This window comes from Acromyrmex echinatior, chromosome 6 (assembly GCF_024713525.1).
Source record: "Acromyrmex echinatior isolate Ae372 chromosome 6, ASM2471352v2, whole genome shotgun sequence".
Lineage (NCBI taxonomy): Eukaryota > Metazoa > Arthropoda > Insecta > Hymenoptera > Formicidae > Acromyrmex > Acromyrmex echinatior.
In genome coordinates this window covers 9,916,975-10,061,153 of record NC_141857.1, presented here as the reverse complement: position 1 = coordinate 10,061,153, position 144,179 = coordinate 9,916,975, and the positions used below count along the sequence as shown (strand labels likewise).

Here is a 144,179-nt window from a genome sequence, read left to right as displayed (position 1 = left end):
TGTCTCTTCAGATCGCAACGTTCGCTGATCATGTATATATTATATTACTAGCGCTCCTTGCGTAAAAAATATCAGGAGGACACGAAAGGAATGTGTGAAATGCGGTCGACGACAATGACAACAACGTATCTTAATCTGAAAAATGGCAGTTCGGAACTTTGCGTCGCGATATTTTCGCTTGTAGGGCACGTGTAGAAAAAATAAAAGCATAATACGATCGTATAATACGATCGGAATGTAAGCGATTAGTGTACTCAAAGACTCGATCAGAATAGATGTTTGAGATCTGATAACCTCAATCTGACGCAACTCGCTGGTTTGCGTAAAGGAGGCACATCCGCGCCATGCTTAGCACCTAGCATGTGTCTCCTGATTATAATAAATTATTATTCCAAATATTTCGAAATTGCTCAGTTGAAAACATTGACACAGAGGTAGTCATAACGAAATACAAGGAAATCTTCGCGAGATACGGCATTCCGGAAACGATAAGCGACTGTGGTACCCAATTCGCATCCAAATTTCGCCGCTTTGCGAATGAATACGATTTTGAGCACATAATCAGTTTATCTAAATATTCTGAAAGTAACGGGGCGGCAGAAGCCGCGGTAAAAAAAAGCAAAAAATAGCAAAGAATATTCTCAAAAAATATAAGGAAGATATAATTTAGAAATTTTTAGGATTATTAGCGTATAGGATACGCCATTAGAGAACGGTTATTCGCCCGCGGAACTGTTATTTTCAAGGAAAATCCGCTCTCATTTGCCAATACTATCCAGTAAGTTGGGATCGTTTAAAAAACATAATAAAGTTTCGAAAGAAGAAACCGAAAGAAAAAATAAGCAAAAGCAAAATTATAATAAAAGATATCGATCAGAAGTTCTATCTACGTTAGGAACAAAGATAGCGTTTGGGTGACGGATTTACGCGTATACGCAAAAGTTGTAAAGCGAGACAAAAATCCGAACGCTTATATTGTTGAAATAGAAAGAGATAGTATAGTGTGTAGAAACCGTTGGCACTTGATATCAGCATTATATATACGGGTAGTAGAGATAGATTATAGCTACGATCCGATGTTAATAGATGATAACAATGTTCCCGCGCAGTTAGATAATGATAAGCAGGCATTAAACGAACGAGATGCGAGTGATGCGAGCGATGTTGAACAGAACACGAATGGTAACTTCCGTTAGAAAAGAAAGGGGCAATAGATCATAGGAGGTTAACGAATCCCGGAGATCAGTTCGAATCAAGGCATCAAACAACGTCTTCTGTGATTTTTTACCTTTTAAATTCAAATTCCTTTTAAATTGTATGATATTCGCGTACATTATTCGTATACATTTTTTTCTTTCTTTTTTTGAAAGCGATACTCATGTAATACTCTTTTCTTATCTGTACTGTACTCAGAAAAAAGAGATTTTAATAAAAAACGAAGGATGTTGTGTAAGCGTGTAGTGAGGAGCACGCTCAGACCATAGAACATATATTACTGGAAGGAGCACAGTTGAAGTCGGGAAGACAAAAATGGAGATAGAAAACCGAGAAGATTGATAAGGATGGAGATAGAATGCGCCTAGACAGTAATGCACATGCTCCATACCGATGTGCACGGAGATCTGCGGGGTGAAGAAAAGCAGTGAAAAAAGGTAACATTTCACCTCCCCACCTCGTACATATCGATCTGGAACATGCGCATTGCTGACTAGGCGCATTCTATCTCCATCAGTAAAAGCTATAGGGATTCTAACTCACAAATACAGCAACCAGCAGATGGCTCTAGTATCGCGCAGGTGGGGAGGCGAAGTCACAAATACTGGGTTCACCTCCTCGTGGGTTGCCTTGTCGTGGTGAGAAGGCTCCCCCTTGAGTCGCTTCGCTCGGGGGAGTCTAAGAACAACACCTCCTGTACGGACTCCTTCGTAACGGGAGAAGTCTGTACGCCGGGTCCGGCACCCCAAGGGGGTCTCCTCTCCTCGAGGGAGAGACTCCTGGGGGTCTCGTCTCCTTTTAGAACAAGTCCCCAATGTGCCCAATGTGATAGGGGTTGGCAGCCCTGACTTCAATCGCCCGGTGACACGGCACCGTTAGGGGGAATTTATATTCCCTGCCCGTGCGGGTGTGGGCATCGACCCCCATTGCGCCCGTGGGGCTCTCCCCTCCCTTCCTGGGGGGTAGGGTGGTTCCCTCGGGTTCTCGGGCGTGAAACGTGTCGAGCGGGTGCTCCCGCAAGGCGGGTCGGCCCGTATGCTGGGTGCTCCTAGTTGCGGGCTGGCTCATGCCATTGGGGGGGAGGGGAGCTCCCCGAGAGCTTTGGCTCACTGCACCGGGGCTCCTCCCACCTCGGGAAGTGCGGACTTTGTCCGTAGGGGAGGACGGGACCTCTTGGTCCGTCGTGGGGCCCCCCGTCTCTCTCCCGGAGTAGAGAGACCGTGCAGCCGCTCGGATGTATTCCGAGGCCGGGGCCGGGGGGGCATTGAGAAGTAGCCCGGTATCTCCACGACGGCGTCCCTTCCGAAGCGGGACATCGGGCGGCGAATATCATTGCTGATCGTCACGGCGGCTAGGATCCGGAAAGGGCGCCGCTTCCGTGACCTGAACCGTCCGTGAGGTCGCTCCGGGTGGCGCCACCCGCAGCAGTGCCCTCGTGATCGGAGGCGAGGGAAACTCCCCCCGAAACTCGTGAGTGGACTTGCACCACATCCACTCACGGGAAGTAAGGGGCTGAAGGCCAGTGTCCCCGATGATACATTCCGGGGATCCGAGCCATATGCCAGCTCCCCGGGGAAACTCGGGGCCCCCTCTCCTGGACAGGTTCCGGGAGAGGGGTGAGGGTACACTCTGGCTGGCGGAGCCGCTGCGGGCCGTGAGCATAATACAAAATGTCACTAATCTCATCAAAAAACAATGCGGACGAAGAACGCTTATCGAAGAGCGTCGAGGCGGATGGTCGCCCAATTACGGGCGAAACAGAGGGTGGCGGAAATCCTCGGAAGGTGCGTCCCGGCCCTGTTTGCAGCAAAGTCGGGGCACCGTCGAGGCTGCCGCCTCGGAGAGTGCCCTCTCGAGGATCGCATCGATGGCCTCGTTGGGGTCCCTCAGGGGCGAAAGCTGGAAGGGCCGAAAGAGAACGGCCGACTTTGTGATTTCCTCCTCAAATTCCGAGGCTGGCCCTGAACCCCGATCACGTGGGAAAGTTTACGGCCGAGACCAGGGCAAAGAGGGCCGAAAAGGCAAAGGCCTGCCAACTACGGAGGAACCACCGGACCATTATTGACCCGGAGGTGGAACCCGCCTCTATGTCTGCGAAGAGGGTCAGGGAGAAGGCCGTCGAGCTCGCCCTTGAATACGACGAGCAACCCCTGTGCGGTGTTGCCGCAGTGGCAACGCGCGAGTTGGGCGCCATTGCTAAGGCGGTGGAGAAATCCCGCAATATCAAGGAAGACATAGTGAGGGACCTATGGACGGTCTTCACCAAGCTGTCCGCGGCCCTCAGCTCGGTCGTGACGAGGGCGAGTGATGGCGCGGACGGGAGGGATGACGAGGACCGGAGGATCGAGTGGATCCTCGAGCGGCTCCTGCCTCGCCTCCAGCGGGAGATGGGAGTGGCCCCGACGACGGTGCGGTCCCAAAATGGACCCCCTAGAAGAGAAGAGCGACCACTCGCCAAACGGGGGCCAGCCTCCCGTTCAATTGACGAAGGAGGGAGCCATCGCAAAGGTCGCCCCCAAGGCGAAGGGAAGCACGTCCAACGTGTCCCCTCCCGCTGCGAGCAGGGACTTGTCGCTCCCTGCGACTAAGATCCCCCAACCAGCCAGAGATGAAATGCGCGCGGCGGAAAATGGCAACGAGGCGACCTGGGCACAGATCGTCTCAAAGGCGGCCAAGGCGAGAAAAATCGAGATGGTGCCGCCCCGGCCGCCTAAAAATGCAAAACCCGGGACCTCCGCTCCCATCAAGACCGGGAGCAGAGCGAAAAGGGGCGGAGGAACGAAGAAGGGGAGCACCGCCGGAGGCTCCAAAGCCTCCGACAAGAGGCCTTCCCTTCCGAAGCTCAGGCCGCCCAATTCGGCGACAATCACCCTGACGTGCGCCGATCCAACTAAGTACCAGGAGGTAGTGGGCAAGGTGAGATTCTCGATCTCATTGAAAGACGTGGGGATCGAGGATCTGCGTCTTAGGAGGGCCATTACTGGGGCCCTCATCTGGGAGGTGAGGGGCCCGGAGAGCCGGGCCAAAGCCGATGTTCTGGCTGAGAGGCTGTTGGCTGTCTTCGCAGATCGGGACGATGTGAGGATGTCCCGTCCGTCGAAGACGGCCGAGATTCGGGTCTCCGGCCTCGATGACTCGGCCACCCTCACGGAGGTGGCCAAAGAGTTCGCGGGGGCCTGTGGCGTCTCCCACAGGAATTCAAAGTGGGGGACATCAGTAGGGCCCCTAACGGGTTGGGATCGTGCTGGGCGAGATGCCCTGTAAAGGCGGCCAAAAAAGGCGGCTGTTGGCCGTCTCCCGTGTCAGGGTAGGATGGTCGAGCTGCAGGGTGACTCTGCTGTCGGCCTACAGATGCCTGGAAGCCGGGCACGTGCAGCAGAGATGCACCAACACCGTAGACCGCTCCGGGAGTTATTACCGGTGTGGGAGCATCGGCCATGCAGCGCGAGAGTGCCGCAAAGGTCGATTACCCCGCGTGCCGTGGGCTCGGCCGCCCCTCGGGGCACCGCATCGGCGCCGCCGCAAAGACGAAAAGGAAGAGGGTGGGTCAAAAGCCCAGCGGCCCTCCACCGTCGCTGGACAGATCCCCGCGGCGGCGACGATGGCGGCAGTGCCGTCGGCCGCGGCCGACGTCGAGATGGCCATCATGCCGGGGACAACCACGGCGGCCGATGAGACCGACAAGATGGACGTCGGAGAAGGCGAGGAGCGAGGAACCAAATAATGTCTTACATCCTCGCCCAGACCAATCTCAACCACTCGGCCGGGTCACAAAAAATGCTCATGCAGTGCTTCGCCGAGTGGGGGGGAGGGCTGGCCATCGCCGCTGACTCCTATCGAATCCTATGGAAAGTCACCCCAACTGGGCGGAGGATGGACTCTCTGGGTCGAGTGGCGGTGGTGACCCTGCACGCGCGTGACATCCCGCCGATGATTCCCATATCGGCGGGGGAAGGGTTCACATTAGTAGAGTGGGGGCCTATCGACGTCGCGGGGTGCTATTTCTCTCTTCGCCTAGGCAGGAGGGAATTCGAGGACGCCCTGGAGTCTCTGGGGGAGCATATGCGCCGGCGCTCCCCCAGGCCGATACTGGTGGGTGGGGACTTCAACGCCCACGTGTTGAAGTAGGGTTCCCCATCCACCGACTCCAGAGGTGACACCCTGCTGTGGGCGGCGAGGCACTGCCTCGTTTTATTCAACAGAGGCCGTGCCAGCACTTTCGTGGGATCCCGGGGGGAGTCCATCGTCGACCTGGGCGACCTCCACGGCGGCCATCAGGATCAGGGGATGGCACGTGGACACCGGGAAGTTGTCGGATCACTGGCAACCTGATCCGAATGGAGCTAGTGTCACGTAGACGCCGCCGACAAAAGGTGGAACGTTGATGGGCCCTGCGAAAGCTGGACTCCGGCGCTCTCGAGGTGAGTCTCCTCTCCTCCACCTGGCCGGAACGAAACCCGGCCAACACGGTGGAGGAGGAGGCCGAGTGGCTCGGGGACGCCATGTCGCGCGCGTGATGCGTCGATGCCTCGCTACCGTCGCTGGCGAGAAGGACAGCCTACTAGTGGTCCGAGGAGCTGCTCGGGCTGCGTCGGGCCACCGTGGCTGCCAGGAGGAAGTATACACACCGCAGGCGGCGGAGCACTGACGAGGAGAAGGAAGTGACCCCCCCCCCCCGCCGGGGTGCTCCGAGACGCAAGGAGCGCCTTTAGGGCGGCCATAAGGAAGGCGAAGGCCGACGCCTGGCGGGAGCTCCTCTCCTCCCTGGACAGGGACTCGTGGGGAAGGCCCTATAAGATCGTGACGAAAAAGCTTTGTCTGTGGGTCCCCCCGATAGCGGAAACCCTAGACGCTCAGTTCCTGGAGAACGTGGTGGCCGTCCTCTTTCCCACCAGGGAAAACACATCCCGGAGAGGGCTGGATGGACGGAGGAGCTGAGCGTCACCGGGGAGGAGATGGGGAAGGCCTTCGTCCGCTTGAGGGGAAGGCCGCGGGCGCCCGGACTTAACGGCATTCACAGTAGGGTCTGGCTCGCCGCGGCCCCCATCATGGGTGAACTTTACACGAGCTGTCTCAAAAAGGTAAGCTTTCCCAGGTCATGGAAGAGGGCTCGGCTTGTCCTTCTACGCAAGGAGGGCAGACCGGCGGAGAGTCTCTCCGCGTACAGGCCTATGGACGATGCGGAAAAATTGTTGGAGTGCATCATCACCGCCCGCATTGTTCGGCACTTGTCCCGGGATAGTCCTAAGCTGTCCCGCGGTAAATATGGCTTCCAAGAGGGGTTATCCACGGTAGATACCATTAGGCAAGTCCGTGCCCTCTCGGAGCAGATGACCGCGGGCGGGGAGGTGGCGTTGGCGGTGTCTCTCGACATCGCCAACGCCTTCAACAGTGTGCCATGAGGCCAGGTAGTGGGGGCAATGAGAGAATACCACCTCCTGCCCCCCTACCTGGCCATCGTAGAGGACTACTTCCGAAACAGGCAGCTGAAGTTCCACAACAAACAGGGTGCTTCAGCAGCGGAGGGACACGTCATGCAGCGTTCCGTGCTGGGCCCCCTACTCTGGAATGTCGCATACGACTCAGTTCTCCGGGCAGCCCTACCCCCCAGTTATCACGTCTATGCAGATGACACGCTGGTGGTAGCCGGGGGCGCGACCTGGGAAAGAGCCGTGTGTGCGGCGAACGTCGCAGTGGCGTGCGTAGTCGGCTCTATAAGGGAGTTGGGCCTAAGGGTGGCCCCCGCTAAACGGAAGCCATTTTCTTCCATAATGGAAAGAGCGGTGTCCCCCTCGGGCACAAATTGTGGTGGATAAAGTCCGCGTCCCGGTGGGACCTACCATCAAGTATTTGGGCCTCACCTTGGATGGTCGCTGGGGCTTTATCGAGCATTTCGACAGGCTAGCCACGCGATTGGAAAGATGCTCTGCTCGGCCTTATCCAACCTTCGCGGTCCGAATGTGTTGGTCAGGCGGGCGTATATGCACGCTGTCCTGTCTGGGGCCTTTTACGGGGCCCCGGTATGGAGTGAGAGGGCCCTGGCCAGCCGCCGTATAAAAGATAGATTGCACAGGGTGCAACGGCGGCTGGCCCTTAGGATCTGTAGGGCCTATAGGACGGTGTCATATGCGGCCGCCATGGTCCTCGCGGGGATTCCTCCTGACGAGTATGTGGCCGACGCCCTGACAGAGACCTACGCCAGGATGAAGGCCATTCGGCTTCGGGGGGGGATCATAACCCCGGGAACCATTGATCGACAGAGAAGGAACGCCCGTCGGCGGATCTTTAGAGAGTGGCGATACCACTCTCGAGAATAGCCCGTCGACAACGGGCGTCCAGACGGTGGAGGCCATCCTCCCCTGCCTAAAGAAATGGGTAGACAGGGGATGGGGCGGACTATCATTCCACATGACGCAGGTGCTTACCGGACACGGATGTTTCGGGGTGTAACTGCGTCGCATGGGAAGGGAGCTGACCGCGTGCTGCCGCCACTGCGACGGGGACCGGGACATCGCGCAACATACGCTCGAGGTTTGCCCGGCCTGGGCAAGCGAACGCGGTGTCCTGGTCCGTGAAATAGGGGGCGACCTCTCCCTGCCGGCGATCGTTAGAGCGATAGTCGGTGGGGAGAGCGCTTGGAAGGCATTCTCCTCCTTCTGCGAACAGGTTATGTCACAGAAGGAGAAGCCCGAAAAAGAGAGGGAGCGAGCCCCGGGCGGCAATGGCCCTCCTCTGCCGCCGCCGGGCGGTGGCGGCGATGATGGAGCTGACGAAGGGAGAGGAGTTGGGCGGCGGAGTGGCCGCGGGGGATCACGCGGGCGCCGACTTCAGCCGGGTCGCTCGTGCCCCGGGTCCCCATTCGCACATACGCGCCGCCGGGACCGCCCCACGGGGCGAGAACGACGGCGACCCCCCCCTCCCGATGCCGGAGGAGGCAGACGAAGATGATGACGAGGATGTGCGTGAGGCGGGGTCAAGGGCCCCTCCTTCCCCATCATCACTGACATGATCCCAGGGTCGCACCGCCGCAGAATACCAGTTGACTCCCCTGCGCGTGGGGTTGTAGTACTGCCCCCCCCTAGTCGCGACGACTGCACGGCCGGGGTGGGACCTCTGCACCGCTACGCGCGGGATATGCGCCGCGAGAACGTGTCTCGTAGCGCGACACACCGATGATATGAGGGACGCCAAACTCTCGATTGGCGCCCCTTGGGGGGCTGGGGATCCCGGTGGGGGCCGGGTTCCCCAACTCCCGCCCCCCAACAACAACCGGGGGAACGGGCGCGGGGGCGTCCCCCCCCAGAGCCCGATTCGGGCAGTCCGTGCTATTCCTCCGACGAAACCCCGGGCGGGATCGACTCGGTAACAACCGACTGGCCAGAGGGGCTCTCAGAAGTATGCTGCACGCGTTCCCTTCTGCTATGTCCCGTTCAGGACACCCGGAGGGGTTTTAGTGCAAGCCTCACATAACCCCGGGCTTTCCCCCGAGGCCCGGAGTATGCGTTAGGCATTTCCCCTCCGATAAAAAAAAAAAAGATGCTGGGTTCGAGGGAGGGGGAAGCACGTCATCGGGATCCATGTTGGAGGGGAAGAAGGGATTTGTTCCTTACCTTTTTACCTGTTGCGTTCTCTATTGTCCTCTCTCTCCTACCCATTGCAATTCTCTCTCTTCCACTCGTTGCAGTCTTATTATTTGCGCTCTCTTTTCCTCCCGTTGCGCTCTCTTTTATTTTTTTGCACATGATTTTATTAAATAGATATGGTATTTACGATATTTTTTTAATAATATAACTCAGCGATAATTTTAATTTAGTAATTGATAATATGTTTAGTAATGGCCAAGCGTTCCTAATTATCGAGTCATTATTAAAACTGTTATTGAGTAACTATCCGAACACTTATTAAATTATATACATACTATTGAACTATCATTATTGATAGAGTCTTACCTATAGAGATAGAGGAAAGAAACTAAATGCATTTTTAAAAATCTCATACTTTATTTTAAACTTGATATATTTTTTTTGACGTTGCGACCACTAGTTGTATATTTTAAATACATTTTGTAATCCACAATTTTTAACATGTTTTCCACATCGTACAGTATTAGTAACATCTCTCTATGTAAAGAAGCTATATCTTCGTAATCAGCATCCACAATCTCAATTGTCGAGTCGTCAGAATCGAGTATACTAGCCCAGCCATTCACATTTTTCACGTCCTTTAACATATATAAGAGCCTTATTGTCATTCTCTTCTTCATCAATTACAGCCATTGTAATCAGGCATTTCACCATGCTGTACGAGATCATCCCGTCTTGAGATTCATTAGCGGTGTTCTCGACAATCTGTTTTAGAGGTTCGACGATAGGCTTAAAATTGCACCATTGCAATCCATGGTGTGCAACCGCACTCACGAGCGTGGCGCAACTTCGTCGCACATTCACAGCTAAGGTTCTCGCAGGCGATCGGATGCCGGGTGGCGTTAAACGAAACGTGATAAAAATGCGTCTTCCCGCGACTGCTCTTAAGGGCGGCACATAATTACAAATCAATAGTTGAGCGCCAGGCACGAGGGAGCTCTTTCCAGAAATTACGCGATATTTTCTTTATGCCATTTTTTAATGAGCTGCGAATATCGACGGGCTCTCAACCGGTAGCTCAGCCTCGGAAATGGCAGAGGGGGCGGTTCGTGGTCGAGGATAGCAGATCGTTTGGAGGAGCGAATAGGAGCGAGAATAAAGTACACACGAATTTAACAGTAACAAAAGTAACAAATATATTAAATGAGTCCTCGACTCACATGTACATCCGGCGATACGATTGAGGCGATAAGCTTTACTGAGTGCGACAACCGACTTACATAGGCCCCGAGAGTTTACGCTAGGCGTATCCACTTCATTAAATTCCCGCGGCACGAGCTCATGCCACACGGAAATATTCTCGCGAATTGTACCAATCATACTTCATCGCCTCGCAAATGCTAAGGAATTCGGCAGCTTGTAGCGTGGACACAGCGTGACCTCGTGCACGTTCGCGGAACCTCGCACCGCTCAGCTGAGATGCAGAGAAGGCTCAAATACGTGCAAACTCGACACTACAGTACCGATACGACAGAATACGCACTCTTCAATCAATTGTTATTATAAATTGACTTTACTGGCTATGACACAGAGGACCGAATAACATGTAAATCTTACGTTACAAACGCTCGAGACGATACGATACGCGATAATACTACGGCACGGAGCTTCGACGTAACATATGATCCGCGATAAAAAGAAAAACCGACAACAAATGACGAGGCTGTGGTCTTGGCGGACGCCCTAGAGTTATCCCGACGACAAGGGTCGTTCCGGGAGGCGACACGCGTACTCTAATCCCGCGAAAGTCCGGTACACGATAATGCCATGTGCACTCACTCTTATATATCCGATATAAATTCGATAGCTACGCCTCCCGGACGCGGAACCCGGCGACTTTACAGAGGTGACGTTCGTCTCACCGCAGCTTCCTCGCAGGTGCTCTAGTTGAAGGCTCGTAATCCGCTAACGTCCTGCGTCCTCTCGCGTGCTCTCTCCGAACGGACCACAGCTCAAGTGCCGGGCGCTAATTCTCCCGGGCGCACGCAGGACTCGTTATCCTCGCGAGGGGGCTTTATCGCGCCTGATTGGCGCGTGGCCTCGCGGCTTTCCGCTAATCACGGAAACCGCGTCATGTCCATCGCATGTCCTGGCGCGCGAAATTCGAGAGATCACGATAGTCTTTCTCAGGCCGTCTCGTGGCTTCGAGGCGCCTATCCGAGGCTTGTAGCGTAGAGTGGCCTTCCCCGTCATGTCGTGCCGACTCTCGATCCGCTTTGCGCCTGAAAGAGGGTGCGATAAAAAATGCTTTGCGATAATCAAAAAGGCGTACAATGCGGGAAGGATATCACCTGCGTGCGACCCGGGGCCAGGTGTCGTGCTCCCCCGGCGGGTCTGTCTTCAGTGATCGTCTCTGGACTCTCAATCCTGGTCGTTCTTCCTCCTCTTCTCCCTGGTGAGATTGCGTTACTCCGCCAAGGTCGCGGGAATCGCCGGCCTCTGTATCCCTCGGGATACACCGAAACGGGAAAATAAAAACGGCAGCGCGGAACGCGTAAGGTACACGAACGACGACACGGGAAAAGCGCAGGTGCGTGCGCCCCCAAAATGTGAGAGAACCCAGGACGCTATACTGCACTATTCGGTCAGGCCATGCGGCCCTTGTGACGGACGGAAAACGTCACGTCACAGGTGATAAGCACTCAGTCAGGAAGCGCAATACTTTTCTTTGTCAAGAAATTCCATGGCATGGGACACGTAAAAATATAATGAGAGAGAATAGCTCCTTTTCTCAACACCGCCACTTCCTTCACGACTAATTTCTTTCCAATGATAAATCCTTGCAGATCTACAAACGTTGGTATAGTCATGGTGAATGACTTTTTGAGATTGTGTTTGACCACAAAGGATTTTGAATTTTATCTCATATATTAAAAAGAGGGGAAGAGTATTTTTTTGGCGATAATAATCTTGCATACTACATTTGACGTTGAACTATATTCGATCACGCGGTCGTGTATTCGCGGGTATATTCTCTTTGAATTCAAATTCTAATCGTATATCCACAGTGCCACTCTTGACGAACTCGTTTTGTCGCGAGCAGTCAATGATTACTAGAGTAAAATCTTTCAAAAAGAAGTGTAATTGAAATGATGGTTCATTTCTTTCACGAGGAATTTGAAAGGAGGAATTTGAAAATTCAGAGTTTATAATAGATAAAGTTTTACATTGGTTAATTTACAAGTGTCGAAATAAGTCCTGTTATGATTTTTTTTTATCAATCTGTAGACCAAAGATAACATATCGTGGTTTTTCCAGTTGAATCGCAGTCTTGATGGCCCAGAAATGCTTCGTGGTATAGAGGGTATTCATCGATAATAGGGGGTACATACCTTCATACAAATCCCACAAACAAATTTGTATGAAACCACCGAACGAGGCGCTTCCAAATTCCGTTCTTGTCTTCGATGACGTGACATGCGACAAGCAAGATCAGAGAATACTTTGCGATGGGTCGACACGCGAATGTTGACTGCTTTTATCTGTCAGACATACGCAAAGATACCGAAGCATCTTGTACGCGATAATGCAAATCTGTTGATCCAAACAGGACGATACCAATCTGAAACATGTATACAATGGTCATGTAAATACTGACATGTCACGAGAATTTCTGCGAACTGTGTCGTTGCTGTTGGCAAGAAAGGATTCGTAGTCATAGATAAAAACAGTGCGCTTACGAATGATACGGATGATACAGAAAAGGATGTAATGAGTATCTTAACGTAATTAGTCATTGTCAATACACAACATTTTCTTTGGAGTGCAATATGGATAACTATAAAGAGCTCAAGGCTCGCGAGAGGATAGCGAAACAAGCATGAATTGATTCGTAAAAAATATCACGCTTTAAAAATCGACAGAAAGATATAGCATTGGAGAAACACTTTAAGCCTATCGTCGAACCTCTAAAACAGATTGTCGAGAACACCGCTAATAATGAATCTCAACAAATTAAGAAAGAAGTCAACGTAAAGGATAAAAATATCAAGAAAAGAAAACCTGAAGATAATGAAGATGTTCATAATGATGAAGATGATAATGATGGTGATCATCTCTGGATGGATAATTCCATGGCTTCAATTAACATTGTCGTCTAAAAAGCAATATATAAAAGAATCGAACATCGAATTCCAATTATGCGTCGCCTGAACCACACGAATTCAAAATCGAATGTTCGTACGTTTTCTCAGTCGAAGACGTTTATGACATCCAATGAACCGCTTGAAACGTTAATTAAACAATCATAGCAAATGCGGCAAGTTCGCTTCGTGAGAAATTGCATAATCAATTGGGGGTACTTGACAGAAATATATAAACATGCTTCTCGGTAGTGACAGAGAAAAGGCAATCGATCACGTTTATGACTCAGAAAACGGCACTATGCTCGGTGACAAATATTTCGATGTAGACACTAATGACTTTGCGATCGTAGATGGAGTAAAGTACAAAAGTACACTTGGTTTGTACAAATTAATTTTCAAAAGAATTCCCGATACTATTAAACACAGAAAATGATAAATTAGCATATGAAAATATACTGTAGGCAACGAATGTTCGCAGGCTCAGTCATAAATCGGATAATCCAATAGTGTGCAGCAAAGGATATAAATATAAAAATATTGTATAATAGCACCCTTGGTATCAGGTAAAATACAAGTTGGAATGGGCATGCCACGCGCCAAGAATCTAAACAACAAGTTAGATAAAAAAAGTCGGAAAAGTTGTAATATCACGAACCTAAACGACAATAAAATCGATTATGTTCATTGGGACGATTCTAACGAGCTAGTGGATTGTCTCCGATTGCTTGAGGCCTCGCGTCAGACAGGTCACAACGCCCACGATAACGAAATATTGTCTATTATCGAGGAACTTTGTGAAGCTGGCTTTATTAAATTGAAACGGGATACACAGTCATTTTAGTTGATATTAAAATGCCGATAAACAATGTTTGCGTTTAAGAACTTCGTGTTATTTTATGCATTACAGTAATAATCATAACATAACATACGAATTTATCACAGAAATATATTCTATCTGTTCGTTGCTATAATTTGCGATCTCGCGAGATAAATCCTTGATCCATGCAAAATGGCCTGTATTATCGGATCCTGTACGTACAAGAGATTGACGTGTTTACCCTTTTTCAGTCAGTGAGCCATAATGGAAGAATTTCTTTTTGCTCCTCGATGCAATATATATTGATTGAGATGTTATTTGATGTTGAAAATCTTATTTTAATTAGGAACATAAGTTGGTAAATTAATACGTTGTATAATGAGGTACGAAGTGTCCGATTGTGTTATTCGAGCTGGAGATGAAAAATTTTTATATATATCTTAAAAAGCTAGGGGAACCTGTACGTTTTTACAATATGTGAAATTATTTTGTATTTAATATATATTTAATTTCAAACACTGTGTAATCGCGTCGTCTCATTTTTCCTCTCTAATCTACCTATGTATCCCTATCTATTTTATATATTATACAATTTTATCAGATAAAAAAAGAAACTCGCGCTAACGCAAACTTAATAGAAAAAAATAGCAAATAAGAAGACGGAAACGGATGTGGACTCGTACGATATATATATAATTACTCGCACTAAACGAGCGTTAGTAATGAAAAAAACGTGTGAGCTTATGTTTCTTCATTCGTAATTTGGTCGAAATTGATAAAAAAGTATGGCGGACCGTGCGAACATTGACGCCGTAGTCAATTATATTAGAAACGTGAACGCGGAACAATTCGAAAACATTATAGACGAAATGTTCGAGGAAATTGATTTTAACGTAGATGAAAATTCCAACGATTCCGGTTACGTTAGTGATTTTAGCGAACACGCTTTTTAAAGATGCGGTGAAAAAATTTAAACGTTGGTGCGAGCGAGAGCAACTTGATGGGAGCGAGAACTACAGTCCGTATCTTTAAGGAGGTAAGATTTTATTATTATATTATATTTACAGCGAGTGAGAAACGCGTTGGTACGAGCGAGAGCGACAGGGGAAGAAACATATGTAAAAAACTGCGTGACGGATTTCGCTATCCTTTTTTTTATTACTTTTTTTGTTTATTAAACTAATAACGCAACGAAAACGTTGGTACGAGCGAGAGCGACAAACGAAACGTAACGTTGGTGCGAGCGAGAGCGACGGCAAAAATGGAGGACCGTATCTTTAAAGGAGATAAGACTACATTATTATATTATATTTACAGCGAGTGAGAAACCCGTTGGTGCGAGCGAGAGCGACGGCACGCACGCGGGAAGAAAAATGCGCGAATCTCCTCAGTCGCTCGCCCGCTCTCAAGCTCGCCGGATCGTCGTCGTCGCGACGCGTCACGCTGTGACGTCACCAGCTCACACACCATGCGCCCGTGGGGACGGGGGCCGGGGAGGAAAACCGCGAGAGGTGGTGGGAGGCCATAGCAGCTCGCTCATTGGCTGCCCCCCGCACCACAATACCCCTCTCGCCCAATTTTCCCCCCGGTCCCTCACCCCGCGGCTTGCACCATGGCTTAGAATATACGTAGATATGCTACTGAAGAGTTCATAGTTTCTCGTGCTCACACTTTTATTCGCACGTTTATCACACGATACAAATTCACCATTAAACACTGTGTTTCATCTTAATATTATCATATTTCTGAATAACACTTTGCACACATTCCAGTACTATCTCTCTCGCATCTTCGAGGAATTGGCGAGGTGTTCAAAGTTTATTACGGTCAATATACGGCTTTCGAACGCTGTATCAATCTCGCGCCATCGAAGTCCCGCGCTATACCCGGCACAAAATGTTCGCGCACAGTACCTTTCAAATTTTTTAGTCTCACGATACGAGCGATCAACGATTGTTTAACACCAATCGATAATCGCGAACGTTTAGCGCGACTATGTTCCTCCAGCGATTCGATGAAATTATCGCAACGCTATTCCCACGCAAGGAACTCTTCTCGCGTATTCAACTGAATGCGCTGTAAAATCACGCTTCGTTTGATCCATATTAAAATGTATTTATTTTCACAGTCACTAAAATATAATTTTTACATAGTTATTAAAAAATATAATTTTTGCACAATTGCGTTAAATGTCTTTCTCATTGTACAAATAGATTACATGATAATATTTGATACAGCGGATCTCGGCATTCCTTACAATACATATCGACAATATGTACGAACATATATTATCTAATAATATGTTGACGAACAGCGTGAAGACGTAAAAATAAATCATGCATTTTTATGATGCACGATTAGCAAAACTTGTCACAATCTGAAGAATAGTTCGAAGTATATAAACAATAAAAGTATACGACGCACATCTTATTTATTCTATTCAAAGTATTGATATCAGCTTGCGATATCGAACGACTTGTTACTTCAGCATGACTAACAATGTCACTGTCACTATCTCTTTCATAACATGCAATATCATGTCTGCAATATCGTAATCTGATTCTGATTCTGATTGTAATTCTTCTTTATCAATAATCATTATAAATTCATCTTCTAAATCAATTTCTAATTCTTCTTGAGCTTCATGTTCTGCTTCTATTTCTACTACATCTTCATATTCCATGAACAAAACTTGAAGAAAAATTTCTGGAAAAATTGAAAATTCGCGTATGTATTCCTTCAAACTTTCCAATTTTACTACTGACAGCGTATACAGATCTTTGCATTTTTATATGCTACTGAGGGTAGGAGTTGTATTTTTGTGAACATTCTTTTTTCCATTATCGAATTTTTTACTTTTGTATTCCTCTAGGTAATTCATAGTATGGTCTAATGACTTCTATATCGATAACTAATATGGCGAGTATTTCTACAGTTTTGGCAGTTGGCCGTCGCTGTCGGCCTCTACTGATCGCGTGCTCTAGTACGACGGCTCAGGAGTCGATACGAAGAAGAAAGAGGCTGCGCAGATTGTGTGATACGTACAAAGTGTATTTACAATTATTTATAACGCCTTGTCACAGGCGTGGGGTACATATGTGGCCCTGAAAAGAGCCGTTTGGTTTGCATCAACGAGAGATGCGTTCGCGGTAACTGGCGGTTGGTGTGCTACGCGTCCACTTCAGCGGTGATACTAGTTGGTTTCGTCCACCAGTAGCAATGCGAGGGAGACGCGTTTCCGCAGTGCTGGCAGTGTTCCTGGCGGCATATGCGGAGACTACTCCCTTGGGCCTATCGGCGGTGGCGTCTTCCAGTTCGCCTCGTTGATTTGTGTCTCCGCTGTCGCCTTCTGTGATCTGATGTTGTCAGCAGACGAGCTGCAGGCGGCATTGGTGGTAGCGGCGACATCTCTGATGGTACCTCAATCAGCGTCGGTGAGATCTTATGCTGATGTCAGCTGTCTCAATACTGATGGGCTCCAAGAGTCCACAGCAGGCATCTCAATGAGATGTCCAGAGGATGGAGCGTCCCTGGCGCTAGTAGGCAAGATTCCGTGGTGTCCGCTCGTACTGGTGGCCGCTGATTGAGCTAGATGGCGTTGACCTTGGTGAATTCACTTGGTGCTGTTGGTCCCTGCATTTCCACACAGCATTGCCACGAGTCGGTGTCGAAAGACCGAATGGCTCTTATGTGGCGCGCACATAATGTTGATCGCGCGATCTTCCCTCGTTCGCAGACGAACGTGATCGGATGTATCGTCGCGCTTACCGAACATCAACTCCACGGACACGAGTGACGGAAGGAGAGATCCTTTCCGTGCATACTTGTAATCCTTGGCGAAAGGCAAAATTCGACCGTGTGTCCGAAAGGTCACACCGGTCTACGAACTTATTCCTGGACGTCTCAGCATCGCATCGTCGATCTAGCGTCAGGGTCGAGGCGGTTACGATCCGCCGCCTATCTTGGGAGAATGAGAAAATGATCTTTGCGATCAGACGTGTGAAATACCACGTCGATGCTCTTCGGAGCACTTGAACGCCACACGGCTCTATCGAGCTCGTGAAGGAACTTTTTAGACACAGCACAGCCACGAGTCGGTGCCGTAAAGGCCGAATGGCTCTTATATGACTAACATAGAATTGATTGATTGATTGAACAATGATTTTGACATTGCATCCTGGAGCTGCTGATCGTCTTAGTACCTTGATCCCTCTGCTTGAGGTTCTTCGGTGCTCGGGGTCGGTACCTCTAAGGAAGACTTATCGTCACAGCATAGTCACGAGTCGGCGCCATAAAGGCCAAATGACTCTTATGGCAACCACAACAATTGTGGCGGAGTCGCGCGTTTAAACCTTGCCGTCGCTGCCTCCCCTTTTCACGGAAAGGAAGGCGATGGCTGTAGGTGAGAGATCCCTCTGGGACTGACACGGTTCGAGCTAGGGCTCTGGCGGAATCAGAGTGTCTAACGAGCAGATGAATTTCATATATCTACATTTACATATTATACCTTTTTCAGCCTTTTTCAGCTTACATCAAACACCGATGGATGCTTAATGGTAAGCGTTTCCAAATAATGGCGCTCGTTCAAAGGCCAAGGTGTAGGAAGTCGTGCTTAGGGTCTTCATGGAACGTAAACCGAACAGTCTCGAACGACACCTGTCGCCCCCCTGGAGTAATCAGACTTAGTGGCGTATGAGTGGGTGCGCCATTCGACTTCTTCCTTCTATCAAAGCAAAAGCAATAATCATATGGAAGTCAAAAATAATAATAATAATAATAACAATAACAATAAAGTAAGGCAAAGTCTTAACACCAAGGCTGGGAAAATAGTCAAGATTAGCAAGGGTCGAAGTGTCAAGATAGTCCTGGAGAGGTGTGACGCTCGAAAAGGGTCAATAAAGACAGTTAGTAAACTTCGCGCTGTCAAAATAGCCCTGGAACGAATATGATAATCTGGAAGCAATACCAACAAAAAAGGTAAATGGCGAAAACAGACAAAAGGTACCATCGTGAAGTCAGCATAGTCCTACAAAGATTGCGATACGCAAGAATATGAACCGCAAAGACATGGCATTCAGGCGACATCATCTAGCTTCAAGTCAGTAAGAGTTAGGGTACTGCAGCTAAACATGGGGCGGTCAGCTGCAGTAACAGGTGAAGTGCGTCAGCTCGTCGCCGAAAAGCACTTGACATCCTGTTATTACAGGAATCCTATGTCAAGAACCAAGGCGAGAGCCACCTTTTTTGGGTTAAGAACAAGGATAAAAGTTGCTGCGCTTGGAACGCCCATGGGCGATGATAGCGATCAGCAATCTCCGACTGCAGATGATATTTATCTCGCAGCTTAGCACAACTCACTGTGTGTGTGCGGAAATGCAGGCTCCTGACCTATCAATATACGTCATGTTACTTTCAGTACAGCGACGAAATCGAGGGCCACCTCAGGCACCTCGAGAAGGTGTTTCATTCCTTGAGGGACGAGAGACTTATAGTGGCAGTAGATGCCAACGCGCGATCGTCGCTCTGGGGCTCCCTCGAGACTGACGAAAGAGGAAGGAAGTTTGAGATCCTCATCCGCGCGTTTGGCCTTGAGGTAATAAACGAAACCCATCAAGGGCCCACCTTCGAAACGAGGAGGAGATCGTCTTTCATAGATATGATCCTGATGTCCCCTCAAGTAAGCCAACTCATCGGCACATGGAAGATGAGGCGAGAATGGACAACTAGTGATCACAGTCCTGTAGAGATCGGTCTGAGGACACCAAGGACAAATGACCGCAAAACAGTAATGACTGCGAACAGTAGGTTCGACATACGACAGACCGACTGGGAGCGATTCAGTGAGAGCCTGAAAGATCTATTCGGATCAAGGCTTAGGATCCTCGGCCCGAAATCTGCAGAGGAAGTAGAAAGAATGGCCGGAGAGTTACAGGAGATTATCTTGGAAGCATGCGAGAAATCGCATGCCGAGGAAAAGAGTTTTCAGAAAGTCAAATCTGTGGTGAACGGAAGAATTGACAAAGATGAAAAAAGAGATGAGCTGGAAAAGGAAAATGATCAAGCATTAAGAGGATTAAGAAATCAAAAGACTGAATCCGAAGTTAAAGCAATCAGTATCTTAAAACAAGAATATCAAAAGTCCCAACACCAATACAACAAGGCAATAAGAAGGACGAAGTATGAAAGCTGGCAAAAGTTTGTCACAAAATGCGGCAATGAAAAGCCATGGAGCTTTGTATATAAACAACAAACGGACAAGCTGAAAATAGAAAAGGTCATAAGCATAATCAGAAGAAGTGAGCACCTAACAAAGACCGTAGAAGAGACGGCACAATGGTTGTTGGATACACATATATCAAATGATCTATGCGAAGATACGCAAGAACAAGGCGAAATAAGAAATCTAGCAAAAATAGCGCCAGATACAACGAATGCCCCATTCTTCACAGGGAAGGAAATGGCCATAGCAATCAAAACATTCAAGAACGACAAAGCTCCAGGCATGGACTTGATAGACATCAAAGTACTAATAATATCGATAAGAGAAATCCCTGAACAATTCCTAAGGTTATTTAATGGATGCCTTCAGTGGGGCGTCTTTCCTACAATCTGGAAGGAGGACTCATTACGAGTCCTGAAGGAAGAGGGCAAGGACGTGAAGGACTCAAAATCCTATAGACCTATATGTTTCCTCCCTGTAATAGGGAAACTCTTCGAGAAGCTTCTCAAAATGCGCCTAACGGACACGGCATTGGCGCCGGGTCTCTAATCGGCTCGGTTTTATGCCGGGCAAGTCGACGGAAAATGCGGTCGTGGTTCGGCAAGCGGTCTCTGCCTCCGAAGGGAGATATGCTGTGGCGTTGCTCTTTGACATTTTCTGGTGCCTTTGACAACGTCTGGTGACTCTTAGTGTTGCAAGGACTAAAGTCAAGAGAGTGTCCTAAAAATGTCTTCAAAGTTCTTCGAAGTTATTTCGACAAAAGACGAGTGAGCATCTCAATAGGCGATATAAAAGTATCGAAGTGGGCAACAAGAGGATGCTCGCAAGATTCGGTGCTTGAACCGATCTGCTGGAACTTAATGTTCGATGAATTGCTAAGGATGCTAGAGATACAGGATCGCTTCATAGCATATGCAGACGATCTTATTATATTGATAAGCGGTAACTCTCGAAGGGAGAAGCTAAAAGCCAGGAATTAGTAGACCAGATTGTTGGATGATGCAAATCGGCCAAACTCCAAATATCCGAGCGGAAGACTGAAGCAATCTTGCTCAGAAGCGAGGAATTAAGGACGGCCCAAGTCGATAGGAAGGAGTACGCCAGGATAGAAAGCCAAAGAATAGGACAAGAAAAGTAAACTTTAAAAGTAGACCACCCGCTGTTAGGATAGGTGAGTCAAAAATCAGATTCAAAGACTCAGTTAGATACGTTGGTGTTCATTTCAATAGGGGTATGCGAGTCGAATTACATTGCAAGTATCTAAAGAGTAAAGTAGGATCACTCTTCAACAAGCTAAGCAAGCTGGCAAGATTCCAATAGGGTCTCAAATATAAAACGCTTTCCACAATTTACCGGGGAGTGTTCATCCCAGTAGTCGCATATGCGGCTGCAGAATGGGCCGATCTGTGTACTGTGAAAGACAAGAAAGTTCTTAGGGCTGTGCAGCGCGAAGTACTTATAGCACATACAAGTGTACACCGCACAGCATCATAGGAATCATTCTGCATGGTAGCAACTCCCATTGATCTACTCCTAGATGAGCGTAGGGTCCTATATGAGGTAAGAAAGAACAAGGACGGAGGTAAATGGAATCGTAATCGGAAAGGATACGGAAGACATCAAGAAAGTAATAACGCGAGAGATAACAAAGATGTGGCAAACTAGATGGGAAGCCTCGACAAAGGATCGAGTGACGTTCACTTTCTTCAACAGCATACAAGAAAGGCTTCAGTTCGAATGGATTCAGCCCAACTATTGGTCCACACAGACTCTAACTGGGCATGGTAACTTCTATGCGAAATTTTCCCAATTAGGGCTTACTGAAAATAGCTCGTGCAAATGCGGAGCTAAAGAGGACATAGTTTGGCACTTCATCCTAGAGTGCCCAGAATATGAGGCGCAAAGAATTGTCTTACGAGATGTAGTTGCTCATAACGAATGGAAACTGCCTGAATTTGAGGCGATACGACTCCTCGTATCAAACGCCGAAGCATTTTAAACACTCGTCGACTTCTTTAAAGAAGAAACTCTATGAATAAAGCAATTTCAAAGAGAGGACTAGATTCAGGAACTGCTCATCAAGACAGGGCCGATGCCCTTGAAGCGATGCATGAAGCTCAGTCAAAGAAGACCTGCCTCTCATTACAGGAACACTTCTGACAAAGCGATTCTGTACCTCATCACGGTAAACACACGCACTATAAAGCAGTTTAGGGAAATATTCTTATTACAGGGTCAGAGCGTGCGTCTGGGGACGAGACGCAAATGAGTGGGCCTCCCCGTGATTCCCCGTGGGCGCCTCGAGACCCCAGGAGAGACGCGTCGCGGCGAAACTGCTGATTCCTGCAGAACATCCCTGCAGGCGTTGCTGGGTTTTTCCATCGCCATTCTCGGGGCGGCTTCGCTAGATGGCAAATGGTAGTTGTCGCATATACCTTGTGAGTAAGGTGGCATGTTCGCTCCGACTTCGAAGCCAACTAACAATAACTGTTGGTCCCTGCAGCGCCTCTTCTGCTGCTGCTCTCAGAGTCACCGTGGCTGCCGGGCTGCTGCCGCTGTCGCTGCCGCTGCCCCTTTCGTGCTGGTGGCCGCTTCTCTGCTCGCCTTGTTGGTCGGTATCTTGGCTGGCCTGGTCAGTTGCCGGAGCTTGGCATAGTTACTGCTCATGTAAGTCTCCTCTCGGACCGTGAGCCATGCGATGTCACTTCTCGATTCCGCGGGCCTTATATGACCCGACAGGTTATTCTCGCGCACGAGTCCGCGGTTGTCGCGCCAGTCCTCTAGGGGCTGCGATACTCGTGGTTCGTGTCTTGCGAGCGCTTGCGAGAAAGTTGCTCTTAGCGCGCTCGTTGTGTGTACCCCACTTAGGCCCACTTAGGCGTTGTGTTGACGCTTATAGCCACCACAGGGCCCTCTTAGTAGTGGTGAAGCCACTTGTGTGAGTGAATCTCACCGGAGGTTTCGTTTGTCTCCCATTTCTTGTCATGGCCGGAGCTGGTGTTGGGGCTTTCCCGTCTTCGTCTGCGGTATCCTCTAGCTATGTATGCTGGTTTGAGGCGGTCTACTGAAACGCGGACTGACTTGCCTTTGATTTTTAACTTGTATGTTTTCTCGTCTTTCTGGAAGACTTCGTATGGCCCGTCGTACAGTGTCTGCAGCGTCCCTATCGGCGCGTCATGGAACACTTTGGGAGTGTTCTTGAAACGAACGTCGGTTTTTGTCCGTGTCTCCGGATCCTCGGGTGTAGTCGTTCTTAGCGTCCAGGTATTCGTGTCCCTCTTGTTTCTTGGTTAGTATATCTATCAGGAACTGATAGTCTTATCGGCTCTTCTAGCTCTGCTAATATTACCTGTAGGTCCTCTCTCGTTGCGACTCGAAATTAATATCACTGGGAGAACCTCTGTTCACTTCTCGGTCTGATGGCTTCTTATGGCGTTTTTCAGTTGCCGGTGAAAGCGCTCTACTATTCCGTTTGACTGGAGATGGTACGCTGTTGTCCTTCAGTGTGTAGATCCGATTAGCTGCGTCAGCTGTTTGAAGAGGTCTGCTTCGAATTGTCGGCCTTGATTCGTAGTTATCCTTCGCGGTACTCCGAATCTTGTTACCCAATCTCGGAAAAGCTGTTTCGCTATTGTCTCTGCCGTTATATCTGCTACTGGTATTGCTTCTGGCCAGCGTGTGAAGCGATCGATTATCGTTAGGCAGTACTAAAAGTTTTCTGCGGTTGGTAACGGTCCGTCAAGATCCACGTGCTCGAATCATTTTGTTGGCCCTACTATGTTGGCGTATTGTGTCTTGTTATTTTTGCTTTTTGGCACTGTATGCATGCTCGTATCCATTGCAGTCCTTGTCTATGTTTGGCCATACAAATCTGCTTGTCACCAGTTTTGCTGTTGCTTTGACTTCCGGGTGAGATAGCCTATGTAGTGATTGGTATGCTTGCCATCGGAATGCTCGCGTGAGATAAGGTCTTGCTATAGATGTGCTGGTGTCGTAATATATGGCTGCCTCTGAGCCTGGGATGGGTACTTTTTCTAACAAAAGCTCTTGCGTGCTTTCTAGTATGATTTTTAATTCGGCGTCCTCTTTTTGTGCTTGCTCGAAGTTTATCCCTTTCTGGATACTTTCTATTCAGGATAAAGTCTGCTACGACATTGTCGCTGCCTGCTATGTGCCGTATGTCTGTTGTGAATTGGCTGATAAATTCTAGGTGTTTGTCGCGGTGAGCTGCGCAGGATCTTGGCTAAATGCGAAGACCAGTGGTTTATGATCTGTCAAGATCTGCTGCTGAATTGGCGTCCTTCCAGCATATGCCTGACATATATGTCTGCGACATATATCGCTAGGAGTTCTCTGTCGTCTGGCTTGTACTTTGTCTGCGCGCCGTTTAATTTTTTGTTCAGGAATGCTAGTGGTTGCCAGTCTTGTTTGGTCTGCTGCTGTATTACTGCTCCGATGGCCGTATTTGACGCATCTGTTACTAGCCGTAACTCTGCCGTTGTGTCCGGTGTGCCAGTAACATGACTTACGCTAGGCTCTTCTGGACTTTAATGAAGGCATCCTCGCGCCTCGAGTGTCCATTCAACGGAGTTTTTTTCTTTTTTCTTCTCGCCTTTTAGTGCATCATTCAAGGTAGTCTGGGTTTGCGCTGCTCCTGATATGAATCTTTTGTAAAAGTTTATCATGCCCAGGAATTGCCGTAATTGTTTGATCGTAGTTAGCCTTGGGAAGTTTTTTTATCGCTTCCACTTTTTGCTGAGGTGATCTTCGGCTGAAACTACGTATCCTAAAAATTTTAATTGTTCTTCCCCTAGGACACACTTGGCTGGTTTGATACGTATTCCGTGTTTGTCCAGTCGTATAAACACTTCGTGTAGGTGTCGTCTATGTTCTTCTGGCGTGTTTGATGCTATCAAGATTTCGTCTACATATATACGCGTCTATATACGCATAGCAGTAAGGTTTTGTAATACTCCGTTGATGAATCTCTAGAATGTTTGTGCAGCATTCCGAAGTCCGAATGGCATGTATTTGAACTCGAACGTGCTAAATGGCGCCGTAATCACTGTTTTTGATATGTCCGGCGGATGTATCGGAATTTGGTTGAAACGCTCGAATTAGATTTAGCGTAAAGAAGATCTTTCCGTGTAGCGAAGTCTTCCAGATACAGGCTGGCGTTCGCCTGTACGGCATTGGATATCGATTTGGTACTGTCCTCGCATTAAGTTTTCTATAGTCGTCGCATGGTCGTCACTCTTTGTTTCTCTTGGTTACCATGTGCAATGAAGATGACCATAGGCTTTTCGATACTTGGATGATTCCATTTCGTAGCATTAGCTCGAATTCTATTTTGGCCGCTTTCAACTTGTCTGGTGCCAATCTTCGGAGTCTGCCTCCGATGGACCTGGTGTAGTATACTGTCTCGTGTTTAGCCTCATGCTTATTCCTGAATATCCTGCTAGAATGACGTGATACTCTGACAAAGTGGCTAATGTCTTTATCGACGGTGTCATCATGATGCTTGCCGTTCCTTTCGCCTCCAAGTCTGTTTTACCGCCTATCAATCTCTTCCTTCGCATGTCTGGTAAGAGATTGTAGTGCGCTAGGAAGTCTGCTCCTAGTATTGACTGTGTGGTGTCGGCTACTACGAACCTCCACGAGAATGCTCGTCGAAGTCTAAGTTCTTGTTGCAGTGTCCCGTAGGTGGGTATCAGCGTACCGGCGGCATATAGCTGGTAGGGAGTTGGCCTCCTGCCGTTTCTTGCGCCTGATGCTGGTATTATGCTGACGTCCGATCCTGTGTCTACCAGGAATTTTTAGCCTATTACTTTATCTGTACATATAAGCAGCATAATCGTGGGCTATCATCAACGGCTGCCATCATTGAGCGCCCTTGCCGTTTTTCGCTTTGTCCTCATTTTTGGCTGCGAACTTGCATGATTGTTCACATTTGAGGGCTTTCGCTCCGAATCGTCTGTGATAGTAGCACATGGAATGTTGCCTCCTGCCTCTGCATCTGCTTCAGGATCTGCTTCTCGCTTTGTGCCGTTCCAGCCTCTGGCCATCTTCTCTACTTGGGCCATTAAGGCTGCTACATGCTTTCGCGATTCTTCGACTGGATTCTCCTTCCTGGTTTGTTAACGTGGTCCTGTCGAAGCCAGTACTGTAGTTTTATTTCCGATCTCGTGGATTCTATCGGCCTGCTCTGCAACACTGTTGAGGTTGTCTTCGCCCCGGATGACTAATACTGTCTGTATCTGGGGTAGACATCCCAGATGCGTAAGAGTCTCTTTGATACTGTCGTGCCTGCTAAGGTAGCTAAATATCGTAGAAACTGTGATGGTTCTTTGTCTCCCATCTCTTTCGTTTTTTAGAAATTGACGTATTCGGTGTTCCTACGAGTCTGTCAATCGCTGTATGAACGCCTTCTTCAAGGTTTCGTACTTACTTCTTGTCGATAGAAGGATTGATGATGATGATGTCCTTGACTTCTCGTGCTTGTCTCGGCTCTATCTTCGAGAGAACGTAGATATATTTTTCATGGTTGCTCGCCACCTTGTATAATTCGAATTAGCTTTCTATCTGCGCGAACCATAGCTCGGATTCTTCTGGCCAGAACGGGGAAATCCATATTACAACCTTATTCGCATGCGGGTCTTCCTCGATTATTATCGATGTATCTCCTTCCATCTTGGCCATTGCATCAGTCATGTAATTGTCAGGGTCGTCAGTTTATGGCGGGTATTTTTACCGTTTTGGCAGTCGGCCGTTGCTGACAACCTCTACTGTTCGCGTGTTCTAGTATGACGGCTCAGGAGTCGGTACGAAAAAGAAAGAGGTTGCACAGATTGTGTGATATGTACAAGATATACAGGGTGTCTCAGAGCACCCGTAGCACCCTTTGAAAAGGTAGGGATGTGTTTGTACAAAAAAATGGTTCAGACAAAATTTGCAGGATTTCGGGAGATCTATCTGATGGTGACCTTGAATTTGACCTTGAGGTCGACCTTGGGCATAACTCAAGGTCAAAGTACCGTTTTACAAATGTAAACCCTTATTCATGACATCACAAATGAAAATAGCGGAAAATTTTACGTCCGAATACGTTATCAAGCCTAGGTTAAAATTACCCTTAGAGGTCATGTGGAGGTCAAGTTACTTTTAGAGCACCCGTACCAACCTTCTAAAAGATATGAATGTGTTTGTACAAAAAATAGTTCAAACAATACTAGGTATTTACATAGCTATGATGCATCCATCTGCTGGTGAATTTGAATTCTACCTTTAGATTCATTTGTAGTCGTGTACATCGATTTTTAAAGATTCCTAATTATCAAGATCTTGAACAGTCGATGCCGCCTGTATCAGCGTTACCCAAGATGTACCACGTGGAGGTCACAAGGTCGGACTTACACCTCGTCGGGGTGCTTTTTTAAGGTGGTTCCCCTTGCCGTCACCTTTGTTCGTACGCATGTGTTCAGTCTAGATTTTCGAAGTGTCCTCCACGTGCATGTATGCAGGCTGTTATTCTTCGTTGAAAATCATCCGTCACCCGACGAATTTCGACAGGATCTAGAGACTGAATGGCTTCTCGAATTCTGTTCTTCATGTCTTCTGAAGTCGTAGGTCGTTCGCGGTATACGAGGTCTTTTATTCTTCCCCACAAATAAAAATCCAAAATTATAAGATCCGGTGATCGTGGTGGCCAGTTATGTGAACCATATTTACCTATCCATTGGCCGCGAAATATGCGGTTCAGTTGTTGACAAGCAATGACAGATGTGTGGGCTGGACATCCATCCTGTTGAAACCACATATTTAGACGTAGTTGAAGTGGAATATCTTCAAGTAAACGTGGGAGTTCGTTTTCGAATAAATCGACATACAGAAAACGATTTAGATTTTCTTCAAAGAAAAATGGTCCGACGATATGCGTATCAACAATTCCGCACCAAACATTGACTTTCCAGATACGTTGATGATCGATTTCTCGATACCAATGTGGATTCTCTTGCGCCCAATAACGGAGATTATGTGTGTTCACTTCGCCATCACTTTTGAAGGTGCACTCATCAGAAAACAAGATACTTCTATGGAAAGTAGGTAATTGTTGAGTAATCCAATTACAGAATATCAGTCTTTGTCTATGATCGTCCAATGTCATGGCCTGGTGAAGTGACATTCGATATGGATGAAATGAATTTTCTCGCAAAATTCTACTGATAGTGCTTCTACTTATTCCACTATCTCTTTCTCGTCTTCTTAAAGAATCGGTAGGATTTACAAGAGCAGAAGCAATTATATCAGGTGCCCGTACTGCACGAAGCGGACGATGAATTTGCATTCCTTTATTATAATCCGGTTGGACGATACCTTTTTGAATTATCCGCCGTTGCAAACGACTGAAAACATTGCGCGAATGCGGTGTACAATCGGGATATTCATTTCGCCACATTCTTTCAGCTTCGCGAAAACTTCCAGCCCTACCCAAAACCGACAACATTAACGCAGCTTCTTCGCTTGAGTAAGACATATCTACCTATAAATGAATAATAATCCCCGAATATTGAAGTACCTAAGTACCTACCTACCTAGGTATAAAACGCACCTAAAAAAAAACCGACAGTTTATAAAACTCTTAAGCGAGCAAAGGGAGAAAAGCAAAACAAACAAGTAAGTTTAGTTCAGTTCAGTTTAGTTGAGTTCAGTTCAGTTCAGTTTAGTTTAGTTTAGTGTAGTTTAATTCAGTTTAGTCGATTTACTCGAAAACGAACTCCCACGTTTACTTGAAGATATTCCACTTCAACTACGTCTAAATATGTGGTTTCAACAGGATGGATGTCCAGCCCACACGTCTGTCATTGCTCGTCAACAACTGAACCGCATGTTTCGCGGCCAATGGATAGGTAAATATGGTTCACATAACTGGCCACCACGATCACCGGATCTTACAATTTTGGATTTTTATTTGTGGGGAAGAATAAAAGACCTCGTATACCGCGAACGACCTACGACTTCAGAAGACATGAAGAACAGAATTCGAGAAGCCATTCAGTCTCTAGATCCTGTCGAAATTCGTCGGGTGACGGATGATTTTCAACGAAGAATAACAGCCTGCATACATGCATGTGGAGGACACTTCGAAAATCTAGACTGAACACATGCGTACGAACAAAGGTGACGGCAAGGGGAACCACCTTAAAAAAGCACCCCGACGAGGTGTAAGTCCGACCTTGTGACCTCCACGTGGTACATCTTGGGTAACGCTGATACAGGCGGCATCGACTGTTCAAGATCTTGATAATTAGGAATCTTTAAAAATCGATGTACACGACTACAAATGAATCTAAAGGTAGAATTCAAATTCACCAGCAGATGGATGCATCATAGCTATGTAAATACCTAGTATTGTTTGAACTATTTTTTGTACAAACACATTCATATCTTTTAGAAGGTTGGTACGGGTGCTCTAAAAGTAACTTGACCTCCACATGACCTCTAAGGGTAATTTTGACCTAGGCTTGATAACGTATTCGGACGTAAAATTTTCCGCTATTTTCATTTGTGATGTCATGAATAAGGGTTTACGTTTGTAAAACGGTACTTTGACCTTGAGTTATGCCCAAGGTCGACCTCAAGGTCAAATTCAAGGTCACCATCAGATAGATCTCCCGAAATCCTGCAAATTTTGTCTGAACCATTTTTTTGTACAAACACATCCCTACCTTTTAAAAGGGTGGTACGTGTGCTCTGAGACACCCGGTATTTACAATTATTTACAACGCCTTGTCGCAAGCGGCGTGGCATACATGTGTGGCCCTGAAAAGGACCGTTTGGTTTGCATCAATGAGAGACGCGTTCGTGGTAGCTGGCAGTTGGTGTGCTACACGTCCATTTCAGCAGCGGTAATTAACTGTTATTCTCGTCCATCAGTGGCAGTGCGAAGGAGACACATTTCGCAGCGCCAGCGGATGTTCCTGGCAACGTATGCGGGGACTGCTCCCTTGGACCTATCGGCGATGGCATCCTTCAGTCCGCCTCACTAATTTGTGTCTCCGCTGTCGCCTTCTGTGGTGTTGTCGGCAGGCGGCGTTGGTAGTAGTGGCGATACTTCCGGTGATACCTCAATCAGCGTCGGTGAGACTTCGCGCTGATGTGGGCTGTCCCACACGCTGATGTGGGCTCCCAAGGGGTGTGTCCACAGTAGATATCTTGGTGAGATGTCCAGGGGATGGAGCATCCACGTCCCGTGGTGCTAGTAGGCGAGGTCCCGTGATGTCCACTCGTGCTGTTGGTCGCTGATCGAACTGGGTGGCGTTGACCTTGGCGGTTCCATTGCTGTTGATTCTTGCGACGTCTCCTCTGCTGCCGCTGCCTCTTTCCAGTCGCTCCTCTGCTCGTCTTGCTGGTCGGCACCTTGAGTGGCCTGGTCAGCTGCCGGAGCTTGGCGTGGTTACTGCTCATGTAGATCTTCTCTCGGATGGACTGTGAGGTGTCGCTTCTCGGTTCCGCAGGCCTTATATGGCCCGCCGGGTTATTCTTGCACACGAGTCCGCGGTTGTCGCGTCAGCCCTCCAGAGGCTGCGTCGTGGTACTTGTGATTCGCGTCTCGCGAGTACTCTTGCTCTTAGCGCGCTCGTTGTGTGTACGCCGGTTAAGCGTTGTGTTAGCGCTTGTAACCGCTACAATTAAGTTATGTAAATTCCATATTTTTGACAAAAGACTAGATGGGATATTGATGGTACATTATTTTCATGAACAGACATACTTTATTATTGTTGGCGTGAATCTTTTAGATAAAGAAAAAGGTTCGATATCATTAAAGTGCATTTTTATATTGTGCATTAAGCTTAATAACAGTTACATTAAAAATTAACTTGCATATTTTTTAAGATAAGTAAAATTCTAGATTGGATACATTGCTTAAAACTCATTTTTGAAAAAAGATAATGGGAACAGACAGACTTTATTGCCGTTGGCGCCGATTCCTTTACATAAAAAGGTTTGGTATGGTCAAAGTGCATTGTTAGTACATGTATCATTGCATTTATTTTAACGTAGATTTTGACGACAATTACATTGAAAAAATTAATTTGCATATTTCCAAAGTTAAATAAAATTCTATTAGGAGTACAAATTAGTTCGGTTCATTTTTTTGTGTTCAAAAATGAATTTATTTCAAAACAAAATGAATGAACAGATTAATTAAAGTATTGTCCATCGCTGGCTACTACTTTTCCCCATCTCTCAGGCAATTTTCGAATTCCATCTCGAAAAAATGACTCGTCTTTGGAGGCGATTTAATTTTGGAGCCAATTTTCGATTTCTGCGAAAGAAGTGAACCGATGACTTGCCAAATCGTGCTGCATCCTTCGAAACAACCAGTAAGCAATGTCCGGAGAATATGGCGGGTGCGGTAAAACATCCCATTTGAGCGTTTCCAAATATTTTTTTACGACTTTAGCGACATGAGGCCGAGCGTTGTCATGAAGAAAAATAACTTTATTATGTCTTTGCTCGTATTCCGGCCGTTTTTCTCGCAATGTACGGCTCAAACGAATCAATTGTAGCCGATATTGATCGTAATGGAATCGCCAGGTTTCAGCAGCTCATAGTAAACAACACCCTTTTGGTCCCACCAGATACAAAGCATGATCTTCGAACCATGAATGTTTGCTTTGGTGTTGAAGTTGAGGTCGATGGCAACGATTGACCGGGCTTAGTATTTTTTCTTCTTCAGGTTGTCGTAGAATATCACTTCTCATCTCCAGTCACAATCCGATGCAAAAAACCTTTTCTTTGTTGTCTTTGAATCAGCTATTCGCAAGTGAAAAATCGCCTTTCAACGCTTTTCTCTCGGTTTCAGTTCATAAGGCACCCAATTCCTTGTTTTTCAATTATTCCCATGGCTCTCAATCGTGCAGAAACGGCTTGTTGAGTTACTCTCAATGATTCTGCAAGCTCCTCTTGCGTTTGACTCTGATCTTCTTCGAGTAATGCCTCTAATTATTTGTCTTCGAATTTTTTTGGCTGTCCAGAGCGAGGCTTGTCTTCAACGCTGAAATCTCCATCCTTGAAACATCGAAACCATTCCCTACATGATTTATTAGTTGGAGTAGTATCATCATAAACTTCGACAAGCATTTGATGGGCTTCAGCTACACTTTTCTTCCAATTAAAGTAAAAAATTAGAACCTCCTGCAAATGCTGCTTGGTTAACACAAAATTCAACATTTCAAACACAGTAAAAATCAAGGTTTTTGTATGAAATTCAAAGCGATATAAACTGAATATTATTAGCAGATGTCTAACCTCTCTGAAAATGTCAAAATCAGTTGTCACTATGAACCATTCACAACAGCCGGAGCCAGCTTTTGGAAAATTAATCGAACTAATTTGTACTCCCAATAGATTGAATACACTGTCTGAAAAAAGAGGAAACATGTAAAGAGAACTCTAATGCATCAGTCTCTTAGCTTCCACTGCAGTCACCGCACTTTAATCGAGAATTGTTAGTTTCCGCTATTCTGTGCAAAATGAGTACAAATAAACAATGTTGTTCGTCGATGGTGCATTTACTTCGTGGTGGAGAACTTGGATTTCGAAACGTGCTTATTCGCAACGATATATGGTGTGCCAAACATGGGAGATGACAGATATGTGAAGATATTAATGCGAATAATTCAAATTATAATGATTGTGTAAATTCAAATCTTCACACGTGTCATTGTACAAATAGTGTAAGCGAAAATTAAAATATTTCATAACTCATTTATGTCAAAATTACATTATGAATAAATTTGATGCGGTAAATATTTTGCGCAAGATTTATGATAAAAATTCTAATATCGAATGTGAATTGATAGAATATGCTTCAGATTATATTGTATGCCATACATTACATAAAAAATGAGAATATTAAATAAATAAATATTAAAATTATATTACTCTTTGTTTAAAATTATTCGATCCTTTGTCTCTCAATCATTTCTTCTTCATATCTCTACACTAAATTACTTGATAAGAAAGCATGTTTGGCCATTTGTATTACTAAACATATTATCAGTTGCTAAATTAAAATTATTACCAAGTCATATCATTAAAAAAAATTGTAAATACTATAGCTATTAATAAAATCGTGTGCAAAAGAAGAAAAGAAAAGAGAGCGCAACGAGAGGAAGAGAGAGTGCAAATAATAAATATGGGACTGCAACGGGTGAAAGAGAGAAGAAACAAATCTCCTTTTCCTCTCTAACACGAACCCCGATGACGCGCTTTCCTCTCCCTCAAACCCAGCATCTGTAACTTCGCCCTCCCCATCCGCGCGATACTAGAGCCATCTGCTAGTTGCTGTCCATGAGTTAGAATCCCTATAGCTATTCTGCTTCCATCCTTGTCAATCTTCTCGGCTTCAGCCGAATGTACAGGGATTATAGACTCCTATAAATAAATGAAAGAATAAAGGGCTACGAGCCTAAAAGTCAAACAACAAATAACAATCTAAATTAAACAGTTAAAAATAAAATAAAAACAATGTCATGGAATTAAAAAAAAACATGAAATATAATTTAAAAATCAGTAAGTGAATAAGAACAAACGTTTCGATCCATATTGGATCATTTTCAATGTGAAGACAAAATAAAAATGGGTATAACATGGATAAAATATATATAAATTAAATAAATTTCGCATAAGGACATAATATCAACTATAAAACTCGCTCCAAATTGAGAGAATATCAAATAAACGATTGTAGTTGACACCAATGGGTTCCTCCGAATTGTGTGTGTGCAAAAGGACAAACATATTTCTGTTAGCAAGTACAAATTATAATAATAAATTAACAAACGGAATAAATAAAAATAATAAGAAAAGTACAATCGAGTCGCAAATAATAAAGAAAAGGCAAAAACAAGATCGCAATTAATAAAATAAAATTAATAGAAAGAAGCGGAAGTTATTTTTGATATTATGATACATGTACAAAAGAAATATTAATGTCGATAGAGAAAGAGTAAGAAACCGTCATTCGTTGTACACAGTGCGACAAATATGTTCCCGGACAGGGCCTGAAAATCATAATTGAAACAACAATATGCATATTTTTTGGTTTTATTATTCAAAATATTCTCCTCTGGCTTCAATACACTTGTTACAGCGATTCAATAGTGATTCAAATGCATGTTCTAGCTCAGTTTGCGGAATTGCCTCTAGTGCCTGTGTAGAAGCTGATTGGATGGTCGGAATGTCATCAAAAAAGCGTCCTTTCAATTTCAATTTCAATTTTGGGAATAATGAGAAGTCGCAGAGGGCCAAATCAGGTGAATACGGTGAATGGTTTAACACAGAGACACGATTTCGAACCAAACATTGACGGACAATCAATGAAGTGTGACTCGGTGCATTATCATGCAACAAAGATCAATTTTCTGGATCACGATATTCGGGGCGAATACGATGAATTCTGCCCATCAATCGCTTTAAAACTTCGAGATAATATGCACCAGTAATTGTTTGGCCAGTTGGAATAAACTCTTTGTGGATATACCTTTGCTATCAAAGAATGTGATGAGTATTGTCTTGATTTTTGATGGAACTTTTCGTACTTTTTTTACTTGTGGTGAATTTTTTGACTTCCATTCCGCACTTGACGCTTAGTTTCATTTATTGGATCATATTGAAAGCACCATGTTTCATCACCCGTAACAATTGATTTTAGAAAGTTTGGATTATTTTTTGCGGCTGCAACGATGTCTCTGGAATTGATTCTCGCTGATTTTTGATCGTTTCTTAATGTGTGTGGAACAAACTTCGCACAAACCTTCGTTTTATCCAAATCTTCATGTAATATGGTTCGAATCGTTTCTCTACTGATATTTAAAGCCTCCTCAATCATTTTTAGTGCATTGCGATCGTTTGCAACAAAATCACGTACTTTTTCGATCATTTCGGGTGTTCGAACCAAAATTGGCCGTCCTGATTTTTTGTCATCTTCTCTCTGCCTTCCAAAAAACGCTTATGCCACTCAAAAACAGCTGTACGACCTAGACATTGACTGCCGTAAACTTGTTGCATCGATCGGAATGTTTCTGATGCACTTTTATCAAGTTTTGCGTTAAATTTAATCACTGCTCTTTGTTCCATATTAAAATTTCTACCTCGACCAAAATCTTGTTTAACATGAACTGTCATATCTTCGTTATATGTCAACCAAAATGAATGAAACTTTGACAGATGATAGCAAAATGTTCAACCTTTAAAATTCATGTTTGAACGCACAGATGTCGCCACTGGTTGCTGAGATGTGGTTCGTATCCGGGAACATATTTGTCGCACTGTGTATATGTATAATGAGACTAGTACAATAAAATAAGAATAAATACCTTAGTATGTGTGTCAAACTGGTATATTATCAATTAGACAATGCGACAGGAATCAAAATTGATCATCTCTCTAAGAAGCTAAGAAATAAAGTGAAATATGACATGTAAAGACAGGAAGGTTGAAATGGAAAACTAAAAAGGAAGGGGAACGTAAAAAGGAGAAAATAAAGTAGAGGAGAAAGAAAGTAGAGAGAGAAAAAAATAGATAAAGGAAGGAAAGGAGATTAATTAAAAAGGAGAAAGAGATTGGATAATTTGTGAGTAGGTTTCATGTAAAGATTCAGTATCATTTTGTTTATTAAGACCCTGTTTCTGTTTTTTAATTTGAATCATTTCAGACACCAATCTCTTATTATAAGAAGATTCGCAGTCTAGAATTCTCACATCGTTCCAATTAAAATTATGATTACAATTAATTCGATGATCAGTTATGACAGTAGGAGAACGCATTTTTTCTAATGTCAGAGATATGTTCGCGTAGTCTCGTACCCAATTTTCTTTTTGTCTGACCAACATAACTCATCGCCTCACAATCATCGCAGGAGATCTTATAAACAACGTTCTGATTGGATAGAAAATCAAGCTTATCTTTCGCTCTTTTTATAAAGCTTTTTAATGTATTGGGAATAGAAAAGGCTAATTTGCAATGAAACATACTAGAAATAGGAAGGAAACTTTCAGAAATGGATTTTTAAGGAATCGTAAAATATTTGTCTTTCTCCCGTGAATAATGTGTAATATTGTTATTATGTATATGAAACTTTAATCTACTTTCAATTGTAGAGAAAATAAAGGAAAGAGGATAACAGTTGTTTAAAAAAGTATAAATGGCTTATATCAAATTTTTTTGTTGGACCATGGATATGATAATAGGATAATTTTATCAATGAAACTGATGATAGTGCCTTTTTTATGGCAAAGAGAATGATTTGAATGGAAATTAAGGAACCTTCCAGAAAAAGTCTTTTTATGATAAATGTCAAATATAATTCTCTGGTTATCAATAATAAGCATTGTATCAAGAAAACTCAATCTGCCATTTATATCAACTTCTAACGTAAACTGTAATCTCTTATGTAAAGAGTTAAAAATATTTAACGTGTCATTGATAATATCAGATGGAAGCGCAAGAAGAATATCATCTACATATCTAAAATAGAACAAAGGTTGCACTGACAATTTTTTAAGTGCTGTTTCTTCTAGATCTTGCATTACAATGTCGGCGATTATCGGAGATAACGGTGAACCCATCGGAGTGCCGAACACCTCTAAGAGTTCATTAGCACCAACACATATGCAATGGAGAAAATAAATTTCTCGGAACGAGCTGCGTTACTCAAAAAGATTTTGGACATAAAATTAAAGGAAGCTAATGCTAGATTTCCAAACCAGGAACGTGCGCGATTACGAGCAGTTAAAACGGGAAATGAACTATTAGGTGTATAACTTTGCTTCCGTCATTTTTTCCCAAAATGCGAGGCTTTATTTAAAAAAACTGGTTATACATTTATGATTTAAAGTATTGTTCATTGCTGGCCACTACTTTCTCCCATTTTTCGAGCAGTGTACGACTTCCATGTCGAAAAAACTGGCCATCTTTTGGGGTGATCCACGAATCGATCCAATTTTTTACTTCTTCACCGTAAGTGCTGGTCAGCCAGGCTGTATGCCATTGATCGAAACAAATGATAGTCAGAGGGAGCAACGTCTGGAGAATACGGCGGGATAGGACTTCCCATTACAACGTTTCCAAGTATGTCTTGATGTTCCATTCAAATCATTCTCTTTGCCATAAAAAAGGCACTATCATCAGTTTCATTGATAAAATTATCCTATTATCATATCCATGGTCCAACAAAAAAATTTGATATAAGCCATTTATACTTTTTTAAACAACTGTTATCCTCTTTCCTTTATTTTCTCTACAATTGAAAGTAGATTAAAGTTTCATATACATAATAACAATATTACACATTATTCACGGGAGAAAGACAAATATTTTACGATTCCTTAAAAATCCATTTGACTTTCGCAACATGAGGCATTGTCGAGCATTGTCATGCTGCAAAATCACTTTATCGTGTCTCTCGTTGTTTGAGGCCGTTTGTCTTTCAATGCTCGGCTCAAACGCATCAATTGACTCCCAAGGGGAACTCCCCTTGGGATTATCATAATGAATCCATTTTTTGTCCCCAGTCATAATGCGATGCAGAAATCTCTTCCGTCTTTGCCTTTCAAGCAGCTGTTCATAAGCAAACAAATGCCGTTCAACATCTCTCGGCTTCAACTCGTACGGCACCCAATTTCCTTGCTTCTGAATCATTTCCATGACTTTGAGGCGTTTTGAAATGGCTTGTTGAATCACTCCCAATGATCGTGCCAATTCTTTTTGATTTTGACATGAGTCTTGATCAAGTAATGCCTCCAATTCTGCATCTTCGAAAACCTTCTCTCTTCCACCGCTATGCCGGTCTTCGATGTCAAAACCACCGTTCTTAAAGCGTTGAAACCATTCACGACACGTTCTTTCACTAATAGTGGCCTCACCATAAGTATTTGAGAGCATTCGATGAGCTTCAGCAGCAGATTTCTTCGTATTAAAGCAGAACATTAAAACCTCCCGCAAATGATGAGAAATGGCTCGTAAATTGACATTTTCAATCGAGAATAACTTTATGATGCAGACACAAATGTTTCTATGGGGTTATGTTGGCAGATGCCAAAGATTATTGTATGACGTCTATGATCTATTTATTTCGACCACCACTTACCGCTAAAGCTATCTATAGGAAAACGGTGGAAGCAAAGTTGTACACCTAATAATACTATATCAAAAGACACAAAACATATGCAAATACTGCACAGTTCGTCAAGTTTGTTAGATGGACATTGGGTATGCAGTTTTTCTGATGGAAAAAGTACATTTATATATGATTCGTTGAATAGGAAAACATTGCATAATCAACATAAGCAATTCTTGGAAAAATTATTTCCAAGAAAATTATGGAAGAATTAGTCAATAATATTCAGACTGAAAAAAATAATAAATGTTATAAACATCAAGAAAATCTAGAGAGAAATCGTGCTAAAAAACGTCATCAATACGCAGAAGATTTAGAAAATAATTGAGCTAAAAAATATTCTTGATATGTACAGAATTTAAAAAATAATCGTGCTATAAAACATCGTCAATATGAAGACAAATTAGAAAATAATCGTGTTAAGAAACGAATACGTTATTTAACAAATTTTTAACACGAACGAGATAGAATGAAAGAAATGAGTTGTAGTCATAAGATTATACAATAAATGATATTATGAAAAAAAAGTCAATATCTAGTCTTGTAAAACAAAATCGTGATGCTGCCAAAAATATTATTAAAAAATATAAAAAGTTTTGGTCACAAAATTATATAAAATATTATAATTCTGTGGCAATTGAAAATATTTTTAACAAATATTTTAACAAATTAGATATTACGAGGGCAAGTCAATAAGTTCTTAGAAAATCTGTCAGAGGGCACTTGCAGTGTCATGTCACATTTTGACAAGTAGCAGCTGATGAATTTTGAGCAGAATTCATCGCGTGGTTTCATTTCTGCAGACGATTAAAGCAAACAATCTTTGTATGTTTTGCAAAATGGAAAAAAACGAGTTTCGTGCAGTGATCAAACATCTACATATGAAAGGTTTCACACCGAAAGAAATCAAAGCCGAGTTGAATAATGTTCATAGAACATCTACACCAGCGTTTGCGACTATATACAATTGGGTGAATGAATTTAAACGTGATCGTACATCCACATGTGATGCACGTCGTTCGGGACATCCAATTGAGGCTCCTACGCCAGAAATCATCGATAAAGTCCACGATATTGTTTTGACTGATCGACGAGTAAAAGTGCGCGAGCTTGTTGAGGCCACAGGCATATCACATGGCACAAAGATTTCAATTTTGCACGAACAATTGGGTATGAAAAAGCTATCGGCAAGATTGGTGTCGTGTTTGCTCACTGTGGACCATAAGCACGATTTCAAAACAATGTTTGGAGATGTTTCAACGTAATCCAGATGAATTTCTGCGTCGATTCATTACTGTGAACGAAACATGGATTTATTACTTCACACTCGAGACGAAGGAACAGTCAAAATAATGGATTTTACCGAGTGAACTAGCTCCAAAGAAGACGAAGACCGTGAAGTTACAGAAAGGTGATGGCCACAGTTTTTTGGGATGCACGCGGTATAATTCATATTGATTACCTGCCATCGAAGCAAACGATCAATGGCGATTACTACGCAGCCTTATTGGACTGTTTCAACAACATTTTAAAGAAAAAACGTCCCCATTTGGCGAAGAAGAAAGTGCTCTTCCATCAAGGCAATGCATGGGTTCACACGTGCTCGGTACCGATGGCCAAATTCAACGAATTCTGCTACGAATTGCTTTCCCATTCAGCATATTCATCAGATTTAGCCCCCTGCGACTTTCCTGTTTCCAAATCTGAAGAAATGGTTCGGAAAAAGATTCACCACCAGAGAGCAGCTCATCGCCGAAACAGAGGCTTATTTTGAAAGGTTGGACAATCATATTATTCGGCTTGAAAAAGTTGGAGAATCGTTGGATCAAGTGTATCGAGCTGAAAGGAGACTATGTTGAGAAATAAAAATAAATCGATAAAAAAAATGTGTTTTACTATATTTTTCTAAAAACTTATTGACTTGCCCTCGTACCTTTGATAGAAGCACAAACAAAAAAATCATTGTGCGACGATAGTTTATGTAAAATTGATGCATTTTTGATTGATTGTTATGAAAAAATCCTTCAAGCGATAAGTACATGTATCTTTAAGAAAATACCAGAATTGTTACAAAAAATTCATAAATGTACAATAAAAACAAATTCAAATATGAAGTTGGATCATACGCATATTTGCATTGATACAACTCTTTACAAAGCAATGTCTCTTTCCATTTACTTATTATTATCTTATTTTTCAAAAGTTAGATATATTAAACGTTTAATTTCAACTGACGAATTTTTATAGAAAGATGTTAGATTTAGAGAAAGCTTTAACGTCTGCCGATTTAGAAATATTAAACAAAATTATAATAGCAGAAGAAAAAACAAATCGTATGTATAGACATGAGCAAACTCGTACTAGTTTGAGTGAGGAGGAAATTTTTTCTAAATTTAAGGAAGCATTTAAGGTTTATATTAAACGTTCTATGGACATACCTCGATATGCTTTCACATGATGTGTATCATGTGAAAGACTTTGTTATAAGAAAAGAATATCTGTGATTATTGTCAACGAAAATTTCGTGGAGATTTGCCTGCGTATAGTGTTTTAAATAACCTTTTATACATAATGTACCCGATGAAATAGCATCTTTTAAACAATACAAAAAAATGTTTATATAAAGAGCTAAAGCATTTCAAACTATTGTTAAGATGGAAACTGTATTAATAAAAAATTACTCCAAAGGCAAATGGTACAAAAAGTAAAAAGTAGAACATTTCATTTACCACTTGCTTTACAAGAAACATTAAACAAATTGTGTAAAAATACCGATCCAATAAATAAAAATCATGAAATTATTTTAATTAGAGGTTGTCCGACAAATTCCAAAATTATTTGGGAAGACATGATAGATAAAAAAAATACATAATGCTTTAATATGATTAAAATGTAACAATCCTTTTTATAAACATATTACATTGCCGAATACTATTGATGAATTACGTTTAGAGGAATTAAATAATCCGGAATTTGTAATACAAGACATAGAAAACGATGAAGAATCTGTTTTGCATGACAATCACGAATTGCGTCCCAAAAAAACAGAAAATAACAAAATAGTCTTAAACAATAAGTGCCAGGCTATATTAACTCAGATTGATGAGAGTGATAATAGTTATTATGCTCAATATATTATTTATTCTCTGTATGAAAAAAAGTCATACTGTAGCAATCAGAAAGAGGAGCGGTACTAAGTGAACGAAATACTCTTGTGAATCTTTTACACTCACGACAATAAATTTTATTATCTTACACAAAACAGCTTTAAATTCTTACAGCACAAAATGATTGAACGCAGCGAAATTCTTTGGAACGGAAAAGCACACTGCAGTGAAATTTTCTACTGCTAACGACAATAATACTGAACTGATGTACTGCTCCCGATCGCGGTCGTTCTGTGTCTTATATACTGATGTGATTTCAGATTCTCGAAAGTTCGTTAAACCGGACATGACATAAAAAAGAACGATTGAGTATCTTCTCGATTATTATTATAAAAACAAGAGAACAATCTGGAATCACCTTGATCAGAGAACAACAATTTTTACCGCTGTCATTAGTGTTCGTATCGACTTGCGATATGTGCGCCTTTCATTGACTGCTCTTCGCCGAGGCGCCTCGCTTGATGGGGAGCCAATGAGGAGCGCTATACGCTGAACGCACCCCTCAGTGGTCAAGTGGCGTTTTACGCAGTGTTGCGTGACGTTGGCGTGCGCGAAATGCCGTACTAGTATAATTTTACTATCCTTTTACTTAAAAGGATAGATTACGTGTCGCTCTAAACACATACCGTTTTATACCAAATGTTAAAAATTCAAGCATTGCCTTTGGATAATCGTGAAAAAGATTTAGGTCTCTTGTGTTTTCCAGATTTGTATCTTTTTGGTACTAATGGACAATATAAAACTAGGCCGGTTAAATTTCATGACCATGAATTTATTAAATATCGTTTGAAATCTAAACATCCACAATACAGATTAAATCAATAATACTTATTTTTATTACATAATGGGAATATTCATCAATTAAGTCATTTATTCATGGTAATTACCATAAATTGAATGTAACTAAATTGCGAGATTATATATTATATGACTAAAGAATTTAGAAGAATTGCATAAAGAGTTAGAAACAGATTTGAATACAATTTTTTTCACTCTAAGAAATACGGAACAATATTGGCGTAGATCAAAAAATAATTTAGAGTGTATAATATAACATTACGACTTGCAACATTTTTTATAACATTAAGTCCTAGTAAATGTGGAATGACTTAGATGAATATATTTGTCAAGTAAATGGACGGTTTAATGATTCCTCTAACGATTCCTCTTTATCTACTAGTGTTCTTATTGCTAGAGATCCTGTATCAACATCGAGATTTCTCGATAATAAGTTTCAGGCGATGCTTGATTTTATTTGTTCCAAAAATCATCCGGGAGAAATAATACATTACTTTTGGCAACGAGAATATCAAGGCGTACAATATCTTCATCTATTAGTTTGGATTAAAAATGCGTCAATTCTTGGTAAATCTCCTGCGGAAGAAGTTTCTAAATTTATTTTATAATACAACATATAACGTGTGAATTACCGAATGAAAAATCTTCATCAACATTATGTAGGCGAGTCAACAACATATACATAATGGCTTCATTCTAAAAAAAAGGGCGTAAAATTTATCGTGTATATCGTTTTGATTTTCCTCATTCTATTGACATGTTGATTTTGAGAGATGTTGTAAGTTCGATAACAGGTAGAAAACAATTGAAACATAAAAGCAAACTTTATGACCTTCCGCGAATAGATGATGAACAAAATATAATAAATGATTATAATCACATCATTCTTATTGCTTGGGAAGGAAATATGGATATACAATTTATTGGTGACAAGTGTACTTACATATTATATTACTAAGTATTTGAATAAAGCAGCAAATGTGAATTATCTGATTCTGTCCTTAATAGTATAAATAATAAGAACAAATTATTGGTGAGCTATCTTTGGAATATTGCTTTGCGATTCACTAATAATAGAGAATATGGAGCTCTTGAAGTAGCTGAAACGTTGTTAGGCATTCCTCTACATGGATAGAAACATAACTATTAAATGGCTAGATGTTAATCAGATATGATATAGAAAAGTCAAAAGCTGTAAAGAAATTGAAACTCTTAATGGAGATTCTTTCATATTTTGTCCATCTGTAATAAATCGTCATTATCCAAATAGATCGGAAAAACTTAAAACAATGTCTTTATATGAATTTGTACAGTGATGTAACAAAATCAAACCAAGTAAAAAAATTATATATTGTAAAATAAATAATGGTTATTATTAAAAACGGCGACGACGTGAATGTTTTATCAATCATTATAGATATGATCTATACGCAACCGGAAAAGTACTTTTTTTCATTAGTTTTTATGTTTAAACTATGGCGAAAAATACAAGATTTTAAAAATGGATATGATATTTATGCGGAATCATTTCACAATGACAAATTACATTTTGAAGAAACATTGGAATATCATGAAAAATTAAAGGAATTGAAAAATGTTAAATAAATAAAAAGATAATAAAAAGATAGTCTTGGGTTTTATTTTTTAATTTGGTAGAATTTAATTAATTATTTTGATAAAGATACAAATGATACGTGTTATTATTAGAATTAACTAAACATAATAAGCATAGTACTACTTGTATTTTACTTTCTGAAAGTTACTATTATTTTTTTAGGAAAGGTTGAAATAAGAGGACTTTCAATAAAAATACAAAAAGATGTATCGTATCGCTGAATAAAGCTAGTACCACTTGGATCGTACTTATTAATTTGGTACACTATTTTTTTTCAATACGTATCATCTAGGTTTTATCATATTTAGGTTTAAATAGTTTTATTGAATGAGCACACGCTCTTAGCGCTTTTTTGACCTTTTTTTTAAGTTTGTATATAATGTCTCCCCCATCATTTTATAATTGTAATATAAAAATCAATGTGTATAAAAACAACAGTCATCTATACTTTTTAAATAGAATTAATGCTGTAACTACTTGATCTTTTTTAATAGCTTGACTGGTATTTATACATATTATCTTTTATTTTTACGTAATAATCAATGTTGCATTGATTTTAAGCTTAAACTCTGTCTATCTTTTTTTCGGCTTTAAAACGAGGCAGATAGAGTTTTAAGTCTCGTTTAATGTCAAAGTAACGTTGGTGTAACCGAGCCTAAAACGATTATTACTTGAATCAGAATAAGATCTTCAATGAAATTATTTTTAAAGAAAAGTTCAAATTACTAACTACTTTTCTTTGCGACGTTGGAATAAGAAGACTTTCGAAATAGGAATACAAATAGTCTCAATCTAGAGTGGTTGTAAATATATGTTGCTTATTATATATTTTTGGTAACAATTTTCTGTAAAAATAATATGGAAATATATTTAGCACTTCTAGGCCATTGTTTTTTCATAATATGCGCATCATCAATCCAAGATATTCCTTCTCTACACATACTTATATAATGACCCTCGTCGATACACGAACCGTAATGAAATATAGCACTCATAACTTTATATGTCTGTCCAGTTATTATTAGTTTTGTTGTCGGGACACTACATAAACTAAATTTGTATGATATCTTTACTAATTTACCATCTTCTGAAGAAAATGATATTAAGTGGATAATAAGTATTTCTTTCGTCGAATCTAATTCACTTTTATATAATATATCATTTCTTCTACAATATTCGCATAATTTATCAAATGTCTGACACCAATGTGATAAAAAGTAGATTTTATTAAATCATCAAGATTATAACTTTTCTTCTTCAAATTGTTAATAGAAATTGTTATTAGAAAGAAAAATGTTAGTATTAGTAATAAGTTTCGTATAACCACACAAATTGCAACGACAAGTAAAAGTAGCTTGATGTTTTACCATATTTTTTATATAATCATATTTTGTACAAAGAGAGTTGTACTGTAAGAATATATCTGAAAACGGGTGCTGTCTGGGAATAGTTTATACCCATATGTATCACCTTTCTTTTCGTTTATATCATCAAAGGGGTAATTTTATCGAATTTTCATGATAGAGGTGAGAGCTAACAAACTTCATCATTCTTTATTTAGGATATTTTAAATCTACAATCTTCTTTTTCGGGATTGTTTGTATCCGTTTGTATCATCTTTCTTTCGTTTGTACCCTCAAGGAGGAGATTGCATCGAACTTTCATGTTAGGAGTGACAGCTACTACTTCGACATTGTTTGTAATATTTTAAATCTGTAAACAAGTGCTATCTCGGTATCGTTTGTATCTGTTTGTACGATCTTTCTCTTTATTTGTACCATCAAGGGCGTAATTGTACCGAATTTTCAAAATATGGGAAAGAGCTAATTCCGTCATTCTTTATTATATTTTAAATCTGTAAACGGATGATGTCTGGGGATAATTTGTACATGTTTGTATCACTTTTCTTTTCGTTTGTACCCTCAATGGGATGATTGTACCAAATTTTCAATACATGATTGAAAGTTAACTTCGTCATTCCTTATAATATTTTAAATCTGTAAACGGGTGTTTCGGGATCGTTTGTATTCCTTTGTACCGCTTATCTTTTCAGTTGTATCCTCAAGTTTTGATTACTCCGAATTTTCAAGTTAGCGATAACAGCTAAAACTTCGCCATTATTTATTATAAATTAAATCTGTAAACGAGTGCTGTCTGGGAATAGTTTATATCCGTTTGTAACAATTTTATTTTCGTTTGTATCATCAAAGTTGTAATTGCATTGAATTTTCAAGACAGGTGTAAGTGAGCTAAAAAACATCACCATTCTTTATGATATTTTAAATGTACAATAGATGCTGTTTCGGGATCGTTTGTATCCGTTTGTACTATCTTTTTTTTCGTATGTAGCATCAAGGGAGTAATTGTACCGAATTTTTAAATAGAGATGAGAAAATTTTTTATGATTATTTTAAATCTGTAAACGAGTACGTTTCGAGATCGCTTGCACCCGTTTGTATCACAATTCTTTTCGTTTGTACCCTCAAGGAGGTGAATGTACTGAATTTTTAAATAGTGATGAGAGCTAAAATTTCATCATTTTTTATGATATTTAAATCTTTAAACGGATACTGTTTCGGGATCGTTTGCACCCGTTTGTACCACATTTTTTTTCATTTGTGCTCTCAAGTGAGTGACTGCATCGAATTTTCAAGTACGACAGCTAACTTCGCCATTTTTTATTATATTTCAAATCTGTAAAGGAATGCTGTCTCAGGATTGTTTGTACTCGTTTGTACTACCTTTCTTTTCTTTTTTTTCTTCAAAGGAAGAAGGAATTGTACCAAATTTTTAAAATAGGAGTAAGATCTAACTTCACTTTTTTTTGTGGTATTTTAAATCTGTAAAAGGATGTTGTCTCGGGGTCGTTTGTACTCATTTGTACTATCTTTCTTTTTGTACCCTCAAGGGAGTAATTGAATTTTCAAAATATGGGTAACAGTTAACATCTATATTCTTTCACGATATTGTAAATCTATAATCAAATTGTTTCAGAATTGTTTGTATCCGTATGTGTTACCATTCTTTTCGTATATACCCTCAAGGTACGATTGTACCGAATTTTCAATAGGAATGAGAATTAACTTTGCCTTTCTTCATGATATATCAAATCTGTAACCGTGAAGTATCGAAATTGTTTGTACCCATTTGTATCATCTTTCTTTTCGTTTGTTTCACACAACAGGATTGTAATGTATATTCAATATTGGGGTGAAAGTTAACTACGCCATTCTTTGTGATATTTTAAATCTGTAAACGAGTTCTGTTTCGGGATCATTTGTACCAGTTTGTACCACTTTTTTTTCGTTTGTACTTTCAACGGAGAGATTGTAATGAATTTTCAAAATATTGGTCAGAGCTAACTTTGCCATTCTTTATAATATTTTAAATCTTTGTGAATGTGTGCTGTTTCAAGATCGTTTGTAACTATCTGTATCACCTATTTTTTTATTTGTATCTTCAGAGTGATTATTATGAATTTTCAAGATATGGGTGAGAACACGCTTCTTCATTTTTCATGATATTTTATGTTTGTAAACCGAAGATGTTTTGGGATTTTTTGTACCCGGCTGTACCACCGTTATTTGCGTTTGTACCCTCAAGGAGATGATTGTAATAAATTTAAAAATATGAGAGAGAGAGAGCTAACTTCGCTATTCTTTATGATATTATAAAGCTGTGAACGAGTGATATTTTAGAATCATTTGTATCCCTTTGTATCATCTTTTTTTTCATTTGTTCCTTCAAAGTGCGCCGAATTTTCAAATTAGTGGTAACAGCTAAAATTTCATCATACTTTATTACATTTTAAATTTTATTACATTTTCAACTGATGTCTCATTTGTATCCGGTTATATCACCTTTCTTTTTGTTTACATCATCAAGGGAGTGATTGCATTGAATTTATAAGATAGGGGTCACAGCTAAAATATTTCACCATTCTTTTTGATATTTTAAATCTATAATGATTGTTACGGGATCATTTGTATTGGTTTGTACTATATTTTTTTTTGTTCGTACCTTCAAGGGGTGATTGTAACAAATTTTCAAAGTAGGGGTAATAGCTAATATAGCCATTCTTTCTGATATTTTAAATCGATAAATGAATGCTGTTTCGAGATTGTTTGAACACATTTGTACCATCTTTCTATTCGTTTGCACCCTGGAGGGGGTGATTGTACCAAATTTTCAAAATATGGGTGAGAGCTAGCATCGCCATTTTTTATGATATTTCAAGTCTGTGAACGGGTGCTGTTTCGGAATCGCTTGTATACCTTTATACCACTTTTCTTTTCTCGTGTATTCTCACGCGGTACCGAATTTTCTAGTTAGGGATGACAGCTAAAACTTCAATAGTTTTTTGATATTTTAAATCTGTAATCGGGTGCTGTATCGATATCGTTTGTACCCTTTTGAACTATCTTTCTTTTTGTTTTTACTTTCAAGGGGATGATTGTACTGAATTTTCAAAATATGGGAACTAACTTCTCCATTCTTTATGGTATTCCGAATCTGTGGACGGATGCTGTTTCAAGATCGTATTCCCTTTGTATTCGTTTGTACCACCTTTCGTACCTTCAAAGGGATGATTGCGCAATTATAAAGTGAGAGGTGAGAGCGAAACGGGTACTGTTTGTATCCCTTTGTATCACTTTTCTTTTTGCTTGTACTATCAAGGGGATGATTGCGCCGAATTTTAAATTTAGGTGTAACAGCTAACTTTTCCATTTTCTATTATATTTAAAATCTGTAAATGGGTACTCGGCATCGTTTATATCCGTTTGTATCACCTTTCTTTTAGTTTGTACTATTAAGTATTTGATTGCATCAAATTTTCAAGATAGGGGTGAGAGCTAATTTCTCGTCATGCCTTATAATATTTTAATTCTTCAGGAAACAAATGTCATTTTTTAAGATATTTTAAATCTGTAAATGGATCTTGTTCGGGATCGTTTGTACTCGTTTGTACTTTCTTTTCGTTTATACTCTCAAGGGAGTGATTATACCAATTCTTAAAATATGAGTGAGAGCTAACTTCACCATTTTATATGTTTTTTAAATCTGTGAACGATTGCCGTTTTGGAATCGTTTGTATCCCTTTGTATTCTTATATATATCTATTTCGTTTGTACTCTCAAGGGGGCGATTGCGCCGAATTTTCTAGTTAGTGTCGACATCTAAAACTTCGCCATTCTTTATTATATTTTAAATCTATAAACGGGTGCTGTTTCGGGATCGTTAATGTCTTTTCGTACCACCTTTATTTTCTTTTGTATCTTCAATGGGCTGATTGAACCGAATTTTCATTTTAGGGATGACAGTTAAAGCTTTATTATTCTTTGTATTTTAAATCTTTTAACGGGTGTCTTGAGATTGTTTGGATCCGTTTGTACCACTTTTCTTTTCATTTGTATTATCAACGCTGTGATTGCATCGAATTTTCAAGATAGGTGTAAGAGCTAACGAATTTTGTCATTCTTTATAATATTTTAAGTCTTTAAACGGATGTTCTTTCGTAATCGTTTTTATCCCTTTGGACAACGTTTCTTTCGTTTGTATTCTCAAAGATATGATTGTAATAAATCCTCAAAATATGAGTGAGAGTTCATTTCGCCATTAAGAGTATAAACAGAATCAATGGTGACACAAACGGGTACAACGATCCTCTCATCCCTATCTTGAAAATTTAATGCAATCAAATATTTGATAGTACAAAAGAAAGATGGTACAAACGGATATAAATGATGACTCATTTACAGATTTTAAATATAATAGAAAATGGAAAAGTTTTAGCTGTTACACTTAAATTGAAAATTCGGCTCAATCACCCCCTTGATGGTACAAGCAAAAAGAAAAGTGGTACAAAGGGACACAAACAGCACCCGTTTACAGGTTTAAAATATCACAAAAAATGGTAAAGTTATATCTCACTTCTATTTCAAAAATTTGATACAATCATCCTTAAAGGAACAAATGAAAAGTTGAGTGGTACAAACGGGTACAAACGATACAATAACAGCACTTCTTTACAGATTTAAAATATCAAAATTAACTTTCATCCCTCTTTTGAAAATTCGGTAAAATCACCTCCAAGATGTACAAACAAAAAGAACGGTGGTACAAATTATTGGTAAATTAAACGGTTACAAATTATCTCGAGATAGCACTCGTACAGATTTAAATTATCATAAAGAATGGTAAAGTTAACTCTCATCCTTATTTTGAAAATTCGGTACAATCTCCCGATCTCGAAACAGCATTCATTGTAGATTTAAAATATCATAAAGTATGATGATGTTTTTTAGCTCTCACACTTGTCTTGGAAATTTGATGCAATTACAATTTTGATGATACAAACGAAAATAAAATTGATACAAACGGGTATAAACTATTCCCAGACAGCACCCATTTACAGATTTAATTTATAATAAATAATGGCGAAGTTTTAGCTGTTATCACTAACTTGAAAATTCGGCGTAATCAAAACTTGAGGATACAAATGAAAAGATAAGCGGTACAAAGGAATATAAACGATCCCGAAACAGCACCAGTTTACAGATTTAAAATATCATAAGAAATGATAAAGTTAGCTCTCAACCATGTATTGAAAATTTGGTACGACGTCGTGCAGCAAAGAAGAAAAAAAATTGAAGTTTCCATAATAATTACTATGGAGAGTAGAGTCTACATCGCCATTGATGACAGTGAAATCGGCCGGCGGACCGAATTGGAGGAGGAAGTGCTCAGCTGCGCGGCTGGCTTGCGAGTCACTATCTAACAGGTCTTTTCTAAATAATTACCACAAATTTATTCCTTCAGATCAATTCATTTCAATTCATTTCAATCCCGTTGGAACTCAGATAAATTAACTTCAATTTTCAATCAAATTTGAATTTATTTTCGAATGTTGGTATAAAATTAGCTTTAAAAGTACATATCTATATTTCCCTACAATTTGTTATTATAAACTTATATATCAAAATTATTATTACAAAACTTTAATAATTCATGACATTTCGGGAAAATCTTGTTTTTTGAGTTGTGTAGTAAATGAGCGATATTCTTTACACATTGTTCAACTAAATTTCGACACAAAAGTGTAGTGTACGCTATTTAATTACCGATGTCTGTATACTGCAATATGCTTTTAACTATTCTGTCCAAAATTCTCTCATAATAGGTTCTGAAGCGCTCTTTTTGAGACATGCATAATTCGGGAGTGCTTCTTCAAAAGGCTAAATATCCGACAATCTCCATGTTCAGGATTATCATCAAAGATCACAGTAATAATAATATTGTAATCATCGCTTCTACTACCTACAAAATGTTACTGCCATCCACAGATACATTGTTTGCCGTATGCAGCATGCACTACGGTGATATCCGACTGCGCCACTCCAGTTTCCGCTGTAAAAGAGAATACGCGCGCGCCGCCACGATCGTTCATTCACAACCACTTGCTCGACGGAGTAACATCGCTTCTCTACAAATCTGTCATTCGCAACTGTACAAATAGAAGCGTCAACTAGCCTCATTTTTTCCTTTTACTCTCGCAGCAAAGCGAAGTGCGCCATTGAAGATCGTGACAGGATGAGAACCAACACGATTTCCGGTCTTTTCTCGCTTTACTTATCGATCATCCTACTCGTGATCTTAGTTTCCATCAGTGATAAGGCATATGCTAAACGTAAGTGATATTTCTTATATTCATTAGTTTATACATTTAATTCTACAATAGTTTCCATAAACAACTAGGATTGTTCAAAAACATAATGACAGTTTATTAGTAATTTTGAAGTATTTCGTAAGAAATTATATAAAATCGTTATAAAATTAAATTATTTTAATTTGAATTTATAAATTATATAAAGCAATAAATATATCTTTACAGCGATTATATCATTATCGAATAGTACTTGTTATTTGTCGGATACTTATAGTTTAACATTTTAATAGGTAAAGAAATAATTTATTTTTTCTCGATATTCCAATATTTTTGAAGAATATTAATAAAATATAATTTTTGATAAATTTCTATACTTTTCAAATTTATAATTACAAACCAATAATTAAAAGTTTCTAGAAATTAAATTTTTTCTCTTTGAAAACGTTTACAAACTTTAGCATAAAAAATAAATAGCACAATTTTATTTTTTAATTTAAATTTAAATTTAAATTTAAATAATTTTATCAAAACATAAAAATTATTACATGTATTAAAAATAAAAGTGATATATAGTATTAAAATTATTACATACATTAAGAGTAAAAATAAGATATTAAACTTTTAAAATTAGTTGGAAACGCAACAGGATTTTTAAAATACATACGGTTTTCTTGAGCTGATCAACTTGCCAACTGAAAGTTTTAAAAACTTTGAAATGTGTATAAAATTTTTTTTCTTATTAATGTTTTTGTAACTTAATCTGTAAAACTAGTTTCCTTTTACTTATATTATATGAGTAATTGATCTTAGTTGCTTATGGAACGCATTTTTAATAGAGATAAAGAACGATAATTTACAAAATAGTTTCATAAATTATTTTGATCATCAATCACGATATATATATATTATTTCCAATGTAATTGTCTTATTTACATTTTAATTATTTCATATTTGTTTTCATCAATTTTTGTTTTAATTATTTTTTAATTACTTTATATTTATTTTTTGTATTTCTTTTAAATATTGTTAATTAATATGTGTTTTTTAATTATGCCAAATCAAAATCAGATATCCACGAAATTTGTTCATTAAACTATATTTGATTCTGTTTGGAAAACGAGAATAAACAAATTTCTACGTATATTTGAATAGTACCTTGCACGAGTTGCTAAAGAATTTTTTTATTTATATGTTACAAATACAATAATCTACATAAGCTTAATTCAATTTATGTTATCTTTTACTAAGACATAAGAAAGAAATTTAATTTGAAAATTTTTTTAATAGAAATTTATAAGTATAAATTTTTTTAATAGAATGAATTTTTTAAATTGTGTGACCTGATAACTGAATAAACCTTTCTTGTAACACAAAGAGAAATCACATGTATAAATTAATAAAATATATGTAAAAAAGTCAATTAGAGCCAACACTAGCTTTTCGGATGCATAGAAATTTCTTTATTCTCATGTGAACATCAATAACGAAATACAATATATAGACGTTTCAACCTTTCGTTTCGGGTCCTTTTCAATATAAATAATAATATATATATATATATATAATAATATTATTAATACACATGTATAAATATACGTATTAATAAATATAAAATTTTTAATTGAATTTATTACACTTTCCACTAATATTTCTATTATCATATTAATGCATTAATAGTCACTTAGAGCTCGGTCGTATTTAAAATAACTTTATTTAAAATGTGTATTTTAAGTTAAAAAAAAATTAATAAGTTATTTAATAAATTTTACATTTATTGTTTTATATAATTTTTTTTGTTTTTTTTTTATATTTCCTTCTGATATTTCTTATTTAATATTTTGAACAAGTTTTTGTGATCTATTATATATTTGTTTTAAATATGTTGTATCAGTTTTTTTACCGACACCTGAGAGTTTATATATTAAATAAGTTTTTGAAACTTATTTTTTATTCCTTAGTTTTGATAAGTCATATTAATTATTTTATCGAACCCTGCTATTCAAGTATTGAAGAATTTCATATATACATATATGTTAATATATATTATAATATATAGTTATTTTGTTATTCAGTACTATAATAGCTATAACTATATCGTATACATGAAAATTGAAATGTAGAACATTTAAAGAGACAAAATTATTAAGAACTATTTATATTGTATTAGAATGTTTATTTAAAACATGTTTATATATAGCTAACATCAAGGCTAATGAGAGTCAAACGTAGGTGATCAGTAAAATTTAAAAATAATAAAATTACGAATCTTTTACTGATAAATTGTCTTATTTTAAACATTTCAACTCACTTTAGAGTTTTTTTCAGCAATATATTAGGTGTTGGAATTAATTCGTAGCGTTTTTTAATGAAAGAATGTTATTTATTTCACATGAGCATTAAAAAATACATTAATGAAAGTACTTCCCATCACTTGTAAAACGCTACGAATTAATTCCAACACCTAATAGATATACATATAACAAAAAGCTCATATATCCAAAAAGATTGTGTCACTCACAAATTGCTAGAGATAAAGTGATGTAAAATCTAGCGATACAAGAAAACTAATTAATATGGAAGAATGTAAAACAGTAAAGAGTGGAATGACTCACCTCAGTAGATAGAGAGCGTGTCAATCAGATCTCATACCTGATCACCTGTGTTTGGTTCTCATTAGCTTTGATTTATGTTAGTTATATGTATATTTTACAGATGAAAGTCTTATATAATGATTATTGTTTTTCTTAATTAAAACAATATTTCTTATTTTACTTATAAGTTATTGTTTTTAATAAATTGTTGAAATCAACTTTTTATTTAAAATAAGAAATACCATATTTGCTTGTTTGTTTCTCAAGTATGCGTTTAATTATTACTAATATTGTATAATTTATTTGCTTAAGAACTTGCATATTATTCCAATATTGATTTTTATAATAGACAAAAAACTGTGAGTCAGTTGAGAAGAGAATATAGCATTAGAAAAAATACATAGCTCATTCATATTAGCTTACTAAAATTTGAAATTTACCATATATTGAACATAAGATATGTACATTGAAGATGATTCAATATATATTCCAGTGAGTCGAAATTGTAATTTTTGATGTAATTTTGAAGAATATATGTAATGTTATTTATAATATTATATTATGTTAAATTTAAACGACAATCCTACTTGGCTCGTAGTCCTCTTTCAATAACTTCGTTTTTCAATAAATAAGTTTTCTAAATCTATTTTTTATTTTATATTTTAAATAAGTTCTTAGAATCTGTTTTATATTTTTAATTTGAATAAGTTATCAATTTTTTACCGAACTTTGCGAGTTCATATTTTAAATAAGATTCTGTATTTTATATATTTTGTTATAAATAAATTGTTATTCTATTGAGCCCTGAAAAGTCAATGGATTCTTTATATTTTTATATGAAAAATATATTTACAGCAATAATTGCGTAATTTCCTAGCCAATCTATAAATTATAAAGCATAAACTGTAACTGAATTTTCTACAATGTCATAAAAGTACTACGTCATCAAATGTATAAATAGTCCATCAATAGTCGAACAGCAAATACGAGCAAATAGGTCAAAAATGTCAAAAAAATATGTTTGTCATGCATGTTTACGAATGGCTCTATTTGCTAACTTTGTTCTTTTGCAAAAAACTATAATTGAAACAACGCTTTGATCGTGATATTTTACATATCGCGATCAAATTGTTTTGCCAGTTTGACATTCGACTGGTCATGTCCACTTCTCGTACATTTGAAACATCAAAATGGGTTTACGCTTTACGCAGAGAACTTACGAGTATTGAAAATATAATTTTATGGGAACGTATGTTACGTTAGTTCTTTTTTGTATCATAAGCACATTATATACGCTAGACCACGTAAAACGCCAAGCATTTCAACTTATCGCGTACGCGAATTTTTAGATTAATTTATGATTTTTAATTGAAGAGAAGAAACATTGAAAATAATTCATTGATTGATTGAAATATCCAATGTTATAAATAAATTATTTCTGTTGTGTGTGTGTCTAATTTGATCTTGACATATTCGTCTATAAAAAAATCTGTTTATTGCTGATATAATTGCCGATATTAATTGTTATTTAACATTAATAATTCTCGCTCGTGATACTTGTTCAAATGTAATTATATTTAATATTTTTTAAAAAACTCAATTAAAGAAAACAGTATATAAATTTGATTTAAATTTTGGATTAGAGAAAAAGATCTGCGGAATTTTGTTAGCTCAAAATTATATACAAAATATAATTGTTGTGAAATTTTCGACTATCCGACATGAAAACTTAAAGTTTCTTCTAAAAGTTTGTTTTTAAAAAATGTTCCTACGACTTTTTATTACACGCGGATTAAATAAAAAAGCATTCTGATTTTGATTGCTTATAACTCTGTTAAAAATCATCGTACTGTAATTAATAAAACAGATTCTTAAAGCTGAGACGTTGCTCTATTAAGTGATATAATTGCCAATTTAAAAAAAAAAAGAATATATGCACATCTGAGCTAAATATGTGATATTAATGTCCTTTTTTTCAATTGCGCAATGGTTATAAAGTGTAGATCGGTATAGTAGTATCATATTTTTAATTTAAATTTCTATATATTTTACATTAAAAAAATTAGCATGATATTTTATTCGATAAAGCAACGTTTCAGCTTTAAGAGTGTTTTTTTTAATTGTAATACGATTTTTAATGGAATTATGAGCAATCAAGTCAGAATGCTTCTTCTTAACTCACAAATAACTCAAGAACAAAAAATCGTAAAAACATTTTTAAAAAACGATTTTGTAAGGAAAACTTCAAACTTTTACGATATAGACAATTGAAATTTTTCGCAAATTTTTTTGGAGACGTGATAGACCCACAAAGTAAGAAGAAAAATTTTCATTTTTTTCAGTTCGTATATAAGAATTTTTCTGTATATAAGAATTACGAAACTCACATAAATTTAAAAAATATAATAGTTTGATAGTAGAGATATCAAGCTTTAAAACCGTTTTTTTGTAAATTTAAATTTTGATCATTGTTAACGAAGATATTGTATATATTATTGTTGGACTAACAAAATATCGCAGAACTTTTCCTCCAACCCAATAAATAAAAGACATAAAAAGCAAACATTTTAATTTAAAGATATCGTAAAATTTTTTGTAATACTATTTAAAAACAATTGTATATATATATATATATATATATATATATAATATATATATATATATATTAGGTGTTGGAATTAATTCGTAGCGTTTTTTAATGAAAGAATGTTATTTATTTCACATGAGCATTAAAAAATACATTAATGAAAGTACTTCCCATCACTTGTAAAACGCTACGAATTAATTCCAACACCTAATATAATAATTAATTAGTAGTAAGCAGTGCTACACATAACTGTGGACATGATTAGACTAGTGACATCAATCGTTCTATTTCCGCTCCTAGAAACAACACATGATGTCGGATGTGAAGTTGCATCGTAGATTTAACGATTGCATACGTCCGCTCAACTTCTATTTGAGTCTCGGCGCATGGAATAGATTATTTCTGCGATGCTGTGTCGCGAAGTTTTGCTATTCTACGCAAAACTCATGTAAAAGTAAATTATCGTTACTCCATTGTAATGTCAAATCCGTTAACTCTCGCTGCTACGAAATGTTATAATCGCATTCACTGTTTCCTCATGTTTCCATGACGCGGTTAGCAATCCACCTCCCGCGGAATGGTACGAGCGTAGGATTAGCGTGACGACAGAAATTTATCTTTAGAAAACCAAACTATGCCTGGCGATCAATAAAAATTAAGCTGTCAATTAACAATAATGTTTTTTAAAATTTGTTAAATAATCGTTAATTGTATATAAAATAAAACTTATCCGCATCTAGAAATTTTAGCGAACTGACTTAAATATAATGTTAATTTACTTAATTTAATACATTGTTAATTAATAAACATCTCGATTATCGTGCGATTATTTAAATCTTGTATAAAGTTTCAATAATACATTGATTACAGATATTGAAAATTTAGCAACTTAACTAATCCATATTATGCAGTATTAAAAGCCGTGTCAGTGAAGAAAACCGTATCGTAATTAACATGTAATGAAGCAGCTTAGGCGTGTTGCATTATATGATAGGCAAATATTATGTACATTATTAACGGTTGTGAATCTACTAGTTCTTAATATAACTGTTGCTTCTAATTTGTTTTATATCAATTTTGTTCCATATTTAATCGCAAATATCGATTTTGATTTTAAAGCTTTTAATTTTAAACTGTCATTAAAATGTGTATTAAAACAGCTTTAATAATCATAACATTCTTTAATAATCATAACTGTCCGTGAAAATATTAATATGAATTTGACAAATACATTTTTGTATGTCTGCTTTTAAATAGCATCAATCAGCATAATCGACACCGTTAAAACTTTAAGTAAAAAAGTTAGCATTTAACTTGGCCTTTTCTATTAGATTACTCCTAACTGCAACGTCGCCGTGTCGTTACGATCTTCGTTGAGAAGCAAAGTTTTATAAAAAGAAAAATAAAGTTACATTTTTAAATTTACTTTTACATAAAAGTTCATCTTATTTCTATCATTATCTCTCTAGATTTCATTTGTTTCTTTTCTTATTGTGTCACTATTTTACTTATATTTTGCTTATTATTATCTCTTGTAATAAAGAACGATGAATATTACACTGACACTTATTGCTACATTATAAAAAATTCTGAAATAAATGCATTTTAAAATATATTCAAAAATTAAATCTGATATTTACTATTACTTACGACTTTCTTTGATCAGGTTTCAGGTTGCGGTTTGCAAATTGTATTATAGGTATTTCTCTAAGATATTGAGTTTCTACAGATTTTTTTGCAATTTGGATAATTATTTAAAATAATTTTATCTATACATGATTAAAATTTCAAAGATTCTAGCGGTGCCGAAATGGAGATATTCATTTTTAAATTTTGGAGATATGCAGTTTCAGTTTTTAACCTATATCAAGCCTTACTGAAGTAACGTTTTAATACTTTGTGGCGAAAATCTTCCACAAATTTAAAAAAAGATAAATATGTAATATAGAAATATTATAGAAATCTAAAAAAAAATAGGAAGGACTAGCGATGCTGTTTCTGAATTAGAGTAGTTCAAATTTGTAAATGTATTGTGTGTGTATATATATATAAAAATTCAAATGATAAAAATTATTTTAAAATCAAAGACTACGACTCACAACTAGATGGGTGTTGAAAATCAACTTAATATTTAATAATTAAAAGTACATAAACATAACTATAAATTATAAATAAGGGAGACCGGAGTCAGTAAACTATAGGGGTAAGTAGAATAATCGAGGCTACATTACAAATCGAGCGAGATACTCATAAATGTGTCTGAACATGCAGTGGCGATTGTTGCTCAATCTGCTGTGAGATCTCGAGGTAAACGCGTCTGTATTAGAAATTACGCTACAATTTAAAAAAATCGTATACGTAAGTGAATATTTTTATTCTAAAAGTTTTTGTTCTATAATTGTATATAATTGTCTGAGATATTTGATTTCCATTTAGACAATAAATGTAGTTCTTACTTAATAAAGTCCAACAGATTTTGTTTGCTTATCTGTCTTTGTTATCGTATAATATTCATGTTTTTAAAAAATGAATGGATGGAGCTAGTAAGCTAACCACAACACTATATGGGACTATATAACTAATTTAGTAACAACTCTGATAGTATCTACTTTTAAAAACTTCTTGAAATGAAATCTCACTATAAAAGAATGAAAATACAGTTAGTTTTGAAAAAAAAGTAAAAATGTTTCACTTCTTGAAAAAGAATGGCAATATTTCATTCCTCTAAAGAGATTTACCTCAGTGGTAAATGTTATAAGTTTGGTTTCCTCTAATCTTGATAAAACTAGGTTCATTCGATGTCTTTGCTCGAAATAAACGAATTTAGCAAAAAGAAGCATTGTTCTGACTTGCTAATTGAAATTGATCATAAGTTTATTAGGTTTGAAAATCTGTCATTCGCTACGTCTTAATAAAAACGTGGATAGAAAACGATAGGAAAATCGTTTTGAATATGGTTTTTAAATTCAATAATTTGAATCAGATCTTATAGGAATCTTGTATAAATCTTATAAAATCCAATAAAATATGATAGGATTCATATCCGATCAATCGTGATACTCTCGCGTCAACAATAGAAAATAATACAAACTTATAGAAAAACGATACAAATTGATAAAAATCCTATTGTTCTCAATCATTCTCTATCAATTTTTTTTTATCAGGATGATCTTTGTTCCATAGTTGTATTTTCACTCTCTTTGAAATTTCACTCAAAAGAATTTAGAGAGTATTCTTTTTTATTTTAAATGCATCTATAATGCAATAATTTTTGTAGATTTAATGAATTTTAATAATATAAAATATGAAATAATAGTTAAATTATATGTATAAGAAATTTTTTATGCATAAATATGTATTAATATATATAAACATACATAATATAATAAATTATATATGTTTATGATCATTTATACATAAACATATATAAATATTCATTTATAATTGTATATGAAATATGTCCATATATATTTATACATCCTTCTTTCTTTAAAAAAATTATTTTTAAGTGTAATAGAAGTAATAATAATAATAATATGAAAACATTAAGAATAATTAAAAGGAATAATTAAAATATTAAGAATAATTAAATTAATTTTGTGAACATATATAGACACATTCTAAATAAAGGGTAACTTATCGTATTATGTTTGTTATAACTGTAATTCGGATTAGATAAATTGTTATTTACCTAATAATAAGATACAAAGTTATACTTTTTTAATTTTAAATATGTTTGTGTTTAAAATGCATTTTTATAAAAATTGTATAAACATGATTATGTTTAAAAAACATTTTTATGAAAGTTTTGTTGATATGTAAAGATTAAAAAGTATAAACCATTAAAAAGTATTAACCATTTTAATAATGTTAATCAAATTACCCCATACCCTAGTCCCGGGGCTAGTTCAATCAGATGGAATGCATTAGAAAAATGCATTTTTTTCATATTAGTTATCAGTTTTCTCTTATTATTAAAATATTATTAGGTAGTTAAATGTATGTAATAACTGGTGTAGAATTCATTTTTTCGATAAGTCTCTTAATTTCGTCTATAAAAATTCGAAACTGATAAATGAGTCTACTATCCTTGGTCTCCTCTACATAGAAACTTACATTTCAACTTTTATCGGGTCATTTTCAGTATATAATTTTTAAAACATAATAAATAAACAACTTGTGCTTTGATCGTTGACATAGATATAGCAGTTCTATAATTATATTCCTCTTCAAATTTTGCAATGTTAAAGAAAATTAACCATTCTTCTTCGAATATTTCATATCTATATCTTTGATATGATTTATCCATTTCCATACCTTAATTATTGTGTTGTACAGTAAAGCAATTTAATTTCATTCATTGCAGATTTTATGATTAGAAAATATTGAAGTCATTTAAATTTTATTTAAGAACTCTTAAATTCTCTTAAATTTATCTTCTCGACTATACAGACAAGAATCAAATTTCTTTGTAATAGAGATTGCAACCATATGAAATAACAAAAAAGTTACGTCTAATGATCGGTACCTTATGTTAGAACCATCTCCGAATCTTTTATTCCAATTCCATTTGGCATTAATAGAAGGAGTCTTTACTATCCCTAACACTTTACAAAAGTATATCATTCGTGGTAAAAATATCTTAGATTATACGTCACATCATTCGTGGTAAAGATATCTTATATTATATGTCACATCAAGAAATAGTATATAAGATCTCTTGTCATGATTGTGATGCGATATATGTGGGCCAAACTAAAAGAAAACTAGAATAAATGAACATGTAAATGATATTAATAAAAGTACTGACTCACCATTGGTAATTTCCAATTACCGCTTGGAATATGATCATAATTTTAAATGGGACTAGGTACAGATTTTAGATTATAAACCATCTTATAGTAAAAAATTGATTTCGGATGGTTCACATAAGATAATATAATGGATTGAATAAGTTGAATGACACGGAATCTTTTTCTGATTCGTACCTTCCGATCTTACAGGCATTATCCCTTTCCTAATTGATTCTTCTTTCTACCTACCACATATGTTTCCCCTTCCACTACACATCTCCTTTAACATAATACTTTTGCTTCTATTCCGTAATCATTGGTTGTTGAATCTTTGAAAATAACTTTCTTGACGTAATTTGTTTTATAATAATATTTATATCTGTAAATTATGAACTTATTGCAGTTTGGAAATACTGGATACTTAAAAGTACAAATAATTTATATTTGAGACAAATTCAAATTATACAATATGTTTAGTTAATAATTATTTAAATCTTGATATTGAGAATGCTTTCTAATCATAAAACTGCAATGAGTGAAATTAAATTGCTTTACTGTCTACAATAATTGAAGTATGGAAAAGGATAAATCAAATCAGAGATATGGATGTGAAATATTTAAAGAAGAATGATTAAATTTCTTTAACATTGCAAAATTTGAAGAGGAACATGTTATAGAACTGCCATATCTATGTCAACTATCAAATCGCAAGTTGTTTATTTATTATTTTTTTTAAATTGTACACTGAAGATGACTCGATAAGGGTTGAAACGTATGTTTCTATGTACTTATAATTTATAGTTATGTACTTTTAATTATTAAGTATTAAATTGATTTTCAACACTCATCATCCGGTTGTGACTCATAGCCTCTGATTTTAAAATAATTTTTTTTGTAATTTGATGGAATTTTCCTTCTCGTACGCCGAGCAGATAGACTGAATGAATTTATTGATAAGGACATGCTGTTGCCACATTTTAACTGTGCGAACTAGTGTTCGTGTACACAGATACGATATATATGCGTGTGTGTACGCTTGCCTAAAAAGCTTCTAATTTCAGAAAGGCATATTCGTAGGTTGTACGCGATTAACTTTTTAACGTAATTGTAGCCGCAAAAATATCTTAATTAATAAATAGAAATGTACCGGATCATAGAATTATCGGATACCGAATATTGAATATTTGAAAAAAATGTGTCACAGAATATTCAACATTCGGTCGGATATCCTGTAAAGTAATTATCCGGCCGGATACAGAATATTTTCCGAATATTCAATACAAATTCCCCAAAATTCTTAAAAAAAAAAAGAAAAAGCAAGAACAACATGACGATAATTAACTAGCTGTGGAACAGGGTGTTTGCAATACAATTTCCACATTGTTTAGTAATCAAAATTTAATGCTAATAAATTTTTCATGAGGAATACCATTTCAATATTTTCCAGTGATAATTTATTTCGATTGTCGGCATAAACTTAAACTGTGCAAGAAGTTTCGCCGAAAAAAATAAAATTCTGCATCAATTATCTAAATTTTATATTAAAAGTTTACGTTTTAAAAGTATATATAGACGAAAGCCCCCTTTATGAGACAGGCGCCTAATATGAGATAGCGGCGTTTCTGCTAAATGCTATCTATTGGTTCCACTATAAATTTATTGCTCTTGGATTGAAAACTATTTAATAGAAAATTTATTATTAGGTCATGACTGTAGTCATGGTAAAACAAGATTTTAAAATTTGGATGTCTTTAAGTTTTATTGAGATGAGCATTTAAACTTTATTATTTATTATTTAATTTATAAATTAAAATTTATTATTTAATAAATAAATATTTGGCAATAAATTCTTCATGTAGTGATAGAGTAAAGTCGTAATAGAAAAATATGGGATATATTGAATTGTTTAATTACAGAAGTTAGATTTGATGATCGTAAAATCATAAGACGTGAAAATCGTAATATTATATGAGATACCCAGAGTATTCCTAATATGAAATAACCCATGCTTATGTTATAATGAAAATCATTGCTAAAGTATAAATGTTATTGTACAATAATAAAAAAGACAATCGGAATGTACGTCGAGTGCCTATATCTGCGATGCTTGATTCCTACCTGAAAATGAGTTTTGAGTATAATCTATCGCATGCTCATTTTTCGCGCACGCTGACTGTGTTTGTTTGTATTTTAGAAACATTAAATAAAATTTTTTAATTGCAATATTGATATACTTTGTGTTTTATTATCGATTTCTTGGGGCATCTCATATTAGGAGCACAATTTTTTGACTTTGCGATCTGCTCACTTTTTACATTTCTTTAATTTAAAAAAAAATGAAATTTGAATTAAATTTTGTAACGTTATCTTAAAGCTTACTAAATTTCCTTCAAAATGATCTATTATTTTCTTAAATTTTCTGCCTATAGACTTCTATTTACCCAAAATGAATTCGGCATCTTATAATAGAGGCTTTTGCTCTATGTATTGTTGGATACCAATTACTAGAGTCCAATCGAAATTTTGATTTCGGTGTCTATTTCGATCAGTTTTAAATTAAGAGAAAATGTCGATAAGTAAAGCGAAAGTGTACAAATTGCAACGCACCGGCGGTCAATCGAAAAACTATGTTATCATCAACTGATCGACACCGACTGTTGCAAATCATACCGGTGCTACTTTTTTTTAAATCTTATTTTACTCGCCAAGTTTACTCGCTACATGTCTAATGCATGAAATTATAATTTATTAGTAAATTCCTTATAATTTAAAAAGTAATAAAATATTAATAAAATCTTATTCTTAAAAGAGTACATAAATTTCACATAATATTTTAATATTTTTCAACGATTTTTTGAAAATTATATAATGTTCGTAAAAGATCTATCAAAAAATTTCAATTTCGGTTTCGGTCAGTTTCAAATTATTAAATAAATACCGAATATTCGTTTTCAATTTTGGAGGTAAAAAAGTAGTTTCTCGGATACTACTAATGATTTTCGGTTATCCAACCGGATAGTAAAAAATAAATACCAGGAAAATACATAATACCGAATATTTTCTGGATATCCGGTGCATTCCAATTAATAAACACATGAAAAACGAAATATATATGTAATAACATCGTTACATGTACTCGATCGTCGAAACATGTGTAAAATAATAAAAATGAAAACATGTCGCATTTATATGTTTATAAGTCACTGACTTGGAAATTTGTTAATAAATTAATTCTTATTCAAAATTTTCATAACTTCTGAAAATTAGAAATGCAATATGATGCAAATGCGCGACAGTATATATATATATATATATATATATATATATATAAAAAGTCAAGAAAAAATTGAGATTTTTAAACAATTTTCCATTTTTCTGAAGCACAAGTTCTTTGATAACGCGGAAGAAAGAAGAAAAATATAGTTACATGGTCAGTTTTGATCAGCTTTGATCGTGCTTGCACTGAAAATAATAACTGCAAACAAACCCAGATGCATCAGGAAAATTTTTTAAATTTTTTTTAAATTTCCAAATTTTAGTGCCTCTCTTTCTTATTATCTTTACATACTATATTTATCTTTACCCTGATTAAAATAAAAATCGAAGAAAAGAAGAATCGCATAAGTCAAATGTAAGATAATAACAGAAGCGTAAACAAAGCTTCTAGGAACGATGAAACGTAAAAGAAGTGTAAACGCTTTTGTTAGTCTTCTCTTACATTCAACTTACGCTCCTTTTATTTTTTCTAGGACATGTACTTACTCTTTATCTTTACATTTAGTCTTACTCTTACTATTTATCTTACTCTTTATCTCTATTTACTTAGTTTTTCTTATTTCTGCATATTACATTTGCTATGCTTATATTATCAACCTTGAATGCTACAAGCTTATACATAATTGAAGAATTAATTATTATAATTGTTTTTATTATATTAGATAAATTAAGATAAATTAAAATCGCTTCATGTAAACAAATACATATTTTGATGATTACAATTACGGATGTCACTAAACCCAATTAACAGTTGCCATGTAAATGTAATCATAGATTTTTATTAGGAAATTAACTTTATGTATATATGAACACATTCGTACTTTTATCTTTATGTAATAATTGGAAAAGTGCTTGAAAGTGAGGAAGAGATTCAGATCATGAGATTTAAATCATTAGTTTTGGATTATCTCTATTCCATTAAATCAGAATAAATAACACAGTTGCATATTCGTTTCAATATTAATTAGTACAAAGGAGATGTATCAACAATTCACATTAAAGCTTTCTAGACGCTTTTCATAAGCACTTCAACGTTTCCTATATTTATGCATATTTTGAACTAATGTATCTAAATACATTAAATATACATGTACTCATATTGTTTACTTAAATTATTAAATAAAATTTAACAAACAAAGAAGATATAATTAATTCTTTTCTTAAATCTTATTTTAAAAAGGTAACATCTTTCATGAACACATAAATACATTTAGTAAAATGCAACCCAAGCAATACATCGATATAACTATCTGATTAACAACCAATATTATACCAAATTCATATCAATTGTATCTACAAATTGATGATTTTTAGTTAGAATTAAAATTGTCGACAAGTTGTAGCTTGATACTAGTTGTAGCAAATGTTAAATGACGTCGCTCGGTCGTCGGCCTCGTCAACGTCGTTGCATCTACTCAAATCCGACGTCGACAATGTCGGCAAAAAAAGCTGACGTTGGTTTTTTTAAACTAAATCTAACCTAATGTCGACATCGATTTAAGTGATCTAATTTGACGTCGGTTCTGCAAACTAAATTTCACTTAATTTTGATGTTGGCTGAATTAGTCAGCTAAATCACATATAACATCTTCCAAAGAAACGAAAAATGTTTGTAATTAATTGCGTAGTGTGCAATGTTGCCATCGGGTGCCTTTCAACAAGCAACTTAGTTCAACATAGTGATCATCTCATTCGTATTTAACATTGTTGTTTAACCGTTATTGATATATTCTTTTAGATCATCCAATTAGCATTTTAGATCTATATGGGTAGAATATATCAATAGCAGCAAGCTATTCATTCAATTGTTGAGTCCGCTGAACGCAGTATTTGGCGAACAACAAGAATGTAATGATGCATTGTATAGGCTTGCCGTCAAAAAAGTGAGAATAATGAGTTTTATATTCAAAATAATGAGAAAAAAGTGAATTTTTTTAAATGTTGAGAAACAAGTTAGTTTGTTTAAAATTGTATAGAATAGTATCTAAGAATTAACACTTTATTATTTTGAATATATTATTTTATAACGATAATACTTTCATTATTCAATATTCCATTAAATCTAAAGACATTTTCGAATTTTCAAAAACAATATCGTTAAGAATACACGTTTCAATACGTTCGGCAGAGAAATTTCTGCTAACAATAGCATCTAAATTCCGAAACAACTTAAGAATGAAACAAGTGTCTGGAAACAAAGTTATTTTCAAATTAAATATATCATTATTTAATATATCTAGTTTATTAAAATTTTATAAGTTTATTTAACATAAGTCTTTCATATCCAATAAAATTAGCACATATTTAAAATTTTATAGTATAATTTTCTCTTAATATTGGAGAAAAAATTCTGCGGTATTTGTTAGCTGAACATTATATACGCAATTGTTTTCGTTAACAATTATCAAAATTTAAATTAAAAAAAAAAGGTCTTAAAGCTTGAAATCTCTACTTTCGAACGATTACTACATATATTTTTTAAATTTATGTAAGTTTTGTTATTTTTATACAGGGTGAATCAGAGTTGTCGAACCAGCTTTTTATATTATGAGAAAATTATCGACTGCACACGTTATAATCCAATTAAGTATGAAGTCGATAATTTTCTCATAGGGTAAAAAATTGGTTCAACGATTCTTTACCCTGTATATAGAAAACTATGAATGGAAATTTTTCTTTTCATTTTATGGGTGTGTCACGTCCTAAAAAAAATTTGCGAAAATTTTCGTTTATCTTTGGAATTTTTCTTACCAAATCGTATTTTAAAAACATTTCTACGATTATTTATTCTTAAGTAATTAGAGAGTTAAGTAAAAAAAAACATTCTGACTTTGATTGTTTATAACTTCATTAAAAATCATCGTACTGCAATTAAAAAGAAACACGCTCTTAAAACTGAGACGTTGCTCTATTGAGTGATATAATTGCCAATTTAAAAAATAGAATATATATATTTGAGCTAAAAATATGATATTACTGTTCTTATAATCATTGTGCAATGGTCATAACAATAGTAATATCACATTTTTGTAACTCAAATTTATATGTACACTATTCACAAAAATTAGAGAAACACTTAATTTTTTGTGAAAAATAGACAAAATTTAGACAGCTGTAACTTCGTTAAAAATAAACGAAATTTAAATTTAAAAAAAGAGTTTTAAAATTTGAAATCTCTATTTTCGAAAGGTTACTGTATTTTTTTAGTTTTCATGAATTTCGTAATTTATACACATACAAAACTGCTGAACGAAATGAGAAATCTTTATCTCTCTTTGTGGGCTTGACACGTGTCTAAAAAAATTCTGCGAAAATTTTCAACTTTCTCATATAAAAGCTTAAAGTTTTCCCTACAAAATCTTTTTTTTTAATGTTTCTACAATTTTTTGTCACTGAATACTGTGGCGGATTAAGTAAAAAATGAGCACTTTGACTTGATTGCTCATAACTCCGTCAAAATCACCGTACAGTAATTTTAAAAAAAATTTCTCAAACCATGCTCTATTTGATCGTGTAGTTGCCAATTTTGTTTAAGATATACATAAACATGATACAAATGGTTTAAGTGGCGTAAAAAAACTTAGCAACTTTTTACTTTTTTATTTTTGCTCGAAAAACAGTTGTGTGGATCACCGACAAAAATTTATTCTTCACGTTTTTCTTGTGCTTTTAAATATCCTATATTTAAAAAATTTGTCGAATAGCTATGATTTCTTTTGTAATGGCCACTATGGTTTTATGATGCAAAAAATTGGAAAATTGTTTAATTTCAATGGAAAAAATGAAAAAATGAAAAATGAAGTTTATTACAATTAATGTTCAAAAATCAATTTTCAATGCATCGACATACATTGATCTTTACTAAGTATCAGTAGGAATAATTTTTGTTTACTTTTCTTCTTCATTGAAATTTAAAAAATATCTTATGGACTGTCAAAAATTCACAAGGAAGATCATTCGCTAAGATTGATAGTTAGCTGCATAAACGGTGCTTTTTATCCATTGGCGATCTTCCTAAAAGATATTATAGACAATAATAATAAAAAGAATTTCAGTTATGTAAAAAACAGTTTTGATATTGTAAATAAACTCAATGAAAAAGTAATCGATAAAAACTTCAGTATTATATCATTCGACGTGATCTCGATGTACATGAACATTCCGATCGATTTAATATTAAAGAGTATTGAATGTAGGTGGATCTTGATTGAAAACAAGACTTTGATTCCTTTCCATGAGTTTATTAAAGCAATTATGATTATAATTAACTCTACATTTTTTAAATTCGACAAAAAAATATTTAGACAGATTTTTGGCATGCCAATGGACTCTCCATTGTCCCCTATATTAGCGAATATTGTTCTACAAGACTTAGAACAAGAAATTATTACTCTTAATAATATTATCTCGTTTTTTATTTCCGTTATGTTGATGACATTGTATTAGCAGTGCATAAAGATAAAGTGGAGAATGTTCTGAAATTGTTTAATTCATATCATGAAAGACTAAGATTCACAATTGACTTTGGCGATGAATTTTTTAGACGTTAAATTAATGAGACAAGAAGGAAGAATCATCTTCGATATTTATAAAAAAACCTATTAATTCAAGGAGATATTTAAATTATTTTTCGAATCATCCGTTAGTACATAAAATGGGTAATCATCGGACAATTAGATAGAATATTGCTTTTATCCAAAATTTCAGGAAAAAAACATCTCTGACTTAATTCACACTCTGTTAATGAATGGTTATCCTCTTAAATTCATCTTTTCAACAATAAAAAATAGAATTAAAATTTTAGAAAGTAGAACAAATTTAGATAAAAATGGTGAGTACAACAATAACGAAAGTGACTCTAATTCTAATTTAAAGAAAAAGTTTTTTATAATACCATATTTAAGTAAAGTATCGGAAAAATTTAAAAAACTATCACATATTCAGGGCTTTAATATCACTTATAAACCTATAAATAAAATTAAATAGATTTATTAAATAAATAAAATAAATTAATAAAATAAATAATATTAATAAAATAAATAGATTTATTAAAACTGGAAAAGATCCTTTGCGTAAAGAGGACCATTGTGGAGTAGTTTATAAAATAAATTGTTTAAATATTGTCTTCTTATGTTAGCTAAACAAAAAGGAAAGTAAAAACTCGAATAAAAGAACATAGACATAAGAAGATCCACCTCGGAGATATCAGTGATTTCGCGTCACCAGTTGAATGAGCACGAATTGGATTGGGATAATACCAGAATTTTAGACACACAACAATCATTAATGAAAAGAAGAATTTCTGAAATGATATACATAAAAAGCCAAATAAGTAGTATCAATAAGCAAAGTGACACTGAAGGTTTGCCCAATGTTTATCTGCTTTTTCTATAGAAAAATCTCTCACACTTAATAAATAATTTTAGAACAATCTAAACTTTTGACACATATATACATAAATAGTGATAACATATATGATATGACAAATAATAACACACAATGTCACGATAAATTTCCATCTGTGTACTAAAGGATGTACTTGAGATTCATCATTTTTTTGATATAAAACAGGTAACGATTCTATTCTCATACATTTCGACTAAGAAGATATTAATGATAGGTTAATTTTTTAAATTAGAATCTAGAAATTCTTGTTCTACATAATTTGCAATTTGACAACAATTGGCGCTGCAACATTGTTGTACGATGCACCTTCACATGATGAAAGAACATGTTTATACATAGTTATATTACACGACGATTGAATTTAATGTCAGATATATGTAATTCAGCGTTTTAAAAATATTGTGAATTTACTGAAAATGGCCAGATTGTGGCCGAAACGTCTAATTCGTTTTCATTAATGTAATGATAATTAAATATCACAAACAATATCTTGTGCGGTGGTTTTTATGCTCTTCTTTTCATAAGTTAAAAAATATCACCGACATTAGCGTTATCCAAAGTGTATAGGGTGTACGCAGAAGCTAACTCTATTAAAGAAAGTACTTTCACAATCCTACGAACACACTTCGATTGAATTGAGAGCGCGATTTGTCGAACTCGATTTGCATCTCCAGGGTTGAGTAGTGTTAAGTTAAAAAGATAAAAGTTAAGTTAAAAAGTTAAAAAGTGAATTAATTTTAACTTAACTTACAATTAATTACATTTTAGACTCTTAACTTTTTAACTTTATTTAGTTACATTTTATCATAACTATTATTTTTTATTTTATTTTTTTTTAAGTTAAATCTCAGATATAATACGCGGCAATAGCAATAGCTTAAAATGAGGTGAAAATTGCAAAAGAGAGCAAATTTACTAGGTGTTGACTATTAAAATTATAAATATTCTAGTGAATTTGCTTACTTTTGTGATTGACTTTTTCACCTCATTTTAAATTACAATTCTCAGATTTCAATCGGTCAGAAACCGTGTATTTCAATGTTCTAGTTTCTGATAGGTTAAAATCTATTATTCCTTATTATTAAAATACAACACATCTATATCATCTTTGGCTCATATTGAACGGCTGTTCAATGCAGGAGGACTCATTTTCAACAACTTGCAAGGAAAGATGTCCGACAAAAATTTCGAAATGACTTTATTATTTTAATTTAATAAGTATATGTGAACAAAATATTCAATCAGTATATATAATGTAACAATCTATGTAAACAGTATATATAAATAAAATATGTAAATAAAATATGGAGTATTTTCTAAATAAAGTATATTTTTGTCATTTCCGTTATTGGTAAGACTGAAATTCTGGAATCTTAAAATAAAAAAATAAATTTAATTTTTCAATTACTTTTATTTATTAACTTAACTTTTAATTTAATTTATTTCATTATAAATTAATTTCTATCTTAACTAAGTTAAATTTTCGAAGTTGTTAACTTTAACTTAGTTAAAAAAAAAATTAACTTATCCAACCCTGTGCATATCCCTTTTTATAGAGGTTCGTGTTATTTTTTCTTTACGGGAAATGAGTTCATTTTGCGACGGCGCTATGTACTATATTGCTTTCTTGACGGGCGTCCGTAGTTAATAAATCATCTCGACCATCTTCCAAACAACAATGATGTTTGGCAGCCGACATTTCACAGCCGATATGTAAAAATCAAGGTTGTGCGCGCATGCGCACGGCATGATGTTTCCCGACTGATTGTAGATGAGGTCTTATCAAGATTTTTTTTAAATAAAATTAGTTTCTGTGACACACGCCGACTGTACGTTTCGGATAACGCTAATGTCGATGGTATTTTTTCAGTGAAGAAGAAAAGCAAACAAAATTATTCCTACTGATACTTAAGACTATTCCACATATAAAGTATAAGTCCTGTAATCGCAAAATCGTAAAAAGCGATAAATTGATTACTCCGTCAGGGTCAAACATTACCACATTCTCTGCGCAGAAGCAACACGAGTCGTCATGAGCTCAAAGCTTTGATCATAGTTACAAGTTTTTGTTTCGTCGAATGATTGTGATTAATACCTTAATCTTATAACCAACCAACGGACCGATTGTCACGTGTCGCTTGCTTCGTAGTCAATTTATCGCTCTTTATGGTCTTATGGTTACAGCTAAAACTTTTACTTGGAATGGATCTTTAGTAAAGATCAGTATAGTATCGATATATTGGAAATTGATTTTGGAACATTAATTAAACTTTATTTTTCATTTTTTTCCTACTGAAATTAAATAATTTTCTTATTTTTTGTACGTTTTGCATTATAAAACCATAATAATCATTACGAAAGAATAGTTATTCAGCAAATTTTTTGCAGATGCTTAAAAGTACAAAAAAATGTGAAGAATAAATTTTTGTCGGTGATCCACACACAATTGTTTTTTGAATAAAAATAAAAAAGGAAAAAATTGCTAATTTTTACGAAATCTTAAATCATTTGTATCATGTTTTTGTGTTTCTTAAAAAAATGTGGCAACTCTCAAATAAAGCAAAGTTTGAGCTTTAGAAATCTTTTTTTAAAATTGCTCTACGATGATTTTTGACGGAGCAATCAAAATGTTCACTTTTTATAATCTGCCACAATTCAATAACAAAAAATCGTAAAAACATTAAAAAAAAAAGATTTTGTAGGGAAAACTTTAAGTTTTTATATGAGAAAGTCGAAAATTTTCACAGAATTTTTTAGGCGTGTGACAAGCTCACAAAGTGAGATAAAGATTTCTCATTTGGTTCATAATTTTCTATGAGTTTAGTAAAAATTACTAAACTTATAAAAACTAAAAAAATACAGTAACTTTTCGAAAGTAGATATTTCAAATTTTAAAACTCTTTTTTTAAATTCAAATTTCATTCATTTTTAATGAAGTTACAACTGTCTGAATTTTGCCTATTTTTCACAAAAAATTAAGTGTTCCTCTAATTTTAATGAAGAGTGTATTTTATATTTAAAAAATTACCATGATATGTTCGATAGAGCAACGTTTCGGTTTTAAAAATTTGTTTCTTTTTAATTGCAGTATGATGATTTTTAATGGAGTTATGAGCAATCAAAATCAGAATGCTCTTTTATTTATTCCACGTGTAATTTGATAACAAAAATTCGTAAAAACATTTTTTAAAAACGAACTTTTAAAAGACTTAAAGTTTTCACGTTAGATAATTAAAAATTTTGCAACAAATATTTTCTATACATAATTTTGAGCTAACAAAATTCCACAGAACTTTTTCTCCAACGCAATTTATTATTAAAATTATAACATTGCAATAAGTTTTATACATTTGTACAAGTAATATCACATTTTCTAATAAATTTTTTATACTGATAAAGCTTACCTTACATGGCACAAGTACATAGCAACACATGATAACACTTTTCATGACTAGCGCTCAATAAATTGATTTAATTTGAGAGGATTGGAATAACTGTAAATTATAATGAAATGCTTAAATGAAAACCTTAAATAATAAGTAATGTGAAGTAAAAGAATCCCATGTATGGCAAGAGATTCAAAATTTATTTTATTATTCAAATCTACTGACAGAAAAGGAATGAAAACGCAACAAAAATTTATAATTTATTATATACAAATTATAGCAAAACAATTCAATTTTATCAGAAAAAAAGTGATAATAATGAGTTTTTTCACTCACTATTTGAAAAAGTGAACAAAAATGAGCTTTCTTTAAGATAGTGAGTAAAATGAGAATAATGATTCAGCGGCAAGCCTGAATCATACCGTGTCACGTATTTCTTATTGGAAGGTATCTATCTTAAAGTTAACGAGTTAGTGCTCGTAAACAAAAATTATGTCTTAACAATGCCTTCAAGTTTTGATCAAATATTCTTGTCAGATTTGTTGCTGACATTGTTTTTTACGACATCCCTTTTTAATTTTAGATCAGTATACAATTTCATCTTTTTTCCATTTATATGATATTCATTATACTTCATTAGTTTTAATTAAATGAATAATACTATTTTAACACCTTCGTGATCACACTTCAAGAAAACCATAATTACTCTGAATTAAAATGACCCAAATCTATAAAGTGTTACCAAATCAATAATATTAGGTGTAGTAAAAACGCGAACGCGAGATACAGATTAACTAAAGCCATCTATTGGAAAAATAATGGATTTCTTTTTACTACATCTAATATTAATTCCAATAATTTCAAAAAATTATAGTATATAATTTCATCCTTTAAGAAAATGAAACAATGATGTTAGTAAAAAATTTTATTTTAACATTAAAAAAAAATCGTAAACATGTTAAGTTCGGAAAAATATGCTTTTTTACTTAAAAAATCATAACTTTTTAAATTTATAATATTTTCAAATATAGTTTTAGCCTATTACTTTTGACATGTACTTTAAAAAAAATAGTGATTACACACGTTTCGAGAAAGATATTTATTTTGAAAGTAGAAGATGGTCGTTTTTAGATCGTAAAAAAGATGTTAAATTCGAATAAAAGTCTATTTTAAAAGACAATAAAAGACAATTAAAGACCAGATTGCATGAACATGTTTTTGATATCAATATAAGTTCAAAATCTCCATCAGTGATTTCCAACCATCGTATGGTGGAGAATCATAACTTTAAATGGGATAAAGTAGAAATATTGGATATAGAGCCTTCAACAAAAGGTTGATATCAGAAATGGTTCATATTAAAAAACAGAAGCATGGGATTAATAGACAAAATGACACGGAGTCTTTGCCGGATTTGTATTCTGACATTATACATTCACTTTCTCCTTTCTAACATCTTCTGTCCTTTTCCTCCTATTTTTCCTTTTTCCGTTTATCGATAATGTTTTTCTGTTTGACATTTTGTTGTGTGACATCGTTTAAGTCAGATGCTCGTTACTTTTGCGAATTTGCTTTAATTACCTATTAAATTAAAAAGACTATTTTACTGTACCACAAAATGGACCACATTGTACATTTTTTTCTCGTTGTGTATTATGAGACTTTTAACAGATTTACTAAGGTATATCATCATATTTTTAATTTTTATATGATTAATATTAATTTTTTTTGTATACGGTTACTTTTCCAGAACTTTCTTATGACTTTGTTAATTCTTGATAAAAATGACTCACAGCGTATTACACCGAAAGAGGAAAGAATTTTTTGTTAATTTTAAGAATATTGTAAGATTATGTATTAATTTTTAATTTAGAACAACATTTATATTATTGTATGATGGCATTGAAAATGACTCAATTGGAGTTGAAACGTTTGTTTCATTTTATTGTATTTTAATTGTTTTTGTATTAAGTTTTCTTAGCTGAATTATAATTTTTTATTTGCGTCATTGGCTCGTTGCCCTTCTTTTATACTACCTTTTGCTTATTACTACAGAGCCTTTTATATTACTTTTAAAAGTCTATTTATTATCGGTTTAAGTTATTAATGTAAACATTATTATTATAGTTATCAATACTGAAGACAAATATGAGTGAAATATGAGTGTGAATTGCAAGAAATACATATTATAGAAAACGTTTCTTTTTGCTACGGCAATCTCAGTACACAAATAGAGTCTGTGTTTATCATATAGGGATCAACGAACTTTCTTTCTTCGTCATTTTTTAACCTTACTTATACAATCTACATCTTGCTTATTTTTGCAATGTAATGCAAAAATATAAATCATAAATTTTTTAACGAAAACGACGCGTTGGTTACACTTACTAACACTTTGACCCAAGAAAAAAAAAACGCTTTTTGCGCAAATAGATGTTAGACGCATAATGGCCTGATCAAAAAGCTAAGCACCTATCAATAGTTGAAGTTTTAAACCTTCAGTCAATGGTAGGTATGTTCTTTCCGATGCCAGAAAGGTTCTAAAATCTAGCATGAAAGATGATGCTCGGGTTATTTTGACCCAGAAGGGCTTAAATACGAAGGATTAAATACTTCTATTTTAAAAATAATGAATAATTGCTCAAAAACTTAAATTACTGCATAGATATTGCGAGCGTGAAAAAAATGTTATACATGATGTCTTATTTCTGATAGATTAAATTAAGTTTATTCTTTTATATCAACAGTATATAGTTAGTAAGTTTTAGGTACAGTTTGCCATACTAATTTTATGCACAATTAAAAAGTAAAGATTTTATATGATTAGGCATATCAATTTTGATTAAAGGACAAAATTGATAATGTTCATTACACTAAATACGACCAAAGTATGGTATTGGTAAGTTTTTGTTATTAATCTGACTAAAAGAGTACATAAAGAGTACAGAGAGAGCACTAAGAGAGTATGTAATATTAAGTACATATAATTGTACAAATATTAACATTAAGTCTATAAATAAATAAAATAGGTCGTCACAGTTCACCAAGCCATTTTTATAAAGAAGTTATAAGCGACCATAGGTACACAAACCTATAAACAAAAACATAAATAAACATTAATTTAATTTTTTAGCATCTTAGTAGTTCTTTAACCACAAAATATTTCTATTTATAAATACGATAAAGAATGCCATTAATCTGTCAGTTAGATGCTTCGAATGTATATAATACAATATATATTCTTTGTTTAAATTTATCTCAGATGTTACTGTGCGCCGAAACGTTCGGACTTTCAAACACAACCAATCTGAGACGCTAATAATTAAAAATATGATTAGGTGCTGAAACGGATAATTCCTATGTGAAATCAAATCCCTCTCCCCTAAATTAAATTAGAAAAAAACGTAATTAACTTATTGCGAAAAGTATTATCTCAGTCAGGGTTCGAACCTAGGACCTGGTCGCACAATCATATCTGAGATAAATTTAAACAAAAAATAAATATTATATTATATTTGAAACATCCAACTTTGACCGATTAGTGGCTTTCTCTATCGTATTTATGTATTCATTTATACAGTCGTATTTTATTTTTAAAACACGCTACCTATCCGTAAAACGGAAAAAACTATTGGAATATCAATAATATTAGTAAAATGCTAATAGTAAATGCTAGTAGTAACTATTCAACGGCAATAGTTATAAACATTTAACACTACTGCACTGAGTACTGAGTAACATTAGTAATAAGACTAATAAGTAGTTTCCATTACATAATTATAAATTATTAATCAATGTAAACTTTTAGAATGTAATAGTAAGAATTACTGAAATAATCACTAGTGCAGATATTTAATAGTTTATTAGTTATTCTTATTGAATACTACAAACCAATAAAGTGCAGAAATGTGCAAAATTAAACTAGTGCACATTCTGTACAGTGTACGAGGGCAAATCAATAAGTATGTTAGTGAAGACGCAAGCTTTTCACAAAAATTTTTTTTATTTTTCAACGTAATTCCCTTTTAGGAGGATACACTTTTCCCAATGCTTCTGCCATTTTTTTAACCCCTCAGAAAAATACGATTTATCGAACTCTGCAAAATAGGCCTCTGTTTCGGTGATGACTTTCTCATTCGACGTGAATTTCTTTCCATCGAGCCATTTTTTCAAATTTGGAAACAAGAAGAAGTCACAGGGGGCTAAATCCGGAGAGTACGGTGGATGCGGCAGCAATTCGTAGCACAATTCGACCAATTTGGCTGTGGCGACTGCGGAGGAGTGAGCCGGTGCAGTCCTGATCGCGGCACCCATCGGGCCGACAGCTTTTTCATTCCCAAGTTATCATGCAAAATATTGAATACTGTTCCGTATGACACGCCTATGGCCTCTGCTACTTCATGGACTTTTTTAACGATTTCCTCAGTAACCACATCTGCCGGGCGCTCCTCATCAAAACAACAGACGAACGACCACGTTTGAATTCGTTGAACCAATATCTGACGGTTGTCATAGATGAAGAGTTTCCATAGACGGCATCCAACTTCGTTTTTATTTCTTCGCACATTTTTCCAGCCAAAAATAAGAAACGAATCACGGATCGATATTGCTCTTTTTTCATTGTATCGGAAAACATCAAACACGCTCATTACGAATTGCTGTCAAATCAAGACTATTGCATGAACTCTGAAATTTTGTATGTCGTCGTTTGAAAGATGATAGTACACGATGCTAATACAACTTGCATCAACAACGTCGCTTGTCTTGAAACGGGTACTTATTGATTTGCCCTATATACAATTGAATATTCTTACAAAATTCAATAATGTATACTCTTCAGTCAGAATCAAAATAGAAATTCCCAAAAAGTTTTATATCTACAAATATAGAATTATTTACAAAATCTTTATCCAATTATTTCTGAAAATAACTAAGAAATTTTGCATGTTTTTTTTTTCAAAATTGACTGAGTTTTTTTTGAAAATTATATTTATTATATGCCATGCGTATAGCTCCATTTATACATTATAATATTTAACATTAAACCTCAGTACACACAAGGAGTAGCCTTACCCTTTTAGTTTAGCGTAACCTCACCCGATTTTCATAGTTCAGGCATTCGAACACGGTTTGAGCAATGGTGCTGAGGCTAGAAGGAAAAAACTTATGTACCACTTCTACAATTCTCTTGCTTGGCGACCTTCAAATGCGCCAAATTAGTTACGTAATTGTCCAATAAACATGTTTGTCTTACAGAAATTCTGAAGACTTAAAAGAGACGTCTGTCAGACTTTTTTGAAAAGACGATTTTAAGCTGACTTTCAATCAAATTTTAAAGACAATTTTTTTAAAGGTATCTTTCAGACGACTTAAAAAAGACGTCTGTAAGATTTTTTCAAAAAGTCTTTAAAATGACTTTTAGTCAAGTTTAGACAACCTTTTTTAAGATATCGTTCAACATCCGTTTAAATCATCTTTCAGATCATCGCGTTTTAAGACATTTGAAAACAAAAGATAAGACATTTTTATAAAATAATTCGTAAAGTCGAACTAGCGATATGACGGTATTTATAACATATCGCATGTAAAATACGTGGTGCTTTCAGTATTGTTGGTGTCGTGCTTTAATTGCTTATTGGATTTTCTTTCGATTATTTTCTGCTTCCGGTAATTCCGGCGAACCGTCTAAATCATATATGTGTACATTGCAACATCTTATAAATATTGAATGAACAATGGCCATGTTCTGGTATACATTGTCAGCATTGAAAATCTATAATATTCGTAACGTGAACTGTAGGTTTTCGAAAATCTATAGTTTAGTTACGTATATATTATAGATTTTCAATACTGTCAGTGTATATCGAAACTCGGCTAATATAACCTATAAAAATCGTTATGTCTAAAAGTAGTCTGAAAGATGTCTGAAAGAATGGCATTGTAGGATGTCTCAAAGACGTCTTATAGACATTACAGGGACTGTCTGAAAGCCATCAAAATGTCCAAAACATGTCTTATATGATGTCTGACAGACATATAGTAAGGTTACTAAAAGACAGATACAAGACGTCTGTGCGAGAGCGCACCGCGCGAAAGATTCGAGTGAGAAAACGGCACACGGTTGATATGATAAGCGACAGTAAAGAGAACTTCGTTTCTTTGTAATTTAACAAAAGAATTTTCTTTAACATGCACAGTTACAAAGTCAAAAAATATAATTAATTAAATATTAGATTAACAGAATATTAAATGCGGTCACCTTTTCCAAATGATATTTTGGAATCGCGGTAATGGAAAATCTCGGCGATTTTCTCGGCACTTCTCGAAAGATTCGTTTTATAGCGGTTTTCACTAAGCGGTTAGCACGGCGATTTTACGAAGCGAGATTATGACTCTAAGAACTCTAAGAACTTTTAGACTCTAAGAACTAAGGACTCTAAGAACTTTTAGAAGTAAGAAGGAGGACGGCGAGATCGAAGCATTTATTGCTTTCGGCCTGGGCTTTCTTCTTGGGAAAAAATCCAATAAAATTTTGCCACAATCGTAATTATTACGTGGCATTAGGTGTACAAAATTGATTGGCGCTTTGGATTCTTTTCTAACGACGTTCAACGTAACAGTCATGCGCGACAGAAAATCCGTACGTGGGATTGGTGACAGCGCGTGACGTATTCGTCGGAGCGCGGCGCTCGCGTGCGCGAATTGAATTGTTCTAGAACTTTCGATTGTCCGTTGCCGGTAACGACAACTTGTTTGCGTGTAACGAATTGTTTTAAAAAGAACAAAGAACGACGAATCGATGATTTTAACGAGGATTAAGATCATGCTCGAGATGAAATCACGAGCTCAATTTATGCATGCGTTCAATGACAATTAATGTCGATCGACTGAAAGAACTCTTGCCTTTCCTTCGAATTACCGATCTCAAACAACGTCTTAAAAATATCTTTTAATAAAAAATGTCGGACGTCCGAGGGAATTTTAAGTCGACTTAAAAGCGTTTTTTAAGACAACTTATTGTTTACTGGGTAAGGTGTAAAGTGTTGGAGTTACTCTAACCCCTTGGGTGTACATCAGAAAATTCGGACTTACTGCAGATGTAAGTAGAAATGATTAATTGGATTATTTATGATTTTAATCATATGAATGAGTGCACAACATGAAAAAATGATTTAAATTTTATTATATTCTTAATATCAAAAAAAGAATTCTTTTTCTTCTCCCTCGTTAATGGCTCTCGCGGCAAATGCGGCAAATACTAAATATAATAATAAATTGTTAATATTTATCGTAAAAGAACGATGGGATCACTTTTTTTTATTTATTTCTATCAGAATTAAAAAATTTTCCATTTATGATTAGTTTCCATAAAACTGAAAAATCACTCATTTTCACTTTGCAAAAGAAAATCGTTTTTCAAGAACAAATCGTAAAAACGTTTATAATATCTTAAAGACTCTTTTCTCATTAACTATTGATTCATCACTAATAAAATCTTTTTTTATTTATTTTTGACAAAAAGATGAGGTTTTGAAAAAAATTGACGTTTTTTCCGATTCCTTTTCACTTATTGCAAAATATCTTTTGTGCTACAATATTTTCTAATTCAAAAATTCTTTTTTTTTCTTAGAACAATAAATTAAAAAAAATTAGTTAAAATCGACTACAATCTGGACTACAATCTGAGATACAAGCAAGAGAAAACGTGGGGTTATATATATCCTAATGTGATAGGGACTTGTTTGAAGTGTGTGCACTGAGGATTAATTATTTTTTTATATGTGTTCCGTCTCTTTCACAACATCTTTGACTAGATATGTTACAATTATACGTCCATTAGTATTATTGGGTGTTCATGGTTCTTCCAGAAGCAGTTTCCATACGATCGCAGAAGTCAAACATGCTAAGTGGAAATATAAAGTCGGATTGATGACTGTACAGGAGCATCATAAAATTAGTTCTCGGATTCATAAAGGAAACTTTTTTTTTATTATAATTTTGTCGTGTATCCTCTGAAATATGATGCTAATCAATAATACTTATTTTACAATAAAACTTCAATGAAATTTCAGTGAAATTTCGACGAAACTTTTTCCACCACTGTTTCACTATCACCCTACTAGCTAATTTATTATTAATAGTGACATTAGTAGTCACACTAGTAGTGATACTAGTAGTTTTTTTCATAAGGGTAGTTACGCTCTCTCATTATATCAATTATTGCGAAGAATATTTCCGAAATCTTAGTGTTCGAGTTGGCTAAGATACTTATCTCAGAAAGTCGAGAGGTCCTAGGTTCGAATCCTGGTTGAGACAATCTTTTTTGCAACAAGTTAGTTACTGTTTTTTTAAATTTAATTTAGGAGAGATTGATTTCACACAAGAATGTCCTAGCGTTTTGATGCTTAATCATATCTTAAATTATCGTCAGAGATTGATTATGTTTGAAAGTCTGAACGTTTCGGCGCAGTTACATTTGAGATAAATTTAATCAAGAATGTATATCGAAAGAATATATATATCGAAGGATATATTATACATTCGTCAACAAAATTATCACATAAGTAAATTTATATAAAAATTTCGCATAAATTCAAATAAGCATATCTCCGCAAAAAATGATCGCACTTAAAAGTTTTTTTTTCATTCTCAAAGGTAAAGTCTGTATTTTACGAAGCTTTCAATGAATTTCGAATCTATCCTTACCCCTACCTAGTGTTTTTTCAAAAATAAGAACGTGTTTTTTTTAAGAAATTTGCATAGTTTGACGCACTCTATGGAGTGGAGTAAATTTTGTTCGAAAGTGTCATGACCCATTGTAAAGAATGAACATTTCTATTACAAATTTAAAAAAATTAAACATTGTATGATTTTTTGTCGAGGAAATACAATGTATCAAACTTACCTATGCATTTTATTCAATTATCGTTAGCATTGTCGATGCGTATAACGGAGAGATTGCTGGTCGGATTTTGCAAATTGTGTGTGTATGTATATGTGTAGGGAAGAGGAAGTGAAGATATGTGGGGATATTTGCCCTTTAAAATTGTGCATTTCCGCCTTTGGATGACTTCTTGTTTTATCTTGATGACGATAAAACGCTCGCCCATCAGAATTGCAATTAACTTTCTCGAAGAAAACAACATTGAGATGCTGTCTCATCCACCAATAAACGCAGATTTGAATCCTATTGAAAATATTTGAGACATGATATATAGGAAGCAAACTACGAAGATTAGAGGAACAGCCAACAAATCTGCAATAAATGAAAGCAGCATTGTATCGAATATAATAGAAAATTCCTCAAGTTTCAGTTGGATTAATATGCGTGCACATTTACAAGAAGTCGTCCAAAGGCGAAAATATTATAGATACACAATTTTAAAGATCAAATATATTTCTACATGCTACTCTCCCCCCCCCCTCACACACACACACACACACACACACACACACACACACACACACACACATATAAGCAACACACGATTCGCAAAATCCGATCAGCAATCTCCCAGTGATGCGCACTCGGGTAATGCTAATACTGGCGGGAATTGAATAAAATGAATAGGTATAAATTTGATACACTGTATCTCCTCCAAAAAAAATCATATAAATCGTAATTTTTTTTTAATTTGTAGGAGAAAAGTCCACACTTTACGACAGTTATCATGATATTTACAAAAAAATTTACCCCGTAGAGTGAGTCAAACTGTGCAAATTTTTTAAAAAAGAACACGTTCTCATTTTTGAATTGATGCCAGGTAGGGGTAAGGATAAATTTAAAATCCATTGAAAGCTTCGTAAAGTACAGACTTTACTTTTAAGAATCAAAAAAAACAAATCGATGTGACCTCGGCCTGACATTAGCGATGTCACCCAAGGTCAAACTGATAGGATCAGTAGGGAAAACTGGGGTCAGTAGATTATAGCAGTAAGTAGAATAATCAATTACATTATAAACAAAACACGCAAGACACGCGTAAATGTGAGTGGCAGCGACTGTCGCTCGGTCTTGCTGTAACACCTTGTTGCGAACATATCTATGATAGAATAGTTATGCTGCAATTTATAAAAATCGTACACCTAAGTAAATATTTTTATTCTTAAAATTTTTGTTTTACAATCGTATATGATTGTCTGAGGTATTTGATTTCTATTTAAATAATAAGTGTACTAAATAATATTAAGTGTTCTAACTTAATAAAATTCAACAAATTTTTTTTATTTATGTGTATTTTTTATTTATTTAGAGACCATAACTGTTATAACCAAAATAAAAAAGTTGCAGAATAACAATTATATTTGTAATCAAAGTTGCAAGTCGCAACTAGATGACGAGTGTTGGAAATCAATCTAATATTTAATGATTAAATTAGAAGTACATAAAAATATATAAAAACATAATCATACATTTAAACCCCTATCGGGTCATTCTCAGTGCACAATTTAATAAAACTAAACTTGTGATTTAATCGTCGACATCGATATAACAGTTCTATCACATATTCCTATTCGAAATTTTTGCGATATTAAGGCGTTTTATTATTCCTCCTTAAATATTTTATGTCCATATTCCTGATGTTGTTTTTCTTTCTCTATCTTTTGATTTTTGCAGACAGTAACGCAATTCAAATTCACCCATGCAATTTTAAGATTAAAAGCATTCTCAGTATCTAAACTAAAATAACCATTGACTAATATTATATAATTTGACCATATTGTGTAACTTAAACCAAATAAAATAAAATAAAATCTAAATATAAATTATTTGTACCTCTTTAATTGATGGTGTTTACAAATTGCAATAATTTCACAATCACCGAGATATTAAAACAGAATAACTATATCAAATATGTTATTTTCAAACGATTTAACAAACAATGATTACGATTAGAGACAAAAATATTATGTTGAAGAATATAGTAGAAAGAAAAGAAGGAGAACCAATTAAGAAAGAAATAAAGACTGTAATATCGGAATGTACGAATCAGGAAAAGATTTTATTTTGCTTGTTTAATTTATTGCCTTTTGATGTGAACCATTTCAGAAATTAGTCTTTTACTATATGAAGATTTATTATCTAAAATTTTTATCTCGTTCCATTTAAAATTATAATCATATTCCAAGCAGTAATTGGAAATTACTGATGGTGAGCGAGTCCTTTTATTAATATCATTTGCATGTTCATGTATTCTAGTTTTCAATTTTCTTTTAGTCTGGCCCACATATGTCGCATTACAAGAAATATTATATTCCTCTTGATGTGACTTATAATCTAAAACATCCTTTCCACGAGTGATATACTTTTGTAACGTATTAGGAATGATAAAGGATACCCTTCTATTTATGCCAAAGGCGATCGAAATAAAAGATTCTGAGATAGTTCTAACATAAGGTACTGTAAAGTATTGATCATTAGACGCAACTTTTTTGTTATTCCGTGTGGCATTGTTGCAATCCCTTAGAGATAAAGAAATTTTATTCTTGTCTATTTTTTTGATGGAATATAGGATGTGATAATAATAAGGCCTTGTCAACATATCATATCACATACAATCCCTTTTTTGTGGCATATCGGATACTGAGAGTTAAAGTTCAAAAATCTCTCGAAAAAGTCGATTTTTTTGTATCTGTCAAGCAAGATAACGTTATTTTTAACTATTATTCTTATGTCAAAAAAACTCAATATGTTCCCATTATTAACTTCAATTATGAATTGCAACCATTCATGTAAATAGTTACAAACGTCTAAAATTACATTCAAATATTCTTCTAGTGCTAAAAGAATGTCATCTACATATCTAAAATAGAACTTTAATTTACAAGGTAACCTTTGAATTGCCATCTCTTCCAGATCTGTAACAATTAAAGGATGGAGAAGGAAGAACAATATCAAGGATATTGTGGATGGACTTAAAATATTCGAGGAGGAATAAAATCGCTCTAACATTGCAAAAATTGTGAATAGAAATATGTGATAAAACTGTTATATCGATGTCGACGATTAAATCGCAAGTTTGTTTAGTTTTATTAAATTGTACACGAAGAATGACTCGATAGAGGTTGAATCGTATGATTATGTTTTTATATGTCTTCATATATTATACTTCTAATTTAATTTCTTATTATATTATATATTAGATTGATTTTCAACATTCGTCTAGTTGCGACTCGTAACCTTCAATTACAAAATAATTTTTATCATTTAAATATATGTATATGCATATATATATATATACAGGATGTCATAAATATACGGCCCCACTCGTCCTGAGCAGGTAGAATGGACTAAACTGAGTAGAAAAGTGCTCTACCATTTTGTAATGCTCGCAATAATTAACGAGATATTAACGTTTAAAGATAGTCGAATACGTGCGTCCGCTCGACTTACCATTGTCGAAGGTACGGCCCACCGAGCGAACGGCGCGCGAGCCGCGAGGAGCGGCCTAATAGGCGCGCCGCGCCATTTGAGCTTAGATGCTCGCGACGGTAAGCCCCGCGTTCGGCGGGCCGTACTTTCGGCAATAATAGATCGGGAGAACGTGCATATTCGGCTATCTTTAAACGTTAATATCTCGTTAATTATTGCATTATAAAATGGTAGAGAATTTTTCTACTCAGTTTAGAAACTCCACCTGTTCGGGACGAGTGGGGCCGTATATTCATGACACCCTGTGTATATATATATATATATATATATATGTATATATATATACATATATATATATTAGGTGTTGGAATTAATTCGTAGCGTTTTTTAATGAAAGAATGTTATTTATTTCACATGAGCATTAAAAAATACATTAATGAAAGTACTTCCCATCACTTGTAAAACGCTACGAATTAATTCCAACACCTAATATATGTATATATTATATATTATATATATATTATATATGTAATAAATCAAGGACAACAAAAAATTCTTATACTATTTTGAGATACTCGCTGTAAGTTTTGAATTAGAAAAGAAAATGTCTAAGCCAATATGCGGTTAAGTCGTGCCGCGCGCATTCGTAGGACGGCCCACATTCGGAGGCGGCGCGCAGAAAGGGGGAAGGAGTGCTTCATCGCCGAAAACTACAGCGAGTATCTCAAAATAGTATAAGAATTTTTTGTTCCCTTTGATCCATTCTCCGTTCCCAATGTGGCCCCGACCCATCTTAAGAAACACCCTGTATATATATATATATATATATATATATATATATATATATATATATACACAGTGCGACAAATATGTTTCCGGACACGAACCACATCTCAGCAACCAATGGCGACATCTGTGCGTTCAAACATGCATTTTAAAGGTTGAACATTTTGCTATCATCTGTCAAAGTTTCATTCATTTTGGTTGACATATAACGAAGATATGACAGTTCATGTCAAGATTTTGGTCGAGAAATTTTAATATGGAACAAAGAGCAGTGATTAAATTTAACGCAAAACTTGGTAAAAGTGCATCAGAAACATTCCGATCGATGCAACAAGTTTACGGCAGTCAATGTCTAGGTCGTACAGCTGTTTTTGAATGGCATAAGCGTTTTTTGGAAGGCAGAGAGACCCTTGATGATGACAAAAAATCAGGACGGCCAATTTTGGTTCGAACACCCGAAATGATCGAAAAAGTACGTGATTTTGTTGCAAACGACCGCAATGCATCACTAAAAATGATGGAGGAGGCTTTAAATATCAGTAGAGAAACGATTCGAACCATATTACATGAAGATTTGGATAAAACGAAGGTTTGTGCGAAGTTTGTTCCACACACATTAAGAAGCGATCAAAAACTTCATTGATTGTCCGTCAATGTTTGGCTCGAAATCGTGTCTCTGTGTTAAACCATCCACCGTATTCACCTGATTTGGCCCCCTGCGACTTCTCATTATTCCCAAAATTGAAATTGAAATTAAAAGGACGCTTTTTTGATGACATTCCGACCATCCAATCAGCTTCTATACAGGCAATTCCGCAAACTGAGCTAGAACATGCATTTGAATTATTATTGAATCGCTGTAACAAGTGTATTGAAGCCAGAGGAGAATATTTTGAATAATAAAACCAAAAAATATGGATATTGTTGTTTCAATTATGATTTTCAGGCCCTGTCCGGGAACATATTTGTCGCACTGTGTATGTCAAGGTCAAGGTCATCGGGACTGTCTCCCCTATTCGACATATTTATATCATTAATTCATATATTAAAAATTCTCAATCTTGATTGAAGGCTCCAAAGAATAAATCTTAAGAAGGTAGAAAGCTAATGTGAGCTAGCACACGTTGTTAATGTACTATATATTTCGAAAATAAAATTACAGACGTTTCGATCCTTATTATTGGATCATTTTCAATGTAATTATTTAAAAAATTCCATTATGTATATAATGGATTTACTCAAGAGGATAACGTTTTTGAGAGAAATATTACAGACAAAGTTGTAGCGCATAAAAAGATATTATTTACAGATATTAATTTAACCTCGGATGACATCGCAAGGTCAGGTCAAGATCAAATCAATGTTTCAAATGGAATACTCTATTTTTGATGCCAGAATTTAATAGCTGGTCAAGAATCAAGAATTTTTCAAAACATTGTAATAAAGTTATTTTTCATTAGGTACTTTTCGAGTTATATGGCTTGAAAGTTACAGTACCGCCGGCATTAGCATTACGCAATGTGTTCGATTAACAGCTAAAACCTCTTGAATATTGTTCAGGATTATGTTTTGGACAATATTTGTTAAGAACAAGGCCATTTGAGACTTACTTTTCTTATTTTAATTTTTGCACTAAAAATTCATTTTTGCGTAAAAATAATAATAAGACGTCATGGAGATTGTTTCCCTTATTTTCATTTTTACATATAAATGAATTTTTAAAAATGAAAATAAGAAAAACAATCTCCAATGACCTTGATCTTAACAAATATTATCCAGCACATGATCCTGAATAGCATTCAAAATATTTTAGCCGTCGGTAAGACACCTTGTATAATATTAATGATGGCGGTTACTGTAATTTTCATATCATTTTCAAGCTTTATAACTCGCAAAGCACTATGAAAAATAACTTTATTTTGGTGTTTTGAAAATCACTCGATACCAGCTATAAGATTCTGGAATCAAAAGCAGGTGTTCTATTTTAAAAAATCGATGATCTTGACCTGACTTTGGAAACATCACTCGAGATCAAACTGATAAGATTAGTAAATAGATCTTTTTGAGCCCTACAACTTTTGTCTGAAACTTTTTTGTAAAACTTATATTTTCCGAAATATTCAGGTGTCCTTACTTTTTTAGGATAGGTTATCTACAGGGTATCCCGAAAGTTTTTGCCGAATGCTTTTGTATAGATAGCGTGAACTAAACTGTCAAAAAGTCCTGTACCATTTTGCAATGCTCTCAATAGTTAACGAGATACTGATCGTTGAAGATAGCTGAATAAGTGCGTCCGTTCGGCCTACTAATGCTAAAGCGTACGCCCATTAATGACTCGGCACTCGGGCCGCGGAAAATAGGAATAGCTTAGCAGGCGCACCGTCAAGTCATGACATGGAGGCTCGCGGTGTGCGCGGCGCGGCGCGCTTGATAGTCAGGCATCCCCACTCTTAGCGCGCCAAGCAATTGCGATAGCAGATATTTGGCGCTTTAGAAATTAATATCTCGATTGCGAAAATTGGAAAATAGTTGAAAACTTTTCAAGAGCTCAATCTAGTTTTCACTTTGAAATGATTCGTTGCGCCAACCCACATAACAAGTTTCATTGGTTTAATTAATTAATATATTTTTTATGTTTACGCATATGACACGCATATGCATAAAAATTATATTATTTAATTAAACCGATGAAACTTGTTGTCTAATTATATACGTTTTGACCTACATTGTGTCATTCTCAATATTTATCAAATTAAAAAATTCATAACGATTATTAAAATCGGTACGTAGTATGAGTGTAAAAAAAACCGTGGATTAGCGCAACCGTTTTAAAGTGAAAATTAAATTGAGCTCTCGAAAAATTCTCAATCATTTCCCAATTTTTGCAATTGAGATATTAATTTCTAAAGCGCCGATTATCCGTCATCGCAATTGCTTGGCACTCTGGGAAAAGCTGCCTGGTTGTCAAACGCCTCATTCCGCGCATGTCGTCGCGAGCCTTCATGTCATGACTTGATGGGTGTGCCTGTCAAGCTATTTCCACTCCTTGTGGCCGCGTGCCGAGCCATTAATGGGCGTACGCTTTGGCTTATTCGCTTATTCGACAATCTTTAACGATCAATCAACCAAACAAACGCGCTTATTCGGCTATCTTTAACGATCAGTATCTCAGTTTAAACTACAAACATTGCAAAATAGAAGACTTTCTGACTCAGTCTGAGTCCGCTCTATCTATACAAAAGCGATTGACAAAAATTTTCGGACACCCAATATACAGAGAAAATTGCAAAAAGATAAAACGTAGTTTTCATTTTTATACTTTTTCATTACTCATTCACGATGTATTTATTCATTTGCTTAATGCAGATATTGTTCAAAATGTTGGCTTCTTGCAGCAATGTAAACATTGCATATGGACAGATCGTGTTGCAGCTAAACACTAATATAATAATGTTTGGTGCACTACAGTCTCGATTCGATCTCTCAATTGTTCTCTTGAGTTGATTGACAACGAATAAACTTCTTGCTTGAGGACCCCCCCACACAAAGAAGATCAGGTGGTGTTAGATCAGGTGATCAGGGTGACAGGTATTATTCCTCCACATCCAATCCATCGTTATGGAAAATGTCTATCTAACCAAGCTCGAGTAGTTATGTTATATGAGTTGGACACTCGTCGAATTGAAACCATATTTCAATCCGTTGCTACAAGTGAATGTCTTCTAAATAATCAAAAAAGTTGATCTCCAAAAAATTTGTATATCTAGCTGCATTCAATCTGTCGAATAAAAAAATGGTCCCACTAGACAAAAACAAATAAAAAAAGTTTTTAACTAAAAACAAAATTATTATTATCAAAACTCAACTAAAAGAAGAGCACAAAATATTCTTTGCGATATTTAATATATAATTACATTAATAAATAATTTAGATAATAATTATTTAACGTTTCGGTCACAATCTGGCTATCTTCAGTAAAATTACAAATATCCATAAAACAGAAATTTTACATAAATCTAACATTAAATTCAGCGGTCAAAAATATAAATATATATAAACGCATTCTTTCCTCTTGTAAGAATACATCGTAAACTTGGTAACAGCGCCAATTATCATATTGCAAATTATGTAGAACAAGAATTTCCAGATTCTAATTTAAAAAATTATAATATCGTTAATATCTTCTAGTCAATTTGATAAGGATTAATAATTCGTTACTTGTTTTACAGACAAAATGATGAATCTTAAGCACTTTCCTCACGCAGATGGAAATTCGTTGTGACATTGTGTATTATTATTTGTCCATATCTTCATATGTGTCCGCTATTTATATGTGTCAAAAGTTTAGATTATTCTAGAATTATTTTTAAGTGTGAGAGAGATCTTTCTTTAGAAAAGGCAGATAAACATCAGGTAAACCTTTAGTGTCACTTTGCTTATTGATACTACTTATTTGGCTTTTTATATATATATATCATCTCAGAAATTCTTCTTTTGACTAATGATTGTTCTGTGTCTAAAATTCTAACATTATCTCAATCCAATTCATGCATCTCATTAACTTGATGGCGTGAAACTACTGACATATCGGAAGTGGATCTTCTTATGTCTTTTTATGTTTTTTAATTCGAGTTTTTAATTTCCTTTTTGTTTGGTCAACGTAAGAAGACTCACAATCCAGATAATTTATCTTATAAACCACTCCTCAATGGTCTTCTTTACATAAGCGATCTTTTCCTGTTTTTTATAAATCTATTAAGTTTATTTATAGGTTTGTAAGCATATTAAAACCATGACTATATGATAATTTATTAAATTTTTCCAATACTTTACCTTAATATGGTATTACAAAAAACTTCTTTCTTAAATTATAGAATTAGAGTCGTTTTCATTATTATTCCAATCACTATTATTATCTAAATTGATTCTATTTTTTAAAGTTTTTATTCTATTTTTGATTGTTGAAAAAATGAATTCAAGAGGACAATCATTAATTAACAGAGTGTGAACTAAGTCTGAAATATTTTTTTTATGAAATTTCGGCTGGGATAGAAACAATATTCTGTCTAATTGCCCAATGATTATACCCCTTTTGTGCACTAATGAATGATAATTCATTTGAATAATAATTCAGATACCTGAATTGGTTGGTTTTTATATGGTATGTCGAAGATAATTCTTTCATCTTGTCTCATTAGTTTAACGTCTAAAAAATTAATACCAATTTCGTCGCCAAAGTCTACTGTAAATCTTATCCTTTCATGATACGAATTAAACAATTTAATTGACCGCTGAATTTAATGTTAGATTTATATAAATTCTGTGTTTTATGGATATTTGTAATTTTACCGAAGATGGTCAGATAGTGATCAGATGTTCAAAACGTCTAAATTATTTATTAATGTAATTATATATTAAATGTCACAAAGAATATCTTGTGCTGTGGTTTTATGCTCTTCTTTTAGTTAAGTTTTGATTTATAAACCACGTTTTTTATAATTATATATTATTATATTAATAATATTATTATTATTTTCGTGTATGATTTTAGCGACGATAATATTTTAGAGGCAATACAAGAATGAAACAACTACGTTTTGTCTATTTTGCGATTTTTTCCAAAATGAAGCAAAAACGAGTATATCTCTACAGGACTCTTTTTTTATTAGTTTATCAATCCCTTACACGCTTCCGAAGTTTTAATGTTTAAATTCCAGACATCCTGTATATATATATATATATATATATATATATATATACAGAGTGTAAATAATCGCCAAATATTTCATAGGCAGATAGAGCAGACTAAACTGAGTCGAAAAGTTCTCTACCATTTTGTAAGTTTCCCCAATAGTTAACGAGATATTAATCCCTAAAAATAGCCGAATACGCGCGCCTGCCCGGCCTATTACTGCGAAGTGTATACGTGCTCCGCGTCGTGCACACCGCCGCGAGTTTCCTTGGATGATGCGCTTGAACAAGCTATCCCCACTCCCCAATGTCCGCGCGCCAAGTGATCGGTAGGCGTATATACTTCGCAGTAGTAGACCAGGCGGACGCACGTATTCAGCTATCTTTAAGGATTAATATCTCATTAATTATTGGGGAAACTTACAAAGTGATAGAGGACTTTTCGACTCAGATTAGTCCGCTCTACATGTCCATGAAATATTTGACAATTATTTTCAGATACCCTGTATATATATGTATATATATCGGGTCATCTAAAAAGTATCCGCGGTTTTTGTCATTAGATGCTGTTGATGGTCAACACATCTAGTGACAAAAAACCGCGGATACTTTTTAGATGACCCAATATATATATATATATATATATATATATATATATATATATATATACAGGGTGTCTCAGAGCACCCGTACCACCCTTTTAAAAGGTAGGGATGTGTTTGTACAAAAAAATGGTTCAGACAAAATTTGCAGGATTTTGGGAGATCTATCTGATGGTGACCTTGAATTTGACCTTGAGGTCGACCTTGGGCATAACTCAAGGTCAAAGTACCGTTTTACAAATGTAAAACCTTATTCATGACATCACAAATGAAAATAGCGGAAAATTTTACGTCCGAATACGTTATCAAGCCTAGGTCAAAATTACCCTTAGAGGTCATGTGGAGGTCAAGTTACTTTTAGAGCACCCGTACCAACCTTCTAAAAGATATGGATGTGTTTGTACAAAAAATAGTTCAAACAATACTAGGTATTTACATAGCTATGATGCATCCATCTGCTGGTGAATTTGAATTCTACCTTTAGATTCATTTGTAGTCGTGTACATCGATTTTTAAAGATTCCTAATTATCAAGATCTTGAACAGTCGATGCCGCCTGTGTCAACGTTACCCAAGATGTACCACGTGGAGGTCACAAGGTCGGACTTACACCTCATCGGGGTGCTTTTTTAAGGTGGTTCCCCTTGCCGTCACCTTTGTTCGTACGCATGTGTTCAGTCTAGATTTTCGAAGTGTCCTCCACGTGCATGTATGAAGGCTGTTATTCTTCGTTGAAAATCATCCGTCACCCGACGAATTTCGACAGGATCTAGAGACTGAATGGCTTCTCGAATTCTGTTCTTCATGTCTTCTGAAGTCGTAGGTCGTTCGCGGTATACGAGGTCTTTTATTCTTCCTCACAAATAAAAATCCAAAATTGTAAGATCCGGTGATCGTGGTGGCCAGTTATGTGGACCATATTTACCTATCCATTGGCCGCGAAACATGCGGTTCAGTTGTTGACGAGCAATGACAGACGTGTGTGCTGGACATCCATCCTGTTGAAACTACATATTTAGACGTAGTTGAAGTGGAATATCTTCAAGTAAACGTGGGAGTTCGTTTTCGAGTAAATCGACTAAATTGAATTAAACTACACTAAACTAAACTAAACTGAACTGAACTGAACTCAACTAAACTAAACTGAACTAAACTTACTTGTTTGTTTTGCTTTTCTTCCTTTGCTCGCTTAAGAGTTTTATAAACTGTCGGTTTTTTTTTAGGTGCGTTTTATACCTAGGTAGGTAGGTACTTAGGTACTTCAATATTCGGGGATTATTATTCATTTATAGGTAGATATGTCTTACTCAAGCGAAGAAGCTGCGTTAATGTTGTCGGTTTTGGGTAGGGCTGGAAGTTTTTGCGAAGCTGAAAGAATGTGGCGAAATGAATATCCCGATCGTACACCTCATTCGCGCAATGTTTTCAGTCGTTTGCAACGGCGGATAATTCAAAAAGGTATCGTCCAACCGGATTATAATAAAGGAATGCAAATTCATCGTCCGCTTCGTGCAGTACGGGCACCTGATATAATTGCTTCTGCTCTTATAAATCCTACCGATTCTTTAAGAAGACGAGAAAGAGATAGTGGAATAAGTAGAAGCACTATCAGTAGAATTTTGTGAGAAAATTCATTTCATCCATATCGAATGTCACTTCACCAGGCCATGACATTGGACGATCATAGACAAAGACTGATATTCTGTAATTGGATTACTCAACAATTACCTACTTTCCATAGAAGTATCTTGTTTTCTGATGAGTGCACCTTCAAAAGTGACGGCGAAGTGAACACACATAATCTCCGTTATTGGGCGCAAGAGAATCCACATTGGTATCGAGAAATCGATCATCAACGTATCTGGAAAGTCAATGTTTGGTGCGGAATTGTTGATACGCATATCATCGGACCATTTTTCTTTGAAGAAAATCTAAACCGTTTTCTGTATGTCAATTTACTCGAAAACGAACTCCCACGTTTACTTGAAGATATTCCACTTTAACTACGTCTAAATATGTGGTTTCAACAGGATGGATGTCCAGCCCACACGTCTGTCATTGCTCGTCAACAACTGAACCGCATGTTTCGCGGCCAATGGATAGGTAAATATGGTCCACATAACTGGCCACCACGATCACCGGATCTTACAATTTTGGATTTTTATTTGTGAGGAAGAATAAAAGACCTCGTATACCGCGAACGACCTACGACTTCAGAAGACATGAAGAACAGAATTCGAGAAGCCATTCAGTCTCTAGATCCTGTCGAAATTCGTCGGGTGACGGATGATTTTCAACGAAGAATAACAGCCTTCATACATGCACGTGGAGGACACTTCGAAAATCTAGACTGAACACATGCGTACGAACAAAGGTGACGGCAAGGGGAACCACCTTAAAAAAGCACCCCGATGAGGTGTAAGTCCGACCTTGTGACCTCCACGTGGTACATCTTGGGTAACGTTGACACAGGCGGCATCGACTGTTCAAGATCTTGATAATTAGGAATCTTTAAAAATCGATGTACACGACTACAAATGAATCTAAAGGTAGAATTCAAATTCACCAGCAGATGGATGCATCATAGCTATGTAAATACCTAGTATTGTTTGAACTATTTTTTGTACAAACACATCCATATCTTTTAGAAGGTTGGTACGGGTGCTCTAAAAGTAACTTGACCTCCACATGACCTCTAAGGGTAATTTTGACCTAGGCTTGATAACGTATTCGGACGTAAAATTTTCCGCTATTTTCATTTGTGATGTCATGAATAAGGGTTTACATTTGTAAAACGGTACTTTGACCTTGAGTTATGCCCAAGGTCGACCTCAAGGTCAAATTCAAGGTCACCATCAGATAGATCTCCCGAAATCCTGCAAATTTTGTCTGAACCATTTTTTTGTATAAACACATCCCTACCTTTTAAAAGGGTGATACGGGTGCTCTGAGACATCCGTATATATATATATACATATATATGATATATATGTATATTATGAAATGGAAAGTTATCAGCTCGCGAACATCGTGGACGCGTGGAAGCCACTCGGGCGCCAGCTTTTCAAGTTGCTGAGCTACACGAGTAGGATATAAATACCGATTCTAACCCACGGATACAGCAATCAGCAGATGGCTCTAGTGGGTGGGGAGGGCGAAGTCACAGATGCTGAGTTCAAGGGAGGGGGAAGCGCGTCATCAGGACCTGTGTTAGAGGGGAAGAAGGAATTTGTTCCTTCACCCGTTGCGTCTCTCTTTAAACTATTGTCCTCTCCAATCCATTGTAAGATGCAGTTCTCTCTCTTCCACTCGTTCCAGTCCTATACTTATTATTTGCGCTCTCTCTTCTTCCCGTTGCGCGTTCCTTCTTTTCTTTTTTTTTTTGCACACAATTTTATTAAATAGATACGGTATTTACGATTTTTAATGATACGACTTAGAAATTAATTATGATATTTTTATGAATTTTTAATAATATAACCTAATAACACTAATTGTAATAATATTCTTGTTTTATCAATGTAATACAAATGGTCAAGCGCACTTTCTTATTGACTAATTCAATATTACTACGAAGGTACGAAGAAGAAGTGGCGAAGATACTAAAGATAAAATAATTTTAGAAGAAAAGAACATATATTTAAACATACATTTATTTATCATGTAATGCACTTGTCGTCCTTGCTTGGCAACCTGATGGCGCAATCATTTAATTTTCCACAATCTACTATGTGGATATCCAATTTTGCGCTAGATCGCAGTGATCACAAACCGCAGCGATAACCCCGTACGACACATTGAAGATTTCGCGCAAGCATTGCAAGGGGAAACGATCTTTACGACCCTCGATATCGTTCGAGCATACCATTAGATTCTTGTAGCAGAGGAGGATATTCCAAAGACGGCCATTACCACGCTGTTCGGCATGTACGAATTTCGGTACGGCATGAACGAATGTCGTTCGAATTAAGGAATGCGGCACAGACGTTCCAACGATTATCGACGAGGTACTGCGCGATTTTGATTTCTGTTACGCATACACGATATCCTCGTCGCATCGGCGTCAGTGAAAGAACATCAGGAACATCTGCAGAGAGTTTTTGAGAGACTGCGATATTATGGGATGATTATTAATCCCGCGAAATGTGTATTTGGCCAGGCAGAAGTAGAGTTCCTGGGTTACCTTGTAATCGAAGAAGGAATCCGTCCGCTGGCAGTGTGAGTCCAGGCGACTACAGAAGACCGTGAAAGGGACAGTAAAAGATTTAAGAAGGTATCCAGCATGATAAATTTTTATAGGCGTTTCTTGCCAAGAGCTGCAGAGATTATTTGCGCTGCTTAACGATCTCCTATACGGAAAAAAAGGACACCGATGTCGTGGAAGCCGCAGACCGAGTAAGCGTTCAAAACATTGAAAAAGAGTTTAACGCAAGCTGCCCTTCTTATGCACCCGAAAATTGACGCCGAACTCGCACTGTTTACTGACGTGAACACAGCATCAGTGCGGCGTTACAGCAGCGGAGCGACAACGGCTAGGAATCCTTAGCTAAGATAGTTTCTTCTTGAAGAAACTAACCCAACCAAAATTAAATACAGCGCATACATTCAATAAGGAGCTTCTAGCTATTTATCTCACTATTAAGCATTTTCAGCATATGCTGGAAGCGCGGACATTCTATGCGGCAATCTACACGAATCGTAAGCCACTGGTTTTTGCGTTTCGGCAGAAGCCCGAAAGGAGCATGTCACGCCACTTCCGCCACTTCGATTTTATTGGCCAGTTTACCACTGATGTCCGGGATGTAGCAGGCGCAGATAACGTCGTGGCGGATGCACTTAAGGATCGAGAAGCTGAGGTTATCTTTGGACTACGCTGCACTAGCGGAGTCACAGAGGGACGATGAGAAGCTCGAGAGCTACTTGCAACGGGAGTCCGGTCTCAAATTGGAAGAATTAACGATCCCTGAAGTGGGAGTACAAGCATTCTGTGATATGGCAACGGAAATACCACGACCGTTCCTGACGAAGTCTTTTCGGCGGATTGCTTTCGACTTGGTCCACAATTTAACTCACCCAGGCAACGCTCAATCTCATGGCACAGCGCTATGTACATCTACATGGATATAATTGTAATGCCCAGTCTCTTAGGACAAGCTTATTCTGAGTTATTGACTTGATATGCATCGACCGTTTTACGCGGTGGCTGGAGGCAATGAGAGGCTGAAACGATGGCAAAGACATTTTATGAGGGATGGATCTGTCGTTTCGGAATACCTCTCAGGATGACTATGGACCGGGAACCCCAGTTCAAGTCTCATCTTTTCTGACGCCTGAATAAACTTTTACAAACGCTGCACTTGAGGACAACGATATACCACCCACAGGCGAATGATATGATTGAGTGGTTTCACAGAGAATGTTTGTCTGTCGTGATACATCGAAGACGACATTGCAGGCAATCTATAACAGATCTGGTCATCAGTCGTGGAGAAAAGTATTTTGTCGTACTTACTCACGACAAAAATACAACGACGTTTCTATCGACTGTTTAAAACCAGCTATATTATTAGGTGTACTTTGTTTCCGCCGTTTTTTTTCCGAAATTCGAGGTTTTATTGTAAAAAACTGGTTATACATTTATGATTCAAAGTATTGTCCATCGCTGGCCATTACTTTCTCCCATCTTTCGGGCAGCGTACGAATCCCGCGTCGAAAAAACTGGTCATTTTTTGAGGCGATCCACGAATCGATCCAATTTTTTACTTTTTCATAGGATCGGAAGTGCTACTTCATATTAAATTCATGAGGTGTATAGGCAATATACAAGCTATAATAGATTCTCTATTTCCGATTTTGCTCTTTTTGTTTTTTCTTTTTCTTTTCATGACGTAAATCACTGGCAAGAGGGTCCTGTAGCGATAATTTTATCACCACGATTATTATATAGGAAAAGATGCGAATTTCCAAGAAACGCATATTGTTGCCCGACACACAGGCCGTTTATGCACACATACAATGTTGCTTATACACACAACGTTTCGGTGGAATAGACATTTAAATGCTTCTGCTATTTTTTATGACAGTTCGCATCAATTTCTTTTCTCGCAATGTATCGCAAGTCAGAACGAAATGCATATATTAAATTATGTAGCTATAAATCATATTTTTGTAATTAGGATTTTCCGTGATTTGAAGAAACTTATTTGAATGTAACGAAAAATATAATTAAACTGTAACCTGCGTAAAAACAATATTTTTACGAGAAATTCTCCTAACGGCATATACCACAATGTGTGTGTATATTTATAATATTTAATATGTGTATATATATATATATATATATATATATATACAGGGTCCGCCAAAATGATCTCCCACATTTTAATCTTTAATAAAAACGCCATTGTAAATGCTATTTAGATTTTATTTTTATTAACTGAAAATTTATGCTATGCCATTTGTTTTTATTGAGTTTTGAAAATTACAGAGTCCAAGTGGCGACCATTTTTTTCGATACACATTCGAAGCTGATTTCTAAAAGTTTCCATCACTCGAGCAATAATTTGAGGCGATATTCCTGTAATTTCTTGGCGTATTGCTGCTTTCAATTCGTCAATGGTTCGGGGGTGGTGTTGAAAAACCTTCGCTTTCAGGTAGCCCCAAAGGAAAAAGTCGCATGGGGCAAGATCGGGTGAACGCGCAGGCCACCCAACGTCTCCACGTAACGAGATTACGCGTCCTGGAAACATTTCCCTTAAAACGTCCATTGTCCTTCTTGCCGTATGAGCCGTAGCTCCATCCTGTTGAAACCACACATCCGAATGTTCAAGTTCTTTAAGTTTTGGTCACCCGATCTTGCCCTATGTGACTTTTTCCTTTGGGGCTACCTGAAAGCGAAGGTTTTTCAACACCACCCCCGAACCATTGACGAATTGAAAGCAGCAATACGCCAAGAAATTACAGGAATATCGCCTCAAATTATTGCTCGAGTGATGGAAACTTTTAGAAATCAGCTTCGAATGTGTATCGAAAAAAATGGTCGCCACTTGGACTCTGTAATTTTCAAAACTCAATAAAAACAAATGGCATAGCATAAATTTTCAGTTAATAAAAATAAAATCTAAATAGCATTTACAATGGCGTTTTTATTAAAGATTAAAATGTGAGAGATTATTTTGCCGGACCCTGTGTATATATATATATATATATATATATATATATATATATAGGGTGTCCTATTTTAACTTTGATCGAAATATCTCGAAAATTTTAAAAGATACGCAAAAATATTTGAGACAAAAATTGTAGGATTTGAAAAGGTTTATTTATTAATTATATCTGTTTGACATTGGGTAGCATCGCTGAGGTAAGAAAAAAGTCGCTTTGAATTTTTTAATTAAAACTCCTTAAATTTTGTCACATAATTATAGTACTTCCTTTCCAAAACACTATAATTTAAATCACTTTGGTCAGCCATTTTGAAGAGATTTATATGGTAAGATGTCCAGCCAAAAAATTGTCCAATCAACCACGAAAATTGATGGTTGTACTAATGCAAGATCGAGGGATTCAGCTAATGAAAGTAAGATCGAGAGATGATCCGTGTGACTAAGGCAAGATCGAAAGAGAAGTTGTAGTAGAGACGTGTAAAGATGTCTCACCTTGCAACTCTCTAAAGCAACTCGACAAATGCTTTCGCTGTAGCGTCGGAATTTCGCGTACACGCCGTATTTATCGCTGATAATACACTGTGTGCAATAAAGGCAATCAAAACTTTATGCGATTGTTTATGGCAATTGAACTTCTTGTATCGAGTAGATACAATAAATCTCGATAATATTAAAATAGTTAATCCAAAGTGAATTATATTAGAAGAGACCGGGGACAAAAGTAACAATTTGACCGAATTGATATAACAGTTAAAATATAATATTCAAAAAGTATACAGGGTTGGCCATATTCGACGGAAAGACCTTGAACCCTATTAAATGATTTTTAAAATGAACAGCAAAAAATGTGTTTTTTTCCCATGATTGAAAAAAAACATCTTTCCGTCGAATATAGCCAACCCTGTATATCTTTTTAGATGGAGAGAGAGAGAGAGAGAGAGAGAGAGAGAGAGAGAGAGAGAGAGAGGGAGAGAGGGAGAAGAGAGGGGGAGTGGGGAAGGGTGGAGGGGAGGGGGAGAGCGAGAGCGAGAGCGAGAGAGAGAGAGAGAGAGAGAGAGAGAGAGAGAGAGAGAGAGAATTTATGTAGCTACAAAATTTTTTTTGGTTAATTCTTTTATGTAACTAGAAAAACAGTTAGGTTTGTTAAAAGACTATAAGAAGTTTTGATACAATCATTACCCGGGATGATTGAAACAGCAGAGGGAGATAATTCTATCACATTTGCCAGAAGTATATAACACAATCACATAAGTCATACTACTTGCAACTGCACGAATGGACAACTGATCCTTTATAACTTCTTTAAATGTCTATTTGTATAAAGACACTTCTTTTGTGCAATTATTCTCTTAATCAGTCTTATGTTTTCTTATTAGTGGCATTGCATGAAGAAAAGTACAAGTAATATTGCAAAATAATTGTATAAAATCAAATAGAGACAATTTTTTTTAGGGACAATTGTGTTACGTTACAACTCTCCCAGGCATCGATGTTAATATTGTCCCCTATTAGTATATTGTGACTCATAGAAAATTTTTTAAATAAAGACCTCAATAAAAATAAACTTATACTATATGTGCAAACCATTAAAGCAGATAACCATTAAAACATATTAAGGTAATACATTATAACGTTTATTATAACGAAAAAAAAGATATTTTAGATTTTGTACACGTAATAAAACTTACTCGATGCACGAAAAAAATAATTTTTGCTTCACTCGTTTACTTTCCGTGAGAACCAACATGTAACGAATGATTCAATGATACCGATTTATCTCTCTACAAAATTTTATCACGCATACACAGATCTATTATGTGTAGTTTAAGAAATATTAACGATGTTATTATTGTACTCTGTTACCTTTGTCCCCAATCTCTCCTATATTTACATATTTACGCGCACACACACACACACACACACACACACACACACACACACACACACACACACACACATCATGTAAGTCAATGTACAAATGTAAATAATGTAAAGAAATTTATTTTTGGGTCTTATATTAATCCGATATATAATATTACGCATCGTAAATGCTCTACAATAATAGCATTTACCACAAAATCTTATTTATTCTATAGTTCAAGTAAAAGTAACGAATCTAATAATAAATGATCTTTATAAAAGCAAAGTGAAATTCGCAAACATGGTTTAAGAAAGCAATAAAACTATTTGTGATTTTCATCTGTGAAAAAATAATAGTTTAATCGCGGTGTTTCTTTTTTGTTATCTGGCATGCAAATGTAGCTCTATGAAAAATGAAAAATGGGCCAAACCATGTTGAAAAAAATCGCTCCAAGAACTTTCCAAACTTTATTCAGCTTTTCTTTTTTTTTTTGTAACGTTAATTTTTTTCACAGCGCGAGAAGAATAGTATACAGAGCGCAAGAATCCCACTCATAAATACATTCTTAAACGTATGATTTTAATAAAGTGTTTATTGAGGATCAAGGACAGGGAATAATCAAGGATTACATAAGAAACTTTTCAGAAATTTCTAAATAATTGTTTCAGGTTTTTACGTCTAAGTCTTTATTTTTTATTATAATAAAAAGATTTATCACATGGCGAATTTTAAAAAATAAAATACAGTCTTTGTTGGAAAGGTTTCTAAAGATCACTATATCTATATCTAACATGAAATAGCCAGGATTTTCGAATATGACAAGTAGCAATATGCAGAAAAAGAACACAAACGCTTTTCTGTGTAGACTTAATAAATACATCATCATATTAAGTATCACTATATTAAATATTGGGAGTACAAATTAGTTTGGTTCATTTTCCAAAAGATGATTCCAGCTGTTGTGAATGGTACATAGTGACAATTGATTTTGGCGTTTTCAGAGAGGTTAGACATCTGCTAATAATATTCAGTTTATATCGCTTTGAGTTTCATACAAAAACCTTGATTTTTACTGTGTTTGAAATGTCGAATTTTGTGTTAACCAAACAGCATTTGCGGGAGGTTCTAATTTTCTGCTTTAATTGGAAGAAAAGTGCAGCTGAAGCCCCATCGAATGCTTGTCAAAGTTTATGGTGACATTGCTCCAACTGATAAATTATGTAGGGAATGGTTTCGACGTTTCAAGGATGGAGATTTCAGCGTTGAAGACAAGCCTCGCTCTAGACAAAAAAATTCGAAGACAAAGAATTAGAGGCATTACTCGAAGAAGATCAGAGTTAAACGCAAGAGGAGCTTGCAGAATCATTGGGAGTAACTCAACAAGCCGTTTCTGCACGATTGAGAGCCATGGGAATAATTCAAAAACAAGGAAATTAGATACCTTATAAACTGAAATCGAGAGACGTTGAAAGGCGATTTTTCACTTGCGAACAGCTGATTCAAAGACAACAAAGAAAAGGTTTTTTGCATCGGATTGTGACTGGAAATGAGAAGTGGATATTCTATGACAACCCCAAGAAGAAAAAATACTACGCTAAGCCCGGTCAATCGTTGCCATCGACCTCAACATCAACACCAAAGCCGAACATTCATGGTTCGAAGATCATGCTCTGTATCTGGTGGGACCAAAAGGGTGTTGTTTATTATGAGCTGCTGAAACCTGGCGATTCCATTACGGGCGATCGGTATCGGCTACAATTGATTCGTTTGAGCCGTGCATTGCAAGAAAAATGGCCGGAATACGAGCAAAGACATGATAAAGTTATTTTTTTCCATGACAACGCTCGGCCTCATGTCGCTAAAGTCGTAAAAAAATATTTGGAAATGCTCAAATGGGATGTTTTACCGCACTCACCGTATTCTCCGGACATTGCTCTTTCTGATTACTGGTTGTTCCGAAGGATGCAGCACGATTTGGCAAGGTCATCGGTTCACTTCTTGCGCAGAAATCGAAAATTGGTTCCAAAATTGGATCACCTCCAAAGACGAGTCATTTTTTCGAGATGGAATTCGAAAACTGCCTGAGAGATGAGGAAAAGTAATAGCCAGCGATGGACAATACTTTAATTAATCTGTTCATTCATTTTGTTTTGAAATAAAAAAATGCATTTTTGAACACAAAAAATGAACGGAACTAATTTGTACTCCTAAAATATATCATCCGAATTACTATTCTGATTATACAAATAACACATTTGACTAATATCAGTAGTTAATTTTTTGCAGGTGGTTGCGCGGCGTTCGGACATACTTGTTATGGTGGTTATGGTAAAAGATTTGATTCGACTGTGGAACGCAACAGTTTACAAAACAGCATCACCCGGAATATTCAAGAATCTAAAGTACCATTGTCAAATGTCGAATTATTTTACATTCTTCCGAACGACGAATTTCGGGAACGATCTGATCAGTCTTTTATGAGGACTCACAGAGACACTCAACAAGTCAATGTTCATCCTCTATCGTTTTTAGTGGATCACTGGGTACGTACTTCTAGGATTGATTTATAGAATATAAAAGATAATTCTAGACAGGAAATAAAGTTCTTTGAAACATCATTCCTTACGATCGAAAAATAAAGAATAAAACTGTTATGTCAGTAGAGATTACTCTGCGTTTTTTACAAGTTACGAAACATTAAAAATAAGAAAGGATATTTTAGCTATTTAAATGGCAATAGAAAAGACAATAAGGACAAGGATATCTAAAGAGACATGCTGTATTTTTCAGATAGCGTTGCATCGTCGCCGACATCATACAAATATGGACATTACTAATAAGTAAAGGGAGATGAATTACCGTATACCAAAATTAAGCAGTTTCGTAAATATTCATCTATATCCAAAAGAAAATATCGATGCTATTATTATGATTTTAATTTAGTTACGCGTATCACATCTGAAAAAAATTATTTATATTAAGATTTCAATTTTTTTATACGCAAATTTACAAATACTCGCATATTTAATTTGATATCTTCTTTTCAATTTTTTCCGTAATAATGCGACAATCACGGATTGATGGCAACGGATTGCGACAATCACGGTTAGATTATAGATTTATATAATTTATTATAGCAACATTAAACAAATCATTTTAAAAAACTATTATAGACATCTTTTAAGTTACTCTATACTCGCTCCCATATTTTAAAAGTGATGCAACTAAAAACATGATTTTCAAATTATTACTATGGATGAATTAAATAATTAAATAAATATTGTTCTACCAATAAAAAAAAATGAACTAATTTATCTTCAAACGATGTAAGAATCGTCCCAATTTAAAAGAGATGGTTTAAAAAAATCGTCAAAACCATTGTCACAACTCAATATTGTTGGTTTTTTAAGATTATGAAATGAAAATGTGAAAAAAAAGAAAATAAAAATTACATTAAATTATGTTATATCCCAAAATTATCTGTTTTACTGATTTAATAGAACTTATATATTTTATGTGTCATCAATACATCACTATATACTATTACGTCAATACCGTACGCACATATACAAGATATCTTATTTTAAATGATAGTTTTAAAAATCTATCTTTTGAATAGTTGATTTTAGAGAAAAATGTTTCAGACGCACAAAAATATTATGATTTTAAAAATGGCATAAGAAGATATAATTTGACTTTAAGACTTTAAGTCAAGACAAGGTCACTTCGAACTTATTAAATGGAATTTTTTACTTTTCATTATATATTCTCGTAATTTACTTCGAGAGATTTCAAAACACTATAATAAAATTATTTTTCCGCTTTAAAGAGAAACAACTTCCAATGGCCTTGATCTTTACAAATGTTATTAAGGTCATATCTTGAATAACATTCAAGAGATTTAGTTATTGGTCAGACACCTTGAATAATACCGGTGCGGCGGTATTATAACATTCAATTTTTGTAATACAAAAAATTATATGAAAAAAGAATTTTGTTATAATATTTTGAAAAGCTCTCGAGATAAGTTATGAGAATATATAATAAAAAATAGGAGGTTTCATTTAAACAATTTAAAATGAATTTGCTCTATCTATGACAACGCCACACAAGGTTAAATGGATACTTTTTATGTCATCCCTTGAAGTCGTAGAACTTTTATCTGAAATTGAATTTTTTTCTTTCTAAAATACATTGTTCAAAAGATAACGACATGAGGTCATCATTTAAAATGGGATATTTTGTATATAAATTTTTGCAGAAAATTTATGTACTACATGGGCTGAAAAGTCCCGGGATTTTTCAATAGGTGGCGCCACTAGAAAATGAACATGATTCATTTCGAGAGGTTCATTTGTTACTAGTTTATGTATGAAGTTTCATGACATTTCGTTCATTCGTTTACAAGCTACAGTCGTTTAAGTGGCGTTACTTTCGCTTTCGTAATAAAAATGGAAAAATAGGAATATCGCATCTTGATCAAACATTATTTTTTGATGGGAAAAACTTCTGAACAATCATTGAAATGGTTGCAGAAATGTTATCCCACATCTGCTCCTTCGAGAACAACAATTTATCGGTGGTTTAGTGAATTTAAAATGGGTTGTACAAGCACCGAAGACACACCTCGCTCTGGAAGGCCAAAAGAGGCTACGAATGCGGAAATAGCAAAGCAAGTGCATCGAATCGTTTTGAGTGATCGTAAAATGAAGTTGCGCGAGTTAACTGAGGCCGTGGGCATCTCAAAAGAACGGGCAGGATACATTTTGCACGATGTTTTAGAGATAAAAAAGCTATCGGCACGATGGGTGCCGCGTACATTTGCTGACCATCGACCAAAAACAGCAGCGCGTTTATTATTCAACGGCCGGTTTGACGTTGTTGCAGCGTAATCGAGCGGACTTTTTTCGACGTTTTGTGACGATGGATGAAACGTGGGTCCATTACCATACGCCTGAGTCCAATAGGCAGTCTGTAGAGTAGCTGAAAAGCCACGAAAGCCAACCAAAGCGACCAAAAGACTAATGCTTGGCCGGGAAGGTTATGGCCTCCGTTTTTTGGGATGCGCATGGCATAATCTTCATCGATTACCTGCAGAAAGGAAAAACAGTTACGAGAGAGTATTATGCAGCGTTATTGGACAAACTGAACGATGAAATAAAGAAAAATGGCCTCATATGGCGATGAAAAAAGTTCTGTACCATCACGATAACGCATCGTAACACACGTCCTTGAAAGCGATGGTCAAATTGGATCAATTACGATTCGAATTGATTGCTCACCCACCGTATTCTCCAGACTTGGCCCCCAGCGACTATTATCTGTTCCCAAACCTCAAGCGGTGGCTCCAGGGAAAGAGATTCACATCGAATGAGGAAGTCATCGCGGAAACCGAGGCATATTTCGAAGGCTTGGACGATTCGTACTACAGAAAGGGCATCGAAATGTTGGAAAATCGCTATACCAAGTGTATCGCTCTCGAAGGCAACTATGTTGAAGAATAAATATAACTTTGCCCAAAAAACGCTTGTTTTCATTAAAAATCCCGGGACTTTTCAGCCCATGTAATATGTACTATATGTAATACTAAATTTTAAAAATATGTGAAATATATATATTGTAGTAATCTGTTGCACATAACGTTATGATTCATTTTTATAAAATAAAGGTATGCAGGTTAGATAATTATAATTTACTTACTTATTAATAATTAACCTTATTAATAATTATAATATATTATATTAAGGTAACTGGAGTCTATATGCTCCTATTAAGCTTTGTGATATTATGAGGAATTAGATATTTAATTGTAAATCTAATTCTAAGAACTCTACGTCATTTCTTCGTATAATCTAATAGTTTGTAGACTATAATTTCGTAAGTATAGTTTATAGAACTTTTATATCAAGTAAATGTTTTTATGACTTGACAGTGATTAAAACGCCATATTGGATTAAGAAATAGTAAAGAAGATCTAAATTTCAATCGAAAATGTTTTTCGTTCTCGGCATAATTTCCACATTCTAGACTAGCATTAATGCATATGCTTTCATTCTGGAAAAGGATTTCTAAATCTGTAAAAGTAATATATACGACATTATTTTACCATAATTATTTCGTGTAATTAGTAAAACAGACGACTTTGGGATCCTAATAAGAATATATTCTTTTCGATATTATTTGATTAATTAATAATTTTAAGTTAAATTAAAAAACAGCTTTTTTTATTTTTTTGAAAAACTTTTATTAATGTATATCGCTTTTGGAATAAGAATAATAACATCTTTATGTACAATATTTGCTATTTGAGTATAGTTTAAATGTTCAACATATATTTCAATGGTTCTTACACATTACAGACTACATTCGATTAAACGTTAAGGTGTTGTTTCTCTTGAAATTCTTCTTTGAGGTGATGTTATTTTCAGTAAATAAGCGCGAATGCTGCGTAAAATTTGTTGATCACGTGATTCATATCGTGTGATAGCAATGTATTCCTCATTTTATTGTTCGCTCGTGGAAAATAAATGACTTTTTGTAATCAAATAATATTAAATTGTGGAAATTTATGGAATGGTATATATTATGATAACTTATCGCATCTGGCATTAGAATTAATTTTTGCGAAATAAATATTAGCTGATTAGAATAATGTCAAGTGTGTCATTCAACTATTATATTAAGATAACCCGAACCCTACATACCCCTAATAAGCTTTACAATTTTTTCTAATTTTTTACTGATTTAAAAATTGGAAATTAGTGATAATATTCGAAAGAGAAATATTTCTGAACGTTAATAAAAAGTATGAGACATATTGAGTATGACAAATATTTATATAAGTGCAATAATTATAAAAATTATACCAAAGGAGGCATATATCAAAGGAACAACAGATTGAATTGGCAGGATATTAAACAAATACAATATCCGAATAAATAATAAACTATCTTCAAACCACCCAAAAAGATAGGACAAATCCTAAGAAATCCTAAAGATCATAGACCTCCACTCAGCTCCGCAGGAGTAATACCTTGTTTCTGCGAGCAAGCGTTGGAGAAACTGGGAGAATATTCAACCTACGGATAAAGGAACACCAACATCAGGTTAAAACATGTTACGCAATCAGCATTATCAGAACACAACATAGAAACAAGACATCAAATACTATTTGACAAAACGACCATAATAGTCAACATTAAATCATACTTTTCAAGAAAGTATAGAGAAGCCATAGAAAAACACTCTAACAATCTGTCTATCTAAATAGAGATAATGGCTACAACATAAATAAAATATGGAAAACCATTCTCCCGGTTATTGAAGACTGCCCCATTCCCCCACCTTCCCTCCCCCTCACAATTCTCTTTTTTCCTTTATCACTCCAACAAGTAGCGTAATATAAAAAAAGAACGATCCGGAGGAACAGCTCAGTATCAGGCTGCTCCTCCCCCTGATGAAGTGGACTGCAAGGTTCACGAAACGTTAGTATTCCAAGAATGGATCTGGACACAGAGGAAACCCGCGAAATGCACAATCTTTATATAGAAAGCACCCATGAAAGAATAAGTGCAATAAATATTAAAAAAAAAGCTTAAAAGTTTACAAAAGATTAGTGCCTTAAAAAATCAATAACTTTGACATGTGTTGTTAAGATTTCTAACTGACCTCCAACAGGTTTTAGCCTTCGCTCGTTAAAAAGTTTCGTCAAAAAGTATTATCAAAAAAAGTTTAAAAAATAACATCTTATTTCTATTAAGAATTATTCTACACCTTCTCTTTATATAATGACTTTCCAAACTTTATATAATGACTTTCCACACAAAGCGAGGATCACACACACTCCGTTTCCTATTTAGATTCGAGACATTCGACTTTCGAGCAATGAGGTCTACATAACATTCCCCTCCTGCTTAGAAAGTTGTTACATCCGATAAGAAGGCGGCGAGAAGTGGGATAGACTTCTCTTTGCGTGGAAAATCATTACGCAAGAAGGGAAAAGTTTGGGATAGTAATCAACATTATATATAGCAAAAATAAGAGTTAGTTATTTCTTAAATTTTTATTACTAACTTATTTTTAACGAATACGATTCTTAATGAAAACGGCCGAAATCTGTTGGCGATCACTCAGAATGATGACCTTGACAACATTCTTCTTTTTTCTTTTGTTAAAGAGAAGAAAATTTCATAAGACTCTCCGATAGACCTAATCGGGGGAGTGGGATTCGACTCGCATACACTCAGGCATAGGTTATACTTCCACAGATAGCCTACGTCACTGAAATCTCTCATTCATGAGCTTCCTGGAGGAGAGACACCCTGGCATCAGTAAGGTATTCTTCTCGAACGCGTCCCATAATCACACCGTGTTTGATGCGGTATTACTTTGATGCGGCATTTTTTACTCTACAGTGGGCCAAAAGATAGGCAAAAACAGCTAAAAATCAATTTCGGGATTTTAAAATTGTAAAATTGTAAAATTGTAAAATTATTTTTATATTTTATATAGTTTAAAGCATCTGTCAGCAAAATTATATTAAAATAGGTTAATTATTATGAAATCCATTGTGATCTAAAGTTAGAAATGTACACGAAATTGTTACTCACTCGAACAATTAAATATTCAAATTATGTTCAAAGTTACCGCTCAAAATCTTTCTCCGCTCGAAGAGAGTTGGTAACAGTGGGAGGTATCTGAGCGGAACAGAGCAGCGTTGCGAGGATTTCCGTGCTTATCTTCTTTTCTTTCTATCTGCATGCATGCGTTAGTTCTCTTTCGTGTTTTTGTTGTGCTTGCTTTTTACATATTGTGCTCTAGCTAATGCAAAACGTTTCAATCTAAAAAGTTTTGTTTCCTTTCATGAGAGATTATACAGTGTCGAATGCAACTATTACGTGGCCACAGTAAGATAATCTCATGCGTATTCGAGATCTGTGCCTCACGAGCACATGTTCGATGCAAACATACTCAAGGCCTTCGTGGCACCTCGGATAGCACGTAGCAATAGTAATCTTCCCTTCAAACAAATCATCGATGATACTGATTGCTCATTACATACATATTAAGTATAGTAATCCTCATTTCAAGCAAATCATCGAGGATACTAACCACTCATTGTACATACACATCAAGTATAGTAATCCTCCCTACAAGCAAATCATCGAGGATACTAATCACTCTTTGTACACATATTAATAGTAATCCTCCCTTCAAGCAAATCATCGAAGATGCTATTCGATAATTACATGTTATATATTAGTCTAAACATTATGATAAGGTTAAATCTTTCATTCGATAAGCCGGTGAATGTTATCTATATCAATGAAATGTAAATTAAATAACATATTCTTGTGTTGAAAATCTGTATCCTTCCTTGCGTTCATATTGTTATTATATATTTGTGCATTTTATTTCACAGATCAAATAAAGATTAAACAAATTAGCTTTCAATAATGTTAAGATTCGCAAATTTTAATTTCTTGTTGATCAGAATAAGTATTCAAATTAAAATGAAAAAAAAAAAAAATTTCAGATATGGATACATACACCAAATTAAAATGCGTAACTGTAGATTTTCTGACATTACGCTCGTTGCCGTTTGATGATTCATCAAATTTTCACAACATATCAAAAAAATTAAAATATAAATTTCTTAGGGATTTAATATACTTTAGTCGGCCCAGTTTAGTCGGTTTTGCCTGTTTTTATTTATTACCAAGATACAAAACAATAAATAAGGTCGCATGCGGTCATGATTTTACTACGTGCCATCCTGCGACCGTTCCATAAGGCACAGACACAGGAATAGTATGGTAGATCGCCTCGCATCGTGAGGAACGTATATCTCTTTACATTTCTCCTTTTTTCTCTTCTCAATTGCAATCATTACATTCCACACAGCACATTTTATCCTGAAGATATCCCAAAATTGTTCCATATTAACATAACGATTCCACGGAAATAGTACGAGGTATGTACAAAAATTCCGTACACTCGATTCATCAAAAATCCAAATTAAATTATTCTGTAACGGGGATGTGGTTACTCTTAAAGTACTCTCACCTTGACAGAATACACTTGGTCCAACGCTTCTCCCATTCCTGAAAGCAGTGCTGCATGTTTTCCTTTGTCAATTCCTTTAGGAGCTTTATCGTTTCTCGTTTTATGGTATCAACAGCCACAAAATGTTAGTGATATTTTTTACTTTAGGAAACAGGTAGAAGTTACAGGGTGATAGATCACATGAATAGGGAGGTGGTAGTGATCTATGGTAGTGATATCGATTTTGGCCAAAACTCGTACGTAACAAACACGTTATGCGAAGGTGCATTGTCCTGATGCAGAATCCATGCGTTCTCCGCCCACAATTCAGATCGTATACATCGCACACGTTCACGCAGACGCTTTAAGACTTCAACATAGAATTTTGCAACATAGAATTTTTCAACACGTTGAATGTTCTCATCGACACGTGATGTTGAAGGGCGCCCTGCTCGTGCGTCGTCATTGACGCTCTTCCTTCTCTCCTTGAACAGGTCCACCCATTTATACACAGTTCTAAGCTTTATGGCAGATTCACCATACACCATTTCCAATATTTGAAGAATTCTCTGGCCATTTTTGCCAAGATTTACAAGAAATTTGATGTTGATTCTTTGCTCGAGCAAAACGTTTTAATCGAGCAAAGAATCAACATCAAATTTCTTATAAAACTTGGCAAAAATTCATTCCGCCAACACGACCAAAAGTACATTAATAAAACAGATACGAAAAGCAGAGATCTCACGCGACCTAACTTTTACTGAGGACACGTGACGCTTCTCCCGAGACGTTGCTCCACTGTATAAGCTTATAGCGTCACCACATCGACAGAATAAAATTCAGTGTACGAATTTTTTGTATACACCTCGCCATGGACTGTCAAAACAAACCCCCACCAGTTCACTTCCGGTGGCGGGGGCGTGGCCTATTTGGAAAAATGGTGCGCTCTGATTGATCGGTGACGCGAGGATGGGGATAACGAAATAATTAAATAACGCGTTTTTTTTTATTGGCTCGGTCCATGGCTGCCCACAGAGAGAAAGGGGAAGGTACGCGTAGCGTATAAATAGCACACAGTTTTTTGTTCTGTAAGTCATTTTTTGCTGCAGCTCAATGTCTCAACTGACGTTTTAATGAAAGAGTTTTTTTCTTATTATTTATGATGAGGACTTTTACGAGAATTTTCGGGAGACTCTTGTTTTCATTATGGAGAAAGGGGAGATAAAACAGGAATGAACACAAAGTTTGTGTTGGTTACGCGTCGTCATAATCGACGTAGTGATTTACTCGTTTTTAGAGCATAAATTTCTTCTATACTCTATGCCGGAAATATCTTTATTTAAATATGATAAAAATCTGTATCATTTAAATCTGAAATGTTGGGATATTTAGAATCTGAAATAGTCGAAAATTTAAAATACGAAGATTTTATTTATTGATAAAAGAGTTATTACATTGATAAATGAATTATATCACATGAAAAAATATATTATAAAAGTCATAATCTTCGATTCACTAAAACTATGTTAACAACTTTGTTGAATTTTAATTCAGTTATTTCTAAAAACAATATATTAAAGTATGTTTCCAAAAATGACCAATTTTTTATTTGTGTTATTACGCAACGTTCTTTGTTGCCTCGAAAAATGAATTTGATGATTTCGCTGTCGATGTAGGAATTAGTCAGAAGCAACTCTCCTTAATCAAATATCGCGCGTTAACATTGTCGATAATAGATGTCAGTTGGTTTACATGCGCATTGACACATTTAATTACGCTCTCCATTCAATGAAATGTAGATTGCTGCATAATCGCGATTACGCAGTAAGATTTTTTTTTCTTCGTCGGCGATAGTGCCAGTTCTTGCTTGCGTACTTGAGGATAAAACCTCCTTTGGAAAATTTTCATCTTGCGTACTTGTAACCAGTATAGCACCATAGGCGAAGCTGAAACTGACAAATGTTTGCGAATGAGATAGAATTTACTTTGATTTTGCTATTTCCATTTAGTTATGTGCTCATGAGTCCCATATTCTCTTGAAATTATTTCCATGCGTTCAAATCGAAGCTGATTCCTTTTGCGTAATTACAGGCAATTTGACGATAGGCTCAAAGGTTCTCTCCTTTGTTGATATAATTCCACGTGTAATTTCTTCGTATAAGAGGAATTGAGTACATACATCAAAGAAGAGAACAGCAAATATTGCTTATTTCGTTCAGTAATATTGTTTATAACGCGAGAGTTATCAGACACAGAGTGATTTCCAACTTCTTGTCTTTCAGCCATGTCACTTCACGTGATAATTTTGGATAAATATTTCTCAAATAAAGGAAAACTAGGAAGACTGATTTCGAAATAGTACGTACGTTTCGAAATAGTAGTAACGATATACGATTGAAATATCTTAACACTATATAAAGTGATTTGCGTTTATATATGCTTTTCGAAAACTAACGAAAATTTGCGCGCACATAATATTTGTTTAAATTCTTATTTTTCTAGAAGAATCTTGCTATGCTGTTATGTGACACAGTTACTTTTTCAGAAAGAATTTTCTCGAAGATGGATAACGGAAATATTTTATATCACAAATATGTTCGAATTCGTAAAAAATCGATCAAAATTATTCAAATGTAAAATATTATCATATTTGAAAATAATTCATCAGGGTAAAGAAAATATTCTAACGTCGAATTTATTTTTAATAAATTTTAGAAATATTCTCACTAGCACGACTGGAACTGAAGATGAGCATAAAAGTTTATCCGAGCAGAAAAGCAACTTAATGTTTAAAAAAATTCTTTTCTAACAAAAAAGGAACATTGTCTCTGAGGAAAATTACTTATCAATCGTCATAAAACTTTTTATATAGCATAAAAAGTTAATTATTTTCATGATATGAAATTGTACTTGAAGTATTTAAAAAATTAATTAAATACAAAAACTCATTTTCCACTGTTTCACACTTTTTGTAAAAAATAAACATCAAATATAAAAATAAATTTATATTTAAATCACAAGAAAAATTTTTTATATCTTCTTTTTTTTTCGTCCATCATAAGCTTTTCATCGTATAGTTCGTTAGCGGTAATGCCACGCCCAAAGAAATTGTACGCTGACTTCGACGCGAATAAGCTTATACGCATCGCATCGCGGCAAGAATCAGTTCGGAAGATGTCACGATGCTCTCGTCGGCTAGCCTACGCCGGGAATACGCTGACGCAAGCGTGCGTGGAGACGGCCGCGTTGATCAGCTTATCCCCCCTTCTTAAATTTTTTCTTTTGTATATTCTTGAAATTATTATTAAGCATCATTTTTCCTTTTACTTGTTTTTGAAGTCTTGCGGTAATAGAGTAGCTCATTTCGCAAAATGGACGTTGGCAACATCCATGGACATCGATCGTAGGTATGTGATCCGACTGGATGGTGAAAACAATTTTTGTAAAGTCTTTTCTTCGGTATTTATCTCTCATGTCTGACGTACGTTTACAGAGAGTTTTGTTTTATTATGCGGAATGGCAAGAAGCCATATTGTCAATTACAATACGACACTCGTGAAAAAGAGTTCGAAGATCAGAGTTGGGAATGCAGCAATACTAAAACGAAGAAGAATATAATTGAATTTTCCGAAGGTTTACCCTGTCTGGAAGATTACTCAAACGATCCGCTTTCTCCGAAATTAGTGATAATTGATGATCTTATGAGAGAATCGTCGTTGTGCGACTTGATCGTGGATCTTTTCACCAAGTGATCACAAGAATCTCAGTGTTATTCTTATCTCGCAGAATCTCTTTCATCAAGGACGTGGTCAGCGCGATATATCATTCAACGCGAATTATATCATTTTAAAAAATCCATGTGATCGCGCTCAAATTCGTCATTTAGCGCGTCAAATCTATCCCGACGATCTGAAATTCCTAGGAGAGGCATACTACGACGTCGAGACCTCACGACTATTTATTACTCGATCTGAAACAATCAATCCCGGACGAGTATCGATTTCGAACGTATATTTTTTCCGAAAATATGATTCATTACTTCTACCTGCTACGTAAATCATTTTCCAGCGGATTCGTATAAAAGGTGAGTACGGGTAATCATATGTGTTAGTCGTGAATTTTTCTCGGGATGAAGGTGGGTAACAAGAAATCGCACAGTACGTCAAAAATCGGCATACATTCGATCGGTAACAGAAACACCTGTCTCCTCGCGGCGTTCTATCATTTGAATAAAAATTAATGCACCATCTTCTTACGTAGCGCTGACGAGAAACTAATTCGTTGAATCTGTGAACGTGTTTTTAATACACTCAAAGGTAACGTCTCGCTCGAACGTTGTGAAAAAAATCGGTTAACCAAATACAAAACTCAGCGTCGCATCGTTTTAAAACGTAGTAATTATTGGAAAGATAAAAGAAAGCTGTTGGTGGAGCGAGGCGGATTTTTATTTTATATTATCGGACCTATATTATTGACTTTATTATCACTAATTATCGAAGGAATGAAATAGTGGGGATAAAATTATGGAGAAGGTAAAAAAAATGGTTTTAATTTCGACGGAAAATTTCGAGAAAATGTCAACATCAGCTACGTCAGAATCCGACATCATTCGCTGGCGGAGAGTCAAAAAAAATCGCAGTATCGCAAAATTCAGACAACACACAGAAGCACTAATAATACAGCACAAACTTCTGGAACTCATCTATCACGTCTCGATGCGGAGATGAGTCGTATTCTTAATTTTTTTTTTTATTAGCCGCACGATGAAAGTGAGAGATGGAAAATGTACAGAGAGGCATTATGGCGAATCCTGTGATTTATCCAAGAAACGCGAAAGCAGAAAAATACATGCAACGAAAACGAAAATACAGAAGACAATGCCACAGGAGATATCTCCGCTGATAACGAGATGACGAACGATAACATTTATCATGATCTCACGCAAACATCCATCGATATACCGTCAGTACATTCCATCAGTAACACAGAGACAAGATATTATTACAAAAAATTTCGAAATTTCGACGACTCGTCCATAGAATTCATCATATTCGGACATGGAGAAAATTATCTGGATCTCACTCACATCATATTGAGCCTTCGCATACGTGTAAAAAACGAACGCGGGGAGAGCACATCGCCAACGGCGTGGTAAAAGTAGAACCCATAAATTTACTGCATTTTATGTTCAACTAAATCGCTGTATATTTCAATCAAAATTTCGTGTCGCCACCACACGCTTATACGCATATACATCGAGGTGTTATTAAATTATGCTTCACCCGCAAAAACTTTCTATCTAACCTCTTGCTTATGGAATAAAGATATTCCCGGTTACATGGACAACACGTTAAACTCATTAAATCCAAATACGGCACTCGAAAGACGCGCGCAATACATTCAAGGAAATCGTGTGCTAGATCTCATAGGCCATCTTCACTGCGACGTTTTCAATCAAGATAAATTTTTAATTAACGAAGTGGAAGTTAGAATGAGACGTTCGAAAGATTCATTTTGCCTTATGGAGAGTAAAACGATATCAAAAATACGTATTTTCGATGCCAGTTTACTCGTAAGAAGAGCAAAAATAAACCCGGGTATGATACTCGCACATGCTAGAATGCTGAATAAAACTATTGCTAAGTATTCTCTTACGAGAGTCGACGTTAAAACATTCACGATACACGTCGGCGCCATGGGGGAATTGATAGATAATGCAATACTCGGACTGTTGCCGAAACGAATAATAAAAATGGACTTTGTCGATAACAAGACATTTAACAGTGATAGAAAATTGTACCCGTTTAATTTCAAAAATTACGGAATAAATTTCTTTTCGTTGTACGCCAATAGCATACATATTCCCAGTAGACCATTACAGCCAAATTTTTCGAAAGATAAGCTGCTCTATGTTGAAGCTTATGACACATTATTCTCGGGAACTGGCATTCACTTTCTGAACGAGGATAATTCCATAAGAGACGATTACGTCAACGATTACACTCTTTTCGTTTTCAATCTTACAGATCTATCCGCTAATTGTGCAGGGCATTGGAATCTCGTAAAATACGGAAGCTTACGATTAGAAGTGAGATTTGAAAAAGCTGTTTCGTGACTATTAATTGTATCGTCTATGCGGAGTTTGATAACGTTTTAAAAATCGATTTCTTACATCAAGTCATTGTCGACTTTTCCGATTAGCTCTATGACTCTATGACGCAAGAAAATTATTTTCCTCCCATTACACATTTTTTTTTATCTAATTGTATTCAAGATAATGAAAAAGCTTCAGTCTTGCTCATGACGCCGACGTTTCGTGACGTAAAAAGAGTAGCGAAAATTCGAATGTCATAATGGATATAATCATCGACATACAAGGTTTCTCATGATATCGAAGAAAACTTTATTCCGAAAGAAGTCGCGATTCTTGCGATTAATGCGAGTATCATAAATTTTCAGTATTGGCAATAAATATTGGAACGCAATTTTGGTGTTTATAAATATTAATAAAATTCTAGACATTATGGAATCATAATGTGATAATTTTATATAAACAAACATTGAGAATATATATTCAGGAATTTTTCAAGATTTGTCCATATGACGCTGTTTCATGCCATTCAGTCTCAGTTCAGTCCTCTAATGCAACCTCACGCAATCAGCATTCACGTTTCGACACAGAACGTATCCTTCCCAAAAGTTTTTTCAAAAGTTACATGCGGCTTCTTAGAAAAAATACGTAAGTTTAAAAATTAATATTTTTCATTGATATAACATTCCATCTTCTAATTGAAAGTTACATCTCGCAATGTAGCACGAATGTCACCACTCGTTTGGACTTCATATTCGTTATAGTTTAAATTGGAACGAATGTTCTAATTCAGCGAGAAATAACCAACAATTAGACATGTAACTGATATTAAATTGACTTCGTATCCATATCAATTTGATTAGTTATTTCTCACTGGGCACTTTTTATACCAACATTGTATTAAGTAATTCAAAGCATCGTTTCACCGAGTGATATGCATCAAATAATAACAATGATGCTGTAAGTGCAGCCAAAGGGCAAAGCCGTCATGTCATTGTACAAAACGTTATCATTCCTCGAACTGGCAGCCGCAGGTTCAAACTCAAAAGATCGTCCTCCGTAAAATACAAGAGCCGACTGCGTGGTGCAAACCGCTCAAACAAAGCAGTCGCCAGTCGGTCGTTATTACCAATGTAAATTTGCCGATCGCCAAGACGATCGCTCAGTCGAAACAAACGGCTCCCACAAGTCTTTCGTCAAAAAATCTCAAGCCTCGTATAAAGCGCAGAAAAATTTGTTGATCACTGCCACTACATTGAACGTAAATGTCATGTAAATATGATTGATATCGCTACGTTAGCCTCGAGAGAATCAAAGAAGGAGACAAAAACGGAAAGCCTTTAGCTTGTCTTGGTTTTTCCTCAGGAAGAACAAGATAAAGTTGAGAAATCCTCAACTGAAAACGTGGAAAAATTGGACAAAACAAAGACAACCAGAATCAATTTATGGTTTTACCGATAGAAAGCAGCGATGGCACGCAAATCTACGTATTAGTGAAGATAGATAAATAAGGACAGATACAACTACTTGATCATAATGCTCCCATTGGAAGAAACTACTCAGAATCTGGACGGCACGAAAACCTTACATAGACCTCAATTCAGGAGGAGGTCAAAGATCTAGACAACATTGTTTTTCAATTCGATGACAATTCTGGTCAAACATTGTTCGATCATATTGTAGTCAATCATACCGCCTACAGAACCGATATATTTGCCCTCGGTGACTTCGCTGAATCTGAATCTACCGATTATGACATCAACCGAAGCAATCTGCCCAGTCGACGAATCAGTCGACGAATCCGACTTTTACACATCGGTGATCTCCACTATTCCATCTTTCCTCGAGCTGCCGATCACTATTACGAAACCAGCATCTCTTACATATCCGCCACAGGAGAGACGTAGATTCAATCCCTGATAACTGAATGCCTTTTGCATACTTTTTTACTTACAATATTAGTATAAGACGTATCGACTCTTACAACCCTTATTCCAATTTAAACTAAATATAATATTATTTAAACTAAATAAGACAAATATGTCAATCAAAAAATAGTGATATTTTTGCTATATTATGAGACGTGGCATTAAGTTAGAGGATGATGTAATTTGTATCAATGAAAAATATTAATTGTAGCTATTACGAAAAAATATTCTCAATTTTAGGCGTTAAATACTCAAAAACAACTCTCAAATTTAGTGTTAAACACTTTAAAAAACACTCAAATGGGTATAATTTCGGATCGTCAACTAAAGGTTACATCCCATTAAAGGTTAACGTCCAAAGAAAATGTCGCAAAATAAACGGCTTTATTACATAAAATTAATTAAATCTTATTCCTAAAATAATATTATTGTTACGTCCTACAGACGATACGATTCTTTTCTTCGGCTCCACGTTGCGACTATGGTTGGCGTATGCGAGACTCGAGCGGAGCCTTCTGACAGAATTGAAAAAAGGAACCGGATTCCACGAAAACTCATAAACGCCAATCAATCCGGAAAGAATAACAACCTTAATACGGACCCGAAAAGAGACAAAATTACAGAAGAGATAAAAAACATTATAAATGCACCGAAGTCACGTAATAGTAAAAATCTAAGCTTTGTCGTCCCAGAGTGACCAACAATTTCATCTTAGGAAAACAGACGCGCTTAAAAAATCATAAAACGCATGGGATAACTTCTCACGGTAGCGTTATCTAAGATCAGACTCGCGACTGACAATGGTTGCCCTGCACGCAAAACTAGTTGTGCACGATAACTATTTGTTTACCTAGCCATATTTTCCGCGAGGATAACAGAATTCATCATCTGTCTGGAGCAATCTTGCCTCTTTAAAGAAAAATGTAAATCACTTCTTGTCTTCTCGAAACTCCTCTAACGATGCACTTTAGCAACGATAGGACGCTATAAAAATCATAAATCTCGCGTGACATTGCAACTAACTTTTACATCCTAGACAAAGGGCACAAAGCCCTTTTTTCAGAGTATAAATAGAGGTCCCGCAGAAGCGCAGAGCGTCAATACAAAACTCAAAATCACCTGATTCACGTCAGTGAAGTTCGCGAATTAAACTATTATCGCGGGCAGTGCGGAAATCCTACTAGAATCCGCGATAATCACGCCAGTTCGCGGTTTCATACAAGTGCGAAGAGAAAAAGATAAATTGTGGGCAAATCGTCATTGCGATTACCAGGCATACGCCACTGCGACTGCCCTTCTCCGTAGACTTCCTCGGTCATACAACCGCTAGCTATCCGAAATCTCATGGACAGCTAGCTAACCAATAAGTCGCCCTGTCATTCCTTTCGGTTCATCTCCACGTCTCCCCGCATGGAAATACATATATACACACTTATACGCGTTTCCGACGAAACATACATATATTTTATCCTTCGGATTGTAGTGCATACTAATACGTCCATTAGAAAACGGGGACGAAAGAGCGAAACTATCCCCTTGGCCAAGCCACAACCGTGCCGCCATAACCAACGACTAATTTCTCGAGGTTTCCTACTCATCAACATCAGAACAGACACAACCTTTAGACCTCACTTCTCCCCCTGTCATCGATCCCGCCATCCGAGAAATCCTAAACTATTCCCCTCCTCCTCTCGAGGAACGATTCTCTCCCCCTCCTCCTCTCGAAGGACGATTCCCTCTCTCTCCTTCTCTCGAAGAAGGATTTTCTCTCCCTCCTCTTTTAGATCAGTTCCCAACTGCTCTTTTTCAATCGAATTCCGAGCCGATCGACTGGGGTTGGCAATTTAGACTATATTTGTCCCCTTCCAACGAAGGGAATAGAATAGTCACAGTCTATATCCCAGGGAATCTCACCCCTTACACCGTCCTGTACAAGCATCTCATCCCGATGTGCCCCTGCACCACTTTCCTCGCCTCCAATACCCAATAACTTTTTCCTCTTTTCATACGAGGGCAAATCAATAAGTACCCGTGTTCAAGACAGGAGACGTTGCTAATGCAAGTTGGCATTACCATCGTGTACTACTATTTTTCAAACGACGTCATACACAATTTCAAAGTGATTCATGCAATAGTCTTGATTTGACAGCAATTTGTAATGAGTGTTTGATTCGTAGTAACAGCAGTTCGTGTTTGATGTTTTCCGATACAATGGGAAAAGAACAATATCGATCCGTGATTCGTTTTTTTATTTTTGGATGAAAAAACGTGCGAAGAAATAAAAACGAAGTTGGATGCCGTCTATGGGAACTCTTCACCATCTATGACAACCGTCAGATATTGGTTCAACGAATTCAACATAGTCGTTCGTCTGTTTTTGATGAGGAGCGCCCAGGCCGTCCGGCAGACGTGGTTACTGAGGAAATCGTTGAAAAAGTCCATGACATGATTCTCACTGATCGTCGAACGAAAGTGCATGAAGTAGCAGAGGCCATAGGCGTGTCGTACGGAACGGCATTCAATATTTTGCATGATAACTTGTGAATGAAAAAGCTGTCGGCCCGATGGGTGCTGCGATCAGGAAAATGCACCGGCTCACTCCTCCGCAGGGGCCACAGCCAAATTGGTCGAATTGCGCTACGAATTGCTGCCGCATCCACCGTACTCTCCGGATTTAGCCCCCTGTGACTTCTTCTTGTTTCCAAACTTGAAAAAATGGAAAGAAATTCACGTCGAATGAGGATGTCATCGCCGAAACAGAGGCCTTTTGCAGAGTTCGACAAATCGTATTTTTCTGAGAGGTTAAAAAAATGGCAGAAGCGTTGGGAAAAATATATCCTCCTAAAAGGGGGAACTATTACGTTGAAAAACAAAAAAAATTTTGTGAAAAGCTTGCGTCTTCATTACTAACACAGGTACTTATTGATTTGCCCTTGTACACCCCCCCCCCCACACACACACACACACACACACACACACACACACATCCATAACGTATTGAACATACAGGATAAAATTTCTTATTTTTATGTAAAAAAATATTTATTATGTATAAATATTTTATATAACTTTAATATTCCTTCTTTTTCATTATTAATAAATGTAAGTTAGTATATTTTCCTAGCTGTCATTTATTGGAATCATTTCTCGCATTCCTTTCCCTTTAAACACCTGGAATCGCATGAGGTCCAGTCTCGGATCAAAAGGATTAAGTTCCTTGACCCAAAAAGTAGGACCGATGTTCGCAGAGAAAGAATGCAGTTAAGAAGTAGAAAGAGATTGAATAATCTGTGAGTAAGTTTCAGGTAATGATTCAGTATCATTCTTTTTATTAAGATCTTGTTTCTGTCTTCTGATGTGAATAATTTCAGATACTAATCTCTTGATATAGGAAGATTCGCAATCTAAAATTTTCACCTCGTTCCATCTAAAATTGTGGTCAAAATTGATGATCAGTTATAACAGTAGGAGAACCAGTATTTTTCTTAATATCAGAGATATGTTCGTGTAATCTCGTACTTAATTTTCTTTTGGTCTGACCAACATAGCTCGCCTCACAATCATCATAGAAAATCTTATAAACTATGTTCTGATTGGATAGAAAATTTAACTTATCTTTTCCTTTTTTTATAAGACTTTTTAATGTGTTAGGGATAGAAAAGGTTAGTTTACTGGAAATATTGTAGGAAGGAAATTTTCGGATAGATTTAACATAAGGAATCGTAAAATATGTTTGTCTTTAACTTGTAAATTATATGTAATATGTTTATTATGTACATGGAACTTTAATCTTTGTTCAATTGTAGAGAAGATAAATGAGAGAGAATAACAGTTATTTAAGAAAATATGAATAGCATCTATCAGATTTTTTTATTGGAACCGTGATGGATGTGATAAGAGGATAATTTTATCTATGAAGCTGATAATAGTGTCTTTTTTGTGGCAAACAGGATGATTTGAATGGAAATTAAGGAACCTTCCCGAAAACGTCTTTTTATGATAAATGTCAAATATAATTCTCTGATTATCTATAACAAGTATTCTATCAAGAAAACTCAATCATCTGCCACCTGTACCAACCTCCAAAATAAACTGCAATCTCATAAGTAAAGAATTAAAAATATTTAAAGCGTTGTTGATAGTATCAGATGGAAGTGCAAAAATGACATCATCAACATATCTAAAATAAAACAATGGTTGTATTGACAATTTTTTGATTGCTATTTCTTCTAGATCTTGCATTACAATGTCGGCGATTATCGAAGATAACGGTCAACCCATTGGAGTACCAAATATTGTATGTATGTTTATAAATTTTGTTATTAAAAACAAAAAAAGTGAATTTAAAATAAATCTAACTACAATAGTGAATTTATTTTTAGAAATGTTTGTCTTCATTGAAATGTAAACCATCGATGCTATTTAATGCTAGCTCAACAGGAATATTAGTAAAAAGAGATATCTAACGAAGTCAAAACATTGAGAATCAAAAACAGTGCCATTTATTATATATACTGTTACATATATTATTTTTAAGATTCAAATTTCAATATTGTAACGGGTATAAATTCTAGAAAATATGTGGAGCTTTGTCAGCATTTTTGAAGTTCAAATTTGTATAAAAATTCAGAAATTTTAAAAAAAGAATTATACAAAAATTCTGAAAAAATTATATAGAAAGTTCCAAGAAAATCAATCCATTCTTAAATTGCATATTAGAAAAAAAAACTACAAAGCATTTACGAATTGTCTCATCATTTTTCAGTGTTTTATTAAATTGTCATACATACATATTCCTCGACAGATATCAATGAAGAATCATAGGCATTAAATCCATACTACTTTGTTTCTTTAAAATTTCTCTTTCAATATTTCTTGTAATTTTGTATTATCTTTAACCGATATACTATAAAGAATATCAATTACGATTCAACATTAAAGCAGGATTCGCATTACATCTAAATTTGCTACGTCTTAATAACGCTATCAGTTATTTGCCTTACATTAGATTAGTGCATATTAAAAGTTGCTGAACATGAAATTAGTAAAGTTAACTAAAAACAAATTTTAAATGATTAAATAATCCATAACATTGTCACGTTATTTAAAAGAATATACAGGGTGCATCATTAAAATCCGGACAAATCGAACAATTTCTTTAAACAAAATGTTTTTAATGAAAAATTAAATATTACAAAAAATCCTTTTACATGGCACTTGGGGGATCCCTGTAGAGCACAATTATTCAATATATTCCCCATTAGCTTGAATGACGGCCTCTATTCTTGGTCTGAAGAGTTCGCACGCTGTAATGTAGCGCTGTCTATGCCGACGAATGCTGCCTCAATAGTTCTTAATGACCGCTACATAACAAAACGTCACATTGGGATGTCGAGACTTGTTTGTGACTCTTTTAACTACGCTCCATACATAGTAGATCAAGGGATTTAAATTTGGGCTGTTGGGAGAATGAGAGCAACTCGGCTTGTTCTGGCAGTCTCAGAGAGCATCTTTAATGTGTACGATTTGTATTGCAGGTTCTCCTCGGCAATTCGATACATTGTTGACTCGCTTACATTAACAATCGATGCTAATTTTCACAACAATTGCCCTGGGTCATCCGAAATCAGCGCTTGAGCTCTTTCAATGACTGCGTCCTCGCGGTGCGTTCTTTCGAATGACTCTTCTTCGCTGGTATATTGGAACCTTCGTTGGACTGTTCTAAAGCCGTATATTTTGTCACAACATCATAAATGTTTGATCTCAGGTATCCAAAGAACGGAATTATTTCCATTGCTGAGCGCCCAACGCGAAGGTCTTCGATGATCGCGGTTTTTCGATTATACTTCGCACTTGGTTTCAACATCGCGGTCGTTTAAAAAATATGACTGTTTACTAGAAGCATCAGGCTTTCTCGGACGCCAACAACCTTTAGCGGAGGCACAATATAGAAGAAAATTTAAATTAAAATTTGTCCGGATTTTGATGACGCATCCTGTATATGTATTATTTCAGTATCAAAACTGATTATATTGTACCATTGTACAATTTAAATGCTTTACATAAAGCAGGTTTTAATGTGCACTAATCCAGTGTAATATCTGACCTAACTTCGACCAGTGGATGCTGAAACTGTTTTCTTTCGAGGACAGAGTCTGCATTGGTAGACATCCTTGATCAAGTTTCGACCAGTGAGTGCTGGCAGTTTTCTATTAAGAACAGAGTCCGCATTCGACGTTCTTTATTTATAACTTTTTGACCAATGGATGCTGGGACTATTTTATTTCAAAAACAGAGTCCACATTGGTCAATATCCTCAATCTAGCTTACTATTACTTATGACTAATTTACTATTTTATTCTATAGTATGTAATGTATATAAAATTTTTTGTAAATAATTAGGTTCATAATTCTTAATATGATGTAATTTATTTACTGTTACGTTGTATTATGTTTTCATTATGTTGCGTAGTAAAAGAAACTAAATGTATATATTGCGTGTACTCTAATATTGTATACAAAATACACTCCTGGAGAGAGACAAAGAGAGAGAGAGAGAGAGAGAGAGAGAGAGAGACGCGTAAATATACATATGTAATAAATATAATAAATGATGTAATAAATGTAATATGTACATAATATATATAATTGTATGTAATAATTGTATGTATTATAATATAATATGTATAATATAATATATTTACAATAAGATTGGAAACAAAACTGTTTATGTTAAATACATTACTTTAAATACGAAGCGCCATTGCGGTCTGAATGTTAAGATGTTGAACTATTATATATATTCATATAAATGAATTTCAGAAATGACAATTGCGTGCCGATATGATTATCGGACTTTCAACGCAATCAATCTGAAATATTAATAATCCCCCCAAATTTAATCTTAAAAATCTGTAATAAACTTATTGCGAAAAATATTCTCTCGGCCGGGAGCTCACCCGGATATCTTGCATTCCGTACGAGTGTCCTAAGCCTTTAGACTATGAAGACTTCAGATTGATTGCGTTGAAAGTTCGACAACCATATCGGCATGCAATTATCATTTCTGAAATTAATTAATTTATATGAATACATAATATAATAGTTCAACATTTTAATATTCAGACCATAATGATACTTCGTATTTAAATAATATATATATTTATAATATATTTGTGATATATAATTTATTATATTTTCCAAATGAAAAGTGTCTATTTCTTATTATATATATAAAAAAACAGCATGATAATATTAAATTTATTAATTAAAAATTGTTATTCAAAGCATTGAAAGCAGCAATTTTTAATTAATAAATTTTAACATTGTTATGCTACATTATTATTTATTTCCTAATACGCGTATTAGAAAATGAATAATAATGTAACATGGCAATGTTAAAGTTTATTAATTAAAAGTTGCTGTTTTCAGCGCTATAAGCAGCAATTTTTAATTAATAAATTTAACATTGTCATGCTATGTACCTTTAAAGATCTTCAAGATATCTAACATTTTCGTGACATCTAAAAGATATCTATTAGATATCTTTAAAGCATTTCAAACATCTTCGCCGGATAAGATATCTTTCAGATATCTTCAAATTCAATATAAGCTGTCTTAAAAATATCTTTAAGATATCTCCAGATCTATAAAAGACATCTATAAATGTTGCATAAGACATTTTTTAGAGCCCTCTTTTCGTAAAAAATGGAAGACATCTGAAGATATGGCAAGAAATCTTTTAGAAATATAAAAGATATCTTTTTGTCTATGTGGGATGCTAAATGATATCAATTTGTTCTCTCATGGAAGAAAAGATCATGTATTGTATAGTATTTGAGCTATGCAAATGCGCATTCGCCGCTATATTTGATTCAGAAACTAAACGTAATTATGATATCTTTTATGAGAAATTTATTTGTGTTGTCATTTTTAAAGATATCATAAAAATAATATTTTCAAGAAACAGATTCATAATTTGACCTATAAAGTTTAACACAGCATAAAATACTAAAGAATAATGAAAAGATGTCTAAATGAATATGATCGTTTTGTCTCTTCAGCAAGATGAAAGATGACTATAAGACATCTTCTAGTTTTATTGAAAAGACAACTTAAAAAAGATATTTTTTCGTCATCTTCCTCTGATTGTCTTTTCGGTAAAGCGAAAAGTCGACTAAAAAACATCTTTTAGTATTACCGAAAAAACAATGTGGAAAAAATATCTTTCCGTTATTTTACTTGTCATCATTCATCCGCGAGCAGTACGCAGAATTGCCACAGACATGATGGAGTTCGGGTTCGTGTGTTTGAAAACCATATGGGATAAAAGGTGCGGTATTATGAGAAATATAGCTAAAATATAACTTGTGTTCTGACGAACACTCATAAAATATTTTTTGTAAGCAAGTCCTCAAATGGGACTATGATAAAAAATAATGCTCTTGAACACATCACATGGCAAGCATTGCAGGCATAATGGAATATATACTGACAGCAATACACATAAATGGAATGTATATTGATAGTCATACAATTTAGTAAAAAAATTAATTCAGATATTTAATGTTATTAAACATTACATGTGCTAAAATATCAAAAAGAAGTCTTAAAAACAACTAAAAAATTTACTGAAGTCATCTTTTAATAACCTTTCAGACTTTGGATATATAACAGATTTCTTTTAGACATCATAAATACGAACTCTATATGTTAATATACTTTGGATATTATAAAGACATGTAATTTGAGAAATCTTATAGGAATCATTTTTGTGATATCTTTCTATTTTCAAAAAATGGTGCATAAGATAACATTCAGATATTATTCTTAAGGATTCCACGGTTACTTTTTATATGAAAATTATGCATATCGCAGGTTTCCTCCGTGTCTAGATCCATTCTTGGAATGCCAACATTTCGTGAACCTTGCAGTCCACTTTATCAGGGCGAATAGTCAACTTACGAATAAAAGAATACCAATGTGATATCAGGCTAAAACACATCACGCAATCAGCATTATTAGAACACAACATCGAAACAGGACATCAAATACTGTTTGACAAAACGATCACAATAGCCAAATTTACATTATTACATCATACTTTTCAAGAAAGTATAGAGAAGCCATAGAGTAAAAAAACACCCTAACAATCTAAATAAAGATAATGGCTACAACATAAATAAAATATAGAAAATCATTCTTCCGGTTATTGAAGACTGACCAATTTCCCCCACCACTCCAACAAGTAGCGTAATATAAAAAAGAACGGCCCGGAGGAACAGCTCAGTATCAAGCTGCTCCTCGCCCTGATAAAATGGATTGCAAGGTTCACGAAACGTTGGCATTCCAAGAATGGATCTGGACACGGAGGAAATCCGCGAAACGCAACATTCAGATATCTTTATGACTTTTTAGAAATTTCTCTAAGTCATCAGATTCAGAAATGAGATATCTTTCAGAAACTTTTTTGATAACATATTGTTATGTGAGAATAATGTAGTATTATTCTTTTTACAAAAATAAAATCACGATTAGACACAACATTCTGCAATTATTTCTTATTTTTTCAAACTAATTAATCATACACATTTATTAAAATAAATAATTAATTACTAGCCACTTTAACTTTGCCAGTAGTTTCTCAAAAATATAAATTCTTATATGTTTTTTCTCTCATAATCCCATAATTAATGGGATAATAACTATGTTATTTAAAAATTTTTTAATTATTAAGTTTTATTTATAAATTATACGTTTAGTTTAAAAGTTCAATTTTGAATTATCGTTTTTCAAATTACCATTACAATACAAAAATATTTAGGAAGGAATACGCGTCTTGAGCATGCTTCGATACTCTAGTAAATTCAGATGGCTAGGCATTTATGCCGTATGTACGATTGTATTATAGAATCAGAATGGTTTTGGTAAGTATTGCCATTTTCATGTTGAGGCTCAAAACTTTTCAGGCGACCTACGTAAATCAGGTGTTTAATTTAGAATATTTCATATAAAAAACGTTTAATATGTTTTTGAAATACATTTCTTTCATTTTATATAATTTACTTTTTAACACATTGAGTGTTGGTCAATTTTTATAAGTGTACCGCAGGAGTCAAAGTTTAAATCTATCCAATGTTTGAAAATTATTTTTTATGTAATTGAGAATTTTGATTAATTATTTTAATATATTATTAAAATCTTTGGTGCTGACACACCGTGACACACCGTGTGTTTACCGGCTATCGAGTAGTCGATGTCACGGTGTGCGTCGCCGACGCTCAATGTGTTAATAAGTACAATATTTCACACATATAGTTATTATTATTAGATTTAGTATTGAATTACGTTACACTATTTACTATTACTAAAAATGTTAAAAACACATCTGCTAGCAATGAGATAGACGTACTACGATGGACGTTGAAGTCTGTAACAAATATTGATCATAATGTTGATAATAGGATTAGAAAATGATAATATTACTTAATTTATTGTTTTAATTACAATACTATTTATTTACTATTTGAATTGATTATAATTACTTTCATCATCTGAATCGCGTACGCCACATTGTCGATGTCCTAATGTAGTTTTTCTTTTTATTGGTGTGTATCCGGGAATATATAAACTGGGAGCTTCGAGTTTACCAAGGGATAAAAGTTTACTGAAATCTTGCTCTAATTTATTAGCAATTGGACCTGAAAATACAATTAAAATAGAGATATAATTAATTAAATTTGATAATATGTTTAAATTATAATTTTTCAATAAAAATACTATTTAAATATCCAATGTCATTTTTATCGATTTGAAACATACATATATTTATTAGGGAGGGATAAATTTGTCTATAAAAATAATAGCTTATAGCTTCGTTTACACACAACCTTACACACACAGCGCATTACACACATGATCGATGCACATACGATCTTATTGCGCACATTGCATTGCACATTGTACTATATGCTATATATACAACACAGTGAATTGCACATATGATCGTGTTGTACATATGATTGTATTATACACAACATATTGCGTACACAATAACATATTGTACACAGCGGATTGTACATATTGTATTATACACACATTCCATTTAAAAGTATTCTGTAATACGTTGCTAATTCACCATCGCCAGTCGCAATCCTTCGCGGCAATTAAAAGCGTTAATAATTCTAATGATGGAGTATTTAATTGTGAATGAATGCCTTAGGTGATACGTGTGTAATACGATTATGTGTCCAATGCGCTGTATGCACAGTTATATTTGCGATGCGCTATGTATAATACAGCAGTATGAAAAATGCACTATGTTCAATATGATTGTGTATACATTGTGCTGTGTGCAATATTGTCGTGTATGCAACGCGCTGTGTGCAATATAATCGCGTCATATCATCTATTCATATTGGACTAGTGGGATATAATTTGTAAGAATGCAATAAGAAGAAATATAGAAGAATAGAAGATGTTTAATTATTGGTTGCTGGAAGAGATGTTCAATGCGTACACTGAAAAACTCATTTCAAGATTCAACAATTTAAAAGGATGCTGAAGCCACCAATATTACCGATATCATTTTTAATGTTTTTATTCGTGTTTGATTTCTTCGTAATAATTTTACAAAATAAAAATTCCTTTTTCATGATTAAATATACATGCTAATGTACCTGGCGTTAGTATATTTCGTGTCCAAAGCTGGAAAAAAGAAAAAAATTACAGATTTCTTTAGGCCTAGTCTACAATCAGTCGGGAAACCTTATCATGTGTATGTGCATAAGTTCTACAATCAGTCGTATGTCGATGTCTGCTGTCGCTAGTCGTTTGTCGTATGTTGTATGTCGCACATAAATACGACTTGCTATTCTACAATTGAGTCGTTGATCGAAGTCGGAAGATCGGAACAAATGTAAAGAATAGATATTAATTGCTGACATTTTAATGACATCGAAGCAATATGTCAATATTAAACGCAGCGTTACAAATGCTTATCGTTTAATCTGGAAATTAAATGTATACTGGTACTCGGACTTATAACAAATTTTGCACAACCACATATGGACAACACATGTAATTGTATTATAGAATAATGATTCCACTTACTTGACGACTACTATGTATTGATTTAATTAGTTTTATAATATTGAAAAGGATCAAAACGATGATCGAAACGTATATTATTTAAGTTATTAAACTTGAATAAATTTTTATACACGAATTCACCCAGTATCAGCTCTTATAGGCATTTCTTAAATTTTATACAAAAGAATTAAATTACAAAATATTTTTATATTAAATAATAATAATTTAACAAACAAAAATTACTTGACATATTTATATCATAAAAGTTTCTCAAATTTGTGGATATTTTTTGCTATAGATCTCTTTTTTTGCTAACATTTTTAAAATCCGCGTAACATTTTTAATATCGCGTTTATCGTACAAGCAATGATTTTTGCGAACAAAATCAATAATTATTTCATCTACATTCAGTAATTCCATAATATAATATAAATATATCCATATATCCGTATAAAAATATCTGTTTATTCATACACAAATGTGTCCGAAGGTTATATTTCATCTGATCATCTTGCGTTATGACAGAAACAACATTCGATTACGACTACTTTCGACAAATAACAATCCAAGACGCATGCGCCAGACGTCCAGTAGCGACATACGACTTATTTTAGAACAGGCTTTAGGCCTGTTCTACAATCAGTTATATGTCGGAATCGAGCGTCGTACGCATGCGCACTGAATTGTCGGCTGTTGTCGGAATAGAAAATGATCAATTTCAATTCTTTCCCGATCGTAACAATCGACAGTGCAATTTAATCTAGTAAACGAAATGGGAACAACAACTGTAGATGAAGTTATTATTAATTTCGTAGATAATACATTTCGAGATAATACATGTTTCTATGACAAAAAAAACGTTAATTTTAAAAATATTAATAAAAAAAAAAGATTTGTAATATCAGAACAATTAAGAAATTTATATAACATAGATATGACAGGTAAAAACTTGAAAAAAGTTATTATAAATATTATATTATATTACAAATATATGACAAATTAATTTTTTATAGCTGATGCGATGGAAAAATGTTGGTTGTCATTAAGAAATATGTTTACTAAAAAAGCTAGAAAATTTGGAAAAGGTTATTGCCATTGGGATTAGGTTCAATCTAAAAAAAAAAGGGAATTATATAAAATGATGCCTTTTTTATTTCCTCATATAACACATAAACAATTGCTTTTATATTTTTGTGATATTATTACATTTTACTTATTATTTTTTATTTTAAAATTATTTTAAAAATAATAATATCACTATCATGTCGATTGAGCTGTTCAGTATCATTACTGATTGACATACATTGTTACAAATGTTCTTAAATTTCATTAAATTTTAAGTTACACAATTTGAATTTAATTTCATAATAACATAAATTTAATTTCATTACATAAAATTTAATGTAATCTATAACTTAAAAGTACAATATATTTGTGTACATATACATAAAATTTAATATATTTTTCATGAAAATTTATGAAATTTAATTTTAACTTTTCATAAAATTTTATTAAAAGTTCATTAAATTTCATAAATTTAATGTACACGTTCATTACATTTAAGTAACTTACTTAATTATTGTAACTTAATTTTCAGTTAAATCATTCATTACTTTTAATTTCGTTCATAACCATTTAAAGGAAGCTCTTACATTTCTAACAGTGTAGATAATTCTTCAAGTTTTAATATATCTGTTCCTTCTCTAACAGCAGACCATAGCATTAAAAATGAGAAAGGTATGGCAAGTATGTGTGTATTAATCTTTTAAATAAAAGATTAAGTAAATTTATTTTACAGTTATTAATATAAAAATGAATCTTGTAAAAATTTCCAGAAAATAACATACTAAATGAAAATGAAATAATTATAACAGTTGATTATCAATCTGAGTCGTCCTCCTAGTGCATTATTTAGCTTTTTCTGCAGCAGTAATTGAGCTAACATATCTAACAATAAGATTCACTTTCCGAGAACAAATTTTAGTGCACAAAATGCAATAAGTTCTCCATTTAAGACTATGAAAAGTACTTCACCTGAATTGAATACTTTTGCAAAACGTGGGATCAATTAATTGACCAACAATTATCCGAGCGTTTTCTGTAATATCTGCTGCTGTACAATCAATTTCATCACAAAAGTCTAACGAAAATAAAAATGGTAATTATATGTTTAGAAGAAGGTTTAAAATAAAGGTTCCTGATAAACATAAAACTCAATGTCTCATAGAAGTACTACAAATAATACAAAAATATGAGGAGAGATAATTATTTTTGTTTGAAAATTTTATTATTAAAACTTTTATTAATATTATTTTATTTTCAATATATGTATTATGCTTTTATTTCGACGTGTTTTAAGAAAGTATTGTTTTATTTTTAACATATATTGTAGATAGTTCTCACACTCTAGTTTATAACTTTGTAACTACTTTATTAATCATCTATGTTTTAAATAGTTTAAAAACAACTGTGAGCTTGTATTCCGATTCTCTTTTATGTATTCGAGCATCATCTCGTTTATTCCAACTTTTTATATATTCTCCGTTCTCTGTATTCAGCTTAATATTATGATTTGTATTTCGCCTCTGTTCCTTTAATAAACTGTGTGTTACAAGACCCAATAACATATATTTTTTTTTACTTCAACATATCATAAGAGGGTAGTTGTGGACCTTATATGTATATGTTTAACATATTGTAAATATTAAAATACTAGGTTAATTAATAAGTCCCTAGAATGACACATTAGATGTTACTACGTCCAATGTGCCGTGAATTTCTAGTAGTTTCAAACCTTTCACTATACATGACAATCAATATATTTGTGACAGCCACCGAAAGCACATAACCTTTGATATTTTGTAAAAATAGAAAAAACTGAAATTCATGCATTTCTATTTAAAAAGCTTCCAACCGCAAGAAATGATTAAGGACTTCCAAAAAACTTTGGGGGAGTTTTCATATTTCACGCTGTTTTATAACAGCAGATGCACTTACGTTTGTTCCAACTCGTCCCAAAGAAGCAACGAAACCATCTTCTCTTACTAAATTTCTCCAGTTTTCTGCTATTACTTCACCATTAGGATCTTTCTGATCCACAATATCTCTATGTAAATATTGATTATTGTTTAATCCAATAATTATAATATAATGTAAATAAGCTGTTACAGCTTGTACTATAGCTTCTGTAGTTTCCAATTTTAAATTCAAAGCCTTCTGTAAAATTCTCTACCCTTCAACGAGAATGTCGAATGCATTTTCGATTACTCGTCGTGCTCTTGATGATCAATAATTAAACATTTGCTGCTCATTACTCAGCAAATTTTTTTTAACAAATGATCACATTAAGTAACTTTTAAGTGGAAAACCTTTATCGCCAATAAGAGAAAATGGTACTGTAGTATTAGTATTATCTATACAATGAGCTTGTGGAATAAATTATGTATACGTATTATTCTCCAGAGCTTGATACATAGTGGTATGGGACTAAATTCCTGCATCATTGAGAGAACCTAATTAGAATATATTTTATAACTTTATTAATCAAGGGATACAAATCAAGGGATAGATGTTTATTATTAATTTTAAACAAAATACAGTTTAAACAATAGAATGATAAACCGGGTGTAAGGTCAAAACATCTGTTGTTTAAGCTGTATTTTGTGTAGCAATAAACATTTAGCTGAGTTCATATCGATTTATTAATTTGCTCTATAATATATTGCTAATCTTAAAAAATTTATAAAATGCTTGGTTATATATATGTACATACATATACATATAGTAATGCGAGTGAATTTTTTTTATTCACATCTTATTACACTAATTTTTCGTATGTATTAAAAAACTAAAGTTAATAGTTCGCAACTGATGTCCTTTGAAGATGTCGCTATCGCATATAGCGTTCTTGGACACGATATTGGAGATTCGCATATACTTGACATCGACCGCATCAACGAGTAATCGTTTGAATGTTACATCAATCTTAAACACCTAAATTTAAACATACGACGTAGCGCCGTTTCGGTCATCATCATGCGTACGGACGAAGAATCGAGACGTACGAGCGTAATATCGTTCAGCATGCAAACTCTAGCCGTTAGAGGTCCAACGCTTATGAAATTGTCTTTGTATTTGTTTCGAAGCATATTGTAAATATTTCATCGCAGCTCGTAGAGGCCCTTCCACGTTTCGAGAGACAACGACAGTTCATGTCCGCGATGATCTCCCAGAGTTATCTTCACATAACTCGGCGACCAACGTTGATTCCAATTACCAAAAATTTGTAGCCCATATTTATCAAGTCGTAACATCTGCTCAGTAAGCAGCGCGACGTTCTATGCTGTGTATGTACATAATGTTGAAAAAAAAACGTTATTTATTATATATTAGGTGTATGACTTTGCTCATTCGGTTTTCGTATAGATGGTTTTAGCGGTAAGTAGTGATCGAAATAAATAGACCATAGACGTCACACGATAAACTTGGGCATCTGTCAACATAATCCCATTAGAAACATTAGTCGATTTGTGTCTGCATCATAAAGTTATTCTCGATTGAAAATGTCAGTTTACGAGCCAAATTCTTGTCATTTGCGGGAGGTTTTAATTTTCTGCTTCAATATGAAGAAATCTGCGGCTGAGGCTCATCGAATGCTTTCAAATATTTATGGTGAAGCCGCTATTAGTAAAAGAACGTGTCATAAGTGGTTTCAACACTTCAAGAACGGTGATTTTCACGTCGAAGACCAGCATAGCGGTGGAAGAGAGAAGGTTTTCGAAGATGCAGAATTGAAGGCATTACTTGATTAAGACTCTTGTCAAAATCAAAAAGAATTGGCACGATCATTAGGAGTGACTCAATCAGCCATTTCAAAACGTCTCAAAGCCATGGGAATGATTCAGAAGCAAGAAAATTGGGTGCCGTACGAGTTGAAGCCGAGAGATGTTGAACAACGTTTGTTTGCTTGTGAACAGCTGCTTGAAAGGCAAAGACGGAAGGGCTTTCTGCATCGCATTGTGACTGGGGACGAAAAATGGGTTCATTACGATAATCCCGAGCGCAGAAAATCATGGGGAATTCCCAGCCATGCTTCCACGTCGACGGCCAAACCGAATATTCACGGCTCCAAGATCATGCTCTGTATTTGGTGGGACCAAGCTCGGCGTAGTTTATTATGAGCTGTTAAAACCGACTGAAACAATCACAGGCGATCAGTATCGAACGCAATTGATGCGTTTGAGCCGAGCATTGAAAGACAAACGGCCGCAATACAACGAGAGACACGATAAAGTGATTTTGCAGCATGATAATGCTCGACAATGCCCCATGTTGCGAAAGTGGTTAAGACTTGGAAACGTTGAAATGGGAAGTCCTACCCCACCCGCCGTATTCTCCAGACGTTGCTCCCTCTGACTATCACTTGTTTCGATCAATGGCATACGACCTGACTGACCAGCACTTCCGGTCTCATGAAGAAGTAAAAAATTGGATCGATTCGTGGATCGCCTCAAAAGATGACCAGTTTTTTCGACGCGGGATTCGTATGCTGCCCGAAAGATGGGAAAAAGTAGTGGTCAGCGATGGACAATACTTTGAATAAATAAATGTATAACCAGTTTTTTACAATAAAGCCTCGAATTTCGGAAAAAAACCGCATGAGCAAAGTCATACTCCTTATAGAACATTAAAACTTATACATTATATTCCTTCTTCACGTCGTTCGATGCACTGCTTTCTTTTGATAAAATACATTTTTTGTCAACCGTTCGTATAAGCAAGTATCGCAAGACTGATCGCATCCGCGTAAATTGTGACGTACATGAATACTTTTGAAATCAAAGAAGAGGCGGGCCATCTCCCTTTTTCCAAGAATTTCGAATGTGTTGTAACACGTTTTATCGCGTTTTTCTACGTATTTTCTTTGTCACGAGTTTATACATACATACATACATACATACATACATACATACATACATATATACATACATACATACATACATATATACATACATACATACATACATACATACATACATACATACATACATACATACATACATACATACATACATACATACATACATACATACATACATACATACATACATACATACATACATACATACATACATACATACATACATACATACATACATACATACATACATACATACATACATACAATACATATGTATATACATATATGTATTACGAAGGAAAGGAAAAAGAAATAATAAATATGTTAACGTACTTTAAAAAAAAAAATTTTTTTTGCAACCACCAATTACATATTTTCAATATATTTTGTAACGCGCAATTCTTAACATGTTGTCCGCATAGTATTAATAACATCTAAATTAGATAAAGATTTCATGCTTCATAAACTGCATCCAAGATCTTGATGTACATGCGTTCTCTCGCTCATCGTCCAGAAGCAAGTTCTTTGAAACTACATTTGTTTCACGCGTCCCTTGACATATACGATAGCATCATCTTCAAATACAACCGCCGTAATCAGACGTTTCGCCTCACTCTACGGAATCCTCCCGTCCTCCCATGGTGTTAAGTTAAGAAGCGCAAGACCTGTCAGATCTTGTCAAAAATTTCCATGGCACGGAATTCGTAAAAATGTAATTCGTGAGAACGGTCCCCTGTTTCAGCATCGCTGTTTCCTTCACGATAACTTCTTGTTAACGATGAATCCTTGCAGATCAACAAAAGTCAGTATTGATCACAAGTAATTTTTTGAGACTGCGTCTCACTCCAGTTTTTTCTCTCTCTTTAAAGTTCTAAAAAATGTTGATGTTGCAATTTACGATGATCTTACACACTACGTTGGTCAACGGATTATACTAAGCCACGCGATCGTGTATGATGAGAAAATAGACTGTTGTATTTGCGGGCACATTCTCCTTGTAGTTAAATTCTATGCGTACGTCTACAGTGGCACTCTTGATTCGTTTTGTCGCGAGCAATCAATGACCACAAAAGGCCCTTTCTCGGTAAATAAGAGAGCACATTGAATAGCGCTTTGAAGTAATCGATTCTATAACATACTCTACAAAAACGCGCATACATATCAAACGGCGCATCTCTGTTTGTCAAAATCCAGATTTAAATCCATTGTACAGATAAAACGCTTAATTTAGATAAAGTTATTCTAATCATGTTATTCTAATTACAATCGTCGAATACGCTAACATCTCGTGATATGATATTCTTTCCGATTTGCAGAGCAAAGATAACGTATCGCGGTTTCTCAAGTTGAGTCGCCTTTTTGATAGCCCATGAATGCTTGATATTCTGTAACAGAGGATGCTTATACAGATCCCACGAGCGAAAACTCATATTCAAATAACGATCGCTTTCCAATGCAGCATTTATAATTTATTAATCTCGTTTAATGCAACGTGAGGCATCCACCATTGTACTTTAAATAATTTAACCTCAGATTCCGTTACAGGACCACCAAGTAATCTTTGCGCGCTCGTATCAAAATCAATTCGTGACGAGCATTGACGATCATACATTTGTAATCTTCGCAAAAGTCTAAGAGCATGCTAAGCGGTACGCAAAAGTCCTCGGATCTAGAGTTCCATTCAGCGTTCAGCACAATCAAAGCTTTGTTGTATGTTATCAATGCGGAATTCTTGAGCTAGTCATGCCAACGTTTCTGTTGCGGTCAATTTCCACACCGTTGAGTTCATATCGAATTTCATAAACATGAACGCTACGCAATTATTTACAAACATCGTTGTCATTTGATCGTTTTTTCTTTCACCATCAATCTTCTTCGACGTAGAGAAAACTTTCCTGTTGCTGTATGGGTATCCTTATCTCATCGCTGTATTCGAATATTGTATTGACGAACGGCTTGTACGTGTGAGTCTCAATCTTGACGATGCGATCGTCAGCTTATCGGTAATATTCAAGATATCAATCATATCAAAAATTGCGCACTGCGAATCCCAAAGACTGTAAAAATTTAATGTTCGACGCGCTGAGTTTTTTCTTGGTGATGCGGTTGGAAAGCGAATGTTACCGAGCGGCAATGTCACTGGCCTTGTGAAGAGTGTTCGTTATCTCTCTGTGTGCGCTCTATTCGTTCGTTCAATACGAGCATCTCACGCCTGCGTTATCATTGCTGCTGTCGCACGTGCAATCTGATGGTGATCTCTTCTCCGTGAAAATTGAACAATCGTCGACGATGCGTATCGTTAAATCCATAATGCTCCGTGCGGTGATTGGCACATAAATAATCTGAGCAGGCCTTTTCTTATATACCGGCGGTACGCTCGGCAAAAATTCGTGTATCGTGTGCGCACCTTTGCCATTGCTACACATCCGTGGTCACGTTACACTCTACGCGAATAACGTTTACGTTCATTATGTTGATCGACACGTTCAATTTGTGTCATCTTCGTGATCGAAGATGACACGAATACAGTATACGCTTCGACGAGAATCCCAGCAGCGATTCAATGCTGTTGGGCTTGCCAAAGTTTATTCTATAGGCGCATCTAATTTCATCTTGTTGTAATTTGCACAAAGTGTTATCGGATATTCCACATCCTCGTCATCGTCGTCATTGTTATTGTTGTTGTTGTCGCTGTGCGATGCATCATCGGTATAAGACGCGTTGCGATGCGAAAATTTCCGTAAAATCGCACGTTTCAAAAATTTATTTATGTCTCGTACTTCGTACGAACACTCGGGAATTATAATTTTTGTGTCGCCTTTGTCGAAATAAAATTTATTGTTCGATTTGTTTCCATTCGGTATCGTGTGATAAGTCTGAAAAATTGTCAGGCTAAGCTCGTAATCGCCGTCATTCAAATCTATCGCGGGGAAGTAGTTCGCCGCGAGGAGGTTGCTCTTTCCGCTCAGTGTAAGTGTCAACGACATGACGGAAAAAGCGTTCGATCAATACTGAGATTTCACGGCACCTCGTTGAGCTTTTTAAATTCACGCGCATCGACCGTTCGTAGAAATCGCAGACACGTCTATCCACAGAAGCTCTGATTGTACGTCTGATGGGTGTGATTGTATTCTGTCGTCGTAATATGTTCCCGAAATATCATACCTGTTCTTTGAGCAGCAGAAGAATTATCGAAATTATCAAAGTACTCAATGGTAAAACGTGGTTGTTCCTCTTCATGTATGCCAGTGAATATCGAGTTCCGTCGCATCGTTTAGATTCATGATACTGCTTTCATTTTGGCGCGGGCCGCTCGTCGATAACGCGTTACGCATGAAAACACCTCTAAAGTACGGTACGCGCATACATCCAACTGCATGTTGGTAATTGCCCGAGGGCATTTTTCTCTTTTCTTTTATGTTTTTTTTTCTTCGCTGCTACGTCTTGTTCACGTTTGTAAGAAAGAGATACAATCCGCGTCCGTATTTCTGTGGAGTGAGATACAATTTGCGACCCTGTTCCATTCGATCGTGATATTGCAGCTCCTCGAGCTGACGTCGCGTGACTTTGCTATCGTTTATCGCTTTCGCCACGATGGCGACTACGCCAATCAAGGACCCAAAAGGCGCCCAACATTGACAGAAACGGTAATACGCCGCCTCGTTTTGCCTCGGTAGTAGTCCGATTTTTCATTGTCTTTTTCCTCGTCGTCTTCTTTTTCGATTCATGTTTATACTGATTGATCATGCTCGACTATTGGTCTTGGCTTTCATTGTGTTCCAAACGGCAGCAGCGGCGGCTCTCTCGCTTAGAGCCGAATCTCTCGCAGTGACGTATTCTAGCGCTTTATCGGCGAGACCTTGTCCGCCGTGTGTTTATCGGTAAGATCGTTGCTCCGAGAAAATGCAATGTAGTGTTCTCGGCACACCGCGTCCAACGGCGGATTTATGCCCGTGTCACCTCTGGCTAATCGCTTTGTAAGCCGAGTGCCTAGGCCGCAAAACTGGTAGCCTGGGATATGCATCCTGAAAAGAAGCGCGTTTATCGCTCAATTTAACAAACCACTGCCCGACGCTGACATTCGCTACAGCCCTTTACCTTCGGTATCGGATCGATGTGCATCCACTGCCACGGTTGATTGTTGTGCTCGTCGCAGCGACGATAGGTTCGAACTTCCGGATCCGTCTTCCGAAAGCTTTTCCCACACGCGATCGATTTAGTCACCGTACACGCTAACACTACGACCTTCGGTATATACTGCTTGGCATTCAAGTCCTGAATGTCGAAAGGATGGCACAAGTGCGAGATACATTTTGCTACTGCGCAACTCGTAGATTCGCGCGCCTTCAAATAATCGTTCGAGAGCGCACAGCCCGTAGTGTGAGCATGAAATTCATACTGTTTTTTGAGAAGGGTTACACGCCGGTTATCCAAATTGGACCACCGAGGATTTACAATCATTAAGATGCAGTGTACCAATCTCATAACCTATCTACTTGAGGACTTCGTCGAAAATCCATCGCTGGAGCGTTCTGCGAGCACAAGTTGCATCGCGCTATTCATCTGGACGTGTATCTCATGGAGATATAAAATACGTATAAAAACAATTTGTCATTTGACAAAATTTTCAATCATATATTTTGTATAGATAAAACAAATGTATCAATATAAGTATACAAACGTATAAAATATTTTTATTATCCCTTCCGTCTTTGTTTTGAAATATACAGATATAAAATACGTACATAAATGAATAATACATTAAATGAAAAATAATAGTAATACATAATAAATGGTACAACATAAAACATAATAGTAATATTCATATTTTACATATAAATGTAAACAATATACCTGACGAAATTATAATGATAAGTTACAGTTTAAATGCTCTAGACCACAGTATCTACCGATGATGTGGCAATGATCACGTACCCACATGTCGTCCGGCGCGAACGGTTTCTCGCAAATGTGACAACGAGTCGCGCTACGATACGTCTCCCATTGTTCTTTCGATTCCATGAGCACGTTAGCGAATACAAGATTTTTCACGCGATGCGCCAAGTCTTGGAGTTTTCGCACAAACCACGCAATGCGATTTTTATCGCGACGAAACCAATATATTGATAACGTGTTGTTATACGAACATCGCACGTAGTATCCTATACTAAATATCTCATCGACATCTCAAATATCTCAATATTTCATTGATATGTGTACTACAATGCGTCTTTCCTGTCGATTCCGTCTTTCGTAGAACGCACTCTAAGTCGGTATAGACGATGAATAGGATGCGTTCCTTATTGCAATGATTCCTAAATTTGAGCCACTTGTCATCTATGCTCGGCATTCGGATAGCGCAGTCATTTTCGCAGTCTATTATGTGTGACTACAATTTTTCGTTCGAATTGAAGTAATGAAGACATCTGAAAAAAAACAAAAATTATTACTATCACTATTATTATTGTCATTTGAAGAAAATTATAATTTTTCATGTGTACTTACCGATCGCAGAAAAATTTCTGTTGCTCCATTCTGATAAGTTATTATCTCACGAGATGTGATAGATTTTTGATCCACGCAAAGTGGCCGAGACTGTCGTCGCGTGGATCTTCCACGTACATGTTGACGTGTTTCTTCCAATCATCGGTGAGCTGTAGAGGAAGGCTGTTTATTCTCGATGCCGTACACGTTTATCAAACATTCGAATTTTGGAATGTCTTTTAAAGTCATTAGAAACATAATGTTCGTGAGATTTAACACTGTCATGTAATGCGGATACGATGGCTTTCGCTTCGATGGCTCTGTACTTATACTTTTCAATCGGGTACAGAGCAGCGATCACCGACAAAGCGAAGCATGCATTGTCGTCAAATGCATATTGATTATCGCTTGTTTTGTCGATATTTCCCGCGAGAGTTAGATGTGGCATTCTGTATATAGGGTTGGCCATATTCGACGGAAAGATGTTTTTTTTTCAATCATGGGAAAAAAACACATTTTTTGCTGTTCATTTTAAAAATCATTTAATAGGGTTCAAAGAGATTTGCCAGATCTTTCCGTCGAATATGGCCAACCCTGTATAATAGAATTTAGTTTGTTCACGTTGATAGTCAAATTCAATATACGTGACAATGCCCACCCGCTGTTGCGTTCTTAGAACTCTTCGAGCGACG

General features: G+C 35.7%; 3 protein-coding genes and 3 pseudogenes across 6 annotated transcripts in view; 4 read left to right on the top strand and 2 right to left on the bottom strand.

Annotated features, from left to right (window-relative positions):
- The first annotated feature begins 40,084 nt into the window (after positions 1–40,084).
- Positions 40,085–41,361, top strand: LOC147909384 (uncharacterized; annotated as a pseudogene).
- A 536-nt stretch (positions 41,362–41,897) lies between these two features.
- Positions 41,898–42,737, top strand: LOC147909383 (uncharacterized; annotated as a pseudogene).
- An 8,412-nt stretch (positions 42,738–51,149) lies between these two features.
- Positions 51,150–108,582, top strand: LOC105144073 (uncharacterized). 2 transcript variants are annotated; one of them, XM_011052740.2, is made up of 3 exons: positions 51,150–51,431; positions 104,217–104,473; positions 104,725–108,582. In XM_011052740.2, the coding sequence occupies exons 1-3, from the start codon at positions 51,335–51,337 to the stop codon at positions 104,782–104,784; spliced, it is 414 nt and encodes a 137-aa protein (XP_011051042.1). In that variant the 5' UTR covers positions 51,150–51,334; the 3' UTR covers positions 104,785–108,582. The 2 variants fall into 2 exon arrangements, with proteins under 2 accessions (XP_011051042.1, XP_011051043.1); XM_011052741.2 differs by having other exon boundaries at positions 51,155–51,431; positions 104,721–108,582.
- A 6,574-nt stretch (positions 108,583–115,156) lies between these two features.
- LOC147909382 (uncharacterized) lies at positions 115,157–122,937 on the top strand (annotated as a pseudogene).
- A 7,059-nt stretch (positions 122,938–129,996) lies between these two features.
- Rsod (superoxide dismutase family protein Rsod) overlaps positions 129,997–144,179 on the bottom strand; it is a 271,460-nt gene continuing 257,277 nt past the window's right edge. For all 3 annotated transcript variants that reach the window (XM_087407501.1, XM_087407503.1, XM_087407502.1), the window contains 2 exons: positions 130,538–130,693; positions 129,997–130,422 (listed from right to left, as the gene is read on the bottom strand). In XM_087407501.1, coding sequence (XP_087263627.1) covers positions 130,337–130,422; positions 130,538–130,693 — 242 coding nt within the window. In that variant the 3' untranslated portion in view covers positions 129,997–130,336. The remainder of the gene's footprint in view (positions 130,423–130,537; positions 130,694–144,179) is intronic.
- On the bottom strand, positions 141,897–142,488 carry LOC147909381 (uncharacterized). The gene is made up of 2 exons (XM_087407441.1): positions 142,102–142,488; positions 141,897–142,028 (listed from the first exon to the last, which is right to left on the bottom strand). The coding sequence occupies exons 1-2, from the start codon at positions 142,486–142,488 to the stop codon at positions 141,960–141,962; spliced, it is 456 nt and encodes a 151-aa protein (XP_087263567.1). The 3' UTR covers positions 141,897–141,959.

Bases quoted from the DNA above. Each gene is read 5' to 3' on its own strand.
- LOC105144073 (XM_011052740.2), top strand. From the start codon at position 51,335: ATGAGAACCAACACGATTTCCGGTCTTTTCTCGCTTTACTTATCGATC. The intron at 51,432-104,216 runs GTAAGTGATATT...AATTTTTTGCAG, and splicing joins TGATAAGGCATATGCTAAAC to GTGGTTGCGCGGCGTTCGGA. The intron at 104,474-104,724 runs GTACGTACTTCT...TTTTTCAGATAG, and splicing joins CGTTTTTAGTGGATCACTGG to CGTTGCATCGTCGCCGACAT.
- LOC147909381 (XM_087407441.1), bottom strand. From the start codon at position 142,488: ATGAGATTGGTACACTGCATCTTAATGATTGTAAATCCTCGGTGGTCC. The intron at 142,029-142,101 runs GTAAAGGGCTGT...GCTTCTTTTCAG, and splicing joins ACATCGATCCGATACCGAAG to GATGCATATCCCAGGCTACC.